General features: G+C 47.8%; 6 protein-coding genes, 1 long non-coding RNA gene and 1 pseudogene across 24 annotated transcripts; 4 read left to right on the top strand and 4 right to left on the bottom strand.

Annotated features, from left to right (window-relative positions):
• Window positions 1–11,794: 11,794 nt before the first annotated feature.
• Window positions 11,795–29,160, bottom strand: ZSCAN32 (zinc finger and SCAN domain containing 32). 10 transcript variants are annotated; one of them, XM_033235950.1, is made up of 7 exons: window positions 29,045–29,160; window positions 24,999–25,549; window positions 21,519–21,684; window positions 18,474–18,568; window positions 18,065–18,188; window positions 14,172–14,654; window positions 11,795–13,422 (listed from the first exon to the last, which is right to left on the bottom strand). In XM_033235950.1, exons 2-7 carry the CDS (start codon window positions 25,359–25,361, stop codon window positions 12,563–12,565), a joined length of 2,091 nt encoding a protein of 696 aa, XP_033091841.1. In that variant the 5' UTR covers window positions 25,362–25,549; window positions 29,045–29,160; the 3' UTR covers window positions 11,795–12,562. The 10 variants fall into 10 exon arrangements, with proteins under 10 accessions (XP_033091841.1, XP_033091844.1, XP_033091845.1 ...); XM_033235953.1 differs by having other exon boundaries at window positions 24,999–25,469; window positions 29,045–29,154; XM_033235954.1 differs by having other exon boundaries at window positions 24,999–25,452; window positions 29,045–29,154.
• A 24-nt stretch (window positions 29,161–29,184) lies between these two features.
• Window positions 29,185–38,037, top strand: ZNF174 (zinc finger protein 174). Of its 3 annotated transcripts, XM_033235966.1 has the most exons (4): window positions 29,251–29,390; window positions 29,853–30,526; window positions 32,177–32,399; window positions 36,990–38,031. In XM_033235966.1, the coding sequence occupies exons 2-4, from the start codon at window positions 30,125–30,127 to the stop codon at window positions 37,586–37,588; spliced, it is 1,224 nt and encodes a 407-aa protein (XP_033091857.1). In that variant the 5' UTR covers window positions 29,251–29,390; window positions 29,853–30,124; the 3' UTR covers window positions 37,589–38,031. The 3 variants fall into 3 exon arrangements, with proteins under 3 accessions (XP_033091856.1, XP_033091858.1, XP_033091857.1); XM_033235965.1 differs by having other exon boundaries at window positions 29,185–30,526; window positions 36,990–38,037; XM_033235967.1 differs by lacking the exon at window positions 36,990–38,031 and adding an exon at window positions 32,660–33,565 and having other exon boundaries at window positions 29,185–30,526.
• A 19,638-nt stretch (window positions 38,038–57,675) lies between these two features.
• On the bottom strand, window positions 57,676–69,087 carry ZNF597 (zinc finger protein 597). 4 transcript variants are annotated; one of them, XM_033235964.1, is made up of 4 exons: window positions 68,204–69,087; window positions 67,957–68,052; window positions 66,094–66,220; window positions 57,676–62,782 (listed from the first exon to the last, which is right to left on the bottom strand). In XM_033235964.1, the coding sequence occupies exons 3-4, from the start codon at window positions 66,146–66,148 to the stop codon at window positions 61,668–61,670; spliced, it is 1,170 nt and encodes a 389-aa protein (XP_033091855.1). In that variant the 5' UTR covers window positions 66,149–66,220; window positions 67,957–68,052; window positions 68,204–69,087; the 3' UTR covers window positions 57,676–61,667. The 4 variants fall into 4 exon arrangements, with proteins under 4 accessions (XP_033091855.1, XP_033091852.1, XP_033091853.1 ...); XM_033235961.1 differs by having other exon boundaries at window positions 67,967–68,052; XM_033235962.1 differs by having other exon boundaries at window positions 67,967–68,052; window positions 68,761–68,847.
• On the bottom strand, window positions 57,676–77,358 carry LOC117097743. The gene is made up of 2 exons (XR_004443051.1): window positions 77,291–77,358; window positions 57,676–58,395 (listed from the first exon to the last, which is right to left on the bottom strand). It is a non-coding gene; the product is annotated as an uncharacterized LOC117097743 (long non-coding RNA).
• Window positions 77,359–82,778: 5,420 nt separating this feature from the next.
• Window positions 82,779–112,400, top strand: NAA60 (N-alpha-acetyltransferase 60, NatF catalytic subunit). Its single transcript, XM_033235969.1, has 6 exons — window positions 82,779–82,960; window positions 101,330–101,445; window positions 104,571–104,700; window positions 107,930–108,026; window positions 108,785–109,019; window positions 110,134–112,400. Exons 2-6 carry the CDS (start codon window positions 101,336–101,338, stop codon window positions 110,288–110,290), a joined length of 729 nt encoding a protein of 242 aa, XP_033091860.1. The 5' UTR covers window positions 82,779–82,960; window positions 101,330–101,335; the 3' UTR covers window positions 110,291–112,400.
• LOC117097742 lies at window positions 110,362–112,400 on the top strand (the record flags this gene model as incomplete). Its single annotated transcript, XM_033235970.1, has 2 exons — window positions 110,362–110,495; window positions 110,901–112,400. Coding segments are annotated over 2 exons (675 nt in total), but the record flags the coding sequence as incomplete, so codon positions are not given.
• Window positions 112,401–118,182: 5,782 nt separating this feature from the next.
• On the top strand, window positions 118,183–122,174 carry LOC117097736 (annotated as a pseudogene).
• On the bottom strand, window positions 118,463–120,908 carry CUNH16orf90 (chromosome unknown C16orf90 homolog). Of its 4 annotated transcripts, none has more exons than XM_033235947.1 (3): window positions 120,679–120,908; window positions 119,501–119,854; window positions 118,463–118,968 (listed from the first exon to the last, which is right to left on the bottom strand). In XM_033235947.1, exons 1-3 carry the CDS (start codon window positions 120,722–120,724, stop codon window positions 118,811–118,813), a joined length of 558 nt encoding a protein of 185 aa, XP_033091838.1. In that variant the 5' UTR covers window positions 120,725–120,908; the 3' UTR covers window positions 118,463–118,810. The 4 variants fall into 4 exon arrangements, 3 of the variants coding, with proteins under 3 accessions (XP_033091838.1, XP_033091837.1, XP_033091839.1); XR_004443050.1 differs by lacking the exon at window positions 118,463–118,968 and adding an exon at window positions 120,266–120,353 and having other exon boundaries at window positions 119,769–119,854; XM_033235946.1 differs by lacking the exon at window positions 118,463–118,968 and having other exon boundaries at window positions 118,995–119,854.
• Window positions 122,175–124,437: the final 2,263 nt, after the last annotated feature.

Here is a 124,437-nt window from a genome sequence, read left to right as displayed (position 1 = left end):
CGGGGTTTCACCATGTTAGCCAGGATGGTCTCGATCTCCTGACCTCGTGATCCGCCTGTCTCGGCCTCCCAAAGTGCTGGGATTACAGGCTTGAGCCACCGCGCCCGGCCTTTTTTTTTTTTTTTTTTTTTTTTGAGACGGAGTCTCACTCTGTCGCCCAGGAGGCTGGAATGCAGTGGCGCGATCTCCGCTCACTGCAAGCTCCGCCTCCCAGGTTCACGCCATTCTCCTGCCTCAGCCTCCAGAGTAGCTGGGATTACAGGCGCCCACCACCTCGCCCGGCTAGTTTTTTGTATTTTTTTTTAGTAGAGACGGGGTTTCACCGTGTTAGCCAGGGTGGTCTTGATCTCCTGACCTCGTGATCCGCCCGTCTCGGCCTCCCAAAGTACTGGGATTACAGGCTTGAGCCACCGCGCCCGGCCTAAAAAAATTTTTTTTTTTTGAGATGGAGTCTGGCTCTGTCGCCCAGGCTGGAGCGCACCCCAGATCGCGCCACTGCACTCCTGCTTGGGCAACAGAGCGAGACTCCGTCTCGAAAAAAAAAAAAAAAGTTCTAGTCCTTACAGAAAGTCACCTAAACTGTTTTGGCTTCCTCATCTGGAAGATGAAAATGGTAATATAATTGACTTAGTAGGGTTGCTGTAAGTATGAGTTAGTGTATAAATGTTTACAATTACGCTTGGCACGCAGCAAGCATCACGTTTTCTATCAGGGCTGTTCTCACCTAACCGTAAAACAGGAAGGGTACCCAGCTGGATGCGGGCCCTGGGTTCTCAGGCATTGTGATTGTTCCCAGCATATGACGCAAGGCGGGTTACATTGACGGAATTGCTGTCAATTAGCGAAGGGCGGAAACCATGCAGAGAGGGCGGTCCTTTAGTGCCACACTTGGCAAGACTCGCGCCCTTCTTTTCAGGCTTAGCTACTGCGCATGCGTCTTGCCCTCTTGCAGTTCCCGGCGTGCCCCGCAACAGCTTCCGGCGTGCTCCGCAAGGGCTTGCGGCATGAGGCAGTAGAGAAGATGGCATGGTAGGGGCGTCGCGCCCCTGAGGGCCTCTTCTGGTGAGGCGGGGCTTAAGGGTTGCAGCTCTTAAGCTCTCTGTCCTGAGGCTGTGAGATTGCACTCTGGGTTCCTGGACGCAAAAACTCGGAGTGGCTGCGTGATGCAGAGTGAACTGGGCCCTCTGGGGACGCGTGGAGCACGAGGCAGCCCGGAGTGCCTGCTTTGTTGCCCTTCGGAGCTTCCGTCCCTTCGGGTTCCCCAGTGAGGTCTCCTTTGAAGGGCTCGGTGACTCTTGCTCTTCACGCTAAGAAAACACTTGTTTCCTAAAGCTCGACTGCGCCCTTGTGCTGAGCGGTGGGGACACGAAGACAGCACAGAAACGCTGTTTACCCTCAGCGAGACCCTAAACTGTTGGAGTGGATAAACCCACCAGAAACAAATTACAGCGTTAGGCGAGTTAAGATGGAGTACCCTGAGAAACGTTACAGAGAGGACCGGAGAGTTCAGAGGATCAGGATGCTTCAAGAAGATGGGGGTAGTGGTGTCATCAGTCTTCATCCTGGGGTTTTTGTCGTTGATGGTGCACTCCTTGAGGACATGAAATTTTTCTTCGACATTTACGATACCTAGGCTCAGGGGCTCTTCCCTGGTTGTGCGGGGTAGAGACCAGCTGTCTCTCGTGTTTATTATCTATGGAAAGGATGAATTACGTCTTGGCGACTTCAGGAGGGAAAATTTTGGTGAGCAAAGGCACTAATATGCCCCTAGACCAGGGGTTCTCAACCAGCGCCCCCCTCCCAGTGCACAGTTGATACTCTGGAGACAATTTTGTTGTCACTACCGAGTGGTGCTACTGACATCTAGTGGGTGGACACCAGGGTTGCAGCTAAACATTCTACAAGGTTCACAGGGTTCCTATCCCACTCCCCACCCCCAAGAACTGAAAAAACGATCTGGCTCAAAATGTCAGTGTGCTGAGGTTCTAAACCCTACCCTAGAATGACAGCGGAAATGGAGAGAGCAGATGTTGGAGACATCTCAGCCGGAGACCGTATTGAGGGTTTTGTCTCTCTCTTTTTTTTTTTTTTGAGACTGTATCTCGCTCTGTCGCCCAGGCTGGAGTGCAGTGGTTCGCAATCTCGGCTAACGGCAAGCTCCGCCTCCCGATTTCACGCCATTCTCCCGCCTCAGCCCCCGGAGTAACTGGGACTACAGGTGTCCGCCACCATGCCCGGCTAATTTTTTTTATATTTTTAGTAGAGACGGTGTTTCACTGTGTTAGCCAGGATGGTCTCGGTCTTCTGACCTCGTGATCGGCCCGCCTCGGCCTCCCAAAGTGCTGGGATTACAGGCGTAGGCCACCGTGCCTGGCCTCATTTTGTGTTCTATTTTTTTTTTTTTTTTTTTGAGACGGAGTCTCGCCCTGTCGCCCGGGCTGGAGTGCAGTGGCCGGATCTCAGCTCACTGCAAGCTCCGCCTCCCGGGTTCACGCCATTCTCCTGCCTCAGCCTCCGGAGTAGCTGGGACTACAGGCACCCGCCACCTTGCCCGGCTAGTTTTTTGTATTTTTTTTTTTAGTAGAGACGGGGTTTCACCGTGTTAGCCAGGATGGTCTCGATCTCCTGACCTCGTGATCCACCCGTCTCGGCCTCCCAAAGTGCTGGGATTACAGGCTTGAGCCACCGCGCCCGGCCATTTTGTGTTCTTAATAATGCTTAAGTATTTGATACGCAGTTGGTTAATCAGGTCTGATGAGCCCAGTCTTCCTCTTATTTTTTCACCCATTCATTCTTTTGCCAGGTATCTATTTAGCACTAAACATTATTCAAGATGCTAGGATTCAGCATTGAGCTGAAAACCTTACATTCTTGGGCGGGGGAGTTGACAGACATTAAAACTTATATGTCAAGTAGTAATATATGCTATGAAGTTACTGCAAGATGGAGTTTCTCTTACTACAACCACATACCATTTATTTACTTCCTTCTGAGTGCCAAGCACTGGCCTGGATACTTTACTAATAACTCTACTCTTTTCCTGTATCCTGCAAGGTGGGTATTGTTTATTTATTATTTATTTTTTTGAGAAGGAGTCTCTCTCTGTCCCCCAGGCTGAACTACGATGGCGCAATCTTGGCTCACTGCAACCTTGGCTTCCCGGGTTCAAGCGATTCTCCTGCCTCATTCTCCCTGTGATTACAGGCACCCGTCACCACACCCTGCTAATCTTTTCTGTATTTTTAGTAGAGACGGGGGTTTCACCATGTTGGCCAGGCTAGAGGCTGGTCTCGAACTCCTGACCTCAAGTGATCCTCCCCCCCCCCCCCCCCCGCCTCGGCCTCCGAAAGTGCTGGGATTACAGGTGTGAGCCACCGCGCCCATCCCTGCAAGGTGGCTGTTATTATCCTCAGATGATGAAAAGCGGATCATAGGAGTTGAATACTTTGCCCCAAATCACTTAGTAGGGAGTTGAGCTTGGACTCAAACCAGATTCACCTGAAGGATAAAGTCTGTGTTATTTCCACTAGTTAACATTGTGTCCCATATGCACAGCTGAATTGAATGGGATGAGAAATCTGTACCTTCTTTGCTAGGGTTAAGAAAGTGAAGTAGAAACGAACTCACACTGACCTCTTTCTGTTTCCAGAGTAGAGTTTTTATCAGAACTAGCAGGAGGTGATTCTTCAGAGTTGCAGCAACTGAATTAGGACAATAATTATAAGAGTGTCGTCATGGAAAGTGAGCAGTTCTTCTTGAAGGCCTAACTGAACTGGGTGAGCCGTTAAGACATACAGGGTTTATCCTATATCTTAACTTTGACAAAGTTATGTGATGATTATACTACTATCGAGAAAGTCATACAGGTTATGGGATTGACTTGAAATCAGTTTCTGGAGGTTCGATTCCTTTTTCGTCTAGGTTGTCACGTCGATTGGCTCTTCGAATGTGTGGTAAGGTGGTGGACAGCCGTAAAGTCACTCTAAATTAGTAGATGCTTGTTCAATTGTTAGAACTTTTCGTTCTGAAGCAAAGGCTTCTCAGATTATGAAAATTATTAGCATGACTGCTGTTAATGATATCGATGAGCCTACTGATTAGATAACATTTAATGTGATGTACGCATTGGGTTAATCGGAGTAATGTCGAGGCACACTGATAGGCCAAAGAAGTGCTGTGGGAAAAAGGTTAAATTAACACCTATAAATATAATGATGAAGTGGATTTTAGCGTAGGTCTGATTAGATATATAACCTGAAAATAGGGGGAATCAGTGGACAGTGCCTCCTATGATGGCAAATACTGCTCCTATTGATAGAACTTAGTGGGAATGGGCTACAACATAATATATATCTTGTAGAATAATGTCTAATGATGAATTAGCTAGTATAATGCCAGTTAAACCTCTTACTGTTAATAGGAAAATGAATCCTAGGGGCTCAGAATATTGTGGGAGATCATTTGATATTACTGCTGTGCAGTGTAGCTAATCAGCTAAAGACCTTGACTCCAGTAGGGATAGCAATAATTATAGTGACGGAGGTGAAGTATGCTCGTGTATCTACGTCCATTCCTACTGTAAATATATGGTGAGGCCATACGATAAATCCTAAGAAGCCAATTGATATTATGGCTCATGCTATGCCCATATACCCAAATGGTTCCTTTTTTCCAGAGTAATATGTTACGATATGAGAGATTATCCCGAAGCCTGGTAGGATAAGGATATAGACTTCAGGATGACCAAAGAATCAGAATAAATGTTGATACAAGATAGGGTCGCCCCTGCCAGCAGGGTCAAAAAAAGTAGTGTTGAGGTTACGGTCAGTTAATAGTATGGTAATGCTGGCGGCTAGGACTGGGAGAGAAAGGAGGAGAAGGACTGCCATAATGAGGACTGATCAGATGAAAAGGGGTGTTTGATATTGGGACAAGGCTAGGGGTTTTATGTTAATAACTGTCATAAAGTTAATAGCCGCTAAAATAGAAGAAACACCTGCCAAGTGGAGTGAGAAGATGGTTAGATCCACAGAAGCTCCTGCTAGGTTTCCTGCTAAAAAAACAGCCAGTTCCAGCGCCAGCTTCTACTACTGAAGATGCAAGTAGGAGTAGAAAGATCGGGGGAGAAGTCAGAAGCTCATATTATTTATCTGGGGGAATGCTGTATCAGGTGTACCAATCAGAGGGACTAGCCAGTTGCCGAAACCCCCACATATGACTTGTATGACCATAAAGAAAATTATGATTAATGCATGGGCGATAACAGTAACATTGTAAATCTGATCATCTCCTGGCAGAGTTCCTGGTTGGCCTAATTCTGCTCAAATTAGAAGGCTTAAGGCGGTGCCCACTATTCTTGCTCATGCGCCGAATAGTAGATATAGTGTTCTAATGTCTTTGTGGTTAGTTGAAAACAATCAACGATTAATGAACGTAAGTGGGAAAAGGGTAAAATGGCTGAGTAAGCGTTAGACTAATTTTTTTTTTTTTTTTTTTTGAGACAGAGTCTTGCTCTGTCCTCAGGCTGGAGTGCAGTGGCTCAATTTTGGGTCACTGCAATCTCTGCCTCCCAGGTTCAAGCGATTCTCCTGCCTCAGCCTCCTGAGTAGCTGGGACGACAGTCACGCGCCACCACACCCAACTAATTTTTGTATTTTTAATAGAGACGGGGTTTCACCATGTTGACCTGGATGGTCTCGATCTCTTGACCTCATCATCCATGCACCTTGGCCTCCCAAAGTGCTGGGATTACAGGCGTGAGCCACTGTGCCTGACTGTTTTTTTTTTTTTTAAATTAAGATTGAGATAAGAGCTAGTATGTTCATTTCTAGGCCTGTTTAGATGAGAAATCATTGTGAGCCTAGCATTGTGATAAGAGTTCCTGTGAAAATAGTAAGGGAAATAATAAGTTGAGCTAATGGGTTAATTAGTACAGGAAGGGTATAACTAACATTTTTGGGGTATGGGCCCAATAGCTTATTTAGCCAACCTTACTTTAGGACTTGGTGTAATGGGTAGCATAGAGAATTTTGGATTATCAGGGGTAGGTTCGATTCCTTAGTTCTAGAAATCAGATGATTTAAACCTTTATTGTTTACTCTATCAAAGTAATTGTTTTGTCAGACATATCTCCTATATTTGGGGTGGGATGCTGGAAATTAGAATAGGCATTGAGATACATCATATGCAGAGTGCTAGTGTAAGCGGTAGGACATTTTTTCATAGAAGATATATAAGTTGGTCATAGTGGAATCGGAGGTATGCTGTTCGAGTTCATAAAAACAGGGCGGTTAAAGAATGGTCTTGGTAATGAAATTTGTGGTATAGAGTTCTGGTGACTGTACAGTGTGTAGTGCTCCTCGAAAAATGGCAGTAGTTATTTATTATGATAATATTCATATATTCTGCTATAAGAAGTGGGCAAATAAACCTGCGCATATTCGATGTTTAAGCCTGAAACTGACTCTGATTCTCCTTCTGTTAGTTCAAAAGGGGCTCCGTTAGTTTCTGCTAATGTGGAGATAAATCATATTATGGCTAGGGATTATGATGGTAGAAGCAGTGAGAGGAATTCTTGCGTTGTGATGATAAGTGCATGTAAGTTAAATGAGCCACTTATTAGTAGAACTGATAAAAGGACAATGGCTAGAGTGACTTCATATGAAATTGTCTGGGCTACAGCTTGTAATGTGACGATTAGTGCATAATTTGAATTAGATGCTCCCCTGATCATAGGATAGACGGCTAAGCTTGATGTGGCTAGTATAAATAGGAGGCCTATATTAAAATTAGAGCATCTGGTATGCGGAGGGGAGTTCACAAGAGGAGAGCAATCAGAACAGCTAGGGTTGGAGCAGTAGCATAAAGGGTAATAGTAGACGTTGAGGGACGTAAGGGTTCTTTGATGAAAAGTTTTATTGCATCGGCGAATGGTTGAAGCAGTCTGTAGGGACCTACAGTGTTAGGTCCTTTGCGTAATTGTATGTAGCCTAAGATTTTTCATTCAATGGGTATAAGGAATGCTATAGTGATTAAAGTGGTAATAATAAGTAGGAGAAGATTGATTATAGGCATATCATTAAGAAAAGGAGTTGAACCTCTGATTTTAAAGTTTTAAGTTTTATGCAGTTGCTGGGTTCTGCCATCTTAAACGCTGTTCTTGGGTAGGGTGTATGATGATTTGTTAGATTGAGACAGCATCATTTATGGGGGCAAGGGTGCTTTGTGGAGTGGGCCCTGTTTCTCTTGTCCTTTTGTACTAAGGAGAAATGTTAAATAGATAGAAACCGACCTGGATTACTCTGATCTGAACTGAGATCACACAGGACTTTAATCACTGAACAAACGAAACTTTATTAGTGGCTACACCATTAGGATATCCTGATCCAGCATCGAAGCTGTAAACCCTATTGTTGATATGGTCTCTAAAATAGGATTGCATTGTTATCCCTAGGGTAACTTATTCCGTTGATCAAATTATTGGGTCAATGTGTGCTAACTCGCTTAGACTAGTGCGGTCTTAGTTTAGGTTGTTTGGAGGTTGAATTATGCTCCGAGGTCACCGCAACCACATTTTAAATTTTTTTTATTTTTTATTGTTTATTTATTTTTTCATTTTTTTAAGACAGTGTGGCTCTGTCGCCAGGCTGGAGTACAGTGGCGCGATCTTGGCTCACTGCTGTCTCTGCCTCTCGTGTTCAAGCCATTCTCCTGCCTTAGCCTCCTGAGTAGCTGGGATTACAGGCACATACCACTACGCCCAGCTAATTTTTGTATTTTTAGTAGAGACAGGGTTTCAGCATGTTGGCCAGGATGGTCTCCATCTCCTGACCTCGTGATCTGCCTGCCTCAGCCTCCTGAAGTGCTGGGATTACAGGCATGAACCACTGCGCCCGGCACCCCAACCAAAATTTTTAATGCAGAGATAGTAGGCTAGGGCCTGTAGGTTTTTTTTTGAGTTTCTATTTGCATTAATGAATGAAATCTCCATAGGGTCTTATGAGAATCTTATTTGTTTATACTGTCTCTTCACAGATAGATCAGTTTCACTGATTGAAAGTAAGAGACAGCTGAACCCTCGTGTGGCCATTCATACAAGACCCTATTTAGGGAATAAGTGATTATGCCACCTTTGCACTGTCAGGATACCGCAGCTGTGGAACATATGTCACTGGGCAGGCAGTGCCTCTAATACTGGTAATGCTAGAGGTGATGTTTTTGGTAAACAGGTGGGGTAAGATTTCCCGAGTTCTTTATACTTTTTGTAATCTTTTCCTTAGAGCATACCTGTGTTGGATTAATAGTATAAATAATAGGGTATTTATTATTTGTTAATATTAGGCTGTTAACTGTCAGTGGATTATTCTGCTTTGATGTAAGCTATACAATGGAGAATATCTTCATGTTCTTATATTAACATTATTGCTTCTATTAAGTAATAGATTCGTCTAATGTAATGTTAAGAGTTCAATAGAGTGATTAGGATTTAAAATAATTGATGTTGAGCTGTAAAGCTTTCTTTTTTTCTTCTTTCTTTGTTTTGAGATGGAGTTTCGCTTTTGTTGCCCAGGCTGGAGTGCAATGGCACAATCTTGGCTCACTGCAACCTCCGCCTCCTGGGTTCAAGCGATTCTCCTGCCTCAGCCTCTCGAGTAGCTGGGATCACAGGCATGCACCACCACAGCCGGCTAATTTTGTATTTTTAGTAGAGACGGAGTTTCTCCATGTTGGTCAGGCTGGTCTCAATCTCCCAACCTCAGGTGATCTGCCCACCTCGGCCTCCCAAAGTGCTGGGATTACAGGCGTGAGCCACCATGCCTGGCCTTAAATGGTTTCCTAATTGGTGACTGCTTTTGGGCCAGCTCTGGTGGTAATATTTTTTACTCTCTGGAGGAAAGTTATTTCCTAGGGTCTAAAGAGCTGTTCCAAAGAGGGACAATATTAAGGATGGGAGGTTTGTCTACTGTAAAATGCATCCTTTCTCCTCTGCAAGTTATGTTCACCTGGTCCTGCTCTGAATGAGAATATCCTGGTTCCTGAAAGGCCTGCTCTGTGGTGGAGGGATTGCAATGCCTAGCAAGGTGTGGGTGCTTTAGATAAGTCCTCAGTGTCTGAGTCACACCTCTCCCCCAAACAGATCAATACAACTGGCTTTCTGCCCAAGAGATGACCGAAGGCCGGGCATGGTGACTCACTCCTGTAATCCAAGCACTTTGGGAGGCCGAAGCGGGCGGATCACGAGGTCAGGAGTTTGAGACCAGCCTGACCAACATGGTGAAACCCCGTCTCTATTGAAAATACAAAAATTAGCTGGGTGTGCTGGCACGCGCCTGTAATCCCAGCTACTCAGGAGGCTGAGGCAGGAGAATGGCTTGAACCCGGGAGGTGGAGGTTGCAGTGAGCCGAGATCACGCCATTGTACTCTAGCCTGGGCAACAGAGTGAGACTCCGTCTCAAAAAAAAAAAAAAACGAGAAGAGGGGCTAAAGTGGGGTTGGATACTATGCTGCACGGTGTGACAGAGCTGTGGATCTGGGGTGGGAGGGGCCACAGACCTTCCTGCACTGCCCTAAGCCAACAGGACCCTGATGTGCTCTATGTCCCTATGGTGCTGAGGCCTTGACCACTCTTTTATTTTTTCCTCTTTCCAGCTTTTACTTTAGGTTCGGGGGTAAATGTGCAGGTTTGTTACACAGGTAAATTCCATGTCGAGGGGGTTTGGTATACAGATTATTTTGTCACCCAGGTAATGAGCATAGTACCCAATAGGTAGTTTTCCAGTCCTCACCCTCCTCCCACTCTCTACCCTCTAGTAGGCCCCAGTGTCTGTTGTTCCCCTCTTTGTATCCATGTGTACTTATAAGCTCCCGGTTACAAGCGAGAACATGTGGTATTTGGGTTTCTCTTCAGTGTTAAATAATGGCCTCCAGCTCCATCCATGTTGCTGCAAAGGACGTGATTTAATTCTTTTTTATGGCTGTGTGGTATCCCATGGTGTATATGTACCACATTTTCTCTATCTGCGTCACCATTGATGGGCATCTAGATTGATTCCATGATTTTGCTATTGTGAATAGCGCTGCAGTGAGCATATGTGTGCCTGTGTCTTTTTGGTAGGATGATTATTCCTTTGGCTATATGCCCAGTAATGGGATTGCTGGGTTGAATGGTAGCTCTGAGTTCTTTGAGAAATTTCCAAACTGCTTTCCACAGTGGCTGAACTAATTTACATTCCCACCAGCAGTGTATAAGCATTCCCTTTTCTCTGCAACTGACCGGCATCTGTTATTTTTTGACATTTTAGTAATAGCCATTCTGACTGCTGTGAGATGGTATCTCATTGGGGTTTTGATTTGCAATTCTCTTTTGATTAGTGATGAGCATTTTTTCATGTGCTTCTTGGCCACATGAATGTCTGACTGCTCTTCTAATTCTGTTCTGCTCAGCTGTACCTGCCCTGCCTGATGTTGGGTGAGGGCAGAGTTCTTAGTGAAGCCTCTCTCACAGTGAGAACACCTGTAAGACTTTCACCAGTGTGGGTTTTTCAGTGGGCACTGAAGTGGGAGCTATTGTTGAAGCTTTTCCCACACTCTGCACACTTGTATGGGACTGATTTTCAATGTGAAAATAAAATATAAAAACTATTCTTGGAGTTATTTCTAAACAGAGCATTAGAATAGCCTGAATCATCAGCATTATCTTTCAGAAAAATCAGATTCATCAAATAGATCTTTGGCCTACAACTGTTAGAGAATGATGTTAACATCATATGTAAGAATGCTACATTTTCTAGGATTTGACATTTTCAGTGATCGAGAATTACTGTATTTTGCAAAAGGAAATACCACTACTAAATGCTGTAAATAGAATGATGTCCTTTGCTTCCAAATTTGATATACTAGAGCAATGTGAAAATAATAAAAGCAAGATGACCTGGAGCAGTGGCTCACACCTGTAATCCCAGCACTTTGAGAGGCTGAGACAGGAGGATCACTTGAGGCCAGTTCAAGACCAGCCTGGTCAACATGGCAAACCCCGTTAGTCGGTCATGGTGGTGCAGGCCTGTAGTCATAGCTACTTGGGAGGCTGAGGCATGAGAATTGCTTGCACCTGGGATGCAGAGGGCACAGTGGCCTGAGATTGCACCACTGCACTCCAGTCTGGGCAAAGAGAGAGACCCTGTCTCAAAAAAAAAATAAATAAATAAAATAATAAAAGCAAGATATTTTGTGGCAAAGTTATGTCAGGGTAAACACTGCAGCTGCAAGCACTGCTGGCAAGTATTCTTGGGGCAAATGCTTAACTTTTCAAAAAGCTCAAGGGACCATGATGCTTGTTTTTCACCATACCTTAGACAACTTCCTGCTAGCTTGTGTGCACCAGCGAACAACCGTAGAGAAATGTACCTATGTTCTACCACTTTTTATCCATGGCGATTTCATAAAAGTTTAAGTATCTGTGACTCACCATAGATGAATTTTAACTTTGGTTCCTAGTGCTTCTCGTTCCCATCCTTCCTTTCATCTACCATTCTCATCTACCAAACTCTTCAGGAGTCAGAATCTCCTGATGTACCTTGTTTTTCCCTTCCTTCTGTGATCTTCACTCTCATGATGGCACAAATCCTTCCCAACCCAATTCCTCTTTTCCCTATTTCCTACCCCTATTCCTTCTCTGCATGTCCTACTTCCCTGAAGCAGACTCTACACTTACATATATGTCATTTTCAGGACCCTGCAGGCTTCTGCATGAGTATAGTTTCTAATGGAGAAAATTACAACCAAAGGCCAAGGAAGTGGAGGGAGAAACAACTTTATTTTCATCAGAAATTAGTAATGTTTATAAATTTGTTTATAGTCATTTGTAAATTATTATCAGAAATAGTGATGTCTATAAACCACTTTAAGAGACAATCAGGAACTATGATGAGGGTGATAATAAAAGGATAAGTCTTATAAAAAATTAACCTGGATGTTATGCTTGCTCTAAGGTTAAGTCACTTAGTGAAACAGATTCAGTATTATCCAGTGGTTTAACCTTCCTTCTTTTTATTCCCTTTTTGGTGGTGGCTGGGTTACAAAGAGTAGTGTCTTCTTCCCTGAAGTTAGTACTAGTATGGCAGGTGCCTAGAGGTCAATTATTGGTTTAAAAGAGATTCAGGCTCTTAATTTCTACATGTGCTTCCCAGGAAAGGGGACACTTTCTTTCTCAGCCCTGTGTCAGGATGACGTTAGCCCAGAACTTGTTCTCAGATCACTGGGTGCCCATTCTCAGTTCTAGGAACAGGAAGACCCTGGTTTCCTGGCAGAATTTATGGACCCTACAGCTTTCTCTCCATCAAACTTTAAGTCACAGTAAAATAGGACTCTGGAGTCACAGGCACACCCAGGAGACGTCAGCATCCTTATGCTGATTCCTGGTCCTAGACATGGGTCTTAAGATCCAGTAGTCAGTAGGTCTGTTGCCAAGTCACGGACTGGCTAGATCTCTCCACAACAGAAGAAAGCTCTAAGGAACATATACATGCTGACCTGAGGAACTAATCTGACAGTTTTCCTACACACTCATAACACATCTCTTCCTTCCTGTGATGAGAGTAGTACTTTCGTGTGTACTGTCTGATGATGGGTGAGGGCAGAATTCTTAGTGAAGCCTCTCTCACAGTGAGAACACCTGTAAGGCTTTTCACCAGTGTGGGTTTTTCGGTGGGCACTGAAGTGGGAGCTGTTGTTGAAGCTTTTCCCACACTCTGCACACTTGTATGGGCTCTCCCCAGTGTGGATGCGCCGGTGAGCACTGAACTGGGAACTGTTGTTGAATCTCTTTCCACAGACAATGCACTGGTAAGGCTTCTCCCCAGTATGGGTCCTCTGGTGGACAGTGAGGCTGGAGCTCTGGTTGAAGCTTTTCCCACACTGCCCACACTGGTAGGGTCTCTCCCCTGTGTGAGTTCGTAGGTGGGCAGTGAGGTTGGAGCGCTCACTAAAGCCTTTCCCGCACTCACTGCACTTGTGAGGCTTCTCGCCTGTGTGGATTCTCTGATGCCGAACAAGGTAAGAACTTCGGCTAAAGGTTTTCCCACATTGTGGACATTGAGATACTTTTTCCAGTTCGAGTGCTGGCTTGTGGGGAGAGTGCACACTCTGAGAGCAGTTTTTCCCACAGAGGATATGTGTACAGGCTTTGTCCCTGGCACAAAAACTCTGGTGACTCATCTTCTCCTGGGATGGGGTTTTCTCCTCACTCTCCCCTGGAGAATTTCTACATTGCCTTCTTGATGTTGGCTCACTCTCCAAGCCTTTTTGTAGCTCAGAGTGCCAAAAAACTCCTCTGGACTTTCTCTTTAAAGCTTTGTTTATTTCTACTTCCTCTGAATCATCCCATTTTAGATTTTCTTTTTTAATCTCATTCTTGATCTCAAAACCTGGAAAAAAAACCCACAGAGATACAATGGACTATAGAGAAGGAAAACAATGGAATGCAAAGTTATAACTATACTATGTAGAAGAAATATCTAATTGAAATTCTTCATGTGATTAAGTCTCCTGCTAATTAACAGCTTTTTATTTTCTAATTGTAATATTTTTGAGCTACAAATTATTACAGAAAAATTATGCCCTAAACTCCAACTTTTCTCCTATCTTTTTTCGGATGTTCTGACACAATGACAAACTGAGGCAAGACGTCAAGCTCTATGTCATCTGCCAGTCTGTTTATAGGTGTACCCTCAATTCTTGAATGTTCTAACTTCTGGCAGCAGAACAACAAAAGGCAACCCTGGTCTTGGCCAGCTCAAACAGGAAGAAAGCCAGGTGCTAAGTACCCAGCCAGCACAGGCTCTGGCTGTGAAAGGCAAGGCCACGTTACAGGAGGAGGGAGAAGATAGGTCTGGAGGCCTAACCAGCAGTTTGACAATGCAAAGTAGTGAAACTCCATGGGAAAAGATGACATGAACTTAGTGAAAGAGGTTGGCAAATGCAAAATCAGGGCTCTAAAATGCAAGGGGAATAATTTTTAAACTCCATGAAAACCAAAACTCCTGGCTTGGATAGGGTGACACATCAAGATGATGATGATGCCAGGATCAGTGACAGCTCCCACTCAACTGCTAGACTAATGGCCTCTAAAGTGGACTTTGCCATCCTTTGACTATCAGAGCCAAGGGAGTCTTACCAAGTCTGTTTGGGAACAGCACTGGCAGGTCAAGTTTCCTGACCTCCTGGCCAGGATTCCTGAAGTCCTTTTCATCCCCGTCTGTACCATCCACAGTGCCATCTTTTACCTCCGTGGGCTCCCCGTTTTGGTGATTCAGCTCTCCCGCCTCAATATCACTTCCTTCTTGGCCAGGAACAGCATCACTTGCCATAGGAGGTGCAGAGGCCCAGGAGCTTGAAAGAGCATCCATTTCCTCATAAAAGATACAAGGATCAGGCACACGGCCTCTCCTCACTTTGCGGTAACTCAACTGTAGGCTTTTGAACTTCATGCGACACTGTTCTGGTGTCCGCAGAAAACCCTGATCCCAGAGTTGTTCCGCCATGGCCCTGTAGATCTGGCTGTTCTGCTGACAGGTCTGGAGTTTTCCATAAAATTGAGAACTACTAAGAACAGCCAGGAGAGTCTTGGTCTCTTCATAGCCCCAGGGCACACCTGTTGCTGGGAGACAAAAAATAGGTCAATCAGATCTGTCAATTAGATCATGGAGGACTGTACATACTGCAGTGTGAGGTTTTAGCAGCTTAAAAAGTTACATCCTAGGCCGGGTGCGGTGGCTCACACCTGTAATCCCTGCACTTTGGGAGGCCAAGGCAGGTGGATCACAAGGTCAAGACATCGAGACCATCCTGGCCAGCATGATGAAACCCCATCTCTACTAAAAATACAAAAAAAATTAGCTGGGTGTGGTGCCATGTGCCTGTAGTCCCAGCTACTCAGGAGGCTGAGGAAGAATAATCACCTGAACCCAGGAGGCAGAGGTTACAGTGAGCTGTGATTGTGCCACTGCACTCCAGCCTGACGACAGAGCAAGACTCCATCTCAAAAAAAAAAAAAAAGTTACATCCTGGTTTCTCAAACTGTGCCACAACTGGCTATTGTTATTTCTAGGAAGAAATCTCACTGTGGCCTTTTGTCTAAAACATGAAAACTTTTAGTATAATACAAAAGACATTCCCTCCATCGAGAAGGACTTGTAGGGTTATTTACTCAAGCTGCCTTTTAAATTTGTCTTTAATTATCCTCAATCCTACTTATTTCTCCTGGAGGGATGGCTGGCAATAAGGGTTGCCTACCTTGACATTTGTGGGACTTCCTGAGGGTGGCCACATAAGAGGACACAGCAAACAGGTGTCGCTCGAGTAAAGCAAAGATTCAGGGGACAGAGGAGTTGGTTGTAAGGATGTATCTGTCTGTTCCCTCCCTGATACAGGAATACCTCCTCATCTGGCCCATCTCTATCTGTTTATATCTCCTGTCATCCTTGTAGATACAAGAAAATGACAGCAGTTAACACAGCAAGGTAAGAATAAGCAGTAAACATCTGAGAAGAGCAGTTCAGGATGACTGGCTACTCAAGAACCCTCACCACACACTCCTGCTGCTCATCTGGGCCAGTTGATGAGGACTCATTTGACTAGAGCTGTCCCAGCAAGTGCATTCCAACATCTGGTTGTGATGCTCTGAAGGGCACCAGCCTCTTCTTGCCACCCCCTCTGCTCCACACTGAGCCACCGTCACCTCATGCCTGGATCACTGCCATAGCCTATCTGGTCTTCTTGCTTCCACTCTGGACCTTTTACAGTCAACTTTCAACCCAGCAGCCAGAGGGAATCCGCTCCTTTGTTATTCAATTTAACTAACAGTGCCTACAATGCCAGTTTCTAAGAAATATAAATATTACATGAACCCTGCCTTCAAGGAGGTCACAGTCCTGTAGAAGTCTCTCTAGCAAAAAGAGACATGAATAAATGTTTACATAGAGTTAAGTGCCAAATAAAGTGAAATACTCAAAGTGGTCCTTTTAAAACTATTACTCCTCTGCCCAGAACCATACGAGACTCCCCCATTTCACTCAGAATAAAAAAGTCCCTCATGTAGGGCCTCACGATCCTGTATTAGTACTTCTCAAATTATCTATGAATGACAGGAGTCTTGTGCTTATTTCTTTTGTAAAATACAATAAAAATACAACTGAAAAGTGCAGCAATGTTAAATTGTTATAAAAGTTTCTAATTGCTCCCTCTCAGTCTCAGCTGGCAGCACTCATTTGTGCTGGCTTTCTGAGCTCGTTTTCTCATTACTCATGGGTGCACTCTGTGCCAGTGAACTGGCATGCCCACCTCGCTCCAGGCCGTCATTGCGTCTGTCTTACACTCTTCCTCCATGCGGGATATGGCTGCATGGCTCATCCCTCCTCCTTTGGTAAGTCTTTTCAAATGTCATTTTCTCAGTGAGAGTGACCCTGAGGACCCAAACTGAAAACTGCAAACCAGCCTCTGCCCTGGCACTCCCATCACTCTGCTGTTTCTCTCCCATCGTGCTTATCGCCCTCTAACATCTTCTACCGCTTACTGATTATGCTATGGTCTGTCTCTTCCCACAGGGCAGGAATCTTTATCTGTTTGTTCACTGTTGTATACCTAACGACCTAGAACTAGGTCTGAGATACTATAGGCACTAAGTTAATATTTGTGGAAAGAATGACTTGTCCTTCCACATTCTGTCTCAACTCTTACCTCTAATTTTCAAGGATCCTGAATGGTTGACAAGAAACCAAAAGTGTGTGGGGAATACAAGCCCTCATTCGATAAGCCTAATGTTGTAGAAATTAAAATTACAGGTACCATTACATGAAATATTCAGAATAGTGCAATCCATAGAGATAGAATGAAGACTGGTGTCTGCCAGGGACTTGCAGGGGGAGGACGGGGAGAAACTGCTGGATGGTTGTGGGATCGTACTTTGGAGTGATGGAAAGGTTCTGGAACTGGATGTAGCAGTAATTACACAACACTCTGAATGTGCTAGATGCCAAAGAATTGTTCACTTTACAGTGGTTAATTTTATGTCATGTGAATTTCACCTAATACGTTAAAAATCACAAATACAAAAATATTTATATATCACTTTACTGTATTATCCATATATATTTAGTAATACAAAGCTCAAAAAGACACTATACTCTCCTGCAACTGGACAAAGATAAGGTGCAGGAGAAGCCTGAAGAAGAAGCAAGAAATGGCATATGCCGAAGCCAGGAAACTGGGAGTTCCTGGCAAAGGAGGGGAGGGATGGCAGGGGCAGAGCAGGGAAAAACCACACACCACCGGGCAGGACAACATTGTAGAGTGAGGCAGGGGCAGTGTCACAGGGCCTGCGTTCACGGCCTTGTGTAGTCCCTCCCACCCTGGGCTTGGCCAGGAGAACCCTGCATGTGAAGCAGCAGAGGAGACATCTAGGCCCAGTGAGCTGCAGAGTGTCTGTCTCTGAATCTGGATGGTCGGGGGGCTGCTCTGAGGAGGAGGCATTTGGCCCAGATGGGACAGAACTGATTTGAGAAAGGCAAGAGAGCGGTCTGTTTGGCAGAACCTTCCCCAAGTGTCCTGAGATGCTGGGAAAGGGCCTGGAAGGCCTGGGCATAGTAGACTGTCCTAGTTGGGTGGTTTTATTTGTTAATCTCCTCTGCCACTGGAGAAACTTGGGCGTGACTACTGCTACCTGTGTGCATGAGCACACGTTCAGTATGAGCACATCTGTGCTCCTGTTGGCCACCTGTCTGGCTCCAGCTCCGGCCTGCTTGTTCTGACTCTGTCTCGCTATCACATTTTGCTTCTCCACTCCCTCACCCTTCATCTCCCATGTTCTTGACTGCCTGTCACATATGCTACCCCTTTCTTTTAATTTCTGCCTGTGTCTCTCTTGCCTGCTCTGGTTCCCCATTTACTTCTTCCTTTCCCTCCACCCAACAGTCTCCCCACTCCCTCTGTCTCCCTTCCTCTGAAGTCCTTTCAGCTTCTCTGAACAACTGAACACATCCACCTGGACCTGGAGGGAAGATGGATCCTTACCCAGCGAGATGTGTCTGTTCTTCCTCTGCGTGGCACCCCTGTAGAGGGCCTTTCGTGCAGGGCCTGGGCACATCCATTCTTGCTGACAGAGGGATACAGCTCTGTTGTCACACGTGGCTGGTCCCTGTAACAACACTGGAGCTGGCTACCGGTAAAATAGCACCACTCTAGCCTGGGGTGAGGGGCAGAGACAGGATCACAGTTGTCAGATCAGGGGCAAGGCAAAGGCAGGGGAGGACAGCCCCCCGTGGCACAGGTTCTGAGCCATGTGATGATGTCAGAGTGGACAGAATCAAAATAACCCGAGAAGCCCTGTGAACCACACAGAATCCTTCTCATGTCTCTGGAAATGAGGGTTTTGGGGTGAGAGTGGGTATTTAGGAGACAGAAGGCATCAACCACAGCTCACCTGGGACCCAGCTGTCCAGACCACAGCACCTGTCTCCTGGTCGTGGAGACCTGTGTTTTGGGGCAGGTTCCTGGGAGCCTGAGGAGCAAGCCAGGCTGGGGGGAAAAACAGCCGCTATTAGATGGCGGCTTCCACACAACAGCACAAAGCAGAAGCTCTCAAAGTGGGCTCCTGGGCCAGCCGCATCAGCAGCCCCTGGCAACCCATCAGAAATACAAATTCTGGGGCCTCACCTCAGATCTTCTAAATCAGAAATTCTGAAGGTGGGGCCTGGGACTCTCCCACCCTGGATGAGTCTGAGGCAAACTCAAGTTTGAGAACCACTGCCAGAGCCTACAGCCTCTGTGAGTTGAGAAGTTCCTTTCATAAGATTCCTCTTGGCATAAGAGCTTTAATTTTTTTTCCATTTTAAAGAAAAATATACATGTCAGGGAAAAAAGGAGAATCATAGTGGGAAAACAAAAATATCTCCATAGCCCTGCCACCCAAAGATAACCACAGTACTTTTTTTTTTTTTTTTTTTTTTTGACGGAGTCTTGCTCTGTCACCCAGGCTGGAGTGCAGTGGCTCAATCTGGGCTCACTGCAAGCTCCGCCTCCCGGGTTCATGCCATTCTCCTGCCTCAGCCTCCGAGTAGCTGGGACTACAGGCGCCGGGCTAATTTTTTTGTATTTTTAGTAGAGACGGGGTTTCATCGTGTTAGCCAGGTTGGTCTCAATCTCCTGACCTCGTGATCCACCCGCCTCAGCCTCCCAAAGTGCTGGGATTACAGGCGTAAGCCACCGCGCCCGGCCAAGCACAGTACTCTTTAAAATACCACAGTAACAGAAACCCTTTATATTTTTCAGACCAAGATAATACATTTTTTCTCAAGTCTCCAACTTCAAGAATTGTACAAATATGACTGTGACATTGCTTAAAAATATAGGAAAAAATTTTAAAACACTGTACAATCCCAGCACTTTGGGAGGCCGAGGCAGGCAGATCACGAGGTCAGGAGATCGAGACCATCCTGGTTAACATGGTGAAACCCCATCTCTACTAAAAATACAAAAAATTAGCCGGGTGTGGTGGCGGGCGCCTGTGGTCCCAGCTACTCAGGAGGCTGAGGCAAGAGAATCACTTGAACCCCGGAGGCAGAAGTTGCAGTGAGCTGAGATCATGCCATTACACTCCAGCCTGGGCAACAAGAGCGAAACTCCATCTCAAAAATAAAATAAAATCTCTGAGACAATTTTCTACTTTATCAACACAGTTTGCCAACTTAAACATCATCAAGACACAGTGTTTTTCAGGCTGGGTGTGGTGGCACATGTCTGTTTTCCAGCACTCTGGGAGGCTGAGGCAGGAGGACTGCTTGAACCCAGCAGTTTGAGGCAGCAGTGAACCATGATGGCACCACTGCACTCCAGCCTGGGTGACAGTGCAAGATCCTGTCTCTTAAAAAAACTTACCTAGCAACCTGTAATGGCAGCTTTCAATTAAACAGAAAAGGCAGCAAGTATCTAGCCAAATTACTTCATGGAAAAAGACTTATAAAAATATAGACCCTTGGTATATCCACGCAATGGAATATTATTCAGCCATCAAAAGAAACAAAGTACTGACATGCTCAAAACATGAAAAGTGACAAGGCAGACACAAAAGGTCACATAATACATGTGATTCGACTTATATGAAATGTCCAGAACACATAAATCCATGGAGACAGAATGGGGAGCAATTGTTTAATGGGTACAGGATTTCCTTTTCGGGATGATAAAAATGTTTTGACACTAGATAGAGGTGATGGCTGCATAACACTGTGAATGTACTAAGCATAACTGAATTGTTCACTTTGAAATGGTTAATTTTATGTTATGTGACATTCCCTCAATTAAAACTATTTTTTTTTTGGTAGAGACAAGATCTTGTTATGTTGCCCAGGCTGGTCTTGAACTCCTAGGCTCAAGCTGCCTCCTGCTCCAGCCTCCCAAAGTGCTGAGGTTACAGGCATGAGCCAGCGTACCCAGCTAAGATAATTTTTTTAGTTAAAGTTTTCTAAGGCCAGGCGTGGTGGCTCATGCCTGTAATCCCAGCACTTTGGGAAGCTGAGGGAGGTGGATCACGAGGTAAGGATATCGAGACTATCCTGGCTAACACAATGAAACCCTGTCTCTACTAAAAATACAAAAAATTAGCCGGGCATGGTGGCGGGCGCCTGTAGTCCCAGCTACTCGGGAGGCTGAGGCAGGAGAATGGGGTGAACCTGGGAGGCGGAGCTTGCAGTGAGCCGAGATCGTGCCACTGCACTCCACCTTCGGCAACGGAGCAAGACTCCATCTTAAAAAACAAAAAAAGTTTTCTAAAAAAATTAAGACAAGTAAAAACAAAAAATAGAGCTCTGGAAGAAAGGCAAAAATAATAAAAATATATTCTGGAAAATATTAAGTTGGATGGGGAAGGGGATTTAATGTCTTCAAGTATATGAAGAACTGCTGTGCAAAAGGTGAAGGTAACATGTTCACCTTTAAGGACGCCTGATTCTTTAGTAACAGAACTGTAATAAAAAAGAATTATGCTAACACATAAAGAATCTCTGTTCCTACTTTAAGTGCTATTACCCTCAACTGAAATTTGTAATCTTGCTTTTGGATATGGATATATTTCTCTTTTTTTTTTTATTTTGAGGCAGCCCAGGCTGGAATACAATGGCGTGAACTTGGCTCACTGCAACCTCCACCACCTGGGTTCAAGCGATTCTCCTGCCTCAGCTTTCCAAGTAGCTGGGATTACCATGCCCGGCTAATTTTTTGTATTTTTTGTAGAAACTGGGTTTCACAGTGTTAGCAAGACTGGTCTCGAACTCCTGACCTCAGGTGATCCGCCTGTCTGATCTTCCAGGGTGCTGGGTTTACAGACATGAGCCACCGCGCCTGGCCGGTTTTTGGATATATTTCAAAGGCATTTAGTCTGGAACCCTTGAGTGGATCCAGTTCAGACCTTTGTTTCCAGTAAATGATTGTTCCTCACCTGCCTCAGGTGAGGACAGAGGCTTCTGCTTACCTTCTGACTGTTCCCCTGGTCTTTGGTGTGAGCTCTGTGATCCCTTTAAAGTTGGCTCCTCTGGCTGAACCTCCTGTTTCCATTGGGATCTCAGTGATTCTCTGGTTGTTCCCAAAGGGGCCATCTCCTCCATGAGTACTTTCAAGTCCTTCTCAGAATCTGGGACCTGAGGACAGACCCCATCATCCATCACTACAAATTCCTGCCTAAGCTGGACTTTACAACTCCTAGGAGTGGCATTAAAAAATAATGTGTAACATAAGGAAGCAGAAGAGAAACATCTAGGAGCCACTGTATTGCTGTTGTAATAAAATAAAAATTAATAGAATTAGGTCTTTGAGGGTGCAGTGGTTCACGCCTGTAATCCCAGCACTTTGGGAGGCCAAGGCAGGTGGATCATGTGAGGTCAGGAGTTCAAGACCAGCCTGGCAACATGGTGAAACCCCATCTCTACTAAAAATACAAACATTAGCTGGTGTAGTGGTGTGAGCCTGTAACCCCAGCTACTTGGGAGGCTGAGGCAGGAGAATCACTTGAACCCAGGAGGCGGAGGTTGCAGTGATCCAAGATCACGCCACAACACAGCAAGACTCTGTCTCAAAAAAAAAAAAAAAGTCTTTGAAGTGGTTAAGATTATTTATAAGACAGCACCTAGCATAGAGCCTGACACACCAGAACTGTTAAAAACTGGTAAATATTTGTTAGAAGAGAGAATGTCAGCTTTCACTTTAGCATGCCCCCATGACTTCCGCACTAGGCCATTTCCACCCAAATCCAATATCAGTTCTGTCTTCAAAAGAGACCTCCTTTGGTCCTCTCTCTCCACCTCCCAGCTCCATCAGGGTCCAGGACACTATCTGCTGTCTGTATCCTCTCTACTGCTGGACCCTCCAATCCATTCTCTCTGCATGGAATTCAGTGTGATCTTTTTAAAATCTAGACTCCTATCCCTCCATAGTAACAACACTCTTCAGTGACTTCCCACTGCACACAGAATAAAATCCAAACTCCTCTTCACAGCCTAAAAGGCCCAGCATGATTATGCCCTGCTTCCTCCCTTTCCCTCACAGCACTCTTCCCCAGTCTCTCTACTCCAGCCACAAGCCCTCCCTTCCTCTCAAACCTGCCCAGTCCTTTACCACCTTAGGCTTTTGGTATGTGCTGTCCCCTCTGTCTAGAGTACTCTCCTCCCAACTCTTGGGACAACTGGTTCCTTCTCCTCCTTCAGTGTCACCTCAGAGAGGCCCTGCCTCACCACCTATCTCCCAACACTCCAGTTATCACATCACTCTGCTCATTTCCTTCCATGCACTCATCTGAAACGATCTTTATGGTTTACTTCTGATTTATGATTGTCTGTTTCCCCCATGGACTGTGGGCTCCAGCAGACCAGGGGCCATGCCTGTCCTGTTCACTGTAAAATCCCCAATATCAAAGTCACTTAAAATCAACTTCTGTCTTTCAGAGCCATCTTCATTCCTTAAGTCCCATGCTTATAACAAACACCCTTAAAGGGAATGAGGAGAGGTACTGAGAGGTAAGTGGGGTCCTAAGAAATTATGTCAACGTCTATTACTACTACCCACCTCCACTTCTTGCTCTCTCCTTCACTTTCATGATAGGTGATATGGTTTTGCTGTGTCCCCACCCAAAGCTCATCTTCAATTGTAGTTCCCATAATCCCCATGTGTCATTGGAGGGACCTGGTGGGAGGTAATTGAATCATGAGGGCAGTTTTCCCCCATGCTACTCTAGTGATAGTAAGTTCTCACAAGATCTGATGGTTTCATAAAGAACTTTACCCTTCACTCAGTTCTCATTCTTCTCTTTCCTGCTGCCATGTGAAGAAGGATGTGTTTGCTTCCCCTTCTGCCATGATTGTGTTTCCTGAGGCCTCCCCAGCCATGCAGAACTGTGAGTCACTTAAACCTCTTCTCTTTATAAATTATCTAGTCTCAGGTATGTCCTTATAGCAGTGTGAGAATAGACTAATACAATAGGTTTCAAATAGGTGTTTAACCTATACACTCCTGCACTGTTTTATTTTATATTGAGTGTGGGCCGGGCACAGTGGCTCACACATGTATTCCCAACACTTTGGGAGCCTGAGCTCAGAAGGTCAAGACCAGCCTGAGCAACATGGCAAAACCTCATCTGTAATAAAAAAAATTAGTTGGGCATGGTGGTGTGCACCTGTAGTCCCAGCTACTTGGGGGGCTGATGCAAGAGTATCACTTGAACCCAGGAGGTTGAGGCTGCAGTGAGCCACATTCATGCCACTGCACTCTAGCCTAAGTGACAGACCAAGACCCTATCAAAAATAAAATAAAGTGTGATTCTGAGATGGTTAAGGATAAGAAGAGGAGAGAGCATCAGAGTGATGGAAGGGGACCTGGGCTAGGATGACTATTGGCATACTGGCATTCCCACTCTATTTATAATAGTTCAATTCTCCAAGCTCTACCTTCATACAAGTGCTACTGCACCTCTCCATTCAATCTTTCTTATGAGTAAGAGTCCCAGTCCCACAGACTTCAGACTGATTTCCTCAACTTTTTCCCTGATGCATCACCACCAAGCTGCTCTTCCCGTCTCTAAATTGTCAAAAGTACTAACTCCTCAATCCTACCAAATTTCATCTACATCCATCTTCACCCATTCCTCTTCCCACAGGCCGTGCACATCCCTACCTCCTCACTGGGAAACACAAGCATATCTGCTGCCTAGGTCCTTCCCATTCCAGCCATGCAGACTCTGGCACCCAGCGAGCTGCTTCCTGCTCTGATCACAGACCCACTCAGGCTGACCAACGTTCCTCTGACCTGTGCCCTCCATTACTCTAGGCCTCTCTCAGACACCCAATTTCAGTTGCACCAACTCTTCCACAACCAAAGCTGGCGTGTTACTTTTCTCTTCCTGTGCCTTTCCCACCTCCTTGCTCCCAGAAGATACAAGCTGGTTATACTGATCAGATCTCACACCTAGTCCTGACCGTAAGAGGATATTTTATAAATCCATCAGTGTCCCAAACTGAACACTTAATCCCGGCAGCAAGAACCAGGGCAAGGCCTGGCTCTAACATAATTTTTTTGAGTGTACGACGCATGGCACTCTGCCCTCAAAGAAGCTCCTAGCAAGAAACTAGATTTTCGTTCACCAGCATCTCTAGTTTTCCTCCATCCCCTGAGTGACGGATAGTTGTCCTTTCCCTGGCCTTGTTTTGGAGAATTTTTCTGAGTGTTTTTACCACTTTAATTAAGGACTTCAAACATTACTAAATATATGAATGTCTAACAGCTGTATCCACAGATGAGAAATTCTTCCCGTACTATAAGGGCATAGGACCAACCCAAGATAGCCAAGACCTTCTGTGGGCAGCAGAGGGCTACTGTGTGTTTCTCAACCAAGCACCTCTCCAGTAACTGGATTCCTCAACTTCTTCATAACCCAAACCACAAAGTTCTGACTTCCTTTTCTCACCTGTTGTCCAGCTCTCTGTACATCCTCAACCAGAGCCACAGCTTCCTCCCCATTTTCTGGATGCTGCTCCCTCACCCAGGTCTGGATCTCCTCTGGCAAGATAGTCAGAAACTGCTCCAAAACCAGCAGCTCCAGGATTTCCTCTTTCGAGTGCGTCTTCGGCTTCAGCCACTGACAACAGAGTTCCCAGAGTTTGCTAAAAGCTTCATGGGGGCCAGTTACTTCCTGGTAGCAAAACTGCCTGAAGCGCTGACGGGAGGCCTCTGAGTCAGGGCTCTTACCCTGGAGGGCTGATTTCTGGCCCTGTGTGGGTTCCTTGTTTGAGGATGGATGTGCCTCGGGACTCTTTGCTGCAGCCATCATTTGCTTCAGTGAACTGGCTGACTCTGGTTGCCACTTCTACCCTGGGGATCAGAGTCCATCTCTTCCCACATCACTGGGAAGCCATGTTCTCCTGCAAGGAATGTCTTTCTGTAATCCGTGGGACGGGAGAGTGTCAGACATGTACAGAGACTCACAGCTGAAAATAAGGGCTCAACTTTGAAGGATGTCTGCTGAAGAGGATGGAAAAAGACAATATAAACCTATCACATTCCTTCACTCTGCTTCTTGTGATTTACTTTCTATCCCTTTTCTTTACTCCCTCCACAAATCTACACCAATGATCCAAAACACTAGAAATATTGAAACTGTCTTTGCAAAAACTGTTAACAGTGAGAAGATTATGATACTAAAAGAGATAGGATCTAACCAGCTCCATCTTGCTTTTAACCTCCAAACTGCCCTTGGTCATTCCTGGCCGTGAGCCAAGCTAGCTTTGGGTGAAATGTAGTTTATAGTTTGAATGATAATAACCCTTCCCAAAACTAAACTCCTTTGTAAAACTAATTAAAGGCCACCAGGTTAGGAGGATGAGAGGGGCCTGAATTCTGCTAAGATGTAGGCATAATGAAATGATTATCCAGAGGTCACAAGATTTGCAACTTCCCCAATTAAATAACATCACTATTGTAGAACCCAAGATTGGCCTTTTGAGATGTCTTTTCAGGCCTCTGCTTTCTGACAACCAGATGGCTCCACCCAGACTAGGGACTCCTCTGTGGCTCCCACCCAAAATCGCACTCAGCACACAGGAGCCATTTTCCACAGCCCTATGAGTGTGTCCCCAACCAGTCAGCATTCCCCGTTCCCTACCCAACTGCCTGCCAAAGCCCTAGCCTCTGAATTTCTGGGGAGGCTGACTTGAGTAATAAAACTTGTCTCCCATTTAGCTGGTTCTATGCATATTAAATTCTTTCTCTATTGCAATTCCCTTGTCTTGACAAATTGGCTTTATCTAGGCAGTGGGCAAGATGAACCCACTGGGCAGTTACAGTACCAAAAAATAGTTTTCTCCCAGCCAAGATTCTGTGTCTGCTAACAAGTTACTCAAACTGTTCCTGACGATGTAGTTCACCTGTTCCTTCCCTTCTTCCCTCACATACCTAAGTCTTTTTTCCTGTCCTTCCCTATCCTCAAGAAGCCTGGACTCATGTTCCCAATTGCTACCCTCTCCTCAGGGGAGCACTAGTGTGTATGTGCTTCTTAATTAACTTCTTCATCACTATTATTCCACACACACACAATGTGGATAAGTGACTGTTTGGGTTTGCTGTATGTTTTTATTTTCCAGCATTCCTTTCCCACTTCTAGTAGCAGCATCTTCTTCCTTTGTGAAAAAGTCCCTCTCGACCGGGCGTGGTGGCTCATGCCTGTAATCCCAACACTTTGAGAGACTGAGGTGGGTGAATCACAAGGTCAGGAGATCTAGACCATCCTGGCTAACAAGATGAAACTCCATCTCTACTAAAAATACAAAAAAATTAGCTGGGCATGGTGGCACACACCTGTAGTCCCAGCTACTCAGGAGGCTGAGGCAGGAGAAGTGCTTGAACCCGGGAGGGAGACGTTGCAGTGACCCGAGATCTCGCCATTGCACTCCAGCCTGGGCAAGAAGAGCGAGACTGTCGAAAGAAAGAAAAGAAAGAAAAGAAGAAAAGAAAAGAGAAAGAAAAGAAAGAAAGATTGGTTCTAGTGGGGATATTAATTACAATACCTGCCTCCCCAGAAGTGGGCATATGACACACAGCTAGGCCTATTAAAATTCTTTTCTCAAATTTTACGTGAGAAGTAGGGTAAAGCTCTTCATTTTCTGGGAATTGCTAAATTGGGCAAATGTAAGACCAGAGTTGTTTGCAACTATGTCCCACTCTCTACTCCACTCTGCCATCACAGGAGCCTGTTCACAAGAGGACAATATACTTGAGTCTTGAAAACATGTTTGGATCTCCAAGGCCAGTTTATGCAAGGCGATGTTTTATTTTTTTGAGAGTTAATTTTAAAAAGTTTTATATAATTTAAAATTAAACAATTACTTTAAAAAATTATTTATTTATTTATTTATTTTTTTATCAAACTCCTGAACTCAAGCAATCCTCCCACTTCAGCCTCCCAAAGTGTTAGGATTACAAGCATAAGCCACCATGCCCGACCTTAAAAATAATTTTAAATAGAGGCTAACTTTTGTATTTTTTGTAGAGATGGGGTTTCACTATGTTGCCCAGGCTGGTCTCATACTCCTGTGCTCAAATGATCCTCCCACCTTGGCCTCCCAAAGTGCTGGGATTACAGGTATATGAGCCACTGCACCAGTGAAGGCAGTCTTTTTTTCATTAGTTTGTGTTGGTTTTTAACTACTTAAAACACAGATTAAAGCAGATCATAATTCACATTTTCTACAGGAGCTGATACACCCTCACCACGTGGTATTAAAATGGATCCAGCATGCACAACAATATGAATACACTCAGGACTACTGAGCTGTACACTTAAAAATGGTTAAGATGGTAAATGTTTTTTAAAAATTAAAGAAAATTTTTTATATTTTAAAAATGGATTTGGGTTCCCTTTTCTCAAAGAACTTGAACTGCCTTCACTTAAATTCTCTTTACATTTCAGTGCTTCTAGAGATAGAGAAATCAAGGGCATTATTATTGTTAGCACTGCTTTTTAGCCAAAAAGAAGCTGAGAGCGATGAAGTATCTTGCCTAAAGCATCACACAGCAGAGCTCTAGGCAGCAAGGCCAGGACTAGAACCTGCACCCCTTGCCTTCATTACGTTCATCCTGTACCTTACCTGGCTGAAGAATAATTTAATAAATGCTCTTCTAACTTCATGCAGAAGGCGGAACCTGCACCCCTCTGGATCCTTTTTGACCCCTTACATCCCACTCATCGTTAAATTTTTTTTTTTTTTTTTTTGAGACGGAGTCTCGCTCTGTCACCCAGGCTGGAGTGCAGTGGCCAGATCTCAGCTCACTGCAAGCTCCGCCTCCCGGGTTCACGCCATTCTCCTGCCTCAGCCTCCCAAGTAGCTGGGACTACAGGCGCCCGCCTCGTCGCCCGGCTAGTTTTTTGTATTCTTTAGTAGAGACGGGGTTTCACCGTATTAGCCAGGATGGTCTCGATCTCCTGACCTTGTGATCCGCCCGTCTCGGCCTCCCAAAGTGCTGGGATTACAAGCTTGAGCCACCGCGCCCGGCCACTCATCGTTAAATTTTAAAATGCTGTTCTCTGAAAATTTTACTTCACTCTAGCGATGGCCCAAACACTGGGGAAAAAATGCAGCATGAGGATGGGGAGCCAAGTGGATAGGTTTTTCACTTAGTAACTATTTATTGAGTACTCAGAACGCACTCGGTGCCAGGGTCAGGCACTGTGGATGAGTAGGGAGTGGGCGAGACAGGGACGAGATAAGCAGGGTCAAGACCAGGGGGTCCCGGGGCGCTGGCGCTTAGGCTTGGGGTGATCCGCGCGGTGGGAGCGGGGCACGGTGACCGCGGCGCGTCTGGGGAAGCCCGGCCTGAGGGAGGCCGCCTGTCCCACGGAGACGCCCATCGGAGCCGGACCCAAACGCCTCGGAGAAGGCTCTCAGCGGGGAGGGACTCCTCGGCCGTCGCAGGGCCCAGCCGCTAGTCCCGCCGGCCTCAAGGAAGCGGAGGACTCACCGGATACCAGTACTCGGGACTCCACAAACTCCCTCGGCCTCCGGGCCGGAAGTCAGGGGCGCGATTCGCTCTGCCCACTACGCACGCCCCTGCGCAGGCCCGCAAGTCGAGCTGCCGGACTGCAGCTCCCGGGACGCACTGCGACTATATTGACAGAGGCGGCAGCCAATAGACGGTAGAAGATGCCCTTGACAGGAGGCGGGCCCTCTCGGTAGTTCCTCAGCAGCCAGTGGGCGTCTCCGCGGCGAGTGGAATCGACCCCGCCCCCAGCCCGTGCTCGCAGGTGCCGGGTCCCAAGTCCTGCGGTCCCGGGTCCCAAGTCCTGCGGTCCCGGGTTCCCAGAGAGGTGAGTCGGCTGCAGGTGGGTGCGGGGCGCCGGGCTGCTCGGGGTAGCGGTGTCGCAGTCGCCAGTCCGAGCTCGCACCAGCCGTGGAGTTCAGCTGCGCACCGGGCTGCGGCAGCTTCGCCAGGCCTGGGGCTGGCTGGGCCGCGGGGCCGCCCTGGAGGCCGGAGCCACCGGGCCTGCGGCGCCTGGGCAGCGAGCAGCCGCTTCGTTCGCGTGCAGGAGGCTGTTCGCTACCTCACACCGCCGGCTGGCGCTGTGGCCTTGTTCAGCTCTACCGTTTAACACCCGGCGACATGCGCCAGGTCGGTTGCTGCCGTCATGCGGGAGAGTTCGGGCAAGCTACCTGTGACAGCTTGAACTTTTCCTAGGGATTCCGCTCCACCCGCCGGTTAGAGCGTATTGCTCATTAAACCCGAGACCTGTGTGCTTGCTACTGAAGTAAAAGAAGTATTTTTTCCTCAGAGTCCTTTTACGACGTTAAGACTTTTCTCCTTTGCAAGACTTCAAAAAACTGACGGGAAGATAAAACTCTTCCCACTCCCAGTAACCGCGTTGTCTTGAATTTGGCTAGTAAAGGGTAGCAAGTTAGGCCTTGTCTCTGCATCCCGTTCTCCCTAACATCCTCAGAGAGCCTTCGTTTTTGGAGTCTTGCTAGTATTCAGAGACTTCTCCAGGGTCATGATCCCAAAGGCTTAACCCGTTTACAAGGAGAGACTTGTCTCCTGACGCCCAAAATGGCAGCTAAAATGGAGATAACTTTAAGCTCCAACAAAGAAGCTTCCTCCAAGCAAGAGAGACACATAATAGCCAAACTAGAAGAGAAACGGGAGCCTACTCTGCAAAAAAACTGCCCCGATCCTGAGCTCTGCCGCCAGAGCTTCAGACGCTTTTGTTATCAAGAGGTGTCTGGACCCCAAGAAGCACTCTCCCAGCTCCGACAGCTCTGCCGTCAGTGGCTGCAACCCGAGCTGCACACCAAGGAGCAGATTTTGGAGCTTCTGGTGATGGAGCAGTTCCTGACCATCCTGCCCCCAGATATCCAGGCTCGGGTCAGGCATCGATGTCCAATGAGCAGCAAGGAGATTGTGACCCTCGTGGAAGATTTTCACAGAGCATCCAAGAAACCAAAGCAGTGGGTAAGGAGGGTCCTCTCCCATCATCCTGGGGATTTCTTTTTCATCTAGGTAATGTTTGGTATCTGGATCTCTCCCTATTTAAGGACTGAGTCTCAGAAGTGGACTGGATGGCTTCAGAAGTTGCTTCCAGCCTCTGTCTGGGAACCTATCCTGAGTTGTTAACAGGTTTTTAGAAAATCCAACTACTGATACCCCGTGAGGCAACCGAGGACCAAGGTTCTTGCCATTCCTTTATGCACCTTATGTCACCAGAAGTACAAATTGTAAGGTTCTTGAATCCCTTCTGTCAGCTCTTCCCACACCCATCTTAGTTTTCCTACAAGCAGAATTCTTAGCAGGCAGGGTCACTCTGTTTGGTAGCTGTTGGACTTTAAGGAACTTCATTTCATTGGAAGTTCTAGCTTATTGTCTTTTTTTTTTTTTTTTTTTGAGATGGAGTCTTGCTGCGTTGCCCTGGCTGGAGTGCAGTGGTGCCATCTCAGCCCACTGCAACCTCTGCCCCCCGGGTTCAAGTGATTATCAGGTCTCAGCCTCCTGAGTAGCTGGGATTACAGGCACCTGTCACCATGCCTGGCTAATTTTTGTATTTTTTAGTGGAGAGGTTTTTCACCATGTTGGCCAAGCTAGTTTCGAACTCCTGACCTCAAGTGATCCACCCGCCTTGGCCTGTCAAAGTGCTGGGATTACAGGTGTGAGCCACGACACCCGGCCTAGCTTACTGTCTTTGATTTTTTTTTTGAGACTGGGTCTCACTGTGTTGCTGAGGCTGGAGTGCAGTGGTGTGATCTCTGCTCGCTGCAGCCTCCACGTCCAGCTCAAGTGTTCCTCACACCTCAGCCTCTCAAGTAGTTGGGACTGCAGGTACATGCCACCATGCATGGCTAATTTTTGTACTTTTGTAGAGGCAGGGTTTCTCCACATTGCCCAGGCTCTTGGGCATAGGCAATCCACCTGTCTTGACCTCCCAAAGTGCTGGGATTATAGGAGTGAGCCTCACAGTGCCTGACTAGCTTGTTGTCTTTGGATCAGGAAGTTACAGTTTAACTGGCCAGGGTTGCCATTGCTGGCCACTCTCCTCCCCGAAGTCAGACCCCAGTCACGACCTAGGCAAGAAGCAAACAGCAGGTACTTCGGAAAATAGAACTTGTTAGGGAATGAGGGTAGGGTAGTCCTCTTAGATCCCTACTACTACTGGAATCTCCTTACCAGGAAAGCCTTTGGTAGAACAATGTATTAGATAAGAAGAGTTTTTAACAGCCTCTCACCATTCTGCTTCCTGTTCCTATAGGGCCTATTTCCAGCAGAAGTAGGTGGGGTGGGGTGGGGTGTGTAGAGTGGGCATCTGATGGTCCAGTGTCGTGACTGACCCTGATATTTGTGCCAGCAGCTACCCTGATAACTTTGACTCTGGCCCTTGAGAAAGGCCCAAGCTTTAGGCGATGCCACTCGGCTGACTTGTAGCATCCTCATTCCTGTCATTCTTCACATCCTTCCCTTTACTTCCTTTGAGGGTTTTAGTGGTTTCTATGAAAGTTGACCTCTAGATGGTTATCAGCAATTCCCAAGGTAAACAGGTCATTATACAACAGTGAGAGATCAAGCTTCCCTCAGTCCTGATGGATGGAATTAATGGATCGGGCTTGTTCCTAGGTGGCCGTTTGTATGCAGGGGCAAAAGGTGCTCTTGGAGAAAACTGGATCTCAGCTTGGAGAACAGGAACTGCCAGACTTTCAACCACAGACTCCTCGGAGAGATCTCAGGGAGAGCTCTCCAGCAGAGCCTTCCCAGGCGGAGGCTTATGACCGGCTGAGCCCCCATCATTGGGAGAAATCCCCACTCCTCCAAGAACCAACCCCCAAATTGGCTGGGACAGGTAAACACTCTGCCTTTTCTCTCCCTCTCATCAGCCCTTTATCTCCATCAGTGTATCTCATGGTTCTGCAAAGGCATAGACCACATGTGTGTGTTTTTTAAAATGTTGTATATAATAGTAGATGATTATTCACTAAACACATTTCACTAATTAGAATGGTGGTGATACTACAAATAAGTATGTTTTTGTCATTTTCTGTTAATGAATATTTGACAATCCAGCGCATGACAGGGTTGTACCTACTTTTCTGTCCCTTTCAGAACTTCTTATAGAAAAGACAGATCCAAATATGGCCACAGATGAACTTCCATGCAAGCTATGGCTGAGTTTCATTTCTTTAAATGCTCCTCTGTTTAGAAAGGGCCTGGTAGAAAAAAAAACTCACCCTATATCATATATCTTTGTCCTCCTCCGTGATGTTGCTTGTACTTTAAATCCTCAAATCTATTTCCCTTTCTCTGGTGTGATATTTGTGTAACTGCTGGCCTTGTTCTACACAGTCCTGTGATCTCTAAGCCTGAATGACAGTGACATTTTGGCCAAGCCTGGTGATGTGAATACAAGATACAATGAGCACGTTAGAGAGGAGAGTTACAAGAAGACACAAATCCTTATTTTCTTAACATTTGCTACATTCAATGAGGTACGATGTGTTTTAGGCTGTTCAGGCTGCTAATATAGAATGCTAGAGACTAGGTAGTTTATAAACAACAGGAGTTTATTTCTCATAGTTCTAGAGGCTGGGAAGTCTTGAGTTCAAGGTGCCAGCATGGTTGGGTTCCAGTGAGGCTCCTCTTCCAAGTCACAGACTGCCTACTTCTCAGTCCTCATGTGGCAGAAGGGGAAGACAGGCTCCCGTGGAGCTCTTTCATGAAGGCATTAATCCCATTCCAGTGAGGGCAGCACCCTCGTGACGTAATCACCTCCCAAAGGCCCCACGTCCTAACACTATTACCTTGGGAGTTAGAATTTCATATGAATTTGGGGGAACATAAACATTCAGCCCCTGGCAACCACAGTCTACTTTTGTCTCTAGACTTGCTTATTATGAATATTTTATATAAATGGAATCACACAGGCCAGGCACAGTGGCTCACGCCTGTAATCCCAGCACTTTGGGAGGCCGAGGCAGGCGGATCGCTTAGGCTCAGGAGTTCGAGACCAGCCTGGGCAACATGGCGAAATCCTGTCTCTACAAAAAATACAGAAATTAGCAGGGCATGGTGCTGCACACCTGTAATCCCAGCTTCTTGGGGGAGCTGAGGCAGGAGGATCAACTGAACCTGGGAGGTCGAGGCTGCAGTGAACTGAGATCGTGTCACTGCCCTCCAGCCTGTGTGACAAAGTAAGACCCTGTCTCAAAAATAAATAAATAAATAAATTGAATCACACAATATGTGGTCTTTCGTGTGTGGCTTCTTTCACTGAGCATGTTTTCAAGTTTTATCCATGCTGTAGCATGAATCAGTGCTTCGTTCCTTTTCTGTGGCTGAATAATAGGCATTGTATGGATATATTACATGTTGGTTTTCTGTTCATGTTGGTTCATCTGTTCATAGACTTTTGGGTTGTCTCCACTTTTTGGTTATTATGAAGAATGCTGCTATAAATGTGTGTGTTTTTGTGTAGACATGTTTTCATTTCTCTTGAGTATATACCTAGGAGTGGAATTACCATATGCTAGGTCATATGGTAATTCTATCTTTGACTTATGAGGAACTACCAGACTGTTTTCCAAAGCAGCTGTACCATTTTACATCCCCACCAATACTGTGTGAGGATTCCGATTTCTCCATATTCTTGCTAGCACTTGTTATTGTCTTCTATCCATCCTATTAGGTTGAGAAATTTTGATTTGAAGTTTTGATTTACATTTCCCTGGTGACTAATGGTGTCGAACATCTTTTCATGTGCTTATTATCCAATTACATATCTTGTTTGGAAAAATGTCTGTTCAGATCCTTTGCTCATTTTTAAATCAGGTTATTTGTCTTCATTTTTTGTGAGAGTCCTTTATATGTTCTAGATACTAGACCCTTAAGTGTAATTTGCAAATCTTTTCTCTCATTCTGTGGGTTGTCTCACTTTCTTTTTTTTTTTGAGACGGAGTCTTGCTCTGTGGCCCGGGCTGGAGTGCAGTGGCCGGATCTCAGCTCACTGCAAGCTCCACCTCCCGGGTTCCCGCCATTCTCCTGCCTCAGCCTCCAAGTAGCTGGGACTACAGGCGCCCGCCACCTCGCCCGGCTAGTTTTTTGTATTTTTAGTAGAGACAGGGTTTCACCGTGTTAGCCAGGATGGTCTCGATCTCCTGACCTCGTGATCCGCCCGTCTCGGCCTCCCAAAGTGCTGGGATTACAGGCTTGAGCCACCGCGCCTGGCCAGTCTCACTTTCTTGATAGTGTCCTTTGAAGCACACATTTTTCATTTTGCTACAGTGTAATTTATCTATTTTTTTCTTTCTTTCTTTTTTTTTTTTTTTGAGACGGAGTCTCGCTCTGTCACGGGGGCTGGAGTGCAGTGGCCAGATCTCAGCTCACTGCAAGCTCCGCCTCCCGGGTTTACGCCATTCTCCTGCCTCAGCCTCCCCAGTAGCTGGGACTACAGGCGCCCGCCACCTCGCCCGGCTAGTTTTTTGTATTTTTAGTAGAGACGGGGTTTCACCGTGTTAGCCAGGATGGTCTCGATCTCCTGACCTTGTGATCCGCCTGTCTCGGCCTCCCAAAGTGCTGGGATTACAGGCTTGAGCCACCGCGCCCGGCCCTTTTTTCTTTCTTTATGCTTTAGTGTCATGTGTAAAATACCACTGCCTAATCCAAGGGCACAAATATGTACAGCTATGTTTTCTTCAAAGAGACAGAGATTTAGTTCTTACTTTTAGGTATTTGGTCCATTTTAAGTTAATTTTTCCTCCATACATAAAGAAACAAGTCAATTTTTATATAGGATTTGAGGTAGGGGTCTGTCTTAATCTGATCAGGCTGTTATAACAAATTGCCTTAGACTAGGTAATTTATAAACAACAGAAATTTATTGCTCACAGTTCCTGGATGCTGGGAAGTTCAATATCAAGGTGCCAGCAGATTTGGTATCTGGCGAGGTCCCATTCCTCATAAATGGTAGTCTCTTGAATTTCTTTTATAAGGACACTAATCCCATTTATGAAGACCCCGCCCTCATAACCTAATCACCTCCCAGATGCCCCACCTCCCAAGACCACTGCACGGAGGACTGTCAATACATGTGTGTCAGGGGACGGGGGGAATAAACATTCAGACCATAGCAGAGTCCAGCTTCATTCTCTTGTATGTGGAAATCCAGCAGTCCTAGTATCATTTATGAAAAAGACTCTTCTTGGCCGGGCGCGGTGGCTCAAGCCTGTAATCCCAGCACTTTGGAGGCCGAGACGGGCGGATCACGAGGTCAGAGATCGAGACCATCCTGGCTAACACGGTGAAACCCCGTCTCTACTAAAAATACAAAAAAACTAGCCGGGCGAGGTGGCGGGCGCCTGTAGTCCCAGCTACTCGGGAGGCTGAGGCAGGAGAATGGCGTGAACCCGGAGGCGGAGCTTGCAGTGAGCTGAGATCCGGCCACTGCACTCCAGCCTGGGTGACAGAGCGAGACTCTGTCTCAAAAAAAAAAAAAAAAAAAAAAAAAAAAAAAAAAAAAAAGAAAAAGACTCTTCTTTTCCCATTGAATTGTCTTGTCAAAAAGCAATTGACCCTGATTGTATAGGCTGATTATTTACATTTGAATTTAAATGAATTAAAATTAAATAAAATTTAAAATTAAGTTCCTTAGTCACAGTAGTCACATTTCAAGTACCCAGTAGCCACATAGTCATATGTGGCTAGTGGCTGCCATATTGAACAGCATGCATGTGCCTGTGCATGCATGTGCACACACATGCATTTTCCACATCACAAGGGATCCTTCTCCAGATCCTGTGACTTCCCGCAGGCCATTCCAGCTCATCTCCATCCAGACCGTCAGTCCTTCTGTAATTAGGATACATGGCGAAACCCATATTCCAGTTTCTGAACTCATATACTTCAAATCTGTAATGAAAGAAAACATCACAGTCTCTGAACTTACTATCTTTTGAAGAGAAAGTGGTTGTCAATTAGTGTTTACGAAGTGAGGGGTATTTGTCGAAATAGCTCAGGCACCGGACTACAGCAGTAAAATTTACAATGTTGAGATTTCACCTCTCTTCCTTCTTTCATTCATTGGTCGATACCCAGTTCTGATGGGTTTGCTTTTCCCTGTTCTTCCTTTCCTAAACCTTTCCCTAAAGGGAGAAAGGAGGAAGGAGGTTGGAGAACTTGGTTCGTAAATTTAATATAAATCACAATCACCCCAGGAGCCTGCTAACTGTGCAGATTATCAGGCCCAACCCCCAGAGATTCTGACCCAGCAGCTTTGGGGGAAGGGTGAAGAGCCTGTTTGTTTAACAAGTGCCCCAGATGATTCTAATGCAAGTTGCCAATGGAGGGCCACCCTTTGAGAAACTTTCAGAGTATTTCATAACTCTTGCTGAAGTTATTTCTTCCAAGTGCAGAAAATGAAGCATTTTCTTTCTAATTATAGAGGCCCCCAGAATGAGAAGTGACAACAAGGAAAATCCACAACAGGAAGGGGCTAAAGGAGCAAAGCCATGTGCAGTGTCAGCTGGCAGATCCAAAGGGAATGGTCTGCAGAGTCCTGAACCGAGAGGGGCAAATATGAGTGAAACTCGGTTATCACGGAGGCAGGTCAGCCCCCCAAATGCTCAAAAGCCATTTGCTCACTACCAGAGACATTGCAGGGTGGAATACATCAGCGGCCCCCTAAAAAGCCACCCACTGAGAGAGCTGAAGAAAAGCAAAGGAGGTAAACGGAGCCTGAGCAACCGTTTGCAACACCTTGGTCACCAGCCCACCCGCTCAGCAAAGAAACCCTACAAATGCGATGACTGTGGGAAAAGCTTCACGTGGAATTCAGAGCTGAAGAGACACAAGAGAGTCCACACAGGAGAGAGACCCTATACGTGTGGAGAATGTGGAAACTGCTTTGGGCGGCAGTCAACCCTGAAGCTGCACCAGAGGATCCACACTGGAGAGAAGCCATACCAGTGTGGCCAGTGTGGGAAAAGCTTTCGCCAGAGCTCAAACCTTCACCAGCATCACAGGCTCCACCATGGGGATTGAAAGGAGCACTCCATGCTTTAGATTCACAAGGAAGGTGTTTGTGTTTCTCCTCCCCCTTACTTGCATGTAAATCACAAAGACTGTGTGACTTACAAGGAAAGCAAGAGGCCCATGAGGAATGATGATGCACATTCTGCTGTGAGGAGGCCCAGAAAAGGCCAAACAGGGCCCAACCGTGCATGATGACACGGTGAAGAGATGGCAGTTCTAGGTATTGGGGCAAAGGGAACTTAAGTCTCTGCAGAGAGCAAGGAGTAACTACTGAGAGAGAATCAGGACAATCCTGCAGGTGGCCCACTTATTGTTAAATTGTCCTTCTGTTGCTTTATCCTCTAAAATATGTTAAGGGATAAATTCTATATATAGTTATGCATTTGCTGTCATACCAGACAATTTTTTATCATGCACATGCTTCTTTAATAAAGATGAGTGATCTACCAGAATTTCAAGGCAAAGTTCATTGGAAAATAGATCTCTCATATTCTTTCTCTAATTACTAGCTGTTTATAGCAAAGGATGAATTAAATGAGAATATGCACATTTGTGTGAGAAGAGTTTCCAAGTAATTAGATGCTGCTTTTACAAAAAGAAAAGAAAATTACATTTGAGGGATCTTTTTTGTATCAAAGCATCTTTTATTTTTATTTTTTGAGACAGGGTCTCGCTATGTTGCCCAGGCTGGTCTCGAACTCCTGGACTCAAGCAATGCTCCTGCCTTGGCATCCCAAAGTGCTGGATTACAAGTGTGAATCACCGTGCCTGTTCTCAAACCACCTTTGATTGAGGGAAACCAAAACAAAACAAAACAAAAAACATCTATACAGTTGCTGCAATCCCAGCCTAACACATAAGGAAAAGCTACAGTGAGAAGCAAGTAGCGGACAAAGAATACTAAGGAGATATAAGAGGGAATTCTTCCTACTCTCCTTTCTCACTTAGCCCATTAGCTTTAAGAATAACAAAATGCTGTGAGGGTACAGTGGCTCACACATGTAATCCTAACACTTTGAGAGGCTGAGGCAGGATGACTGAGCCCAGGAGTTTGAGACCAGGCTGAGCAATGTAGCTAAACCCTGATCTACAAAAAATACAAAAATAAGCCAGGCATGATGGTGCTACTCTGAAGGCTGAGGCAAAAGTATCGTTTGAGCCCAGGAGTTAGAGGCTGCAGTGAGCTATGACTGCACCACTCCACTCTAGCCTGGATGACAGAGTGAGACTCTGTCTCAGGGAAAAAAAAAAAAAAAAAAAGCAAAAGGATTGGGGTAATGAAAATATTCTAAGACTGGATTACGGTGATGGTTGCACAACTCAGTAAATTTACTAAAATCATTGAAATGGGCTAATTTTATGATACGTAAATTGTACCTCAACAGCATTTTTTTTTTTTTTGAGACGGAGTCTCGCTGTGTTGCCCAGGCTGGAGTGCAGTGGCCGGATCTCAGCTCACTGCAAGCTCCGCCTCCCGGGTTTACGCCATTCTCCTGCCTCAGCCTCCCGAGTAGCTGGGACTACAGGCGCCCGCCACCATGCCCGGCTAGTTTTTTGTATTTTTTAGTAGAGACGGGGTTTCACTGTGTTAGCCAGGATGGTCTCGATCTCCTGACCTCGTGATCTGCCCGTCTCGGCCTCCCAAAGTGCTGGGATTACAGGCTTGAGCCACCATGCCCGGCCAACAGCATATTTTTAAGTGACAAAATATATTTATATAAAATGAATCCTGGAACTAAGCCTGAGAGATCACCTAATGCCACCTGCTCGTTTTCTCAAAGTGGAGATTAAAATGCAAATGAGTATATAATTCCTAGCTCATTGCTCAGCTTAGAGAAAACATTTGGCAGATTAGTGCATTCCTGATGCGGCAAATAGAACCAGGTAGCAATTTTTTTTTTTTTGAAACAGGGTCTCACTCTGTTACCCAGGCTAGAGTGCAGTGGCGTGATCACGGCTCACTATAGCTTCAATCTTCTGGGCTCAAGCAATCCTCCCGCCTCAGCCTCCCAAGCAGCTGGGACTACAGGAATGCACCACCATGCCTGGCTAATTTTTCTATTTTTTTGTAGAGACAGAGTCTCACTGTGTTGCCCAGTCTATCTTCAAACTCCTGGGCTCAAGTCATCCTCTCACCTTAGACTCCCAAAGTGCTGGGATTACAGGTGTACGCTCAGCAAGGTAGCATTCTTCCCAAAACATCAGTATAATCAAGTGACTACCAGTCACCTCAGGGCTGTGGGCTGAGCTCTTCTGTCCCCCACAAGGAATCTCTTGTCCCTCCTAACTGCCGAGGGACATGTGCACACCTATGAGTCCTCTTTGGGGTCTTGCACACAATTGTTTCCTTTGCCTTTGGTTCCTGATGCTTCCCACTCCCTCCTGCCTCCTCTCTCTCACAAGAGTTTCCTTCTCTCAAAGGCTTCCCTGAGGAGCCCTAGGCAGACTTCTGTTAAAATTGGGGTCCAGTCTCTCTGCTAAACCCCATACATCAGGGGTGCTAAACTGGGAACCCCCCAGGGGATGTCGGACAATGTCCAAAGACACTTTTGGTTGTTACGACTGGGGGAGGGAGGGTTGTTGCTGGCCTCTAGCCTCCTACTAGTGGGGGTCCTACTGCACCTCCCGCAGTGCTGGGACAGCCAGCCCCCACAGCAATGACCTGGCCCAAAAAATCAGTATCACCAAGGCTGGAAAACTACCATGCACTATAAAAGCTGTTTCAAAACAAGAACATTGTTTTTCCATAACTTTAGCTTTGCCAATGCCCAGCCAAGAGAAACAGATGTTCAATATTTAAACAGTTGAGAATCCCCACTGTATCCAAGGGCCTATTTCTGCCTGAATTCAGAGATCCTTGTGACAGTCTGTTGAATGCACAAGTGAGCTTCTGTCTCTTGGGCAGAGGCTTATTGAAGGCCCAGCGGCCTACCTTATAGCTTTTATGGTCCTTTAGGTACTTTAGGCCCTGATCCCATTCCCATCTGTTGTGTTAAATCACGAATTTAGCTTCTGTATCCGACCTGCCCCATACCTGGCTCCATCCTGATACCTCTCCCTGGTCAAGGCCTCTTTCTTCCTCATTGTGTTTCCACTTCACCCTACTGAAACCAGGCTGATTTCACTGTTGTCCCTTAACCTCCAAGTCATAGTCACATCTGTATTAGGTACCTATTTGTGTGGTAACAGATGACCACAAACTTAATGGTTTAAAACAACACAAACTGGGGCCTGGCATAGGGGCTCACACCTGTAATCCCAGCACTTTGGGAGGCCAAGGTTGTCAGAAGTTCACCTGAGGTCAGAAGTTCAAGATCAGCCTGGCCAATATGGTGAAACTCTTTCTCTACTAAAAATACAAAAATTAACCAGGTGTGGTGGTGCATGCCTATAATCCCAGCTACTCAGGAGGCTGAGGCAGGAGAATCACTTGAACATGGGAGGTAGAAGCTGCAGTGGGCTGAGATTGTGCCATTGCACTGCAGCCTGGGCAAAGACAGTGAAACTCGGACTCAAAAAAAAAAAAAAAAAAAAAAGGAAAGAAAGAAAAAAGAAATACAAAACAAAAAAACTCCCACAACCTTATCGTTCTAGAAGTCACAAATCCGAAATTAATTTCACTCAGCCAAAATCAAGCTGTCGGCAAGGCTGGTTCCTCTGGAGGCTCTGAGGTGTGAATCTCTTGCCTTGACTTTTTCAGCTTCTAGCAGCCACCCACATCCTTTGGCCTCCACCTTCAAAATGCATCACTCCAATCTGATTCCACCGCCTTCTCCTCTATGACCTTCCTGCTTCCCTTGTATAAGGACCATTATGATGTCGGGCCCACCGGGATAATCCAGAATAATCTCCCCATCTCAAGATCCTTCCCCTTTTGCTATATAAGGTAAACTTCATGGGTTCCAGGGATTAGGATGTGGAAATATTTGGGGTGCCATGACTCAACCCACCACACATACCCATCTTGAATCAAGTTAGTCAAAGAGCATCTGTCCTAAAAGAGAAGGAACATAGATTTCTACTTAATTATAAGGCTTGGGGCCAGGCGCAGTGACTGACACCTGTAATCCCAGGACTTTGGGAGGCCAAGGGAGGTGGATCACTTGAGGCCAGGAGTTCAAGACCAGCCTGGCCAACATGGTGAAATCCCGTCTCTACCAGAAAAAAAAAATTAGCCAGCTGTGGTGGTGCGTGCGCCTGTAGTCCCAGCTACTCAGGAGGCTGAGGGATGAGAATCTCTTGAACCCAGGAGGCAAGGTTGAAGGGAGGTAGAGGTTGCAGTGAGCCGAGATCGCACCACTGCACTCTATCCTGGGCAACAGAGCATCTCCAAGCATAGCTTTCCTTTGATATAAGGCTCAACTCCAGGCCGGGAGGACCAGGAAAGCTCCAATGGCAAGAAGAACCCAAGGTCCTGTATTCAGATGTAAGTTTCCCCAGTCCCCACACCTATGCATGATCTGCCAGAGGACCTCAACTGCCCCAGTAGATTGTGATTCGCTGTATCCACTGGTCTGTCTCTACAAATTTTGGGGTGGCTGTTTGCCCTGGGACCTCACTTCTCTTACAGAAGAATTGTTGGGTTTTTCAGGTTTTTCAGCTTTTTATTTGTCATTAGAATGGAGTGACAACTTTCAAGCTCCTTATATTTGCAACCAGAAACTGGAAGTCACAAGAGTGAAACTCTTGTCTCAAAAGAAAGAAAACAGCAGTGAGTCAGTGACTCCCTGACCTCACTGGCTAGATGAATATGTATGTGTGTGTTTGTGTGTATATATATCCATTTATCCACCAGTAGACACTTAGGTTGCTTTCAAGTCTTGGGTACTGTGAATAATGTACCTTAGGTATATACAGTATCCTCATAGATATTGCAGTTTTGATTCTAGACTCCTACAATAAAGTGAATGTCCCAATAAAATGAGTCACACAAATGTTTTGATTTCCTGGTGAACATAAAACCTATATTTACACTATACTGTAGTCTATTAAGTGTGGAAAAGTATTACATCAGATAAAGGTAATGCTGATAAGGATGGTGGCTGCAGAGGGTTGGGGTGGCAGTGACAATTTCTTAAAATAAGGTAACAATGAAGTTTGCCAAATCAGTTGACTCTTCCTTTCACAGAAGATTTCTTCATAGCATATTATACAGGGTGATAGCATTTTGGCCATAGCAGAACTTTCAAAATCTTCTCAAATCCTGCTGCTGCTTCATTAACTAAGTTTATGTAATATTCTAAATCCTGCTGTCATTTCAACAACATTCACAGCATCTTTACCAAGAGTAGATTCCATCTCAAAAAAACACTTTTGGGCTGGGCAAGTGGCTCATGTCTGTAATCCCAGTAATTTGGGAGACCAAGGTGGGAGGACTGCTCTGTGAGCCCAGGAGTTAACACAGGGAAGACCCCATTTCTACAAAAAAAGTTTAAAAATTACCTGGGCATGGTGGTGCACACCTGTAGTCCCAGCTACTTGGGAGCCTGAGGTGGGAGGTTCACTTGAGCCTGGGAGGCTGAGGCTGCAGTGAGTCGTGATTGTGCCACTTGTACTTCAGCCAGAGTGACAGAGCAAGACCCTGTCTCAGAAACAAAATGATTGAGTGCCATGGCTTATACCTGTCATTCCAGCACTTTGGGAGGCTGAGGCACCCAGATCACTTGAGGTCAGGAGTTCCAGAAAAGCCTGGCCAACATGGCGAAACCCATCTCCACAAAAACAGAAAAATTAGCTGGGTGTGGTGGCATGCTCCTGTACTCCCAGCTACTCAGGACGCTGAGGCAGGAGAATCGCTTGAACCCAGGAGATGGAGGTTGCAGTGAGCTGAGATCGTGCCACTGCACTCCAGCCTGAGCAACACAGTAAGACTGTCTCAGAAAACAAAAACAAAAGCAAAAGCAAAACAAAACACTTTTGGCTGGGAACAGTATCTCATGCCTGTAATCCCGGCACTTTGGGAGGCTGAGGTGGGAGGATCACTTGAGCCCAGGAGTTCAAGACCAGCTTGGGCAACATATCAAGACCCCATCGCTACAGAAAAAAAAATTTTTTTGAGACAGTCTTGCTCTGTTGCCAGGCTGGAGTGCAGTGGCAATATCTTGGCTGACAGCAATCTCCACCTCCCGGGCTCAAGCAATTATCCTGCCTCAGCCTCCAGAGTAGCTGGGACTACAGGCTCGTGCCACCACGCCTGGCTAATTTTTTGTAGTTTTAGTAAAGACAGGGTTTCACCGTGTTAGCCAGGATGGTCTTGATCTCCTGACCTCGTGATCTGCCTGCCTTAGCCTCCCAAAGTGCTGGTATTAGAGGCGTGAGCCACCGTACCCAGCCTACAGAAAAATTTTAAAAATTGGGCAGGTGTGGTGGCACATATTGTAGTCTCAGCTATTTGGGAGGCCAAGGCAGGAGGATTACTTGAGCCCAGGAGCTAAGCTGCAATGAATTATGATCGTACCACTGCAGTCTAGTCTGGGGGAGTGACAGCCCATCTCAAAAAAAAGAAAATAAAGAGAAAGATGAAATTACTCTTTGATCCATGGGCTGCAGAATAAAGGTTGTGTCAGCAGGCATGAAAACATTAACTTCCTTGTATATCTCCATCAGAGCTCTTGGTTGTCCAGGTGCATTGTAATAAACTGTAATATTTGGAAAGGAATCTTTTTTTTTTTCTGAGCAGTAGGTCTCAACAGTGGGCTTAAAATATTCAGAAGACCATGCTGTAAACAAATAGGTTGTCATCCAGTCTTTGTTGTTCAATTGATAGAGCACAGGCAGAATAAACATAATTCTTAAGGTCCTCAGGATTTTCAGAATGGTAAATGAGAACTGGCTTCACCAACTGCATTCGTCCCTAACAAGAAAACCAGCCTGCCCTTTAAAGCTTTGAAGCCAGACATTGACTTCTCCTCTCTAGCTATGAACGTCTTAGATGGCGTCTTTCCCCAGTAGCAGGCTGTTTTGTCTACGTTGAAAATCTATTCTTATTGTAGCCACTTTCATCAATGATCTTAGTGAGATCTTCTGGATAGCATGCTGCAGTTTCTCCATTAGCACTTGAAGCTTCACCTTGCACTTTTATGTTATGGAGATGGCTTTTCTCCTTGAACCTCATGAACCAACCTTTGTTAGTTTCCAACATTTCTTCTGCACTTCTTCACATCTCTCAGCTTTCACAGAACTGAAGAGAGTTTGGGCCTTGATCTGGATTAGGCTTTAGTTTAAGGGAATGTTGTAGCTGGTTTGATCTTCTATCCACACCACTCAAACTTTCCTCATATCAGCAAAAAGACTGTTTCACTTTTTTATCATTCATGTGTTCAATGGAGTAGCAATTTAAATTTCCTTCAAGAACTTTTCCTTTGAATTCACAATTTGGTTAAACATTTGGCACAGGAAACCTAGCTTTTGGCCTGTCTCAGGTTTTGACATGCCTCTCTCACTAAGCTTAATCATTTCTACCTTTCGATTTAAAGTGAGAGATGGGCTGAGTGGTGGCTCATGCCTGTAATCTCAGCACTTTGGGAGGCTGGGGTGGGCGGATCACGAGGTCAAGAGTTGGAGACCAACCTGGCCAACATGATGAAACCCCATCTCTACCAAAAATACAAAAAATGAGCCAGGCGTGGTGGTGCGCACCTGTAATCCTGGCTACTCAGGAGGCTAAGGCAGGAGAATCACTTGAACCTGGGAGGTGGAGGATGCAGTGAGCCAAGATCACGCCACTGCGCTCCAGCCTGGGCGACAGAGCAAGACTCCATCTCCAAAAATAAATAAAGTGAGAGATGTGTGACTCTTCCTTTCACTTGAACACTCAGAGGTCATCGTAGAGTTATTAAGTGGCCTTATGTCAATATTTTTGTGTCTCAGGGAAAAGGAAGGCCCAAGGAGAGGAAGAGAGATGGGAGTATGGCTGGTCAGTGGAACAGTACCGAAAGTTCCATGCAGGCTGGGTGTGGTGACTCACGCTTGTAATCCCAGCACTTTGGGAGGCTGAGGTGGGCAGATCATGAGGTCAGGAGTTCAAGACCAGCCTGGACAGTATGACAAAACCCTGTCTCTACTGAAAATACAAAAATTAGCCGGGCATGGTGGCATGCACCTATAGTCCCAGCTACTCGGGAGGCTGAGGCAGGAGAATCGCTTGAACCCGGGAGGCAGAGGTTGCAGTGAACTGAGATCCTACCACTGCACTGCAGCTAGAGTGAGACTCTGTCTAAAAAAAAACAAAAACAAAAAAAAGAAAGAAAGAAAGTTCCGTGGAGGATTTTCTGTTCCTGCCAGTATTTTCTGGCCTCCAACTCCATCGATATTCCTGCAAAAGACATGATCTCATTCTTTTTTATGGCTGCATAGTATTTCATGGTGTATATGTATGTTTTCTTTATCCACTCTGTCACTGATGGGCCTTTAAGTTGATTCCATATCTTTGTTACTGTGAATGGTGCTGCTGTAAACTTTCATGTGCATGTGTCTTTACAGGAGAATTATTTATATTTCTCTGGGTATATACCCAGTCATGGAATTGTTGGATCAAACTGTAGTTCTATTTTTAGCTCTCTGAGGACTCGCCATATTGCTCTTCACAATGGTTGGGCTGAATTTATACTCCCACTAACAGTGTATAAGTGTTCCCTTTTCTCTGCAATCTTGCCAGCATATTTTTTGACTTTTTAATAATAGACATTCTCCCTGGTGTGAGATGGTATCTCATTATGGTTTTTATTTGCATTTCTTTAATGATTAGTGATATTGAGCTTTTTTTCTTATGATTGTTTGTTGCATGTATGTCTTCTTTTGAAAATCGTTCATGTCTTTTGCCTACTTTTTAACGGGGTTGTTTTTCTCTTGCAAATTTGTTTACATTCCTTATAGATGCTGGATATTAGACCTTTGTCCGATGCATATTTGTAAATATTTTCTTCCATTCTGGAGGTTGTCCATTTCCTCTGTTGATAGTTTCTTCTGCTGTGCAGAGGAAGCTCTTTAGTTCAATTAGGTCCCATGTCTCAATTTTTGCTTTTGTTGCAATTGCTTTTGGAGTCTTGGTCATGAAATATTTTCTGATCTTATGTCCAAGATGGTATTGCCTAGGTTGTCTTCTAGGGTTTTTATAGCTTTGGAGTTTACATTTAAGTCTTTAATCCATCTTGAGTTGATTTTTGTATATGATGTAAGGAAGGGGTCTAGTTTCAGTCTTCTGCATATGGCTAGCCAATTATCCCAGCACCATTTATTGAATAGGGATTTTTTCCCACTCATTGCTTGTTTTTGTCAGCTTTGTTGAAATTCAGCTGATCTTAGGAGTGTGGCCTTATTTCTGCTCCATTGGCCTATGTGCCTGTTTTTGTACCAGTACCATGCTGTTTTGGTTACTGTAGCCCTGTAGTACAGTTTGAAGTCAGGTAATGTGATGCCTCCAGTTTTGTTCTTTTTGCTAGGATTGCCTTGGCTGTTCAGGCTCTTTTTGGTTCCATGTGAATTTTTTTTTTTTTTTTTTTTTTTTTTTTTTTGAGCCAGAGTCTTGCTCTGTTGCCCAGGCTGGAGTGCAGTGGTGCCATCTCAGCTCACTACAAGCTCCACCTCCCGGGTTCACACTATTCTCCTGCCTCGGCCTCCCAAGGAGGTGGAACTACAGGTGCTCGCCACCACGCCCGACTAATTTTTTTGTATTTTTAGTAGAGATGGGGTTTCACCGTGTTAGCCAGGATGGTCTTGATCTCCTGATCTCATGATCTGCCCATCTCGGCCTGCCAAAGTGCTAGAATTACAGGTGTGAGCCACTGCACCAGGCTGGTTCCATGTGGATTTTAAAATAGCTTTTTATAATTCTGTGAAGAATGTCATTGGTAGTTTGATAGGAATAGCATTGAATCTACAAATCGCTTTGGGCAATATGTCCATTTTAATGATATTTATTCTTGCTATCCATGAGCATGGGATGTTTTTCCATTTGTGTCATCTCTGATTTCTTTCAGCTGTGTGTTGTAATTCTCATTGTAGGGCTCTTTCACCTCCCTAGTTAGCTGTATTTCTAAGTATTTTATTCTTTTTTTCTTTTTTTTTTTTTAGATGGACTCTCGCTGGGATTACAGGCGTGAGCCACCAAGCCCAGCTTGGTATTTTATTCTTTTTGTGGCAACTGTGAATGGGATTGCCTTCCTGATTTGACTCTCGGCTTGGCTGTTGTAGGTACATAAGAACGCTAGTAATTTTTGTACATTGACTTTGTATCCTGAAACTTTGCTGAAGTTGTTTATCAGCTGAAGGAACTTTTGGGCTGAGACAGTAGGGTTTTCCAGATAGAAACATGTCATCTGCAAACAGGGATAGTCTGACTTTTTTTCTTCCTATTTGGATGCCTTTTATTTCTTTCTCTTGCCTCATTAATCTGGCCAGGACTTCCAATACTATGTTGAATAAAAGTGGTGAGAGAGGGCATTATTGACTTGTGCCAGTTTTCAAAGGGAATGCATCCTGCTTTTCCTCATTCAATATGTTGGTTATTTTATGTTTTCTTTAGAAAAATGTCCATTCAAGTTCATTGCCCATTTTTGAATTGGGTTATTTGGTTAATTTGTTATTGAGTTGTGTGATTTCCTCATATATTTGATAACTTTTTCAGATATATTATTTGCAGGTATTTTCTTTTAATCCATAGTGTACCGTTTCATTTTGTTGACTGCCTCCTTTGCTTTGCAGCAGTTTTATAGCTTGATGTATTCCTACTTGTTTCTTGTGTCTTGCTTTTTTTTTTTTTTTTTTTCCCTGAGCTTTTGGTGTGATATTCAAAAATTCATTGTTGGCTGAGTGCAGTGGCTCACATTTGCAATCCCAGCACTTTGGGAGGCTGAGGCGGGCAGATTACCTGAGGTCAGGAGCTCGAGACCAGCCTGGCCTACACGGCAAAACCCCATCTCTACTAAAAGTACAAAAATTAGCTGGGTATGGTGGCACACACCTGTAATTCCAGCTACTTGGTAGGCTGAGGCAGGAGAATTGTTTGAGCCCAGGAGGTACAGGTTGCAGTTAGTCGAGATAGCACCACTGCACTCCAGCCTGGGTAAGACAGAGCAAGACTGTTTCAAAAACAAAACAAAACAAAACAAACAAAAAAAAACAAAAAATAAAAAATAAGGAAAGATTTACTACTGACATTTCATTAACTATTTTCTGTTAGTCTTATAGTCCTTCTGTCCCTCTTTTTTCTCTCACTGTCTTCTTTTGTATTTCACTGTTTTTTGTTTTGTTTTGTTTTGTTTTTTGAGACGGAGTCTCGCTCTGTCACCCAGGCTGGAGGGCAGTGGCATGATCTCAGCTCACTGCAACCTTCGCCTCCTGGGTTCAAGCAATTCTCCTGCCTTAGCTCTCCGAGTAGCTGGGATTACAAGTGTGCACCACCACACCTGGCTAATTTTTGTATTTTTAGTAGAGATGGGGTTTTGCCATGTTGGACAGGCTGGTCTCAAATTCCTGGCCTCAAGCAATCTGCCCGCCCCAGCCTCCCAAAGTGCTGGGATTACAGGCGTGAACCACTGCACCTGGCCATATTTCATTGCTTTTGTATTTATGTTTTCATTCTTTTCTCTTTTTCTTTAATTCTATAGGCATTTTCTTTGTAGTTACCAAGTGTTTACATAAAATCTCTTGTAACAGTCTACTTTAAGCTGATAACTTCCCTTGCACGTCAGAACTTTGCTTTTCTCTTTCCTCCTCTGCCTTATATGCTATTGATACCACAATTAACACCTATTTATATTGTACCAATTAACATAATATAGTTGTTTTACTACTTTTGTCTTTTAACTTTTATAAGAAAACTAAAATTGATTTACCCACTACTATAATAGTAATACAATATTGGTTTTGACTATATATTTACCTTTGTCAATGAGTTTCATACTTTGTGTGCTCATGTTGCTGTTTTCCATACTTTTGTTTTAACCTTAAGAACTCTCTTTAGCATTTCTTGTAAGGCAGGTCTAGTGGTGATAATCTCCCTCAGCTTTTGTTTGAGAAAGTCTTTATTTCCCTCTCATTTTTGAAGGATGGGTTTGTTGGATATAGCATTCTTGACTGGAATTTTTTTTCTTTCAGCACTTTGTATCTATCGTCCCACTCCATTCTGGCCCACAAGGTTTATGCTGGAAACTGCTGATAGTTTTATCAGGGGTCCCTTGTACACAGAATTTGCTTTTCCCTTGGTTGCTTTCAAAATTCTGTTTCCGACTTCTGACAATTCGATTGTAACGTATGTCAGTGTGGGTCTCTTTGGATTCATCTTATTGTTTTTGTTGTTGTTGTTGTTGTTTTTGAGACAGAGTCTCGCTCTGTCGACCAGGCTGGAGTGCAGTGGCACGATCTACGCTCACTGCAACCTCCACCTTCCAGGTTCAAGCCATTCTCCTGCCTCAGCCTCCTGAGTAGCTGGGATTACAGGCACATGCCACCATGCCTGCCTAATTTTTGTATTTTTAGTAGAGACAGGGGTTTCACCATGTTGGCCAGGCTGGTCTCGAACTCAGGACCTCAAGTGATCCACCTGCCTCAGCCTCCCAAAGTGCTGGGATTACAGGCATGAGCCACCGCACTTGGCTGGATTCAACTTATTTCATGTTCATTGGGCTTCTTGGGTCTTGACTTCTGTTTCATTCCCTAATTTTGGAAGGTTTTCAGCCATTATTTGTTAGAACATGCTTTCTGTCCATTTTTCTCTCTCTCTTTGCCTTCTGAAAATCCAATAATGCATATATTAGTCTACTCGATGGTGTCCCTTAAGTCCCTTAAGCTATTCTCTTTTTCTCATTTTTTGCCCTTCTGATTGGATGATTTCCAATGACTGGTCTTCAGATTCACTGACCCTTTCTTCTGCTTGATCTAGTCTGTGAGTGAAACCCTCTAGATAATTTTTCAGATGAGTTATTACATACTTCAGATCTACAACTTGTTTGGTATGTTTTTATATTTTCTCTTTTTTCTGAGACAGGGTCTCACTTGGTCACCCAGGCTGGAGTGCAGTGGTATGATAACAGCTCACTGCAGCCTTGACATCCCAGGTTCAAGTCATCCTCCCACCTCAGGCTCTAGAGGAGCTGGAACCACAAGTGTATGCCACCACACCTGGCTAATTTTTAATTTTTTGTAGAGATGGGGTCTTACTATGTAACCCAGGCTGGTCTTGAACTCCTAAGCTTAAGCAATCCTCCCACCTTGGCCTCCCAAAGTGCTGGGATGACAGTGTGAGCCACCATGCCAACCCTATTTTTGTATTTTCTCTTTGTTGAAAGTCTCGGTTTGTTCATACATTACACTCCTGACATCAGTGAGCATATTTATGATTATTTTTAATTCTCTTTTTTTGTTTTTTTTTTTTTGAGAGGAAGTTTTGCTCTGTTGCCCAGGCTGGAGTGCAGTGACACGCTCTCAGTTCACTGCAACTTCTGCCTCCCAGGTTCAAGCAATTCTCCTGTCTCAGCCTTCTGAGTAGCTGGGATTACAGGTGCCTGCCACCATGCCTGGCTGATTTTTGTATTTTTAGTAGAGATGAGGTTTCACCATGTTGGCCAGGCTAGTCTCGAACATCTAACCTCAGGTGATCTGCCCGCCTCGGCCTCCCAAAGTGCTAGGATTACAGGCATGAGCCACTGCACCAGGACTGTTTTTAATTCTCTAATAGGTAAAATCACGAATCTGCATTTCATTGGAATTGGTTTCTGGAGATTTATCTTATTATTTTGTTTGAAACATATTTTCTATTTCTTGATTTTTTTGTTGACTGTGTTGATTTTCATGCATTAGAAAAGACAACTCTCTTTCCAAGTCTTAGTATCTGATTTTTTGTAGGAGATGAACCTCACCAATCAATCCAACCAGAGATTCTAGGTGCCACTCAAACTTCTGTGCTTGTACAAACTGCTGTGTTTGTTCTTAGTAGCTGCAAGAGATTGGGGTGCACCAAATGCCATCACTGCCCCAAGACTAGTGATATTGAGGACAGTTCCTGAAATTTAGCTAGAAAAGTTGGGGTGTTATGTGTTCCAGTTCCTTCTACCCTCAAGGAGAAGCTGGGAACTGGTGTTGATCTCCCACTTGCTCTGTACTAAGCTGGGGAGACATGTAGCAAATGCATGCATTCTCATTCAGACCGCACACTCTTTCAACCCATTGCCTAATGTGTTGTTACCCCCAGGGGCCTAGTGAATAGTAGCTCCTATCTGCTGTCAGGGACAGATGGATTGTTCAGAGGCTTGGCTCCATCTCTAGAGTGAGCCTGCAAAAGGAATTGCAGGAAGCGACTGCACGTCCATTCAGACTCCCAGAGGACTACTTATTGCCTGCCCAGTCAGTGCCCAGATATAGGCTAGAAGATATAGGCTAGAGGCTTGACTCATGGACAGCGGCTGGGAAAAGCTGGGACGTTAGGTGTGCAGTCAAACCCCTTCCTGGGGGTAAACTGGGAGCTGGGTGTTTTTGTCTGCTCACTTTGTACTCAGGGGAAATGGATGCTAGAACTGCTCCAACACCCTTTTAAAATCACCTTTCTTCTCTGTAGTCTAAGGGGACTTGTGAGTGCAGTCTCATTAATTCCCAGAGACAGATGTTTAGGAGCTTAGGAGCTGGTCCCTTGGGTGGAAGCTGTAAAAGTTGGGGTACACCATCCAGGAAGAAGCTAGAAGTCTAGTTTTTTTTCTTTCGTTGTTTTATTTTTGAGACAGAGTCTCACTCTGTCACCCACGCAGGAGTACAGTGGTGCAATCTCAGCTCACTGCCACCTCTGCCTCTTGAGTTCAAGCCATTCTCCTGCCTCAGCCCCCGGAGTAGCTGGGACTACAGGCACACCTCCCCGACACCCCCCAACCATGCCCAGGTAATTTTTTTGTATTTTTTTTTAGCAGAGACAGGGTTTCACCATGTTGCCCAGGCTCATCTTGAACTCCTGACGTCAAATGATCCACCCACCTTGGCCTTCCAAAGTTCTGGGATTACAAGGGTGAGCCACCATGCCTGGTCCCTAGTTTTATCTCTGAATGGAGCAGCGGCAGAGGGGAGAACGCCAGCGAAGTTCCCACGTGCCTGTTCATGCTCCTGGAGGTCTATTGTTTACCAGCCCTATCAGCTACTAGATGTAGGCTACTTAGAATCCTAATGTTCAGGCAGCAGATGGGGAAAATGTGTAGACAAATCCCTTTTAGGAAGACTGTGAAACTGTTGTTTTTTTTTTTAATTCTTTTTTTTTCTCTTATTTTCTTTTTTTTCAGAGACAGGGTCTCAGTCTGCCACCTAGGCTGTAATGCAGTGGCTCCATCATAGCTCACTGCAACCCTCAATCTTAGGCTCAAACAATCATCCTGCCTCAGCATCCTGAGTAGCTAGGACTACAGGCATATGTCACACCTGGCTAATTAAAAAAAAAAAAAAATTGTAGAGACAGGGCGTTTGTATGTTCCCCAGGCTGTTTTCAAACCCCTGGCCTCAAGAGATCCTCCCGCCTCAGCCTCTCAAAGCACTGGGATTACAGCCATGAGCCATGGTGGCCAGCCAGAACGGTGCCTTTCTGCCTGCTTGCTCTGCATTGACCCTGGGGGACAGCCACTGAAAGTGCTCACATACCTGTTTAAAATGTCCTCTTATGGCCGGGCATGGTGGCTCACACCTATAATCCCAGCACTCTGGGAGGCCGAGGTGGGTGGATCACAAGGTCAGAAGATCGAGACCATCCTGACTAACACTGTGACACCATCTCTACTAAAAATACAAAAAATTAGCCAGGCATGGTGGCACGAGCCTGTAGTCCCATCTACTCGGAAGGTTGAGGCAGGAGAATCGCTTGAACCCAGGAGGCAGAGGTTGCAGTGAGCTGAGATTGCGCCACTGTACTCCAGCCTAGGCGACAGAGTAAGACCCCATCTCAAAAAATAAATAAATAAATAAATAAATAGCTGGGTATAGTGGTGCATACCTGTAATCCCAGCTACTCAGGAGGCTGAGGCAGGAGAATCGCTTGAGCTCGGGAGGCGGAAGTTGCAGTGAACCAAGATTGTGCCACTGCACTACAACCTGGGTGAAAAGAGCGAAACTCTGTCTCTAAATAAATAAATAAAATGTCCTCTTTTTTCTCAGGGGACTTACAAATGCTGAACCCTGTCCCTTCCCAGAGTAAGACGACTGAGGATCCAAACTCTCAGGTGGAAACTGTTTAAGTTTGGGAGTAGTATGTCTGGCCTACACTCTTCATTCTTCAAAAATCTGGAATTTGGGCATTCCTTCCCAATTGTAAGATACTGTGCCCAGGTTTGTGGTTTACATTGTGTCTCAACTTGTTGGTACCCATTTTGATGTGGATATATTCTCAGTTGCCCAGTGTGCAGGAGTCTCAACTAGTTTCTATATTTCTCTCACAGAGAACTGATCCATGTGTAGATATTTATTCAGTGCATCCATGGAAGGAAGGAAAGTCAGAACTCTCCCATTCTGTATCTTGTTGATGCCCAATCACTGAAATGAAACTTTTTTTGCGCAGGGAGGAGGTTCTCATTCTTTCAGCCAGGGTGAGTGCAGTGGAAGAATCACAGCTCACTAAGGCCTTCACCCAGGCTCAAGCGATCCTCTCCTGAGTAGCTGGGACTACAGGCATGTGCCACCACGCCCAGCTTTTTTTTTTTTTTTTTTTTTGAGACGTAGTCTCCCTCTGTCCCCCCAGGCTGGAGTGCAGTGGTACGATCTTGGCTCACTGCAACCTCCGCCTCCTGGGTTCAAGCAATTCTCCTGTCAGCCTCCCAAGTAGCTGGGACTACAGGTGTGTGCCACCATGCCCAGCTATGTTTTTTTTTAGTAGAAATGGGGTTTCACCATGTTGGCCAGGATGGTCTCGACCTTCTGACCTCGTGATTTGCCCACCTCAGCCTCCCAAAGTGCTGGGATTACAGGCATGAGCCACTGTGCTCGGCCTAATTTTTAAATTTTTGGTAGAGATGGGTCTTATTATGTTGCCCAGGCTGGTCTGGAACTCCTGGCCTAAAGCAATCCTCCTGCCTTGACCTCCTAAAGTGCTGGGATTATAGGCGTGAGCCACTGCACCGGCCATCTTTGCTAAATTATTCCCTTCAAGCCTATAGGGCTTCATTATATATTTATCCTGAAAGCTTTCTTCGTTTTTTTTTAAACTCCTTACAGTTTCTTTGTGTACACTGTTACACCTCTTGTGTACTAGTAACTGACAGCACCAGTGTCTTTTTTTTTTTTTTTTTTTGGACAAAGTCTCACTCTGTTGCCCAGGCCGGAGTGCAGTGGCACAATCTCAGTTCACTGAAACTTCCACCTCCTGGGTTCAAGCAATTCTCCTACCTCAGCCTCCTGAGTAGCTGGGACTACAGGTGCACACCACCATGCCCGGCTAATTTTTGTATTTTTTTAGTAGAGATGGGGTTTCACCATATTGGCCAGGCTGGTCTCAAACTCCTGACCTCGTGATCTGCCTGCCTTGGCCTCCCAAAGTGCTGGGATTACAGGCATGAACCACTGTACCCGGCCCTCTATCAGTCTTTAAGCTGAAACCAACAGTATAAAAGTGACAGCTGTAGTAGTTTCATTCAGTGCATAATTTTAAGCATCTACCATGTTCCTGATCTCTGCTCCTATAGAGACAATGAAATTTTATTAGTTACATAATTATTATTCAATTACAAGCATATTGCTATAAGGAGGGTAAAACAAAGAATGCAGGAATGAGAGGGTTGTTCCAACTAAAAGGAAACGTATGTGCACAAAGGAAAAGTAAAGAGCTTGGTATATTTGAAGAATTGAGTGAAAGTGTAGCTGGAGAGGGGTAAGAGAAAAAGAACAGATGGAGTTGATGCTGGCAGGGAAGTAATGGCTAGGAAGGTCATGTTGAAAATTTAAATGTCCCTAAGGACAATGGGAAGCCAATGGAAGATGTCAAGTTGGATGAGATAATCATAATCATCTGGTACCTGGCCCTCTACTTCTGTGCAGCAAAGACTGGAAAGATCAACATCTAGTGTTATCTTCCCTCAATAATGCTGAAATTTTCTGCTGAGTTTCAGGGAGCAAGCAATTTTATAATACTTCTTTTATTAAATGGCAGTGTGTTAGCTGTGTTGACAGAGAACAAGAGTGATATGAAAGTCATCAGCAGGCTATTTCAGGTAACCCAGGTGAGTATCGTTGGACAGGATGGGGACAGTAGAGACAGAAACATTCAGGTTTTGGTGATACTTTTGAGGTAGAATCCATGAGACTTGATGATTGAGTGGATATGATGTCTTAGTCTGTTCCAGCTGCTATAAAAAATTATCATCAACTGGGTAGCTTATAAACAACAAAAATTTTTTTCTCATAGTTCTAGAGGCTAGGAAGCCCAGATCAAGGCACTGGCAGATTCAGTGTTTGGTGAGGGCCATTTCCACGATGGCACCTTCTTGCTGGGTCCTCACAGGCTCAAGTACAGTGGCCCAATCACAGTTCACTGTAACCTCAACTTCTTGGACTCAAGCAATCCTCCTGCCTCCGCCTCCCAAGTAGCTAGGACTACAAGCACCAGCCACCACACCAGACTAAATAAATGTTTTGTAAAGACAGGGTGCCATTATGTTTCCCAGGCTGGTCTTGAAGTCCTGGCTTTAAGCAATCCTCCCATCTTGGCCTCTCAAAGAACTGGGATTACAGACATAAGCCACCACACCCGGCCTTCAGTCTCTTTTATGAGGACACTAATCCCAATCATGAGGGGTCTGCCAAAGTCCCCACCTCCTAATAACATCAATTAAAGCGTTAGAATTCAAACACATGAATTTTTAGGGTACACAAATATTCAAGCCATAGCAAGAGGAAAGAGGAAGTGTTTGTTGATATCATGAGCAATTGTATGGATGTGGCCCCACATACTGGAGGCAAACAGATGAGGCGCTAAAAGCATGAGTTAAGGGCACGTGTTTTGATGCCTGAGAGACATCCAAAGGACGATCTCCTGTAGGTACTTGAAAGTAGGCATCTGGAGTACACAGAAGAGAAGTTGGAGTTTGACCTAAAGTGAGGTCTTTGTAGCCATGGAAGTGGCTAAGCTCACCTGGGGAGATACCATTTACCAAAGGTAAGCCGAGGGTACAGTCCAGCTAACCAGAAGCATGTTAGAATTTGGCTGCAGAGCATGCCAAAAGCCTAACAGATTGGTACTGGTTCTAAAGAAAAGACACTATCCAGCACAAGTGAGATGCACAAAGTATCCAAGACACACATGCTAGACAGGCCCACAGCTCTTCATTGCCTAAGTGGGACTAGAGCAGGGACGGTGGCGCACAGCTTCTTCTCCAGTCCTAACGCTTAGAATCATGGGATGGAGATTGGTGTTAGTGCCCGACAGTCACACCCGTGTTACCCTCCTGCTGATGTGGAGCAAGAGACCTGAGGAGTTCCTCCGCAAACGCTCTTACCCGTACTGCTAGATTTACATGGAGATCACCTACCGATATGCAGTAGACATGGCCAGGCACATGGCCAAACCCCACTGCTGGATCTCCACCGTTCACCACATCCCACTTGCCCAGGAATGCGCAGGCGCTGCCGGAACCGGGCACCGGAAGTGGCTCGTGGCTTCCAGTTCCTCACCAGTGTGCCGCTGTAGCGCCAGTCATCTCGTTGGCACTTCCGCTGACCTGTGCGGTTGGTGGCCAAGCGGAGACTCAGGATCTCGCTGAGGCCGCGCGAGGTCTTCTGGGAGTCCTACTCACCACATCCGCTACTCGGACTCCAAGCTTTAAGTGGCGACCCGCGCCAAGCAGTAGCTGCTCCGTGAAGACGGAGGTCCTTGGCCCTGTACTTCCGTGTACAGCAAAGACGAAAGGAAATTGAGGTCTAGCGCTAGCTTCCCAGAATGACGCCAGAATTTTCTGGCTTCCCAGAATGACGCCAGAATTTTCTGCTGAGTTCCAGGGAGCAAGCGATTTTACTTCCCTTATTAAGCAGCACAAAGTCATTCACTTACTTTCTAAACCACAATCCTAACAGTCTTCAAAATTAACCTCATTGCCACCTAAAACCACTTAAGTATTTTTTTTAAAAAAGTTCACTTCATTGCCATCATCATAAAATATCATTTATTAGAAGCCAAATTGCACATTAGACGTAATCAATAACTTCAGAGCTTGCAAACTAGAGCGAAGACTGATGAGAATACGTCAAAAACAGTAAAACCAACACATTAAACAAACAGTGTAAGTGTATACAATAAATATAATTCTGAGGTATCCAAAGGAACTGGGGATTACAGCACATTCTTATGTTTACACAGAAGAATATTTATATTGTATTCTCCCCTACAGACTTAATGCAAAGAGGAATGTCAATTTTAAAAGACAAAACACCTGTACTACTCAGATAGGCCTTGGAAAGATGGTAATGGTCATCTTTGAATCAGATCAATAGCTCTCCTAAATTACAAAACTAAGCCACATGAATATATATACTTCTAATGTAATGAACATCATTTTGTTAAACAGATGGTCAAAGCAAAAACACTTTCCTACTAAAATCCCACAGGGATAACAAGTTTAATGAACATTCAAAAGAGACTATTCATATAAACTATAACCTGCTATGTCTCCCTTTGTACACATAGGCAGTAAATTGCAGATTACTTTGATCAGACTCTGCAGTTTCAGATTGTATGACATCTTATGCTGCAGTCACTAGAACATTGCCACTTAATTATATGGAAACTCAGGAGGCAAAGACTCAAAATGGCATTTACTGTGAAATGTCATTTGAGTTTTAACTCCCTGAATTATTGGGTTAATCATTTTCTATGTCAAATGAGGAGGTGTCAGTAGACTACCACCTGTAGCAACAAAGCTCTAAATAAAACTATTGTGAGGCCACCTCATTCAAGAACAACTACAGTCCACAATTTCTTAAATTACAAAATGTAAACTGCTGACATCTGAATTCCATTGGAAAAATGCTGTTTCCATCAATGATGACTGTTTAACAGACTGTTTATTCCAGCAATCATGTTAAGGAACTGTTGGAAACACATTTTCATCACTGTATCAACAACAAAAACGAAAAAATTTGTCTGAGTCAATTTATTCAGCATAAAGTTTTCACTCTCGTAGTGTGTTGATTTCCATGCTGCAAAATGCAGTTAACCAATCATTCATAGCAATAAACTCTTGCATTTAGTTTTTCATTCCAACTTTTATCCAGTATTTGTGAATAGCACCTAACATGGTAAGCTAGTAGCTCTGAGTTAATGACAATTTTATGGAATTTATCTCCATCAACTGACACTGTAAACAGAAGGGTGAAAAGCCATCATCATAAAAAACTTGAAGCTCACCAGCAGATATATCTTTTCCTTGAATTCCCTGGGGGCAAAGCAGCTTGAATTACATCCAGCAAATGTATTTAAGTACAAGTGCACAATAAGCAAACAACTGAAAATATGCCTATTTCCCAGTAAGTGACACTTAGGGGATTTTCATTTTTTTCTGCATACCAATCATTAACAGTATTATACCAAAAAGCCATTTTAGTTATACCCACATGTATGTTAATGTTTCTGAAAAGGGCTATTTTTTCTAATCTTTCAGGGAAGTTTGTCATAATCTTCCAAAATCTGGAGAATAAAACTGTAAAAATTAGAGGTTAATTGTGAAGGAAGACTCATGTGGAAAGGCAAACTTCCCCATTAAGGTGCAAAACAGGATGTATGGCACAAACTCTCGCTTTCTGCTATGTTTTCTAGGAGCCAAAACAAAAATGACAGCATCCATCTTTTATATCACCCCCATTCTGTCCAAGTGCCTTCTAAGATATTCCCCTCTACTTCTTTCTGCAGCAACTCTGCTAATCCAGACCTTTCCCAATTTCATCCCCCATCCTGTGACTCATTAGATCTTTGACTGAAATATTAGGGCCCCTGATAAGTGCTGAGGCACCTGCCAGTTTCTCCCACTGAGGGCAGAAGCAGGAGAGCAAGGAGGTGGTGTTCTTGTTGTTATTTAACAAAAATCATGATATCTCAGAGTTGGCTAATACGTAATCTAACTGGAGACCATCTTGCTACACATTTCAAAGTACCTCAGAGAAACCTGGAAGCTGGTGTCCTGTCTCGTAAGAGTGGAGATATCAGAAACAAAGAGCCAAGTCTGACCTTGACATACAGAGCAGCACACAGTCTCAACTGTGGATCTGCAAACCAGAAACAAGACAAAAATGACAAACAGAGAGAAACTCTCTCTGGGTTAGGGATGTTTTTGTTAGTTTCAGTTTTCCTCTCACCTAAACAGTATCTTCCTGCCTCTACTCAGTAATAAGAGCTTAGCTGAGTAGCCAGCATCTTTTTGTATATTCAGTCCTCAATCTGCTGTTCTGTAGGACCACCTTCTGCTACCTTCCATACAATTAGTCCTCAAGAGTCCTTTATCTTTTCTCATGATGATTCACAGCAACAATTCAATTTTAGCAAATATTATACTTTTATACTGTCTATTTAAGTAGAATGAGAGCATTCTTCCATCCTAATCAAAACCCATGTAAATACTGTTTTGCTGACAGGCATACAATCAACTTTAATGAGAAACTGTATATGAATCTATATTTACAACATTCTGTGGTTCTTAAACATTAATAACCATACTATTTAACAATATTTTGCTCCAATATTTATCTATAATAGCAGTATGTAAAGATCTACATATTATTAAGTATTTTGGTTAAAATCTAACAATTTTCTATATGCATTTTCTTTGGAGATGGAGAGGAAATGTTAAGGGTGTTTTTTAAAAAACCAAAACCCAACTAAGACCTTCAGTACTGTACTCTGCAAAGTGTGAAATCTCTTATCTGATTAGAGAGACAAGAATTCAAACCTGAAGTCCTGGAGAGTCTTCTGCTGCTTTACAACTGTATATGTAAGTCAGGCTTTGGGTACAGCACAAAGGGAATGAAGGGGTTCGAGGATGCAAGCACAATGAATCGCCTCCATGATGACCATTCTCACCTACCTATCTCAGCTCCCCTTTCCCTGGCGGCTTGCAGTGTTACTACGTGGTGCAAATGCCAACAAATGCTGCAGTCTTGCAGACTGCATGGCCTTTGGAGTCACAGAGACCCAAGCTTAATGTCAGTTTCACCACAATGTGATTTGTGTGCTGGGCAAAGTACTGACTTTACCCTCTGAGGGCTTCAGTTTCCTTGTTTATGAAACAAAGGTTTTTTTTTTCCTCTGTCATAGATTTATTCTGAAGATTAAATTATATAATATATCTAACGTAGCTAGCATGCTCACTGAGAAACAATTACAATTACTCATAGTAAGACAGGTAATGTGCTTCAGTAGCGATTTGGAGGCAAATCTCAGAAAGGAGCAAGTACTTTTTCCCCTCCCCAAGTCAAGTCCAGCCTCCAGAAAAGGGCTGCAGTTAGACTTCCAAAATTCTTGCAAACAATTGGGTCCTAAATGCCAGTACCTGCCCCTGGCATCAGAACCATGACAGAGAACTCTGTGGATACTAATGGCCATCAAGATATGAACTAGTCCACCCATTTGAGAAGTTTTACAGGGCAGAAAAAAAACTTCTAAATGCCTATGGGAATGCACATGTAAAACAGCAATCTTATACAAATATTACATTCAAATAGTTATAGCAAAAAAAAGTATAAAACATATAAAAGCATTTACTTTCCTAGATATAGCTGCAGAACTGGCAAAATATAAATAAATTCTCCTCCTTCTAAAAGTTAGAAACTACGTAAACAAAATTAAAAGAACTCTAGCAAGAGCCTTCATTTTAATGAAAATTGAATTTAAACAAAAGTTTTGTATCTTTTCCTGGCTCACAGTTGAACAGTAACCGAGTTACTGGGTTCATTCACTAGCTTTGTGGCATGGATTTTGCGTCCCTAGTTATAAAATGGAAACGATACTGCCTAAATCAAGGTTGTGGTAAGAATTAAGTATTACATGGGAATGTGTGTAAAGTGCTTAGCACATTGCCTGGGACATATACAGTAACTGCTTCCCACCATACAGATACTGAAAAGCCCACTCACTGATAACAAGTTGTTATATTTATGTGGTGTTTTTTATGTGAGTTCGCTTATGAGTAACAAGATGCAATTTCGACCTGAAACTTTTCCCACACACAGTACATTTCCAAGTTTCCTCTACCATGTGGCTCTTCTGGTGGCATGCAAGTTCTGAGTCCAAAGCAAAACTTTTCTCGCATATTTTGCATGTATGGGGCCTTTCCTCTGTATGAATGTTCTGATGGGAAATAAGCTCAGAGAAACAAGGAAAGGTCATGTCACAGTCAGGACATTGTAAGGGCTTGAATTTTGAGAATGAGAAGAAATTGTCCCCATCATCGCTGCAGCGTTCAAAGTCCTCGTCGTGGCTCTTCTCAGAAAGGGCAGGATATGAGGACTGCCTGAAGCTCTTCATGCACTTAGTGTGCTGGTACTGGGGGCCTGATATGAATGTTTCCTCAGGCAAAGCAAGATTTGGTTTATCATTAAAATGTTTATCACGGTTAGTAGATTCGTAAGCTTTTTCAGCACTGTGGCTTTTCTGATGCTGTGCCAATCCTGGTAGCCACATAAAACCTCTACCACATATGCTACATGTATAGGGCTTCTCCTTTACATGGCTATTCATGTGTCGGGACAGATGCGAGTGCTGGCGAAAGCTGGCACTGCACTTGGCACACTTATAAGGTTTCTCACCAGTATGGATTCTCCTGTGTGTCCTCAGGTTGGCTCTATGATTGAAGATCTTCCCACAGTCACCACATTTATGTTTTTTCTCTCCTGAATGAACTTTCTGATGCAAAACCAGGTATGAATGATCGCTGAAGTTTTGGTCACATTCAGGACATTTATACACATTTCTGGCTCCTTCCCAGGAAGAATCAAGAATTTCAGAAAGTGTGTTGGTTCCTAAATATTCAGAGAGTTCTACTAACGGGGTGTGGTTTTCAATGGTAACTAAAAGGCTGATGACCCTTCTCTTGCAAGTGGGAGTTCCACTTAATATTTTCCCTTCAGGGTTTCCAACTCCATCCTCAGAGAATTTTTCTGGGTAAGGGACAAGGGGTGCAGCAATGGGGTACTTTTCTAGGGCAAGCTCGTCAAGTTCCATAGACTCTAGGCTTAACTGCTGATTAATCTCTGGCTTGCCTTCCTCTCCTGTTGATAAAAACAAAAGAAAGCAAAACATAGACAATACCTTCAAGGGATACTGGGAAAAAAGTAAGCTAAAAGGTAGTTACAAAGAGGACCAGGAAAATTTAGAAGGGTTATCCTATAACCCAGACACGAAACACACAAAATTAGGACGAAGCAGACTCTCCTGGCCTCCCAGAAGATCCAGTTTGGGTGAATATCCAAAGGTAAGGAGGAGAGAATAGCTATAAGTAAGTCAGAGTCCAGTGGGATAGGTGGACTAAGGACAATCTCAGTAGTGGCTGTCTAGAGGTGAACTTTTCCAGCTTGTCTATTTAGACCTCAAGAGCCTTTCCTTTTTGAAGCTATCTCAAGTGACAGCAGAACAATTAACAATTGGAAAAAAGATTAGGATTCATATTTATCAAGAAAGAGAGGGGTTGGGCAAGTGTCTCACACCTGTAATCTCAGCCCTTTGGGAAGCTGAGGTGGAAGGATCACTTGAGCTCAGGAGTTTTGGGCCGCGCCGCTGCACTCCAGCCTGGGCGACAGAGCCGGAACTTGTTTCTTAAAAAAAAAAAAAAAAGAGGCCGGGCGCGGTGGCTCAAGCCTGTCATCCCAGCACGTTGGGAGCTTGAGACGGGCGGATCACGAGGTCAGGAGATCGAGACCATCCTGGCTAACACGGTGAAACCCCGTCTCTACTAAAAAATACCAAAAACTAGCCGGGCGAGGTGGCGGGCGCCTGTAGTCCCAGCTACTCGGGAGGCTGAGGCAGGAGAATGGCGTGAACCCGGGAGGCGGAGCTTGCAGTGAGCTGAGATCCGGCCACTGTACTCCAGCCTGGGCGACAGAGCGAGACTTCGTCTCAAAATAAAAAAAAAAAAAACAAGAAAGAAAAAAAAAGATAAGATGACAGCAAGAATGAGGGAGAAAGAAAATAATTTTTAAAAAGAAAAGAAAGCAATGAAGTGAACATTTTTCTCCTACAACAGAGAAGCACACAGGTTATCAGAAACAGTTTTATTATCACCAGGAGAACTCTCCAAAATCTCTTTATCCCTCACTGAGGAAAGATGAAGGTAGAAGGCTGTGCGTACTGCATGAAAATAACAGCCAATCTACTTACAAGGATGGCTGACAAAACTAACATTCCTTTGTAATATCTTCCAAGAATTCTTCAGTTATAACGCAAATATATCAATACAAAAGGAACCTTTCTTTCCAGAGAAACAAAGTTCTATGATTTTCCCAACTCACTGACTGGAAAGGGCTGCAGTATAGTGCATGGGAATCCAAACAGTACCAAGTGCTTTTGCTGATTTGAGGAGACTGAGTTCAGAGATCAGGGATGCCAAGGCAGCTAGAATTCGAAAACAAAACAGCAAAGAGGCAGCTGCTCAGAAAGAGAGCTCAGGTCATCTACATGGGGTCCTCTTAAGACCTTCCTGAGGCTAGGTACAGTGACTCACACCTGTAATCCCAGCACACTGGGAGGCTGAGGTGGGAGGATCACTTGAGCCGTGGAGTTCGAGACCAGCTTGGGCAATATGGCAAAGCCCTGTCTCTACAAAAAAAAACAAAAAAAAATTAGCTAGGCATGGTAGTGCATGCCTGTAGTCCCAGCTACTTGGGAGGCTGAGGTGGGAGGATCACTTGAGCCGTGGAGTTCGAGACCAGCCTGGGCAATATGGTAAAGCCCTGTCTCTACAAAAAAAAAAAAAAAAAAAAAAAAAAATTAGCTAGGCATGGTAGTGCATGCCTGTAGTCCAAGCTACTTGGGAGGCTGAGGTGGGAGGACTGCTTGAGCCTGGGAGGTCAGCGCTGCAGTGAGCCGTGATTGTGCCACTGCACTCCAGCCTGAGTGTCAGATCAAGATACTGTATCAAAAAACAAAAACAAATACAAAAAAACCACAACTTTGGCTGAGTAATCTACAAGTGCATGAAGAAACTACCCAATGCCGTGGAAAGAACTGCCTAAAAGGAATAACAGAGCAATAACCAGTCCATGTTGCCTCCAGCCAAAGTGGAAAGACATAAGACATTGAGCAGCAATGTCCACGGAAAAATACTGCCTTAGCAGTAACTCAAATAAGCCCTAGCAGAAAGGTTGATCTGAACCCATCCTAACAAAGCAAAAAAAAAAAAGCACACCTTGAAACAATCAAACTGACCCCAAGTAACTTAACCGCCTCCCACAACAAAATCCAAAATATTTTTAAAAATGCAACAAAATCCTGGCTCCAAAAACATAAAATTCTTAATCCAACATCCAACCAAAATTTACCAAGCAAGTAAAGAAAATATAGAAAATATAACCCATAACTAGAAGACAAATCAATCAATAGAAACAGACCCAGAAACCACATTAATGATAAAACTAGCAGGAAAAAAAAGCTTAAATAACCATTATAAATATACTCCATAAATTTAAGCAGATAGAAGACAACATGAACATGATGAAAAGTGGAAGATAGAAAATATGAGTTATTTAGAATAACTAGTTATTCTAGTTCTTTTCTGACTAGGATTGAGTATCTAAACTATTCCAAACTATTTAGAATAATTACTTAGAACAAATAAATAGAATAGATACTCAATCCTAGTCAGAAATAAAATCTACTGAGGCACAAGAGTCCATCTGTGTATGGTTCCCCATAGGTGAGAAAGGCATAGCACCCCTTAAGAGTAAATCAATTTCTAGTCTTTAGCAAATGATAGTCATCGATACTAACGGGATTTCCCAAGTAAAATTGTAAACTAACTGCAATAAATGTTTGTGAAAGTACCAAATACTGCCATCTCTTGTACTAAACCACAGGCACTGTACTAGACTGAAGTTTTGTCTTTAAGAAATCATCTTGGCCGGGCGCGGTGGCTTATGCCTGTAATCCCAGCACTTTGGGAGGCCGAGGCAGGCAGATCATGAGGTGAGGAGACTGAGACCATCCTGGCTAACACAGTGAAACCCCGTCACTACTAAAAATACAAAAAATTAGCCAGGCATGGTGTTGGGCACCTGTAGTCCCAGCTACTCGGGAGGCTGAGGCAGGAGAATGGCGTGAACCTAGAAGGTGGAGCTTGCAGTGAGCAGAGATCGCGCCACGGCACTCCAGTCCGGGAGACACAGCCAGACTCCATCCCAAAAAAAAAAAAGAATAAAAGAAATAAATCATCTCATATTTTAAAACTTTTTCTCTCATACAATTATCATCGCCACATAAATTACTCAAGGACAGGTCCCACTCCACCATACCAACATGTGGAAAAAGCATTAAGTTCTCATCCTAAAACTGACAAAAGTTCCAGATGCAAGAAAAACAACTGCCTTACCCATCAAGGCTGCATCCTCCAAACACTCCTTTGTAGCATCTCTGCTGAGGGACATCTGGGCAGGGTGCAGAGTCACACACTCCTCTTGGGAAAAATACACAGCCAGATCCTCAAAGAGTATTGGTCCCTGAAACAAAAGAGCCTGTGTCAGTACAAGAGGGTGGAGGGTCAGTCCCTTACTTAACCTAGGAAGGATGAGAAGAGCTAGAAACATCAGATGCACGGGATAAAAGGGCTTGGTGTAAAAGGTTCTTGAGTGCAGGAGTGGGGTAAATGGGTTCTAAGGGGTGGGGTGAGGGTTGGAAAGAAGAGAGTAAACATGGATATTTTTAGGCAGTGGGATGGTGGACTGTGACAATTAGTCTATCTTGGAATAGAAAAGATGAGAGAACAGCTCTTGGGGGAAAAACCATTAAGTAAGGATCCTCTAAGAAAAGGAGAAGGTTGGGGCTGGGTGCGGTGGCTCATGCCTGTAATCCCAACACTTTGGGAGTCTGAGGGGGGCAGATGACTTGAGGTCAGGAGTTCGAGACCAGCCTGGCCAATATGATGAAACCCTGTCTCTAGTAAAATTACAAAAATTAAGGCTGGGCACAGTGGGTCATGCCTGTAACCCCAGCACTTTGGGAGGTGGAGGTGAGTGGATCACCTGAGATCAGGAGTTCAAGACCAGCCTGACCAACATGGTGAAACTCTGTCTCCACTAAATACAAAAAATTAGCCAGATGTGGTGGCGCATGCCTGTAATCCCAGCTACTTGGGAGGCTGAGGCAGGAGAATTATTTGAACCCAGGAGGAAGAGGTTGCAGTTAGCTGAGATTGTGCCACTGCACTCCAGCCTGGGCAACAGAGCAAAATTTCATCTCAAAATAAAATAAAAACAAATTAAAATGAAAATAGCTTCGTGTGGTGGCATGTGCCTGTAGTCCCAGCTACTTGGGAGGCTGGGACAAGAGAATCGCTTGAATCCAGGAAGCAGAGATTACGGGGAGCTGAGATAGCACCATTGCACTCCAGCCTAGGCATCACAGCGAGACTCCATCTCAAAAACTAAAAAAAAGAAAAAAGAAAAGAAAAGAAGATTGGGCAGCCCAGGAAGAATCATAAAGAGATAAAGGTTACAGGATTCTCCCAACATCCTTCCCTTTGCTATTTCCTCTCTCTAGTCCCCATGACACTCATTGCTAAGCTCACTCCAGCGCTTCATCCAGGCCTACCCCACCTTCCCTAATGGTGTGAATGAATCACCTGGGATTTATTATTACTCTACAAGTGCGGAGTCTAGAAATGTGCTTAATTTAAAAATTCATTCAAATTGGATAAGTACCAAATCTGTACTTTTGGGAACCAGAAAGTCACTTTTAATCCTAGCACTTTGGGAGGTCGAGGTGGGAGGACAGCTGGAGGCCAGGAGTTCCTGGGCAAAGCCGCAAGACTCCATCCCCATAAAGAATTTTTAAAAGTGGCCAGACACTGTGGTATGCGCGCCTCTCAGCTACTGGAGAAGCTGAGACGCGAGGATTCCCTGAGTTCCAGATGGAGCTATGATCTCAGCACAGCACTCCAGCCAGACAAGCAACACTCCAGCGACAAGACCAGACCTTATCTCCAAACAAAACAGATAAGACACTGAGAAACTGTCTCAGAGATTCCTCCAAGGACCCTGCTCCCAGTTGGCAGTTCTGAAAGAAGGAAGTTAGTAAACCACTTCTATACGCCTGGTCTTGGAACGAAGAACGCTTGGTCAAAGGGCTATTTGGGGCTCAGGCGCACTCCTACCACAACATGAATGCCCAACCATCCTCCAAAGGAGGGGATCAGGAAGAGACCGAAAGCAGCAACAAACTTGGACGAAAAAGGTACCTCCACTCACCTGGGCCTCGGGAGTCGGGGGCATGGACGCCATTTGGCGGGTGGGGAATGCCTTCTTCCAGACGCCACAGGGACTTCGAGACGAAGCTGCGCGGGGAGAGAACAGTCTTTAAACGGACCTATTCTGCGGCCAAACTCCTCTACTACCCCTAGCCTCCCTCGATTTCCTCCGAATCCCCTTAAAAACCTACGCTGACTGCTGCTCCTCCTGGCCCGGCCTCGAAAGGGGCCCACTTACCGCTCGGCGGCTAATGACAGTCCTCGCGCTCCCGGACAGGAGCTGCAGAAAGCGACGCCCGACCGGGACGCGACGAAGAACGCCACCGCCGCTGCAAAACTCCCACGCTCTCATGCTCCTCTACGCAGAAGCTGCGGGAAAAGCCGCCGGAAGCGACCCGCCCCCAGCCCTATCCGCCCTTTGATTGGCCGGAGTTCTCCCGAAGGGGAAGTCCTTCTTTTGTGTTGACCAATCGAGCACCTTAACCGAGGACCTGTAGCTACTGGGCAGCTGCGAGAGGTAGTTTTCCTCCTCTTCTCTAAGCAAGCATTTCCGCTTCCGCTAGCAGGGTCTCCCCTGTGAGCTCCGGGCCTGTTTACCCGCTAAAGTAGAGTCTTAGGGTGACCCCAGAGGGACGTAATGTTTCCGAGAAGAAGGGCAGAAAGAAGACTGGGAGACACCGGAACTCGAAAGAAAATCGGTAACAAAATGTGGGTTTGGCCAACAGTGCCCTGTAGGGCTGAAATTTCGGTCTGGCCAGAGCGGGGTGATTGAGAGGCCGGGGGTTCAGGCCTAACCTGGGCTTGAGCTGTCCTTTGTGTCTTGGGCGGATGGTGGGGCCGTAGAACATGAAGGAATGTCTTTTTGTACGTTCACAACGTTGACATCGGTGTAGGCCAGGTTGCTAGGCTCCTACTCAAATTGTTCTAGAGGCATTATGTATTGTACCCGTAGCTGCAGCCTAACCGAGCCGCGTCAGCTCCATAGGACCTGGAGAGGACCCCACCCGGGTATAGAGCCCTAGGTTTGCGTCGCGGGACATTGTTCGCCCCCAGATACCTCACATTCAGCCTACCCTAGAGCCAGTCATTTCCTATTGTGTGTTGGCGGAAGAGGGAGTGCCCTAGTGTAGAGATTTGGAATTGGAAAATTGAACTCCGTCCCAAGCTCTGACACTGATTGGTTGGTAATCTTGGCCAGTTTACAACTTTGCTTTCCTCAGCTGCAAACAGCTCAGGATGCCTCTCTGGGCTAACTCAGAGGGTAGTTTCAGATTATAAGATAATGTAAGTGAAAGAAATTGTCCATTTATAAAGGTGTTTGGGGAAAAAAAAAGACGAAAATGATAGGTACCTTGATAAAAAAGCCTGAAAAGTCTCAACATATTTCCTTATTCTAGTGCCAGGCACATCCTTGTATCTAAAAGCTTAATGAATGGCTGCATGGTTATTAAAACAGGAGATTTGACAACTTAGGTAATGTGATTTTGTGGAATATCTGATAGGATAGTTTCAGCTACAAGTAACAGCAAACCCACCGAAATGATGTTCAAAGAGCAGTTGCAGGTTGGTTAATTTGGTGGCCCAGTGACAACATCAAAGTCCCAGTGCTTCTCCTCTGCCACCATTAGCATGTTGGTAAAGTTGACAGTAGAATCTAGGTAAAATATGCAGACATGTATTGTATCATGTACCCATCCTAAACTAATTATTACCAAGAATAAATATCATAATTATTTGGGGCCCATCATGTTTCAGCCCTTGTCACTAGGGGAAGGACCCAGCCTCCCATGATAATCTACCTGCACAAAATCAGGGCTTTGTTATCAATGAAAAGAGATGTGGAAAGTAAGTTAGATAAGAAACAGCAGAATCTGCCACAAATGACATCTCTTGACAGCTAAGAGCTAGACCTTGTGGGGATGGATCACAAAAGAGGTACCTGGGGAGTCCCAGAACAGGTGGAAGAATGGTAGGAACAAACTTCTCTACAGGCTAGACCAGTTCAAAGCATACATGTTGAAGAAGAACTAATAGCCTGTATATGAAGGTGTAAGCCAAATAAATGTTCATTATTGAGTCACTGTGGTGTTCACATAGTCATCTTTCCCTTCTCGGTTTGTGCTTATCTTTTTTTTTTTTTTTTTTGAGACAGAGTCTCACTCTGTAGCCAGGCTGGAGTGTAGTGGCACAATGTCAGCTCACTGCAACCTCTGCCTCCTGGGTTCAAGTGAGTCTCCTGCCTCAGTCTCCCGAGTAGCTGGCACAGGCACCTGCCACCACGCCTGGCTAATTTTTTTTTTTGTATTTTTAGTAGAGATGGGGCTGCATCATGTTGGCCAAGATGGCCTCGATCTCATGACCTTGTGATCCACCCGCATTGGCCCCCTAAAGTGCTGAGATTACAAGCATGAGCCACCGCGCCCGGCCTATTTAATACTTTTTTTTTTTTGAGACGGAGTCTCGCTCTGTCGCCCAGGCCAGAGTGCAGTGGCCGGATCGCGGCTCACTGCTAGCTCCGCCTCCCAGGTTTATGCCACTCTTCTGCCTCAGCCTCCTGAGTAGCTGGGACTACAGGTGCCCGCCACCTTGCCCGGCTATTTATTTTTGTATTTTTTTAGTAGAGGTGAAGTTTCACCGTGTTAGCCAGGATGGTCTCGATCTCCTGACCTCGTGATCCGCCTGTCTTGGCCTCCCAAAGTGCTGGGATTACAGGCTTGAGCTACCATGCCCGGCCTTTAATGCTATTCTTGCATCAGCGATGTCTCATTGTAGTCTGAGATTCTCCTGACCTGGATTTGTGGCTCTTTCACCAAGAACAGGAGACTCCCATGGCTCTCTTCTTTAAATCCTGTTGCCATAATTACAAAGAAATAAACACAGTTTCCAAGGCTTTGAAATGAAGCATGTGATGTTAACTCAGTGGATTACCAGAGAGAGGGATATACCTGAAATGGGAGAGGAAACAATCTTCCCTAGACTATCTTTCCTAAGAGCTATCAAAACTATAAACAAGTAGACCAAGGAGGAGGAAGCTTGAAAGCGTTATCTTCCTGAAAATAAAGAGATGACATACAAAGTCCAAGATAGACCAAGACTGAAAAATTAGACCGCATTATACCCCTAACTCAGTTTTGTAAAAAATCACAAATGCTTGACCATATATCTTTTTTTTTCATTTTTTTATTTTTATTTTTATTTTTATTTTTTTTTTAGGCGGAGTCTCGCTCTGTCACCCAGGCTGGAGTGCAGTGGCCGAATCTCAGCTCACTGCAAGCTCTGCCTCCCGGGTTCACGCCATTCTCCTGCCTCAGCCTCCCGAGTAGCTGGGATTATAGGCGCCCGCCACCTCGCCCGGCTAATTTTTTTGTATTTTTTAGTAGAGACGGGTTTTCACCGTGTTAGCCAGGATGGTCTCGATCTCCTGACCTCGTGATCCGCCCATCTCGGCCTCCCAAAGTGCTGGGATTACAGGCTTGAGCCACCGCGCCCGGCCTTTTTTTTGTATTTCTTAGTAGAAACGGGGTTTCACCGTGTTAGCCAGGATGGTCTCGATCTCCTGACCTCGTGATCCACCCGCCTCGGCCTCCCAAAGTGCTGGGATTACAGGCTTGAGCCACCGCGCCCGGCCGACTGTATATCTACTATATGTTCAAGTAACATATTTTAATCATCAAAATTTAAAAATCCTTCCACCACAATCTTTTGCAAGTTTTTCCATTTCTGTCTCTAACATGGATCCAGTAATAACAACTACAACCTGTTTGTATTGAAATTCTTTCTATAGCCCAGCATCTGCTTTCTCTGAAAATTATCTTTTTAAAAATATTAAAAATAACATAATTACAAAAGCAGTATATGTGTATTTTAGAAAGTTAGAGGCCGGGCGCGGTGGCTCAAGCCTGTAATCCCAGCACTTTGGGAGGCCGAGACGGGCGGATCACGAGGTCAGGAGATCGAGACCATCCTGGCTAACACGGTGAAACCCCGTCTCTACTAAAAATACAAAAACTAGCCGGCGAGGTGGCAGGCGCCTGTAGTCCCAGCTACTCGGGAGGCTGAGGCAGGAGAATGGCATAAACCTGGGAGACGGAGCTTGCAGTGAGCTGAGATCCGGCCACTGCACTCCAGTCCGGGCGACAGAGTGAGACTCCGCCTCAAAAAAAAAAAAAAAAAAAAAAAGAAAGAAAGTTAGAAAATACAGGGGAAAAAATGGCACCACATTCCTGTCACCCAGAGATCACCACTATTTACTATTTATTTGTCTATTTATTTATTTATTTGTTGAGACAGAGTCTCACTGTTGCCCAGACTGGAGTGCAGTGGTGCAATCTCTGCTCACTGCAAGTTTCGCCTCTCGGGTTCAAGTGATTCTCATGCCTCATCTACCAGAGTAGCTGGGATGACGGGCACATGCCACCACACCCATTTAATTGTTGTATTTTTAGTAGAGATGTGGTTTTGCCATGTTGGCCAGGCTGGTCTGAAACTCCTGGCCTCAAGTGATCTGCCCACATCAGCCTCCCACAGTGCTGGGATTATAGGTTTGAGCCACCACACCTGGTCTACTCACTGCACCCTCCATCTCCCAGGTTCAAGCAATTCTTCTGGCTCAGCCTCCCGAGTAGCTGGGACTACAGGTGTGCGCCACCATGCCCGGCTAATTTTTGTATTTTTAGTAGAGGACAGCGTTTCCCCATATTGGCCAGGCTGGTCTCGAACTCCTGACCTCGTGATCTGCCCACCTTGGCCTCCGAAAGTGCTGGGATCACAGGCGTGAGCCCCTGCCCATGGTTACTTTTTCCCTAGTGATTTTTTTATGATGATGCAGCTATATGTTGAAATGGAAAGATACTCGTTTTGGGGAGTAAAATTGGTTATGAAACAAAAATAATAACAAAGTTGCTTTTGAAGACTATGTATTAAAATGTTAGTGGTAGTTATATTTTTAATTTTTATGGGTACATGGTAGGTGTATATATTTATGTGGTACATGAAATGTTTTGATGCAGGCATGCAATGTGTAATCACTTCAAGGTAAATGGGGTATCTTCCCTGGCGATGTTTAACATGATTTCCAAAATGAATTGCTCGCTATGTTTGGTGTGTTTTCCATTCCCAGATGGTACTGCCTTTTAAGGTCTATTACTTAAAGGTAAGTATGGCTCTGGTTCTTAGGGCCTTTACTGTATCCTTCATGAGAAGTTGATACTGATCGGAAATTGACACAGAGCCTTCTCACCTACACCAAGGGAGTCTAGGTAAGCAAGATTATCTTTATCCCAAATTCAGCAAGAGGTTTTCTTATTAGTGTTCAGAATGCTTGATGGAGCAGTTAGAAAACTGTTGCTACCTAGTCTCCAGTCTTATCAAGGAAACAATGGTTGCAACTCATGCCTGCAAGAACAAGAGGCTCACACAGTTTTGAAATTAGTGCAACTTCTAGCTGGTTAGGAGTCTTTTTAGTTTCATTTAGCCTTGACTTGAAACTAATAGGAGTCTTAAAATGAGAAAAAGGCTCAGGGCTCTAAATGTACCTTCGACATGTTAATTCTGTTGCCAAAAACTGGCTTTGCTCTGTATTAACTCCAGTGGAATTCTTTTTCAGTCACTGAGGCCAGAGGTGCTTCCAGAGAAATGTTCCTGACCTACTGATACTGAATAATTTTTGTTACTAGAAGCTGCAACTAAAGACTCCTGGAGAGTAGTAAGAGGTACAGAGAATACAGGTTAGATACAGTGAGGACAGAGAAGAAATGATGGGTTGGAGGCTGGGTGTGGTCACTCACACCTATAATTCCAGCTACTCTAGAGGCTGAAGCAAGAGAATCACTTGAGTCCAGGAGTTCAAGGCTGCAGTGAGCTAGCATTGCGCCACTGCACTCCCCCTTGGATGACAGAGCAAGACTTTGTTTTTTTTTAAAAAAAGATGGGTTGCTTTGTAGTTTAGAGAACTACATGTTTAGATAGTTATTATTTCCCCAAAAGGGCCCATGAGATTGAAATTCTGAGATCCAGGGTTTGTCTGACACTAGCCTATGAGTTGTAGAGATGGGATGGCCAGGAGTGAAGTGATGGCCTTGTGTCTTTCGCCCCTGCAGCATACAGAACGGCTGTACCTGGAAGAAGGAAGTGCGGAGCCAGCCTGAGTTAGGAGTAGAGCTCCAGAGAGTGAGTCAAAGCCCTCTGTGTCCTGCTATGAATGATGCTCTCATAGTCAGAGGAAGCCTACTTAAGTGAAATCCATTTTTGACTTGTCAAGTATTAAATATTTTCTTAATTTTTAGTACTGAACAATAGAAGGCATCTAGTGAAACAAATGCTTTCACTTTCTTGCTAGGAGGGTAAAGGAGTATATTCTTACGTTAGGTACACAGGGATACAGTACAAGTATACCAGCCTCTCTGAACTATAAACAAGTACACAAGATTTGGTTTAAACATCAGTCTCTAGTGAGTCTGATTGATAAGCCCAGTCTCAGGGCACACTGACAACGTTAGTGGAGAACGAGACTCTCCCAGTGTGCTGCCCTGACCCCCCCGAGATTGGTCTGTGTAGCCATGTGGTGGTCATCCTGTACCACTTCTGGTTTGGTTCTAATCAAAGGAAGCAGTATCATCTTTGGTGATCCATCTTACACACTTGCATCATTTTATACCAAAGGAGAATTTTTTTTGTTGTTAAAAATTTATTTTTCGGGCCGGGCGCGGTGGCTCAAGCCTGTAATCCCAGCACTTTGGGAGGCCGAGACGGGCGGATCACGAGGTCAGGAGTTCGAGACCATCCTGGCTAACACGGTGAAACCCCGTCTCTACTAAAAAAATACAAAAAAAAAAAGCTAGCCGGGCGAGGTGGCTGGCGCCTGTAGTCCCAGCTACTCGGGAGGCTGAGGCAGGAGAATGGCGTAAACCCGGGAGGCGGAGCTTGCAGTGAGCTGAGATCCGGCCACTGCACTCCAGCCTGGGCGACAGCCAGACTCCCTCTCAAAAAAAAAAAAAAAAAAAATTATTTTTCATTATCTACTCATAAAGAAGGAACCAAAGGTCTGGGTGCAGTGGCTCATGCCTGTAATCCCAGCACTTTTAGGAGGTGAGGCAGGCAGATCACTTGAGGTTAGGAGTTCGAGACCAGCCTGCCCAACATGTTGAAACCCCATCTCTACTAAAAAACACAAAAATTTAACCAGGCGTGGTGGTGCCTCACTGCAGTCCCAGCTACTCGGGAGGCTAAGGCAGAAGAATTGCTTGAACCCAGGAGGTGGAGGTTGCAGTGAGCCGAGATCATGCCATTGCACTCCAGCCTTGGGCGACAGAGTGAGAGTCCATCTGATATGGCTTGGCTGTGTCCACACCCAGATCTCACCTTGAATTCCCATGTGTTATGGGAGGGACCTGGTGGGAGGTAATTGAACCACGGGGTAGGTCTTTCCCGTGCTGTTCTTGTGATAGTGAATAAGTCTCACAAGATCCATTGGTTTTTAAAAAGGGGAGTTTCCCTGCACAAGCTCTCTTTTGTCTGCCACCATGGGAGGCGTGCCTTTTACCTTCCACCATAATTGTGAGGCCTCCTCAGCCACGTGGAGCTGTTAAGTCCATTAAACCTTTTTTTTGGTAAATTGCCCAGTCTCAGGTATGTCTTTGTTAGCCGTGTGAAAATGGACTAGTACATCATCTCAAAAAAAAAAAAAAAAAGGAACCAAAGAAGAATTTATTTGGAAGCAAAATATTTGGCATCCAGGGTTTTGATCCATGCATACATTAATAAACCCTTCAGAACCATGAGTTGGGATAATTCACTGTCCCTCATGTCAGTCTCATGGAACTTTGTGCTCTTCTGGGAGTGCTCCCAGGGTAGTCTGGAGGCCTCTCAGGCAGAGCAGAGGCTGGTCAGCGAGCAACAGGGCTTGCCATAAAGTGGTTTGTTGATGATTTGTTTCTGGGACCCTGGGAAAAATGTTTTCAGGGTCTGCCTGGAAAGGCTGCTTTTGGAAACTCGTGGATTTCTTCCAGGGTGAATCAGGAAAGTTGTGATTCTGCCGGGCGCGGTGGCTCATGCCTGTAATCCCAGCACTTTGGGAGGCTGAGTCGGGTGGATCATGAGGTCAGGAGATCGAGACCATCCTGGCTAACATGGTAAAACCCTGTCTCTACTAAAAATACAAACAATTAGCCGGGCGTAGTGGCGGGCACCTGCAGTCCCAGCTACTTGGGGGGCTGAGGCAGGAGAATGGCATGAACCCGGGAGGTGGAGCTTGCAGTGAGCCGGGATTACACCACTGCACTCCAGCCTGGGCAACTGAGCGAGACTCCATATCAAAAAAAAAAAAGAAGGAAAGTTGTGATCCAAGGGAAAGCATACGGGTTTTAATGATGAACCAGTTTGCTCCTGTGTTTCCTGGCTTTCATTCTTCATGGCATGTGCTCAGGGCGGCCACTGGAGAGAGGCATCATTCTGTATGGTATAGAGGCCTTGGGTGGGCATTTCATCATCTGTAAAATGAGGACAACAATACTGAACTTTCAGCGCCATTGTAAATCAGAATATACAGTACAAGCATTGTAAGGTAGAAGTAAATTAGAACATACAGGAGGGATTATAACTCAGTGTTTAGCATATCGCAGACACTTAGTAAATAATGCATTCACTCTGTTCCATTCTAGAAGCTCCGTTGTTGTTTGTACAAAACACCTCTGTTGCAGTGCTTATCAGATCGTCTTGTAATCACATAACTCCTCAAAGGCAGGATGTTGTGTAATCACATATTTCCTTGGTCACCATTTGTACCCAGAATGGGGAAGGAAGAAATGAAAAGAATCCAGTATCTGCCGGTGGCTCAGCCTGTAATCCCAGCACTTGTAGCCGAGACGGGCGGATCACGAGTCAGGAGTTCGAGACCATCCTGGCTAACACAGTGAAACCCCGTCTCTACTAAAAATACAAAAAAACTAGCCGGCGAGGTGGCTGGCTGTTGTCCCAGCTACTTGGGGGCTGAGGCAGGAGAATGGCGTAAACCCGGGAGGCGGAGCTTGCAGTGAGCTGAGATCTGGCCACTGCACTCCAGCTCGGGCGACAGAGCAAGACTCCGTCTCAAAAAAAAAAAAAAAAAAGAATCCAGTATCTAAGCTCAGCCTCCATTTCACTTGCGCTTGCCTTTTATTTATGAATATAGTACTTGTCCATGTAAATAATATCTCTGAATGGATACCAGGAAAATGGTAAGATGAGTTAGCTAGAGAACTTGGATGCTGAGTTGGAGGGAGGGAAACTTATTTTTCACCATGTATCCTTTTGTTCTGCTTTAAGATAATTTACCACAGGCATGCATTACTTTTTTTTTTTTTTTTTTTTTTTTGGTTGAGACAGAGTCTTCCTCTGTCACCCAGGCTGGAGTGCAGTGGCCCGATCTCAGCTCACTGCAAGCTCCGCCTCCCGGTTTACGCCATTCTCCTGCCTCAGCCTCCCAAGTAGCTGGGACTACAGGCGCCCGCCACCTCGCCCGGCTAGTTTTTTGTATTTTTTTTTTTTTAGTAGAGACGGGGTTTCACTGTGTTAGCCAGGATGGTCTCGATCTCCTGACCTTGTGATCTGCCCGTCTCGGCCTCCCAAAGTGCTGGGATTACCGGCTTGAGCCACCGCGCCCGGCCAGGCATGCATTACTTATAAAAATGTTTAGTGTCAGAAAACTCCCCAAGTTAAACCAAAACCAAAATATGTTTTGCTACATCTGTAACACTCATTATAAAAGATGACATATAAATGATTCAAAAATAGAAAAGGCAATCGAACTTACTGAGAAATGCACATTAAAACAATGAGCTCTTTTTCACTTAGATTGCAGAAAGGTAAAGAATAATACCTGGCCAGGTGTGGTGGCTCATGCCTGTAATCCTAGCACTATGGGAGGCCAAGGTGAGTAGATCATCTGAGCTCAGGAGTTGGAGACCAGCCTGGGCAGCAAAGCAAAACCTTGTCTCTACAAAAAATACAAAAACTAGTGAGGCTTGGTGGCAGGCACCCGTAGTCCCAGCTACTCAGGTGGCTAAGGCAGCTGAATCACTTGAGCCCAGGAGGCAAAAATTGCAATGAGCTGAGACAACACCACTTCACTCCAACCTGGGGGACAGAGCAAGACCCTGTCTCAAGAAAAAAAGAATACTTGGCTGAGCATGGTGGCTCATACCAGTAATCCCAGAATCCCAGCACTTTGGGAGGTGAGGTGATCAGATCACTTGCACCAGGAGTTCGAGACCAGCCTGGGCAACATAGTGAGACTCTGTCTCTAGAAAAAATAAAAAATTAGTTGGGTGTGGTGGTGCATACCTGTAGTCCCAGCCACTGGGGAGGCTGAGGTGGCAGGATCACTTGAGACCAGGAGGTTGACGCTGCAGTATGCCATGATCACGCCGCTGCACTTCAACTTGGATGATAGAGTGAGACCTTGTCTCCAAAAAATTTAAAAAGACTAATCCCCTATGTTGGTGAGGCTGTGGGCCATTTGCCCTGCTCTAGTGGGTGTAGCGTCTTCACACTCTTGGCATGAGAATAAATTGGTAAAACGTTCTGGCAGGCAGTCTAGGGTTTGTTTCCAAAGTTAAATGTGGTTAATTAAAAATAATTTTACTTGTGCCTGTAATCATAGCACTTTGGGAGGCTAAGGTGGGCAGATTGCCTGAGCTCAGGTGTTCGAGACCAGCCCGGGCAACATGGTGAAACCCTGTCTCTACTAAAAATACAAAAAATTAACCAGGCCTGGTGGCAGGCGCCTGTAATCCCAGCTACTCGGGAGGCTGAGGCACGAGAATCACTTGAGCCCAGGAGGCAGAAGTGGCAGTGAGCCGAGATCGTGTCACTGCACTCCAGCCTTGGGGGGCAGAGCAAGACCCTGTCTCAAAAAAAAAAAAAAAAAAAAGACTTGGTTGAGCATGGTGGCTCACACCAGTAATCCCAGCACTTTGGGAGGTGAGGTGATCAGATCACTTGCACTAGGAGTTTGAGACCAGCGTGGGCAACATAGTGAGACTCTGTCTCTACAAAAAATAAAAAATTAGCCAGGTATGGTGGTGTGTGCCTGTAATCCCAGCTACTGGGGAGGCTGAGGTGGCCGGATCACTTGAGACCAGGAGGTCAACGCTGCAGTGAGCCGTAATCATGCCACTGCACTCCAACTTGGGTGATAGAGGGAGACCTTGTCTCAAAACAATTTAAAAAGACTAATCCCCTATGTTGGTGAGGCTGTGGGCCATTTGCCCTGCCCTAGTGGGTGTAGCGTCTTCACACTCTTGGCATGAGAATAAATTGGTAAAACGTTCTGGCAGGCAGTCTAGGGTTTGTTTCCAAAGTTAAATGTGGTTAATTAAAAATAATTTTACTCACGCCTGTAATCTTAGCACTTTGGGAGGCTGAGGTGGGCAAATTGCCTGAGCTCAGGCGTTCGAGACCAGCCCGTGCAACATGGTGAAACCCTGTCTCTACTAAAAATACAAAAAATTAGCTGGGCCTGGTGGCATGCACCTGTAGTCACAGCTACTGGGTAGGCTGGGGCAACAGAATCACTTGAACCTGGGAGGCGTAGGCTGCATTGAGCCAAGATCCGCTGCACTCCATCCTGGGCAACAGAGCGAGACTCTGTCTCCAATAATGAAATAATAATAATGAAAAAACAATTTTTTTGAGACAGAATTTCGCTCTTGTTTCCCAGGCTGGAGTGCAATGGCATGATCTCAGCTCACCACAACCTCCGTCTTCTGAGTTCAAATGATTATTCTGCCTCAGTCTCCCAAGTAGCTGGGATTACAGGCCCACACCACCACGCCTGGCTAATTTTGTATTTTTAGTAGAGACGGGGTTTCTCCATGTTGGTCAGGCTGGTCTTGAACTCCCAACCTCAGATGATCCGCCTGCCTCAGCCTCCCAAAGTGCTGGGATTACAGGTGTGAGCCACTGCACCCAGCCAATAATAATAATTTGAACCAACATTCTAGGAATTTTCCCTAAGGAAATAATCAGAATGTGTGCAGATTTGTGTACAAGATTGTAAATTGCAATATTGTTTTTGACCTGAATGTGTAGATTTCAGTGGGGAAACCTGGTCCTCTCCTCCTGCTCCAACCCCAGTCCATCTGCTTACTACCTTTCCCAAATAGAGCTTGAGTAGGGCCATTGGTGGCCAGGATCCAGAACAGGGTATGGATTTGGGGGAGGTGGTGGTTGGAATCACCTGGGGTTGGATACTGGATTTAGTTCTATAACTCTGTGGGTAAATGAGGGCCTGGGGATTGTGAGGAAGAGGCCTAGGGTGAAAATTAAAATGCCTTAATTTCAGGAGCAGTCTTGGCCTTGGAGATGCATGGGACTTCAGAGAGGAAGGGCAGAAGCTGACCATGTAGATGGTAGGTTGTTGCTCTCCCTGGGCCAGAGGGGCCTGCTTGCCTCCCTGTCTCCAAGGCTGAAAGAGGGTTGTGCAGCTGAGGATATAGGAACTGAGGATACAGGCAAGTGCCACGGCCTGGCAGCTTGGTATGTGACTGTACTACAGGAGCCTGCTGGCTTCCCACCATTGGGAGTGCCTTTAGGTGTCTCTGCTAGACCCATGGCCAGAGGGTGAAAGGAGGCATGAGTAAGTAGTCAAGAGAAAAGCGATAATATGCTGAAAGAGGCCTTAGAGCCAGAGGGAGAAGGAGCAGACAGACTCTCATAAATAGGGGGTTCTGGTGAAACAACTTCTGCAAGAGATTCAATTATAGCAAAACTTTCTGGAACCGAAAAGCTTAAAAAAAAAAAAAGAAACTCAGAAGTTTAATAGATAAACTGAAGGAGAGAATGGTCAGCACAAATGGAGTAGCCTGTTAGATCAAGTGGAAGAAACACTCAAACATAGCAAAAAGAGAAAGGAGAGAGAGGAACTAGGAAAGCAAAGAGATGGAGGACCAATCTGCCCTAAAGTCGATGGTGATCAGCCCATTCCTGAGCCATCCCTGTGACCTGTAGATGCCCCTCTGCTTGACTTGCTTAGGCAGGGGTCCTCTGAACTCATCACTGAGCCAAGGGAGAATGGGATGACCTTAATGGGTTAGAACACTTGGTGAACACACTGGAACAAAGGGTAGAGTCTGCGCTACAAACACACAGAGAAAGGGTGGAATTATTTTAGGGTACAAATAACCTTGAATATCTCCTGTAGTAACACATGGTACCTAACTGAATGAACTGTTGTGAAGATAAAAGAGATCTTACATAACATGTTTAACACAATGCCTCACACATAAGCCGTGGAGAAATAGTTATTTTCTCATTTGTGTTTTAAAAGAGTATTTTTTTCTTTTTTGAGACAGAGTGTCGCTCTGTCACCCAGGCTGGCGTGCAGTGGTGCAATCTCGGCTCACTGCAACCTCAGCCTCGCGGGTTCAAGCCATTCTCATGTCTCAGACTCCCGAATAGCTAGGATTACAGGCATGTACCACCATGCTCAGCTAATTTTTATTTTATTTTATTTTATTTTATTATTTTTAGTAGAGACAGGGTTTCACCGTGTTGGCCAGGCTGGTCTGGTCTTGAACTCTTGACCTCAAGTGATCCACCCACGTCAGCCTCCCAAAGTGCTGGGATTACAGGCGTGAGCCACTGCGCCCGGCACCGAGTGTTTGGTTTTTGTTTTGTTTTGTTTTGTTTTGAGATGGAGTCTTGCTCTGTCCCAGGCTGGAGTGCAGTGGCGCGATCTTGGCTCACTGCAACCTCCATCTCCTGAGTTCAAGCGATTCTCCCACCTCAGCCTCTGGAGTAGCTGGGATTACAGGCATGCACCACCATGCACAGCTAATTTTTGTATTTTTAGTAGCGACGGGGTTTCACCATGTTAGCCAGGATGGTCTTGATCTCTTGACCTCATGATCCACCCGCCTTGGCCTCCCAAAGTGCTGGGATTACAGGCATGAGCCACGATGCCCGGCCAAGACTCGAATCTTATAACCAGTTCTCTTCAAATTGGATTCTGGAAAGCTCGGAGTTGAAATATACAGCCCAGGCTGGTCGTGGTGGCTCACGTCAGTAATCCCAGTATTTTAGGAGGCCCAGGCGGGCACAACACTTGAGGCCAGGGGTTCAAGACCAGCCTGGGCAACGTAATGACATTCCCATCCCACCAAAAAAAAAAAAAAGCTTTTTTAATTAGCCAGGCATGATGGTTCACACTGTAGTCTCAGCTACTTGGGAGACTAAGGTGGAGGCCAGGAGTTCAAGGTTGCAGTGAGCGGAGTTGCGCCCCACCCTGGAAGAGAGAGCGAGACCCTGTCTCAACAACAAAAACTTTGCGTTAGATCTTGCATTATAGAACCCCTGCAACCGGAAAGCAGCTGAGGTTGCTTGTTTTAGGCAGGGACAGCCCTAAACTGCCTTCCGCCAGAATCGGACGGCTGAGATGCCAGTGTCGTTGCGGGGTGATGCTGCCCACTGGCCCAAGGTGGTCGGCCGGGAGCCAGCCTCGTGCACCTGATTTCGGTTTGCCCGGCGCGGTGCTGCAGGCCCTCGCGAGCTTCGGATGCCCCTGCCAGGGCCTGTGCGGGGGGCCACTCGGGAGCCGCGTGACCCCCGGCCCGGAAACCGCGCCACCGGCGTCCGCACACGCTAGGCCGGTGGACCCAGGGGTCTGGCCAGCCATGTTTCGGCGACCCCCCGGAGCGCGGGACAGGAAAGGAGCCGGCCCTCGCCACTGCCCGGCAGACGGCATCCTGGGGCTGGCTTCGCACGGGGCCTGCCCACTCTCAAGATGGCGGCGGCGGCGGCCTCACGGGGCGGGGCCACGTGGAGGCGGTGGCCAATGGGCTTCCGGGCTGCGCTGCCGGCCGGGAGCGGGAGGCGGAAGTGCCGCGGGCTGCAGCCTGCGGCCCCTGCCGGTTACATAACTCGTTGCGGGCTCCGCGCGGCCCCACTTCCCGGCTCCCTGCGCCTCCAGGATGCGCTGAGCCCTACGAAACCCTCAGCGGCCGCCGGCTCCCGCCACGAGGTGAGGTGGCGGGGGTCAGCCCCCGGGGCTCGGACCTGCGGCGGGGCGCGGAAGGGGGCGGGGTAGGCGGGGAGGCGGTGCTGGGGTCAAGGGGGCCAGCGTCCCCCGGGAACGAGCGCGCCGACTCCTCCGGCGCACAGCCCTCCCGGGAGCCGGTTTCGAGGACGGCGGCCGGGAGTGGGCGCTGGCCAGGGACGAGGGGTGAAGAGTTCGCGGCTCTCAATGCTGGGTGGGAGTTGGGCCTTCTGCCTGGGGGTTGCGTCAGTGCCCGACCCCGAGACGAGTGGTCGTGACAATTTGCAACTAGAGGGTGGTCCTCATGGGTACCCTGTGGGGTCTCGCGCGAGGTGAAGAGCCAGGCCATTTCAGTCGGTCAGCGATTTGCGCCTTCGACCAGCTCCCGCCTGGCCCGATCCGGGCCTGTTTTGGTACTTGTTGCGCCGATTGGAGTTATTTGCGACTTGTTCGCCCTCCTCTCAACTCCTGAAAGCTGGGGACTCCGTCTAGGTCTCCCCCTAGTCTTACTCTCCCAGCTTTCTATGTTAAGACAAATTCTTTACGTTCCTGGCCTTTTACAGACCGGCCCTACAGAATCCACGCCCCCGGCTCCGACTTTCTTCCCCAGATTGGGTACTTCCCAGGGAGTAGAGGGAATCTGTAGCTTTTGTGGTTTGTCCTGCTGGAAAAATCTGGGGGGAAGTGGTGGGCCTTCTCTGGACGACCACCCACAAATCTGTGTGCCCAAGCGGAGACAGGACCCAGGGTCTGGACATCAGGCAAGGGGTAGTCTGCAGTAAACGTGGACATTGCCCGTTTTGTGGGTGTGTTTTTACTCTGCCAAGTCCTTGAGCCTTACACTTTTGTGTCACTCATTTGTCTTGAAAGTAAAGGTTAACAGCCCAACAGAGTAGTTCGCTTTGGTATCTGGTAGGGATCCGGTAGTTAATCGGAGTGCCAGAACCAGAGAGAACATTGCCGTTTACAGATGTTTGCCTTTCACCAGGTCACTGAAGGCATAAAACCCCTAGTTAATGCTTAACTGAGTGAACCATGAAAGTCATGTGACTCCAAAGGTCATCTCTAGAAATGCGGCAGTCCGTGTAGCACTGTGATGTAGAAATTCTGATATATGGGTCAGTGTTCACAGGCAGGGAGAGGGGGAGTCTTCAACATCATTGAATTAAAAAGGATCTGGAGCAAAAACAAATAAATATACACATATCAGTCAACTGCTTTAAGCTCGGTTAGAGAAGATGACCTTAAAGACCAGAAGAAACTCGAGGGAGACTGCAGTATAAGTCCCAGTTATCTTTCCAAACAGACAGGTTCATCACAGCATTGAAGGCTGGTCTTCATCTGCCTTCTTGTAGGATTTTCTGCATTCATGTGCAGAGCTGTCCTTGGAGAATGGGGCAGGCATGATTGGGCTGTGTTTTGCTGGAGTTTCATCTCACTGAGCTTGCAGACGCACTGGGTGTCTGTGACAGTGGTTTAAACTGAAAGTAGCAAAGTCAAGGCATGGTCTGGTGTCAGCAGGCCAGAATAAAACACACAGACAACTTTTTACGAGGTCTGTGTACGTCCTATCTTTAGCCTCTCCTGGTTGTAACTTGAAGTGACTTTGTCGCCCTGTTTGTTTTGACCAGGCCCACTCTGGAACAGTATGGAGAGTATCTTTAGATGTGACTTGTCTGGGTTGCTTAGCAACGGCATGCTTGTGACTAGAATGGAAGAAAGTTCCTGGACGTGAGGAGATTTACGGGATAAAAGATACACCTGAAAGGAGACCAGGAGGGGTCGCGCCCTGTCATTGCTAACTGGGTGCTTGTAACTGGAGACTGGGTGTACCTGTTAGCGGCGGTGGTTAGACCAGGTGGATACAGAATCCAGAGTGGTCACATTGCAGCCACGGGGAACAGATGCAGAGAAGAGTCTTCTCTGAGTTAGGGCAGTGCATGGCCTTGCTTGCTTCTCTGCCCTCTGAGTGAGGGCAATACAAGGCCTTGCTCTGCTGAAATAGCCCGGAAGTCCCCTGTGCTTGGTGACAGCTCTCACCTGAATAGAAAGCTGGCTGCTTATCATACACTGTTTCCTTAAATGGCAGCTCCTCCACATCTGCGTCATCTCCATTATCTCCCCTATCCATCTCTTTCTGGAAGGAATCCACAAAGCCCTCATGGCTTTTTGTTTGTTTTTGTGTTTTGTTGTTGTTTGGAGATAGAATTTCCAGCCCAGGCTGGAATGCAGTGGCACAATCTTAGCTACCGCAACCTCCACCTCCCGAGCTCAAGGGATTCTCCTGCCTCCGCCTCCTGAGTAGCTGGGATTGCAGGCATGTGCCACCACGCCTAGCTAATTTTTTTGTATTTTTGGTGGAGACGGGGTTTTGCCATGTTGGCCAGGCTAGTCTTGAACTCCTGACCTCAGGTGATCCGCTGCCTCATCCTCCCAAAGTTCTGGGATTACAGGCGTGAGAGCCACCGCGTCCAGCCTGCCTTCATGGCTTTTACACCTCTTTTCCTGGTTTGCAGAAAGCAAGGCTGGGGTGTGGACCCTGAATCGAAGCTGGTTCTGCTTATGTCCATGTGAAGTGCTTTCAAGTAAAATGCTGATCTGTAAAAAGATGCTGGAAGTCCAGGGTCTCTTCTTGGCTAAGTTCAAATGCCAAATTTGATTCAGCAGATAGTTGTGAGTGCCTTGAAGTGCAAAGAATGATCCAGGGTCAGGACTCCTTCCCTCTATATCATTATTTTGATATGTATGTATGTATATATGTTTAGAGACGGAATCTTGCTATGTTGCCCAGGCTGGTCTCAAATTCCTGGCCTCAAGCCATCCTCCAACCTCAGCTTCTTCAGTCATTGGGGTTACAGGAGTGACACAGTTTGCCAGGCTCTGTATCATTCTTTTTAGCATGACCTCTGATAGGAGGCTGGCAGGACAGTTCAGGACTTATCTGAAGCCCACATATCTTACACTGCTGATTAAAGAGAGACCTGTGTTTGAAAACCAAACGGGCGTCTAATAGGATTAACATTCTGCTGTGAACACTAAGGCATTTGCATAGTGCTTGTAGGAGTGATAGGAAGGGAGTCTGAACTGGGGGAGCCAGGGCTTTCTGCAGGAAGTGGTTTGGGGTCCTTGTCAACAGTGAATGGTGCTTAATGGAGCCAGAGTGCCCCACTGCGGAGGTGGGCAGAGAGGTGCCAGTCACCCCAAAGTGGCCACAGGTCTAAGCTGAGATGGTCAGATAGAGGTAAGCAAACAAGGGCCACTCCCTAGTCCCACCTTGTCAACAACTTGGACGGGATTCTCAGCCAGGGAGAAGCCATCGCGAGGACTGGCTGTGAGTGCGACGGCTTAGAGATGTTCCAGTGTCTCTTCAAGTTATAAGTGAAATTATTATCCATTTTGCCCTAAAATGGACTCTTAAACCCCCATACACTTAGAATAGCATGTATTTTGTGCTTTGAAGCCAGAAATAAACATTCTAAACGCAGATTTAAAGTTGCAATGAAGAGGAGGTGGTTGTGGACAGACATGCAGAACAAATGTTTGAGAAATGTTCCCTTTGCTTCCACAGAAAGACAAAGGTATTTTCTCATCTTTGACAAACCATGTTAAAAAAATATTCTTGGCCAGGTACAGGGTGGACGGATCACTTGAGCTCACAAGTTCGAGAGCAGCCTGGGCGACATACCAAAACTCCATCTCTAAAAAAATACAGAAATTAACCAGGCGTGGTGGTGCACACCTGTCATCTCAGCTGCTTGGGAAGCTAAGGTGGGAGAATGGCTTGAACCTGGGAGGTGGAGGTTGCAGTGAGTTGAGATGGTGCCACTGCACTGCAGCCTGAGTGATAGAGCCAGACCTTATATCCCCCCCCCAAAAAAAAACCTTTCAGTGTTCTTTTTTGTGGTGTAGTTATTGTTATTAAAAAGCAGATAGTGTTTCTCTTTTTTTGTTTAGTGTATTCCTGAAATAGGGTCGATTTGGCCAGCAAAGTATTGACATTGGGACCCATGTTGAAAATACGTATTGAAGAAAGCAAATTGCATTTTATCAAATAGTAGGTGGGTAATTTTCCCTTAGGTACCAAAAAGCATTCTTTTCTGGAAAATGTTAATGCAACAATATTTCCCTCATTCCCTTGGCGTTCATGGGTGTTCTATTGAATGCTTTTCCAAACTTACTTCTTTCTAGAAGATAGGTTGTTCTGACTCCTGTTGTAAACTGTTCAGAGATTATTCTTTCTAGAGTCTGTTACATTCAGAATGTCTTGCTAGTCTGCCACATGCTGCCCTTCTCTTTCTACTTAGTTTCAGATTGCTTTGCATCTCCTGTGGCCTCCCATTTTTAACCTTTTCACTGATGTGTATACACACAGAAAAGTGCACTGCTTGACGAGTTGACATGGCGTGAACATAACCTGTACACCCCCAACACCGGAAGACACATGGGCCCCTTACCAGGCAAGCCCTTCTCCTATTAAGAAAGCCCTTTTCTTGTTGGAAGCACAAGAAACCACTAATAGTAATTATACTAGGGATGGGGCACGTACAGGATTCTGAATTTTTGCTTTGTGTTGCACATGAATTCTTACTTTACTATGAACATGGGTTACTTTGACAAATTTAAAACAAAGGCTTGGCCAGGCGCGGTGGCTTAAGCCTGTAATCCCAGCACTTTGGGAGGCCGAGACGGGTGGATCACGAGGTCAGGAGATCGAGACCATCCTGGCTAACACGGTGAAACCCCGTCTCTACTAAAAAATACAAAAAACTAGCCGGGCGAGGTGGCGGCGCCCGTAGTCCCAGCTACTCAGGAGGCTGAGGCAGGAGAATGACGTGAACGCGGGAGGCAGAGCTTGCAGTGAGCTGAGATCTGGCCACAGCACTCCAGCCTAGATGACAGAGTGAGACTCCGTCTCAAAAATAAAAATAAAAATAAAAAATAAAGCCGGCCGGGCGCGGTGGCTCAAGCCTGTAATCCCAGCACTTTGGGAGGCCGAGACAGGCGGATCACCAGGTCAGGAGATCGAGACCATCCTGGCTAACACAGTGAAACCCCGTCTCTACTAAAAAAATTAAAAAAAAAAACTAGCCGGGCGAGGTGGCGGGCACCTGTAGTCCAGCTACTCAGGAGGCTGAGGCAGGAGAATGGCGTGAACCCAGGAGGCAGAGCTTGCAGTGAGCTGAGATCCGGCCACTGCACTCCAGCCTGGGCAACAGAGCGAGACTCCGTCTGAAAAAAAATAAATAATAAAAATAAAAATAAAAAATAAAGCAGAGGCTTGAAAGGACTCCCCTTTCTCAAGAAAAGGAAAATGCATTTATTAAAAATTTTTTTGAAATGGTTATCTTAAAATTTCTAAATATTTTTTAAAATTAGATTTTATATAGCCACGCAAATTGTTCTTCAGTGGTTACGTAGGAATACTTTAAAGTATTTTTGCAAAGCTGCTTGGCCTCCCTGTCCACAGCCTCCTCTTTGTTTCTTTGCGACTTTGACTCTGTGTTTAGTACATTTATTTCCGGGATGAGTGCATAAAATGCCATGCTACTCCAAGGCACAGAGTTTCCGAGTCAGCGCTGAGTCTATTTTAGGGCAAAATGGGTAATTCTACTCATAATTTGAAAACACACTATTAAATACACAAGTTGCTGCTAACTAAAAACAGCCTGTGAGATTATTTTAATATAAAAATGCAAGCTGAGGCTGGGCACAGTGGCTCACACCTATAATCCGAGCACTTTGGGAGGCCAAGGTGGGTGGATTTCTTGAACTAAGGAGTTGGAGACCAACCTGGCCAACATGGTGAAACCCCGTCTCTACAAAAAATGCAAAAATTACCCGGGTGTAGTAGCTCAGTGTCTGTACTGTCAGCTACTTAGGAGCCTGAGGTAGGAGGATTACTTGCGCCCAGGAGGTGGAGATCGCAGTGAGCCAAGATCGTGCCACTGCACTCCAGCCTGAGCAACAGAGTGAGACCTTGTTTTTTTTTTTTTTTTGTAAATGCAAGCTGGCTCGGATGCGGTGGCTGAGACCTGTAATTCCACCTACTTGGGAGGCTGAGGTGGGAGGATCCTTTGAGCCCAGGAGTTGGAGACCAGCCTGGACAACATAGGGAGACCCAGTCTCTACTTTAAAAAAAAAAAAAAAAAGAAATTCAACCTAGACTTAGTGGCATGTGCCTGTAATCCTAGCTCTTTGGGAGGCTGAGGTTGAAGAATCCCTTGAACCCTGAAGTTCGAGACCAGCTGGGGCAGCATAATAAGATCCTGTGTCTTAGAAGAAAAAATCCGTATGTATGTTCGTAATTTTCACATACAACATCTTCACTTTTTTCTGATAATAAAAACAACCCAAGGTTATTGCAAAAAAAGATCCAATAATACAGAAACAAATGATACAGAATGGAACCGTCTGCCGCAATTGCTGAGGCAGATTCAGGCAGAAATTTAGATTACTTTTTTTTTTTTTTTTTGAGACGGAGTCTCACTCTTTCGTCCAGGCTGGAGTGCAGTGGTGAAGTCTCGGCTCACTGCAACCTCCTCCTCCCGGGTTCAAACGATTCTCCTGCCTCAGCCTCCCGAGTAGCTGGGACTGCAGCCACCACGCCCTGCTAATTTTTGCATTTTTAGTAGAGACGGGGTTTTACCATGTTGGCCAGGCTAGTCTCGAACTCCTGACCTCAAGTGATCTGCCTGCCTCGGCCTCCCAGAGTGCTGGGATTACAGGCACGAGCCACCATGCCTGACTAATTTTTGTATTTCTAGTAGAGATAGGGTTTCACCATGTTGGCCGGGCTGATCTCAAGCTCAAGCTCAAGTGATCCACCCACCTCAGCCTCCCAAAGTGCTGGGATGACAGGCGTGAGCCACCACGCCCAGCTAGATTACTTTTAAAATATCATTTTAGTCATAAAAGTTAGACTCAGTCAGATGGTAGTTCATACCAATACCAAATTTGACCGACTTTTATATTTGATAGTTGCTTGATTCCAGAGGATCTTAAGTGCAAACCCAGAGAAGCAGAGAGTAAAAAGCAACAAGGCAACAAAACATAGCAGATGGGGATGGAAAGTGAAGAAGCCAGGGAGTGGAAGCAGGCATAGAAGGTGCTCTGAAACCCGACGCTCTCTTGCTGGGCTTTTTCCTTTCAAACTGAGGAGCTGCCATGTCCATCTCGCCTGCTGCTTCCTAGACAGTACAGAGGGTTTCCTGGAGCCTTAAGTTCTCTGTCCGAGAACAGACAAGTTCTTGGTTGAGTCTTAGACAGGGTCCAGTCTTGGGTGTTAGTCAAGAATGCTATTCAAGTAAACACGTTTTACTATCATTTGATTCCCATCTGCCCCCAAACCTAGTATTATTTACAGGTAGTTTTGTTGTTGTTTTGTTTTTAAACCAAACAGGTTGACCCAGTCACTCAATCTGAGTTAGGAAGTATATTCCAGGCACAACCTATCAGGCAGTTGCCTGCCAAGATCCCAGCTGAAAGCATCACTGGGACAAAGGTACTGCTCTGGCCGCCACCCTGTTGGCTCCATCCATCCCACACCTCAGTTGTCTCGAGCTGCTCTTTCAATGGGAATGTGATATCTGGGAGCAGACGCTCATCTGCACCCCCATTTTCTATTCCAGAAAAAGGAAACTTGTCCGAAGCAAGAGGGAGGCAGCCACGGGGTCCCGTCTTGGCACCACATCTGGTCCCCTGTTTAGCATTCTGTCCTTCTCTTGGGTCATGTTCTTGTCTCTGTTCTTCATCGTCCCCTCTTCGTCCTTGTCATCTCTGCTTCTGACACTGACCCAGTGGGGCCACAAAAGGTGAGCGCCCTTCCTGCTGCCCCCACCGCCCGCCACAATCCAGCCCTGGCCTAAGAGCAGGGAAGGTGCTGTCCCCCAGGCTGCAGACGGAGGTTAGTACAGCAGCCTCAGACGGCTTGTGTGTCTTGGGTGCAGTTTCGAGGAGGATGCAGAGGGATGGATCCCTGCCTTCTTCCGTGTGACCCCTGTGGTGGGGGAGCATCCCTGCTCAGCCGGGGGGTGGCTCTTTTCGTGTTTGCCGTGAGATTCCTCTAGCAAAAGCAGTGGGTTTTGTGAGTATTTAGGTAATGGTGCCAGAAAGCACCACGACACCCTGGAACGTCCCCCCATATAATCAAGAGAGTCTGACTCTGCTCACTGCTGAGACCCTGATACCCAGGATAGGGCCTGAATTTTCAGTGCAATTTCGATAAATTAACGACTATATGGATTCTGTTTGAAACGCAAGGCGTGACAGAACGTTCCACCCAGGGAAGATTGAGTCGGACCCGGGACCTTGCCAGAACACCTGTGGCTGTTGCTGTTGTTAACTGAGGTGTAATTAACATGCAGCCAAATGCATAGCTTCACCCGGCAGATCCATGCATTTTGACAACTGCAAAACGAGACAGCACATCGCCATCGCACTTCTCAGCTCCCCCTTCACCACTCTGGGTGCCAGCACCAGGGATTTGTTTGGCCAGTTCCACAGTGTCGTAAACACAGAATCCTCCAGTGTCACTCGTCTGCCCTTGAAGAGACCTGCATCAAGTTGTATGCGACCACTGTGCGGGCTCCCCTCGGCACATGATGGTCTTCAGAGAGAGGCTGTTTGGAAATAGAGTGGTAGGTGTTTGCTTCTTGTCACCCGGTAAATGATTCATTCTCCTGCTACTCTGACACTTTGGAAGAAGCCCAGGCTGCTGAGGAGATGGTTGCTCTCCTATGGGCAGCAGCTCGTTTGAGAAACAAGCCATGCGCAGTGTCAGCTGCTGACATCCTCCACATTTAGCTCTTGAGCCCATTTCACTGATGTGCAAGACAGTGGCCTATATCTGTCACTGGTGTGTTTTTCCTTTTCTCCTCTGCTCCACCCCAAAGACCAGGAGCATGGAGTTCATGAGTGTTGGATTTTTCAAGCTAGTAAACCTTGCAGCTGCCAGTGGTGGTTAATTCTTGTGGTATGGACAAGCACATGCTAATCTCCCTTGAGCTTCTCTTGAGCAGAAGTCTGTTGTGCTAATGGGCAGAACTGGGGTGGTGCTTTGAGAGGAAGAGGAGGAAGGTGGCCCGAGAGGGAGATCCACTGAAATGCAAGCTGCTTGGATTTTGGGGCGGGGATTCCTGGAGGGCCTCTGGATTTTGCAGAGGGGCAGCTGTTGCTGCATCTTCACCAGCGTGCTAGGGCAGAAAGTGGGGTGAGTGAGGAGTAAGTGTTTGAGGGGCAGGAGTAAAGCAGAAAGGTGGCAGTAGGTGTTGAGCTGTGAGTGGTTCCATTGCCTGGAAAGGAGGTGGCAGGGAGGCCTGCCCAAGATGGGTGCCCGCAGGGTGCGGACAGCCTGTCAGAGGGGAGTTTGTGCAAAAGAGATTGAAAATGTCAGACAGTGGGTGCTAGGGCCTGAGAGAAAGGGCCTGAGGAGCCAGACCAGGGGTTGGGGAGCGGCCTTTCGAAGCAGCGTCTCATGCAGCCTTCCCAGCGACCCTGAGGGAGGTGGGAGAATCTTCAGGCTACAGCTGAGAAGCTGAAGCACGTGGCGGGAGAGCCGTCTCAGAACACCTGAGATCCCTGCAGGGTCTGGGAGCATGTTGGGGGCTCAGAGTGCAGGTAGGGACTGGCAGGGCGGAGCTGTGAGTGAGAAGGAAGAGAAGGGAGGGCAGGGCAGGGTGGCCATGGCCAGCTGAACACTGGGAGTCTGCTCCTGAAGTCGTGGGCAGAAGCCAGGGCACCTCTCAAGCCATTAAGAGAGTGGCCTTTCCAAGCGCAGTGTGACTCGTTGGTCTTGAAGCAGTGCCATCGCAGGAGTAGGAGGCCCCGTGGACTTGGGGCATTAGGACAGGGACTGCCAAGGAGAGAGGGCACTGGGAAACAGGGTTGTTTTTGGCTTTCTTACCTGGGGTGCAAGTAGAGCACCCTGTGGGCATCCTGAGGGTGTCAGAAAACCCTTCTGGTAACTGAAACGCAGTCCATGCTGTGTTCCCCAGATTCTGAATTTTCAGCACCTGACAGTGGCAGGGGATGGCAGACATACCTGTGGGTGCTGGAGACATCTTGACGGCCCTTACTCCGGTTTCGCACCATAGCCCCCCGTGGGCTGAGCACGTGGGCTCCTGGGCAGTTGTTACCGATGGAAGGTATCCAGGTTCTTGGCATGTTGAACAAAGAATTGGACAAAACAGCACAAACAGAGCAAGAAAAGGATGAAGCAACAAAAGCAGAGATTTATTGAAATCTAAAGTACACGCCATAGGGTGGGAGCAGGCCCTGGTTACAGAATTTTCTGGGGTTTAAATACCCTCTAGAGGTTTCCCATTGGTTATTTGGTGCATGGCCTATGTAAGTGAAAGTGACCTGTGATCAGTCTGATTGGTTGAGGAAAGCAGCCAACCAGAGGCTGAAGTGAAAAAACAAAGTTACACTCCTATGCAAATGAAGACTTGACCCGAGACCAGCTTGATTGGTTGCAGGAGGAGACCAATCAAAGGTACTTTCAGTTATTTATCTGCCTCCTAGAAAAGCAGGGGGTGTGAAGGGAGTAGCCTCTGGTCCTTTTATTACTTGGAGGTGGAAAGTTGGGGTTTTCCTTTGGATTTAGTTCTAAGAAGCCAGCATGAATTGGCCTTAGGTTCCCTGCCTCCAGACCCTATTCTCCTGCCTCGCAGTGATGTTCGTCAGGGGCTCAGCTTGGCTCTGCCAGTCCAGACACCAGCCCCTTCCAGCTACTGCCAGTCCTCGGAGGAAAGCAGTCTCCGGACAGCATCCAGAGAGGTCATTTCCGTGTAAAAGAAAGATGAGGTCTGCAGGCAGCTCAGAAGCAGGGAGTTGGGGGAAGCAGAGAAGGCGTGAGGGCTGAGGCACAAGCACGGCTTTTGTTTGGGTTGAGCAGGATCAGTGCCTCCCTCCTTGCACCACCTCCCGAAGGCGGAGAACTGTGATGCAGACCCAGGAGGCCAGCCGGGGGAGATTTCTCACTGCAGGCATGAACCTTTGAAACTACAGGTTCTAACTTAAAAATTCAAGAGAGTGGCCAGGCTCGGTGGCTCATGCCTGTAATCCCAGCACTTTGGGAGGCCAAGGCAGGTGGATCACGAGGTTAGGAGATCGAGACCATCCTGGCCAATATTGGCCTGACAAGGCCGACAACCTTGTCTCCACTAAAAATACAAAAGTTAGCCGAGGTGGCACGTGCCTGTAATCCCAGCTATTTGGGAGGCTGAGGCATGAGAATCACTTAAACCCAGGAGGCAGAAGTTGCAGTGAGCCAAGATCTGACCACTGCACTCCAGCCTGGGCAACAGAGCCAGACTCCGTCTCAAAAAAAAACAAATTCAAGAGAGCTTCCCATTCTCCCATGCAGTACTTCCCTGCTTGTTGTAGTAGAGACGCGTCCTGTGCCTTTTTAGGAACATGTTCTGAAAGATGGCTTGGGCAACTGCAACTTTAGTGCTCCTATCCCCCAGCACTGCCTGAGTACCCATCCTGTTTGGAGGGCTCAGAGCAGAGAGCACCTGCCTGGCGGGGCCTCTCTCTTGACTTCGCCTTGCTGCCTCGCACAGCACTGCCCAAGTACCCATCCTGTTTGGAGGGCTCAGAGCAGAGAGCACCTCCGTGGTGGGGCTTCACTCTGGCTTCACCCTACTGCTCCCTATTCTCAGCACTCTTGTCCTTGTGTCCTCCAGGTGGCCTGCAGGCAATGGAAGATGAGTACTTAGTAGAAGGTTCTAGGTGGGCACATGAGGGGAGACAGGAAAGCTGTGGGAAGAGGGAGCAACGGCAGGACAGGGGCCAGTGGGGATGGGGGCCGCTGGCCCTGCCTTTGGATCATCTCTGACTTGATCAGCACGAACCCCTGGCTCTAGAGAGAGACTGATGGGCCAGGGCACATGTCGGTCCCCCTCACTGCCTCCACAGCAGTGGACCTACAGCTGCCCTCTTTGACCCCATCTCTTCCTTTCATGGGCACACAGGCGACCTGAGTCTCTCTTTCACGCACCTTCCTGTCTCTTCTCCTCTGCCCATCAGTTGGGCTGAGACACATGAGGTGCTGTGATGCGTGCTGCATTTGGCCCTGACTTAGGTGTGATGTGTTTCGATTTTTAAATCAAGGAGTCTAAAGAACTGGCCTCCAGAAACACGGAAGCACTTTTAGTAGGGATTTGAGAATCCGCAGATCGTTGTATATCTCGGAGCCCAGTGTTTTTCTTGAAAGTCAAACTGGAAACAAATGAGGATACTGGGGGAAATGTGCAGTCCCAGGACATGAGAGATGCGAGCTCATTACGAATCTGTCTTTAGTACCAAGCCATAATACAGAGATTTGTGAAAATCTTCAAAAATCAATTTGACTGAAGCTTAAGATATCCACATACAATACACTGCACCCGTTTTCAGCGTACAGTTCAGTGAGCTTTGATGTCTGTGTAGCCACCACCACCACAATCAAGATCTGGAACGTTGGCCGGGCTCAGTGGCTCACGCCTGTAATCCCAGCACTTTGGGAGGCCAAGGCAGGCGGATCACGAGGTCAGGAGATTGAGACCATCCTGTCCAACACGGTGAAACCCCGTCTCTACTAAAAATACAAAAATCAGGCCGGGCACGGTGGCTCAAGCCTGCAATCCCAGCACTTTGGGAGGCCGAGACGGGCGGATCACGAGGTCAGGAGATCGAGACCATCCTGGCTAACCCGGTGAAACCCCGTCTCTACTAAAAAATAAAAAAAAATTAGCTGGGCGAGGTGGCGGGCGCCTGTAGTCCCAGCTTCTTGGGAGGCTGAGGCAGGAGAATGGCGTAAACCCGCAAGGCGGAGCTTGCGGTGAGCTGAGATCCGGCCACTGCACTCCAGCCTGGGCGACAGAGTGAGCCTCCGTCTCAAAAAAAAAAAAAAAAAAAAAACAAAAATTAGCCAGGCGTGGTGGCGGGCGCCTGTAGTCCCAGCTACTCGGGAGGCTGAGGCAGGAGAATGGCATGAACCTGGGAGGCGGAGCTTGCAGTGAGCCGAGATCGCGCCACCTCACTCCAGCCTGGGCGACAGAGCGAGACTCCCTCCGTCTCAAAAGACAAAAATAAATAAATAAATAAAGATATGGAACATTTTCATCCCCTCAGGAAGTCATCCCTGCCCCAGGCAACCAGGGAGGTCAAGGCCTTACCAACCCCACTTCCTGGGCCCAGCTCTCAGGCAGGTCTCTGTGGCCTCCAGACCTGGGCTGCACCGGCTGGTTTCACAGGTTGCCTGCGCTCATCCTGCCCTGTCCAGTGAGAGCTGAGCAGGCGGTGGTTTTTTCAGAGCCAACTGGCCCCACAGGAGTTCAGAAACCTGGGCGGCTGGGCCTATGGGCTCTGGAGCTCTGCCCAGGGTGGCCAGGTGAGCGACCTTTCCCCCGTGCTGGTTCCTGTAGCAAGGAGGAGGCCGTGTGCTGTGGCTCTTGTGTCAGGAGCCGCCTCTGGAAAGGCTGAATCGAGGAACCGGCGTCTGCCTCTGCCTTCGATGTTGTAGGGTTAGTGGCTTTGTCTCAGAGATTCAAAGTGTGGGTAAGTGGTTTCTGGATTTGCCGGTTTTCTTAGCCCTGAGGGGAAAAGGGGTGGGAGTCTGCCCTCAGCTGGCTTCCTAAAAACACAGTACCTGTGCTTGAGTTACATGCCCACCCGGTGTCCTGTCGTGTTTTGAGACCTCAGTGGAGTGTGCGGGCCCTGAGTAGTATCCCCCCACTGACAGTGAACCAGGTGCTGCCCCCCTGCGGTTCCCGTGTGTGTCAGTGCCAGCCACGTGCCCAGGACCCACTGTTCCCAGGGATACAAGGTCCCGCGGCTCATGATGGCAGCTGCGGCACACAGCGCTGCTTTCCAGAGCCTCAGTGTAGACACCAGAGGCCTTTCATTCAGTCAGCTGGAAACCCCACAATCCACATCGGAAACCCAGTCTCTCTGGGATGAGAAATTTGGGTGGTTTTTTTTTTATGATTTTTTCTTTTGCTTGTTTGTTTTGTTTGTTTTTTGAAACATAATCTCACTCTGTCGCCCAGGCTGGAGTGCAGTGGCACGATCTTGGCTCACTGCAACCTCTGCCGCCCAAGTTCAAGCAATTCTACCACCTCAGCCTCCCAAGTAAGTGGGATTACAGGCACCTGCCACTGTGCCCAGCTAATTTTTTTGTGTTTTTAGTAGAGACAGGGTTTCACCATCTTGGCCAGGCTGGTCTTGAACTCCTGACCTTGTGTTCGGCCTGCCTCAGCCTCCCAAAGTGCTAGGATTACAGGCATGAGCCACCGCACCCGGCCTTGGTTGGTTTTAATTAAGAACATTTTCAGGCCGGGCGCGGTGGCTCAAGCCTGTAATCCCAGCACTTTGGGAGGCCGAGACGGGCGGATCACGAGGTCAGGAGATCGAGACCATCCTGGCTAACACGGTGAAACCCCGTCTCTACTAAAAAAATACAAAAAAACTAGCCGGGCGAGGTGGCGGGCGCCTGTAGTCCCAGCTACTTGGGAGGCTGAGGCAGGAGAATGGCGTAAACCCGGGAGGCGGAGCTCGCAGTGAGCTGAGATCTGGCCACTGCACTCCAGTCCGGGCCACAGAGCGAGACTCCGTCTCAAAAAAAAAAAAAAAAAAAAAAAACATTTTCAAAGATCCACATGGCATACCCGTCATCCAGCTCTAATGCTCATTATATTTTGCTACTTTTTTGCTCCAACTAGATTAAATTCTGGAACATTCTGTCATTTTGCCTCTGCATATTCCACTGTGCACCTGTTAATATAAAATATGGACTTTTTGTACATAACCACAAGGCTTTTCTCACACCTGACAAGATTAACACCTTCATCTGTTTTTTTAGAGGTTTTATTTCTTTGTGTGTTTTTTGTCATCTGTTTTGTTTCGTTTCATTTAGTTTCATTTTTTTTTTTTTTTTTTTTTTTGAGACGGAGTCTCGCTCTGTCGCCCGGGCTGGAGTGCAGTGGCCAGATCTCAGCTCAGTGCAAGCTCTGCCTCCCGGGTTTACGCCATTCTCCTGCGTCAGCCTCCTGAGTAGCTGGAACTACAGGCGCCCGCCACCTCGCCCGGCTAGTTTTTTGTATTTTTTTAGTAGAGATAGGGTTTCACCGTGTTAGGATGGTCTTGATCTCCTGACCTGGTGATCCGCCCGTCTAGGCCTCCCAAAGTGCTGGGATTACAGGCTTGAGCCACCACGCCCGGCCTAGTTTCATTTTTGAGTCAGAATCTCACTCCATCACCCAGGCTGGAATGCAGTGATGCCATCTCAGCTCACTGCAACCTCCGCCTCCCAGGTTCAAGTGATTCTTGAACCTCAGCCTCCTGAGTGGCTGGGATGACAGGCGCACCACCACGCCCAGCTAATGTTTGTCGTTTTAGTAGAGATGGGGTGTGTTAGTCCGTCTTTATGCTGCTGATAAAGACATAGCTGAGACTGGGTAATTTATAAAGGAGCTAGGTTTAATGGACTCACAGTTGTATGTGGCTGGAGAGGCCTCACAATCATGGTGGACGGTGAAAGGCACGTCTTACATGGTGGTGGCAAGAAAGAATGAGAGCCAAGCAGAAAGGGAAACCCCTTATCAAACCATCAGACCTCATGGGACTTACCACCACAAGAACACTGTGAGCGAAACTGCTCCCATGATTCAATTACCTCCCACTGGGGCCCTCCCACAACACATGGGAATTTGGGGAGCTACAATTCAAGATGAGATTTGGGGAGGGACACAACCAAACCATGTCATAGTGTTTCACCGTGTTGGCCAGCCTGTTCTCAAATTGCCTCAAGCAGTCCACCTGCCTGGACCTCCCAAAGTGCTAGGATTACAGGTGTGAGCCACCATGCCTGGCCCCAGATTTTTTTTTTTTTTTTTTGAAATGGAGTCTTGCAGTGTTGCCTAGGCTGGAGTGCAGTGGCGCAATCTTGACTCACTGCAACCTCCGCCTCCAGGGTTCAAGTGATTCTTCCACCTCAGCCTCCTGAGTAGTCAGGATTATAGGCACCTGCCATCACGCCTGGCTAATATTTGTATTTTTGTAGAGATGGGGTTTTATCATGTTGGCCAGGCTGGTCTTGAGCTACTGACCTCAGGGGATCTGTCCGCCTTGGCCTCCCACAGTGCTGGGATTACAGGCATGAGCCACTGCACCCGGCCTAACTATTTCTAAAGGGTCTGGAGTCAACAGTGCATGGATCCAGAACCGTGGGAACAAAGGGGTGGGCACAAGGGCGGGGTGGGGGCTGTGAGTTTAAAGAGGCTTCTCCCTATAAAGCTGAGCATGAACTACTTGGCACGCCTGACGTTGAACCAGGAGCTGAGAACCACACAAGTTAGGAGTCAGAGCAGAGCTGCTCAGGACGTCAGTGCTGGCCCCGTCCCAGATCCAAGGGTATACCCCTGGAAGTGGCTGGACCGGGCCAAGTAGCAGCTAGTAGTGGGTGCTCAAGGCTGGTGTAGAGGGGCACCGCCTCCCTGCCAGCACTGTCCTGACACTTGGACCCCATCAGCTCATCCCAGCACTGAACCACCCTGGGGAGGGGCCTGGCCATCTCCACTCCACAGAGGAGGCTCCAGGAATCTGATTAGCTAAGGCTGAGCCAGCAGAGACACCAGATTCGGCTTCTAAATTTTTCCCCTTGTCAGGAAGGGGAAGGTTGTGCAGAAGCCTGGACAGTGGACGGCCGCGGGCACTTCCCACCCATGGCAGCAGGAGGGCGGGAGCTCAGAGAGGCTGGGCTCGTCCTGCCAGTGGAGTGGGGATTGCCAGATAAAGATGAGGCCTTTCCTGCGCAGTGAGTGAGTCCTGGGAGCCCAGCGGCTCTGCGTCAACACCTTGCACCTGCCCCCAGCCGCTTTGACTTGCAGATTTCACAGCCTTTCCTGATTCTTGTTTGACTCAGTCATTTCTGTTGGTGATTCCAAAATGGTAACTTTCTAATTCCGTCATCATTTCTACTTTTATTAGCCAGCATTCTTCTGTAAAAAAGAACTTTTCCTCAACCCTGAGATGAACTACACAATTCCTCCTAAAAAGGAAGGATGAATGCAGCATCTTTTCCCATTTATTTATGGGTTTATTTATTTATCTTTAGAGACAGGGTCTTGCTATGTTGCCCAGGCTGGTCTCAAATTCCTGGGCTCAGGCGATCCTCCCACCTCAGCCTTCCAAAGTGCTGGGATTACAGGCATGAGCCACCACACCCAGTCTTCCATCCTTTCCTTTTTTCTTTCTTTTTTTTTTTTTTTTGAGACAGAGTCTCTCTCTGTCACCCAGGCTGGAGTACAGTGGCCGGATCTCAGCTCACTGCAAGCTCCGCCTCCCGGGTTCAAGCAATTCTCCTGCCTCAGCCTCCACAGTAACTGGGATTACAGTTGCCTGCCACCAAACCTGATTAATTTTTGTATTTTTAGTAGAGACAGGGTTTTGCCATATTGGCCAGGCTGGTCCCGAACTCCTGACCTCAAGCAATCCACCCACCTTGGCCTACCAAAGTGCTCCGATTACAGGCGTGAGCCACCACACCAGGCCCGATCCTTTCCTTTTAACAACCAGTTTCCAACTTAAAGAACTAAGGCTTCTGTTTTTCCCCTTCTCGGTGCTGCCGGCCAGCCTTCCTCCCTCCGTTCCTCTCTTCCTTTGTATAATAACTTCCTTGTTATATAAAACAAGGGGGGCTTCTCCCCCAGCCCCTGGATTGGATGCACTTTCCTGATTTAAAAGAGTCCTTGGCCACTTGTGACCCCCAACTTGAACTGTGGTATCCCCCGAAGTCTCTTTCCGCCCAGGAGTGGTTGCTTGTTGGGTGGGGAGGAGAAACTGGGTGTGACCTGCTCAGCACAGACCCACGCCCTGGTAATAAAGCCGCGCCACTTCCCCTGCAAATCCAGCCGTTCACTGCCCCGGCTGCCAGGTTGCTTTGAAGGGGGACGAGGCATGGGGGCTGCTGAACCCGCAACTATCATTGGCAGCCAACGGCTGGGGTTGAGAGAAGTCAGGCTGGCTGGGGCCACTGACCCTCTGAAGGACCACTGTCCTAAGATGTGAGACCAGCTCAGATGAGGAGAGAGGAGAGAGACAGGCTGGCCAGTGCTTCCCCCAGCTGGGGCTGAGCAGCGACGGGGCTGGCTCCCCATCCGGCCTGCCCTCCTGGGCCCGGGTCTCCTCAGCAGAGGAGGGTGACTGCAACGCCTGGTGCAAGGGCGGTCATGAGGGGCAGAGGCCTCTGAGTGCTGGCGGAAGAGTGTCCATCCGTGGGACATGCTCCATGCCCTTGTGTCTCACCTGCCTCACAAGCAGAGCATGAGGAGGACCAGGCTGTGAGGTGACGCCCCCCACCCTTCCCCACAGGTGTGAATGACAGAGGTGGTGCCATCCAGCGCGCTCAGCGAGGTCAGCCTGCGCCTCCTCTGCCACGATGACATAGACACTGTGAAGCACCTGTGTGGCGACTGGTTCCCCATCGAGTAAGTGGAGCGGATTGCAGGGTTGGGGAGAGCCCACGAGCCTCAGGTGCAGAAGCTGGGTGGCGGGGGTAGGGGCCTCTTGGACCCTTAGGACCATACTGCAAAGGCGGGAATGGCCTGGAAGGGCCACGGGGTCCCAGGTCACCCAGCTCATCCAGGGACCCCTGTTCCTGGGCTCTTTCCACCTCTCAGGGTATGCAGAGTTCCCCAGAAGGTCTCTGTGAGAAATTTCAGTTACAGAGCTATCAGGTGTGGTACTGTTTATAATTCAGAAAATGTAGAAGCCACCCAAGTATCTTAACAGCAAGGAGTTGGTTACATGCATTAGAGTAATTAAGAGTATGTGCATATAAAGGTGCAATATTATTCAGCCGGAAAAAAAAAAAAAAAAAAGACCGAGCGCGGTGGCTCAAGCCTGTAATCCCAGCACTTTGGGAGGCCAAGACGAGCGGATCACGAGGTCAGGAGATCGAGACCATCCTGGCTAACACGGTGAAACCCCGTCTCTAATAAAAAATACAAAACACTAGCCGGGCGAGGTGGCGGGCGCCTGTAGTCCCAGCTACTCGGGAGGCTGAGGCAGGAGAATGGCGTAAACCCGGGAGGCGGAGCTTGCAGTGAGCTGCGATCCGGCCACTCGCACTCCAGAGCGAGACTCCGTCTCAAAAAAAAAACTTGTCAAAGAGTTGTATTTTTTGATAGAGAAATATTTTTTACAAGATATTAAAGGAGCCTATAATCCCAGCACTTTGGGAGGCCAAGGTGGGAGGATCACCTGAAGTCGGGAATTCAAGACCAGTCCGACCAACACGGAGAAACCCCGTCTCTACTAAAAATACAAAATTAGCCAGGTGTGGAGGTGCACGCCTGTAATCCCAGCTACTTGGGAGCCTGAGGCAGGAGAATCGCTTGAACCTGGGAGGCGGAGGTTGCAGTGAGCTGAGATCACGCCATTGCACTCCAGCCTGGGCAGCAAGAGCAATATTCCGTCTTAGAAAAAAAAAGCTATTAAAGGAAAAAAGGCAGACTAGAAAACAGTATGTACCATGATCCTATTTTTATTTGAAAACATGTGCAAGATAAAATTTTACAATGATAGGTGTGAACTGAGGGGGGTGAGAAGAATTTTACAAGAGGGTATGTACCGTTAACAGTGTTTCAGTAGTTTGAGGTAGGTAGATTAATATTAGGCTCTATGATTGTTTTTTCTGGTCTGTCTTGCCTACATTATACGCACATACATCTTTTTTGATGAAAAAAGTTGACATAAACTTTGAAAATGGAAAATAAACAAGATCTTGTCAGCCATCAGCATTTCCTTGAATGTTCACCTCAGACTGACTGAACCTCATGCTCTTGGCAGGGCGGTGGCAGGGACCCCTTTGCATCTCTGTGGAGGGGGAGCTGTCTCTGTGGAGGGGGGAACTGTCACTGTCCGGGTGATGTGGGCTGACGGTGGCAACATGAGTTAAAAAATTGTTCTTGGGGCCGGGCGTGGTGGCTCATGCCTATAATCCCGCAGTTTGGGAGGCCGAGGCAGGCAGATGAGGAGTTCGAGACCAACCTCGTCTCGATGAAACCTCATCTCTATTAAAAATACAAAAATTGGGCCAGGCGTGGTGGCTCACGCCTGTAATCCCAGCACTTTGGGAGGCCGAGGCAAGTGGATCACGAGGTCAGGAGTTCGAGACCAGCTTGTCCAAGATGGTGAAACCCTGTCTCTACTAAAAATACAAAAACATTAGCTGGGCATGGTGGCATGTGCCTGTAATCCCAGGTACCTGGAAGGCTGAGGCAGGAGAATCACTTGAACCTTCAAGGCAGAGGTTGCACAGTGAGCTGAGAGTACAACACTGCACTCCAGCCTGGGTGTGACAGAGTGAAACTCCATCTCAAAACAAACAAAATTAAAAAAGTTTTCTTCAGCCCAGCAGTTTCACTGCTGGAAACTAATCTAGAGAAATAAAAGCTGCGGTGAGTGCATAGATCAGACTCTGCCCAGGGCTGCCTGAGAGCCAGTGGAGCCACGCTGGACTGTGGACTTCGGCCGTGTGAGCCACTCAGCCTGCCTGTCTCTCCTGCAGTCCTCGTGAGCCTAAGGCCTCAGGTTCCCAAGACTGTGACATGAACCAGGCTGTGAGGCGGCAAAACTAAACCTACACACCCATGAAACTCCACATGCCTCTGCCCTCCTGACCTTGTCTCTCTGAGGCTGGATTCGCCTGTTAATGACCATGTCCTGGGCCTTTATGCCCACTGTTCTTTTTTCCCTGCTCCTCTCGGAGGGGTCTTGGCCTCATTCTTGGTGAGCAGTCGTTAGCAGCCTCAGCCTCACATTCCCCTTAAGGGCAGGTTCCTCCGTGTCCGGGGAGGCATTTTAAACTCAAGACGCCTGTCAGCTGTGAACCTGGCTCTTCCTGGGATCACTCACTCCCCTAGTCTTCAGTGTCCAGAAGTCTCACAGATTCCCATAGGCACTCATCCAGTGTCCCAGGGTGACAAAGGCCCTCAAATCCTCACTCACCTGGTGGAAGAACAGGGCCCTGCTGGCCACCCTCCATGAGTTGCTTACATGGAGACAACTTCATGTCAGATAAAACTGTTTTTCCTGGGCCGGGCAAGATGGCTCACACCTGTAATCCCAGCACTTTGGGAGGCCAAGACGGGCAGATCACATGAGGTCGCGAGTTTGAGACCAGCCTGACCAACATGGAAAAACCCCGTCTCTACTAAAAAAAATACAAAATTAGCCAGGCGTGGTGGCACATGCCTGTAATCCCAGCTACGCGGGAGGCTGAAGCAGGAGGATCGCCCGAACCCAGGAGGCAGCAGTTGCGGTGGGCTGAGAGCACGCCATTGTACTCCAGCCTGGGCAACAAGAGCAAAACTCTGTCTCAAAATAATAATAATAATAATAATTTCCCATCAGAGATCCCCAGTCCTGTCTAGACAGATTACTGCTTTAAGAAGGTGGCTGTGACAGTTAGGTAGAGACTAAGTGATGCGTTAGCTTTAGAGCAGCAGGCAGAAGTGGCCCAGAGCTCCCTGTGGTTCTCATGTCTAGAGCACGACCTTAGTTGGACTTGACCTATGGCAGGTTCACCCGAGTATGTTCTCTTTCTTAGGTACCCAGACTCATGGTATCGTGATATCACATCCAACAAGAAGTTCTTTTCCCTTGCTGCGACCTACAGAGGTGCCATTGTGGGAATGATAGTAGCTGAAATTAAAAACAGGACCAAAATACATAAAGAGGTACGTACGTGTGTGCGGGGATGACTTGGCAATCACTGTCACTGGACGGCCCCAGGAGGCTTGCGATGGAATCATGCCGCCTGCTCCACAGCCGTTGTCCAAGGAGCCTGTGGCCCGAGGAATCCAAGTGGCCAATGACACTCGTCCCCGGCTGGCGCTTTTCTGTGTGTGTGTGTGATTTCGTGGCACATGGGCCTCCAGTCATGCCCAGCAGCAGGCTTCATAACCACTGTCGTTCTGAAGCAAGAATGAGCACTGAGAATCTGCAGTTATAACGTGATATGAAAATATCCCTGATTTGTGTTGGCGGCGGTGTCATAGAAACCGCTAAGACTGCTTCAGCTTGTTGAAGGAAATGCTAGTTACAGTTAGAGGTCAGGGAAAGTACAGAGATAATTATGTTTCCTCTAACTTCACAGAGCCCTTTAAGATCTAAGAACCCTTTGGCCATCCGTGGACCCGCCTCAGTCCCGCTCCAGGCTAGCAAACCCCACTCTGAATGTAAACAGTAAGGCCATGGCCACGTTGTTCCAAATGGTTGACTTTGGTCAAGATTCTGCATGATAATGTTGGTTATCCCAGCATCTGAGGTAATGTTTACCACCCAAGGATTTAGCCAAGGAGGGAAAAACCCACCAACAACTGCCAGATGCTTCAGTTTGTTTGGCTTGAGGTTATTTCTTTAAAAGTTAGAGAAGGGGCCAGGCGCGGTGGCTCACGTCTGTAATCCTAGCACTTTGGGAGACCGAGACAGGTGGATCACCTGAGGTCAGGAGTTCGAGACCAGCCTGGCCAACCTGGTGAAACCCTGTCTCTACTAAAAATACAAAAATTAGGCCGGGCGCGGTGGCTCAAGCCTGTAATCCCAGCACTTTGGGAGGCCGAGACGGGTGGATCACGAGGTCAGGAGATCGAGACCATCCTGGCTAACACGGTGAAACCCCGTCTCTACTAAAAAATACAAAAAATTAGCCGGGCGACGTGGCGGGCGCCTGTAGTCCCAGCTACTCGGGAGGCTGAGGCAGGAGAATGGCGTGAACCCGGGAGGCGGAGCTTGCAGTGAGCTGAGATCTGGCCACAGCACTCCAGCCTGGGCGGCAGAGCGAGACTCCGTCTCAAAAAAAAAAAAAAAAAAAAAAATACAAAAATTAGCTGGGTGTGGTGGCAGGCACCTGTAATCCCAGCTACTGGGGAGGCTGAGGCAGGGGAATCGCTTGAACCCAGGAGGCAGAGGTCGCAGTGAGCTGGGATCACACTATTGCACTCCAGCCTGAGGGACAAGAGCAAGACTTCGTCTCAAAAAAAAAAAAAAAGAAGAAGAAGAAAAGTTAGATAGGGGCTGTGCACAGTGGCTCACACCTATAACCCCAGCACTTTGGGAGGCCCAGGTGGGCAGATCACTTGAGGTCAGGAGTTTGAGACCAGCCTGGCCAACATGGTGAAACCTTGTCTCTACTAAAAGTAAAAATAAAAATAAATTAGCCAGGCATGATGGTGCACACCTTTAATCCCAGCTATTCAGGAGGCCGAGGCACAAGCATCACTTGAACCCAGGAGGCGGTGGAGGTTGCAGTGAGCCGAGATTGCACCATTGCACTGTAGCCTGGATGACAGAGTGAGACTCTGTCTCTAAATAAGTAAATAAAAGTGCAAGAAGGTATGTCTCTCCCTTTAAGGACCCAAATCCACTGGCATCTACCCTGTTTTGCCTATGGTCATGCTCTGTCTGGCACAGCTTTTTTCTCCTGCATCACTTTTTCTGTCCTAGCTTCCTCCTTAGCTTTTTTCTTTGATTTTTAAGAGCTAAGATGTAGCAGAATGCAAATGTCAACATTCTTTTCTCTCACCTCCCCCCTTTTTTTTTTAACTGAAACAGAGTCTTCCTGTCACCCAGGGTGGAGTGCAGTGGTGCGATCCTGATCGCGGCTCACTGCAACCTCCACCTCTCAAGTAGCTAGGATTTAGAGGTGCGCCACCACACCCAGCTAATTTTTGTATTTTTAGTGGAGATGCGGTTTCACCGTGTTGGCCATGCTGGTCTGGAACCCCTGGCCTCGAGTGATCTGCCTGCCTCGGCCTCCCATAGTGCTAGGATTACAGGTGGGAGCCACCGTGCCCACCCTGATCTCTCTTCTTGATGGGATACATGGTCCCCACCTTCCCTCCATGACTCATTCCCCTGAACCCCCTCCACCTTCCGGTGGCTTTCCTGAGTGCCCCCTGGTGACTGTGCGCCTGCCCCCAGGTGGCAGCTGGGTCTCTTCCTCCTCTTGAATGTGTTTGTGTTACCTCAAGGCCGACATGGGGACCCTGTGGCTCATGTTCCTGGCTCTCAGTAGAGGGCCCTCTGGCCTGCACACTGGGACTCATTCGGCTCGCCCCTTCCTCTCAGACTTAGTGAGTTCAAGGTCAGGGCAAAGTAGACCCTGTTAGGAGGTGTCAGCTGGGGAACAGACATCCTTCCTGCAGGCCTGGAGTAATGAGAGTGATAAGGACGCCTTCCTCCCTGGACTGACATGTCCGGGTGAACTGTGGCTTGAAGAGGGCTGGGAGAGCAGGGAGCCCGGACAGGCTGACCCCAGCCCAGCACGTGGGAGCAGAAAGGCCTTGTTCTTTACGAGTTGGAAGATGTTAAGAGCCTCATGCTGATCGGATTCATGACTCCCACCCGGAATTCCATCTCTAGAACCAAGATGGTGGGTGGCTTTACGCGGGTGTGGCGGCGTCCTCTCCCTGTGGGGGCAGCAGAGGGGGTTGGACGGCTGCCCGAGTTTCCCTCCTCCAAGACCACCTGGGGCAGCGTGCGATTCTCTAACGGAACCTCTAAAACTGCTTTTGTCCGCTGTCCTGCATCCAGGCATACCAGGTGACACGCGTACATTCCCACGAGGCCCGTGCGGTGCTGTGTGGTTGCTCCTTTCATGCCATAACTTTACCTCGTGCTGGCATCAGAGCCTCATTCCCGTCCTTGGCTAGGCCTCCCACACACCTCCAAGAGAAGCTTCTTTTGTGTGTGTTCTTACTTCAGCCATTTTTCACCAGAAGGGCATAAACGCTCTCATTTCCATGGGGAATGGGGGCCCCTCTCCACTATCTCTTGATTCTGTCCCTGCAGTCGGTGTCCCTCTGGCTGTCGTGGTGGGGAGTCGGTGCAGAGCCCGCTGGGGCCGGAGTGTGCAGTGAGCCGTGTGCCAGGAGCTTGAGCCTGACTTTCTGACTCTTCCTCTAGGATGGAGATATTCTAGCGTCCAACTTCTCTGTTGACACACAAGTCGCGTACATCTTGAGTCTGGGCGTCGTAAAAGAGTTCAGGAAGCACGGCATAGGTAAGGGCAGCCGGGCCTGTGGCTTGGCGCCCATCCCACCCCCTTGTCCCACCCCATCCCCATCCCATCTGCACCCAGTCTCTTCCCTGACCCCAACAACTCTGGCTTGTGAACATCCCTTAGTCTCATCTTCCATCCCCATCCCCATGTGGCCAGACGTTCATCATCACTCCCTTGCCAGCACAGCCACCACTTTCAGCCATCCTCTTTCCACATGCCTCCGGATCTTTCTGCCACAGCCTTGCTCAACCCCTAGGATGGAGCTGAGGAAACGGGCACCTCTCACTCCTGCTGCTGCCACACGTACAACTCATGTGTATCCACTGCTCATGATTCAGAGTAGAAAGTGTGAACACGCACGAGGAAGCACCACTCACCGTTTCTCCGATGTCCCATCCCGCTCGGCCACATGGCCAGTGAGCGGCAGTCTTAATTAATTTTAAATCCAAGCCCATCTAGTCCGTGTTTTCCTGGGCTCACATTTACCCTGTTTGTTGTCTGAAAGGGAGTCTCTTTGCGGGCCCAGCCCCTGGGAGGGCGCTCCCAGGCCACCTCTGCAGTCCCTCCCAGCGGTCTGTAGCTACCAGGCTCCCTCTGGCCATGAGATTTTAGGGACTTTGACAATGGTGGTGAAGGAAGGCTGGTCTCTGATACAGTGGACCGAGACATCTCTGAGAGACTCGTGCAAAGCCCCCGTCCTAGTCCAGTCATCCTTCCTAACTGCTCTGCCCGCATAACCTTTACCCCTTCTCCCCAAGGTTCCCTCTTACTTGAAAGTTTAAAGGATCACATATCAACCACCGCCCAGGACCACTGCAAAGCCATTTACCTTCATGTCCTCACCACCAACAACACAGCAATAAACTTCTACGAAAACAGAGACTTCAAGCAGCACCACTATCTCCCCTATTACTACTCCATCCGAGGGGTCCTCAAAGATGGCTTCACCTATGTCCTCTACATCAATGGCGGCCACCCTCCCTGGACGATTTTATATCCTTAACTTCTGGGGGAGAGGGACTGTGGCTTCCTGTCCGTAGGGTGGCAGAGCCAGTGAGGAAGTTGGAATGGTGGTCCCCCTCAGATGATGTTCAGGTGGCCAAGCTTATGGACGCTTCTCTCCCTGACCTGATCGTGTTGTGGGTAAATCTGATGCACATTTGGGTAAATCGAGCTGCACATATTACCATGTTGCCCAGGCTGGTCTCAAACTCCTGAGCGCAAATGATCCGCCTGCCTCAGCCTCCCAAAGTGCTGAGATTATAGGCATGAGCCGCCGCACCCAGCTGGAGAGCCTCCTGCTCTATTTGCACTGGGGATCAGCTGTGCGCAAAACAGACAGGATCCCTTGCCCTCTCAGAGCCTGTGCTAGCAGAGGGGAAACAAGTGCGGTGAGAAGAGATTTTTACTTTTTTTGAACACCTGGGTTCAAACCTTCCTTATGGGATGCATAACCCAAAGGTGTGCCCTTCCCCACTTCCTTCTCCTTAACTCTCACTGGCCCCTGACAGGTCGGAGGGAAGCCAGGAAACTTTTTAATAGTCACAGAATGTGGCCCAAAACATGCTGTGCGTGTGTGTGTGTTTTCAAATTCAGGAGTTTAGGATTTATTCATCACATAGAATAATAAGCAGGAAAGAGAGGGGTGACCCCACACTCCACAGGCCTTCTAGCTTATGTGAAGACGGGCCCCTGCAGACATCTAGGGGTCAGCACTGTTGACCCCCTCCTTGTCGTAAGAACAGGGCTCTGTCTCTCTTGCTGCCCCAAGGGTTGAGGATCTAGGGAGAACCAGAAGCACCTGCTCTTCTGCCAGGCCCCTTCCCCACCCGCTGTACATCCCTGGGTGTAGGGGTGTCCACATGCCCGTGGCCTCACTCAGAAGGCCCCTCTGTCCCCAGACCCCACCCTTTTGTTATTTTGCACAGCAGAGGCCACTTGGTCTCATGAGCCTTTCCAGCTCTGCAGAGGCTTAGCGGGCTCTCTGCCTCCCGAGCGTGGCTTGCCGTCTGCACACAGTCCCGCAGACCACTGTGCGGGCCCCTGATGACTGTGCCCTGGTGAGCATGGTCAGGGCAAGTTGGAATCTTCCTTAACAGAGCCCCACGGACTACATCCAGCACCTGGGCTCTGCACTAGCCAGCCTGAGCCCCTGCTCCATCCCACACAGAGTCTACCGCCAGGCCCATAGCCTGCTCTGCAGCTTCCTGCCATGGTCGGGCATCTCTTCCAAGAGTGGCATCGAGTACAGCCGGACCATGTGATGTCAGCTGGGCAGCAGCCGCCAGGCCCCACCATTTGGCCCCCCGCAGAGCCCACCTTTCTGTCCATCTGACCCCTGCTATCTTCTGCAAGGAGCTGCCAGCCATCTACTGGGCTCGTCGGCCTGCCCCAGCTGCAGGCCCGGTGCTACACGGGCTCGGGAACAGAACATCGTGAGCACGCGCAGAGCGTGCCCATCTGTGGCAGGTATGCCACAGCAGACAGGAGGGTATGGGAGCTTGGTGCCTCCAGCCACAAAAGCAGAAGGCCCTGGATGGGCACAGAGAACGGCAGAGCTGGAAGGGGCTGTGGGGACTGCAGAGTCTACCACCTTGTGCACCAGCACAACCCAGAGGTTTGGTGACTTATGCCAAGCTCACATAGCAGGCTCCATAGCCACTGGGCTGTGTAACCGACTTTGGATCCATCAGTGCCTTTATTTATGTGGGGACGGAGAGGTGCCTGGTGGCTGCAGGGAGACAGCATGGCCTGAAGAAGGGCTTATGCTCCTGGAGCACCCAGGCCCAGCTGTGTGGCCCATAGGCGGGGTGTGGGATGGGCAGAGTGTCTCCACTGGGCCTTCACCCTGCCCTGCTCTTCTCTTCCCCACAGGCTCTTCAGCTCCCCTTTCTGCTTCTGGAAACCTTTGTCCCTGCTGCCGCCCTGGCCCTGCCTACCTGCGCATGCACCGTCCCCAGGGCTGACCCAGTGTGGCTGCATTCACTGGGAAGGGGCCGCCCTCACTGCGCCTCTTCCCACTCTGCTGCCTGTTCCTGCAGCTCCTTCCTGCAAAGCCGGAGGGGACTTTCTGCTGCAAGGGAGGAACACAAGTATTATGGACACACTTGACCCTAAAGGCACAGGAGCCTCGGAGCAAGGGGGCGCAATAAAGGGAATGCCCCGTCCCCCTCCAGAACCAGCCCAAAGAAGCCTGGGGGGTAGGGAGTGGCCCCTAGTCCTCCATGAGGGGCTGATGAGGGGTGGGCAGACTAGGGGAGGCTTTCCTCGCAAGCACAGAGCTCTGAGGCTCAGTCCCCCGGCACAGGCGGTCACACGCCTAGACGGTTCCTGCTCCTTGGCACCTTCTGTGCAGTTCCCAGTGCCCTGGGAGGTCACACTGCCCATCGGACCATGGCATGCTCTGTTCAGCTGACCTGCTGAGGACAGGCACCGCCGAGACTCCTTGGGTCCTCCCTGCCCTCCCTCATGCTGCCACAAGCTGCTGCTCCGAGGCCTGGCCACATGCAGACAGGAGGAAGCTGAGCTCGACATTGGGCCTCAAGGCTGCCGTGTGTCTCATAGGGCCTGGCCTTGTGGGCAGGGGGCAGTCCTGTGCCTTGTGGGCCCTCAGCCTGTGAGGGTGGAGAGGCTGTCAGTGCTGCAGGTGCATCACACACTTCTAGCATCCTCTCCACCCTGCATCCCCCAAATGCTGCTTGCTGCCTACCCTACACTCCGATGCAGGGGTGGGGTGGGGGGCAGGGGAAGGGTCCCGCCCAGCATAGCTACAGTGTCACAAAGCCATGGCAGAGGGTCCTAGCAGTGCCACCCTGCCCCAGCCTGAGGAGGAGGGAGGGGGAGGAACAACCCTGGGCAGACGGGGCCTCGGGGACCTGTGTCCTTCCTCCTCCAGAGCTGCCCAGCTGGGGGCTTTCAGGGTGCTGGGGCAGCCCCAGGTCCCCTCTTGACCTCAGCTGGGGCCAGGGCCCTCAAAATGAAGGCAGGCCCCAGGCAGGAGCAGCATCCCCCTCCCTGACAGTGCTGGCCAGAGGGCCGTGCCATGCTGACTGCCTGAACCTCTGCTGACCTGACGGTGCTGGCGGGAGGGCCGCGCCATGCTGACTGCCTGAACCTCTGCTGAGGCTGCCTGCCTGCCGGGCCCAGCTCAGCGCCCTCTCCACTGTAAATCAGCGGTGATCATGTGATTTCTATTTCTGCCCCACAGGGTAAGAGACGAGTCTTCTGGAAGCCTCTGCCATGGACATTTGTCCTCGGGCTCAGAGGCCTTACCCTGCCCCACGCCTGCCCCTAATCACTGCAGTGTCCAGCCCAGTGTTGAACAGATTGTAGCGTTCTGTCTCATTATGAGCAAATAAATAGACTTTCACTGGACTTGGTCACAGCCTGTTTCCCGTACCCACCTGGCTGCACCTCAGGCCTCGCCCCGTAGCTGAAGTTGGCCTGGAGCTGCTTGTCACTGGCAAGGCCCCAGGACAGCTTCCAGATAAACAGGCTGATGGTTTTGTGATGGTTTTGTGTGATTAACCCTGCCAAAGAATAAGAACCTTTGGCTGGGCACGGTGGCTCTCACCTGTAATTCCAGTACTTTGAGAGGCCGAAGCGAGTGGATCACGACGTCAGGAGATCGAGACCAGCCTGACCAACACGGTGAAATCTTGTCTCTGCTAAAAGAAAAATTAGCCGGACGTGGTGGTGTGCACCTGTAGCCCCAGCTACTCGGGAACCTGAGGTAGGAGAATCGCTTGAACCCAGGAGGCGGAGGCTGCATTGAGCCGAGATGATGCCACTGCACTCCAGCCTGGTGGCAGAGCAAGACTCCTGAAAAAGAATTCGAACCTGGGGAAGAGGTTCTAAAGCGTAGTGGCTCACGCCTGTAATCCCAGGACTTTAGGAGGCCAAGGCAGGCGGATCACAAGGTCAGGAGATCGAGACCATCCTGGCTAACATGGTGAAGCCCTGTCTCTACTAAAATTACAAAAAATTAGCCAGGCGTGGCAGTGGGTGCCTGTAGTCCCAGCTACTTGGGAGGCTGAGGCAGGAGGATGGTGTGAACCCGGGAGGCAGAGCTTACGGTGAGCCGAGATTGTGCCACTGCACTCCAGCCTGGGCGACAGAGTGAGACTCTTGTCTCAAAAAAAAAAAAAAGTTGAGAAGCACACTGGGTCGTCTTTTCACTGGAAGGCCCCCATCTCCCTGGCTGTAGGCCTTGAGCAGGGGCTCAGTCCAGACAGGTGGCTCCAAGGTTGATTGGGTGCACCCCGCTGTGGAGCCTGAGGTGGGTGCCCACCCAGCACAGACCTGGTGCTTCCATCAGCCTCTCATGGAAACTTCTGGCCACCCTCAGGGGATGTTGCTATTCCTGTTAGAGATGAGGAGAGCTGGCTTGGGGTCTGGGAGTTGCCCAGGGGCCACGCAGTTTGTGAGTGTTGGGCCCGGGCCTGGACCACTCTGAAGCCTGCGTGGCTGCTCTGTTACACCATTCCTGTGCTGTTGACCTCAGCCAGTGGCCGGGAGACATGCAGCTTGCTGAGGGTCCTCCCAGGAGAGCGTCTGAGGCATCTGCAAGATGGAGTAGGGGTGGACGCTGGTGCCCTGGGAGGCCAGGCAGCTGGGCATGGTGGACACATGTCCAAAGCCATGGAGTGAGTGAAACCAGATTAACCCGCTGAGCTTGCCCACGGGAGCGTCTGCTGGGGAAGCACAGTCTCGGTTACTCCAGCAAGGACAGTTTCACCTTTGCTGATGAGTCACCTTGCGGTTTAAGAGGGTAACTCTTGGGGGCCTTTGGTCAATCGTGTGACCAATTAGTAACTTGCCCAGGTGAGGGGGCTGTGGATCCTCAGGCCCTGCTTCAGTGAGGCCAGGCAGGACTGTCGCTGCTCCAGGCCTCTCACCGTAGCCCCACCAGACCGCAGAGCTGGGACACAAATGCTCCTGCTCCACTGGGGGGCAGAAAGGGAGTGTGGGACGCAGGGAGAGATGGGACACTCACACGGGATGCACCCAGACATAGCATGGAGGCCAGCCCTGAACGGAGCCAGCTCTGCCCCAGGCCTGCTCAGGTGGAGCCCGAGGCAGCCCTGGGTCTCCCCGGTCCCTGCACGTACCACCCAAGGATCTCCGACAGGGTAGGGGTCCTTCTTACTTCCAGGATGGAGACAGACTCCTGGTCCTTCATTCCCAGCCCACCGGTGTTCAGGGACTCACGGGGTGAGGGGCGTGCTCAGGGATGGTCAGTGTGTGTTTTCCTGAGCGTCCGCTTGCTCAGGCCAGGTGCTGCTTTCTCCACATGGACTCCCGCCCCAGCACACCATGACTGGGTTTTTTGCCTCAGCCTGTTGGAGTGCTTGTCAAAAAGGCTTTGGGAGGTTTGGCGGGAGGAACTGTCTAGAGGCCAATTTAGAGCCAGTTTTCTTTGGGGCCAGCATGTGGCTGCAGCAGATGTCCTTCTCAGCGGTAAAGTCCTGGCTACTGCTGTCTGTGGCTGAGTAACAGACTGGCTTTTCTTTTTTTAGACGGAGTCTTGTTCTGTCGCCCAGGCTGGAGTGCAGTGGTGCGATCTCGGCTCACTGCAAGCTCCGCCTCCCAGGTTCATGCCATTCTCCTGTCTCAGCCTCCCGAGTAGCTGGGACTACAAGTGCCCACCACCATGCCCGGCTAATTCTTTTTTGTATTTTTAGTAGAGACGGGGTTTCACCGTGTTAGCCAGGATGGTCTTGATTTCCTGACCTCATGATCCAACCACCTTGGCCTCCCAAAGTGCTGGGATTACAGGCGCGAGCCACCGCACCGGCCCGAGTAACAGACTATATTAAAGTTTCACAGCCTAAGCAGGGGCCATTCTGTTTGCTTCCAATTCTAGCTGGGACAGGAGTCAGCAGGGACTCCGTGTGGCATTAGCTAGGCAAGCTGGCGGGGCTGGAGGACCTGTGTGAAAGATGGCCCTACCCACAGGGCTGCCCTCAGTGAGCTCAGCAGTGGCCGTGGGCTTGGCTCCTTCCTTCCATGGCTTCCTCGGGCTAGGCTGGTTTTGCACCATACCACAGTCCCAGGGTAGACTCTTTATGGGACAACTGACCTCCTGGGAAGCTGCCAGGCTTCCTTACTGCCCAGAAGTGACACCCTGCCACTTTTGCCACATTCTACTGGTAAAGCAAGATCTGGAGCCTGTCCCAATTCAGGGGGAGGGGCTACACAGGGGCCAGAACACCAAGACACATGGCTCATCGGGGTAGCACAGGGGCCACTGACCACAGCCTGGGACCCCCGCTACACACACAAAATCTGGAGCCTGGGGAAAACGGTGCTTCTCTCTGAGCCTCCACTCTGTTCAGAAGTGAGTGGAGTCCAGGGGCGGTGGCTGAGGCCTGTAATCCCAGTACTTTGGGAGGCCAAGACAGGAGGGTCTCTTAAGCTCAGGAGTTCAATACCAGCCTGGGCAACATAGTGAGACCCTCATCTCTTAAAAAAGATAGAAAATTAGCTGGGCATGGTGTCCCACAGCTGTGGTCCCAGCTACTCAGGAGGCTGAGATGGGAGGGTCACTTGGCACAGGAGCTCCAGGCTGCAGTGAGCTATGATTGTTAAACATAGAGCCCAATGTGGAGCCTCACCTGTAATCCCAGCACTTTAGGAGGTGGAGGCGGGAGCATCACTTGAGGCTGGGAGTTGAAGACCAGCCTGGGCAACATAGTGAGACCCTTTCTCTACCAAAAAAAGTTTTTAATGAGCTGGACATGGTGGCAAGTGCCTTTAGTTCCCGCTATTCAGGAGGCTGAGGCAGGAAGATCACGTGAGCCCTGGAGTTCAAGGCTGCAGTGAGCTAAGATCATGCTACTGCACTCCAGCCTGGGAGACAGTGAGACCCTGTCTCAAAAAAAAAAAAAAAAAAAAAGAGTGGATTAGGCCCCTAATGGTCTCCAGACTCCAAGGACTTTGTATTTGTATTGCTGGCCTCTGGACGGCCTCAGTTCTGCCCAGCATCCACAGCTGGTGGCTGGGACAGGTGTCACTTGGTGTTTCCTCAGCAGCCTCCCTAATGTCCATCTTTAAGTGGTTTCTTGGGTCCACCTGGCCTCTGTGTCTCTGGGGAGTGAGTGTTGTGGGAGAGAGAGAAGGCAGCTGCCCTTCCACCACCCCATGTGACTCATCAGTGGACCTCAGGCCAGCTGCACCCCACCCACACCTGCCCCATCACAGCTGCTCTTGGGTGCAGCATCTAAACACCTGCTCTCTGAGAGCTCCCCCTCCTGGGGACCTCTACAGCCCTGGGCGTCCCCCACCCCAGGCCATGCCTGCATACTTAGAACAACCCAAAAACCACCCAAGGACTGAAGTCTCCAGGATCTGCTGTCCCAGGGACACAAGAACTGTCCAGGGTGGGCCCCGGGTACCGGGGAATGGAAGAAGCCTGGCAGTCCTGGGCACACCACATGTGACCTGGCAGGAGCCCAGAGCATGTGACCTGGCAGGAGCCCAGTGGCACTCAGCCCTAGCCTGACCCAGGCTGCAGTTGCCAGACGGGAAGGTCACTGAGGCAAGCCCAGGTGCTCTCATCTTCTCCCCATAGGATGGAGGCCTGGTGGAACAGTGCAAGTGTATTAGTCCGTTTTGACACTGCTACCTGAGACATGGTAATTTATAGACAAAAAAGGTTTAATTGACTCAGTGTTCCACGTGGCTGGGAGGCCTCAGGAAATTTATAGTCACAGCGGAAGGCAAAGGGGAAGCAGGCACTTTCTTCACAAGGTGGCAGGACAGCGAGAGAGGCGGTGGTGGCGGGGAAGGGTGGAATTGTCAAACACATTTTATTGTTTGCTTATTTTTTATTTGAGATAGAGTCTTTCTCTGTCGCCCAGGCTGGAGTGCAGTGGCACGATCTTGGCTCACTGCAAGCTCCACTTCCTGGGTTCGCTCCATTCTCCTGCTTCAGCCTCGAGTAGCTGGGACTACAGGCGCCCACCACCACGCCTGGCTAATTTTTTATATTTTTAGTAGAGATAGGGTTTCACCGTTTTAGCCAGGATGGTCTCGATCTCCTGACCTCGTAATCCGCCCGCCTCGGCCTCCGAAAGTGCTGGGATTACAGGTGTGAGGCACCGCGCCTGGCCCACTGCCAAACACTTTCACAGCATCAGATCTTGTGATAACTCACTATCATGAGAGCAGCATGGCAGAACCCCCCACCCCACCCCATGATCCAGTCACCTCCCATGAGGTCCCTTCCTCAACACTTGGGGATTACAATTCGAGATGAAATTTGGGTGGGGACACAGCCTAACCGTGTCAGCAGGCTTCTCACTCACAGTAACAGTGCTCCCCAGGGACACGGGACAATGTCTGGAGACACTTGCTGTCACAGCTTAGAGGAGGGTGCTACAGGTACCAAGTGGGTGGTGGCCAGAGATACTGCTTAACATCCTACATGCACAGGATAGCCTCCATCCCAAAGAATGATCCAATCCCAAACATCAACAGAGTCGAGTGGAGACACCCCAGCACAGAGGAAGCCCACGCCTGGGTGTCCAGAGTCTGGTCCAGCTGGGAGGAGAAGGGCTGTGCTCATCCTGCCCAGAGGGATGTGGTAGCTGAGGTCCCACAGAGCAGTGACCTCAACTTGTAGGGGGCAGGTAGGGCCCAGGTCCACATCCCTGCCTCGGCTGCTCTCCTCCCTGGTGCCCTCCCTGACCCGGCCCTGCCTTCCTTCATCCACTGTGCCCTCCACCCACAATGCCATGGCCTGCATTTAGGATCCTCCCGAGGTGGGAGGATCACTTGAGTTCAGGAGTTCGAGACCAGCCTGGGCAACATAGCAGGACCCTCCCCCCCGCCAACTCTTAAAATAATAGAAAATTAGGCCGGGCGCAGTGGCTTACGCCTATAATCCCAGCATTTTGGGAGGCCGAGGCGGGTGGATCTTGAGGTCAGGAAATCGAGACCATCCTGGCGAACACGGTGAAACCCTGTCTCTACTAACAAAATACAAAAAAATTAGCCGGGCATGGTGGCGGGCGCCTGTAGTCCGAGCTACTGGGGAGGCTGAGGCAGGAGAATGGCATGAACCTGGGAGGTGGAGCTTGCAGTGAGCCGAGATTGCACCACTGCACTCCAGCCTGGGCGACAGAGCGAGACTCCATCTCAAAACAAAAACAAAAACAAAAACGTAACAAAAAAAAATAGAAAATTAGCCGGGCATGGTGGCTCACGAGGTGGTGTTGAGCCCCTACCCACCCTGTGGAGCCAAGCTCAGCAGTGTCTCATCCAGGAAGCCCTCCCAGACTACCTCCTTGGTGTTCCCATAGGCCCTTGCCCCAGCTCACACCTCTCACGCCCTGGCAACTAAGGGCGGGGGGCGCAGCAGACCCATCCCTGGAGAGACACAGGACTGTTTTTCTCACCAAACTGGCCTGATGACAGGCAGATGGACAAGAACGTGCAGGCCTTGGCTTTTATTGAGATCAGACCTGTGGGCTCCCCGGCCTCTCAGGTAGGAGGCAGGGGGGCCTGATTATCCACTCAGCCCAGCCTCCCAGGTACAAGTGGCTGACTGGAGTCTGAGCGGGCTGCAAGGGCATGGCCATACTTCTATTGCTTCTGCCCCTCCCTCGGACCTCCTCCTCCCACTCCCCATCACATTCTCCCAAGGCCCAGGCCTGGGCGCTGGGCCGCTGCCTGGGCCACCCCATGTGGCAGGGCCACTGCCGGGAGCTGAGCCCCTCCTGCTCGGGCTGCCTCCTCGGCCATGATTCCCCTCCTGTTCCCAGTCCTGGCACCTGGGATCCCTATAGTCTCTCCAGGGCCCCAGAGCGGGTTCTCTTGCACAAGGGACACATGGCCTCTTCCCAGGCCCCCCAGGACCTCTTGGGCCTGAGTCCCAAGCCCTCAGAAGGACCAGGCTGGGGGAGGGCACCCTTGTCTGGGTCCATACTGGAACTGGAAGCTGGGGAAAGAGGAGAGAGGAGTCACTCGAGGAAGCCAAGGGGAGGCTGGCGGGGAGGCTGGCAGCCCACCCTGGGGTTTCCAGCCTCCGATCTTCTTGAAAACAGAAGGGAAGGGGGCAATGCTTCTTCCCTGACAGAATCCCCAGGAAAGGGAGGAGGTTGAGGGAAAAGAATGGTTCAAGCTGGAAGGACCGTCTAACCTGAATCCTCATTTTACAAGTGGGAAAACTGAGGTCCAGCAAAGGAGACAGCTTCCAAGGCCCCTCACCGAGTGTGGAGCTGGGGCAGTCACCCAGACCTCCCTCCCAGAGCCTCCCTTTTTCTCGCACCTCTTTGTCCCTGGTGGATTCTCCAGGCCCCACCCAGCTGTGCGTGACACAGGGATAGGGACAGATTCATCAAGATCTTGGCCTCCTGGGGCATGGTGCCACTGTGGAGGCTTGGGAGTGGATAAGGGCCCGTCTGAGGCCCTAGCGCAACCATCCGCTAGGGTCTTCCCCCCTTCCCCAGTCCTGCCTTGACAGAGCTCACCACTGCTTCCCAAGCTGTCCCTGGGCAATCGGGCTTCCAGAATGGGTGAGCAGAGGCCGTTACCTGGGCCCAGAGTCCCCTGTGGCAGGTCCAGGGCCCAGGCTGTGCCCTCAGGCTGTGGCAGGCAGCCCCCAGCCATGAGCCGGCTCAGCCAGTGGCTCTCACACTGGCCAGCGGGTGGTGGGTGGCTCTCCAGGTAGAGGCCCAGGCCCCGGAGGTGGCGCAGCCGGAAGTTCTTGGGCTTGCTTCCCTGGGCACTGGGGCACTGCGGCTGTGGGGACCCCAGGCCCCCCTCGTCGATGTTGGGGGGTATGTCGGGGTGGCCGGGACGTCCTTGGGCCTGGCTCACTGCATCTGCAGAGGAGACAGCAGGAGGGTGGTGGTCAGCCCCCCACAGCAGCCATGAGGGGAGAGTACGGTCACATGCCTCTGAGACCAGCTCACATGATGGGCTGCACCCCCAGCCAGCCTGGCCTCAGTTTACCTGTGTGTCAAATAGGCCCAGTCCACTGCCTCCCCCTGCCCATGCCCAAGACATGATTCCTCTTCCCACTACCAACCAACAGGGAGGCCTGGGAAGCCTAGGGCCTTGGTACTAAGAGTGCTTTAAGGACCTCAAGTCCTTTCTACTACCCTGTTCTGCCCACTACCCTAGAAAGAGTATTCTGGTCCCTGCAGAGAAATTGCACAGTGGGTTTGAGAGAAAGTGACCAGCCCAGGGATTCATGGCCTGGCCCAGTGGCCATTCCCCTCTCCCAAGCATACATGTCCCTGAGGCCACCCCACGGCTTTGGGCCCAGGTGGGGACAGGAGTCCATCTCTCTTCCTGCCACTCCTCCCTGCAGCCCGGCACCTTCTCTTTTTTTTTTTTTTTTTTTTTTTTGAGACGGAGTCTCGCTCTGTCGCCCGGGCTGGAGTGCAGTGGCCGGATCTCAGCTCACTGCAAGCTCCGCCTCCCGGGTTTACCGCCATTCTCCTGCCTCAGCCTCCCGAGTAGCTGGGACTACAGGCGCCCGCCACCTCGCCCGGCTAGTTTTTTGTATTTTTTAGTAGAGACGGGGTTTCACAGTGTTAGCCAGGATGGTCTCGAACTCCTGACCTCGTGATCCGCCCGCCTCGGCCTCCCAAAGTGCTGGGATTACAGGCTTGAGCCACCGCGCCCGGCCCCAACCCGGCACCTTCTCTTATGCGCAGCTCAGAAAATGCACAGACCAAGGGTTCCATGGAGGGCCAGTGTGGTGGGGAGGAGCGACCGGGACTTGGGTGCAGCAGGGCCCTGCTCTCCCCCACCTAGGGGGTACATTGGCAGGTCTCCCCTGGCGACTGGTTCTTATGACATCACAGGGAAGACTCCTACTCTTCCTGGACCCCTAGTTTGGGAGAGGACAGTGCCGAACCCGGAAGTTGCAGTGAACCGAGATCGTGCCACTGCACTCCAGCCTGGGCAACAGAGCTGGACTCCCGTCAGAAAGAAAAGAGAGAAATAAAGAGAGAAAGGAAAGAGAGAAAGAGGGGAAGGAAGGAAGGGAGAGAGGGACGGAGGAAGGAAGGGAGGGAGGGAAGGTTGTTCTGGAGGGAAGGTTGTTCTGGGTGACTGAGCAAGTAACTTTTCATTTTCCAGTTAATCAGTTACCATGTATTGTGTGGACCACATCAAGTGTAAGGATGCGGAGGAACTGGAACTCCCATATACTGCTGGTGGGAGTGTAAAATGGCGCAATAACTCCGGAAGACAGTTTGGCAGTTTCTTAAAAAGTTAAACATTCAGGCTGGGCGCGGTGGCTCACGCCTGTAATCCCAGCATTTTGGGAGGCCGAGGTGGGCGGCTCACAAGGTCAGGAGATCACAACCATCTTGGCTAACACGGTGAAACCCCATCTCTACTAAAAGTACAAAAAATTAGCCAGGCGTAGCAGCGGGCGGCTATAGTCCCGGCTACCCGGGAGGCTGAGGCAGGAGAATGGCGTGAACCCTGGAGGTGGAGCTTGCAGTGAGCCGAGATCTCGCCAGTGCACTCCAGCCTGGGCGACAGAGCGAGACTCCGTCTCAAACAAACAAACAAAACATTCATTTTCCCGGACCTGGCTGAGCAGGAGGCGCCATCATGGGAGCTGACATCCGCCGCAACAAGGACCTAAAGGTTTGGCGCAAGTAGCCCAAGAGCCAGGATATCTACCTGAGGCTGTTGGTCAAGCTGTGCAGGTTACTGGCCAGACGAACTACCTCCACATTCAACCAGGTTGGGCTGAAGAGGTTGTTTATGAGCCGCACCAGTCGGCCACCTCTGTCCCTTTCCCGGATGATCCGGAAGATGAAGCTTCCTGGATGGGAAACAAAACGGTCGTGGTTGTGGGGACGCTAACGGATGACGCGCGGGTTCAGGAGGTGCCCAAACTGAGGGTGTGTGCGCTGCCCGTGACCAGCCGGCCCGCAGCGGCATCCTCAGGGTGGGGGGCAAGATCCTGACTTTCGACCAGCTGGGCCTGGACTTCCCCAAGGGCGGCGGCACCGTCCTGCTCTCCGGTCCTCGCCAAACCCTATTTCCGCTCTAGGGACCAGAAGTTCGAGCGCCCCAGAGGCTGACAGGCCAGCAAGAGGCTACAAAAATGAATCCTCTTATTAAAAAGATTTTGGATGCTGACAAAAAAAAAAAAAAAAGTTAACATTCAGTTTTCTCTAGTCACAGACAACCTGATTGATTTTTTTTTTTTTTTTTTGCAGTGGCGCGATCTTGGTTCACTGCAACCTCCGCCTCCCAAGTTCAAGTGCTTCTTCTGCCTCAGCCTCCCGAGTAGGTGGGATTACAGGCACCCACTATCACGCCCAGCTAATCTTTGCATTTTTAGTAGAGACGGGCTTTCGCCATGTTGGCCAGGCTGGTCTCAAACTCCTGACCTCAGGTGATCCGCCCACCTCGGCCTATCAAAGTGCTGGGATTACAGGCATGACCCACAGCGCCCAGCAACCTGATCTTGTATATAGGAAATATTAAATAATTCACACTTGAAAAATAAATCCTAAACCTAGTAGAGCTTTTTCAGAGCTAATGAAGTTCAGAAAAATCTCAAGTCATAAAATCACCACACAAAAATTAATTGTATTTCTAGATACTAGTAAAGAATAAAAAGAATAAAATAGGAATACATTTAACCAAGGAGGTATAAGACAACTCTGAATACTATAAAACATTGCTGAGAGAATCTAAAGACTTAAATAAATTGGAAAACATTCCATGTTCATGGATTGAAGACTTAATATTGTTAAGATAGCAGTACTCCCCAAAGTGCTCAGTACAATTCTTATCAAAATCAAAATGGCCTTCAGGTAGCGTATTAGGTTTCTCCAGAGAAATATAATCAGCAGGATGTATACAGATATTTATAGATAAAATATTTATTAGGGGATAAATAAATCTCTTTATATAGGGTAATTTTTTTTGAGACAGGGCCTTGCTGCATTGCCCAGGTGAAGTACAGTGATATGATCATGGCTCACTGCAGCCTCAACTTACCAGGCTCAGGCAATCCTCCCACCTTAGCCTCCCAAGTAGCTGAGACTACAGGTGTGCGCCACCAGGCCTGGCTAATTTTAAATTTTATTTTTATTTTTTAATTTTTAATTTTTTACTTTTAGTGATGGAGATCTCACCATGTTGCCCAGAGCCGGTCTTGAACTCCTGGGCTCAAGTGATCCTCCTGCCTCCATCTCCCAAAGTGCTGGGATGGTAGGCGTGAGCCACTGTGCCCGGCCAAGAGAAGATTCATTAGGGATATTGGCTTATGTGATTATCGGGGACAAAAACTCCCACAATATGCTGCCTGCAAGCTGGAGAACCAGGAAAACTGGTGCTGTAATTAAGTCTGAGTTCAAAAGCATGAGAATCTGTGCAGGGCTGGGGGTGAGGGCTGGTGTAAGTCCTGGTGTCCAAAAGTCCAAGAACCAGGAGCTCCAATATCCAAGGGCAGGAGAAGAAGGATGTCCCAGTCCATGAAGACAGCGTGAATTCACCCCTCCTCTGCATTTTTGTCGTAATTGGGTGCCCAGAAGATTGGATGATGCCCACCACATTGGTGAGGGCAATCTTCTTTACTCAATCTACCAATTCAAACGCTAATCTCTTCTGGAAACGCTTACACAGGCACACCCAAAAATAAGGTTTTACCAGCTATCAGGCATCCCAGTCAAGTTGATACACAAAATTAATCATCACAAGCAGAAAGGGAAAAGCTAATCCTAAAATTCCTGTGAAATTACAAGGGAGCCCAAATAACCACAACAATCTTGGAAAAGCAGATCTTCAGAAACTAGAAACACGGCTGGGCATGGTGGCTCCTGCCTGTAATTCCAGCACTTTGGGACGCTGAGGTGGTCAGATCACCTGAGCTCAAGAGTTTATGACCAGCCTGGCCAACATAGTGAAACCCCGTCTCTACTAAAAATACAAAAAATTAGCTGGGCGTGGTGGCAGGCACCTGTAATCCCAGCTACTTGGGAGGCTGAGGCAGAATCGATTGAACCCAGGAGGCAGAGGTTGCAATGAGTCGAGATTGTGCCACTGCACTCCAGCCTGGGTGACAGAGCAAGACTCCAAAATAAAAAAAATAAATAAAAAGAAATCAAAAACACACTTTCTGATTTCAACACTTACTACAAAACACAATAATCAAAACTGTGCAACAAGCATAAGAATAAACATCTAGACCAATGAAATACAATAGAAAACCCAGAAACAAACCCATTCATCTATGGTCAATTGATTTTGACAAAGGTACCAAGACCATTCAATGTAGGAAACAATAGTCTCTGCAACAAATGTTGCTGGAGAAATGAACAGCCACCTGCAAAAAAATAAGATTGAATTCCTATCTCACATCAAATTTAAAAATTAACTGAGAATTGACCCAAAACCTAAATGTAAGAGGTAAAACTATAAAACC

This window comes from Trachypithecus francoisi, unplaced genomic scaffold (genome assembly GCF_009764315.1).
Source record: "Trachypithecus francoisi isolate TF-2019V2 unplaced genomic scaffold, Tfra_2.0 Lachesis_group15, whole genome shotgun sequence".
NCBI lineage: Eukaryota > Metazoa > Chordata > Mammalia > Primates > Cercopithecidae > Trachypithecus > Trachypithecus francoisi.
This window is presented reverse-complemented; position numbering and strand designations above follow the sequence as displayed.

Coding starts and splice junctions, on each gene's coding strand:
- ZSCAN32 (XM_033235950.1), bottom strand. CDS start 25,361: ATGATGGCTGCAGCAAAGAGTCCCGAGGCACATCCATCCTCAAACAAG. Junction 21,685..24,998: donor TACAGAGAGCTGGACAACAG/GTGAGAAAAGGA, acceptor GTCTGTCCTCAG/GTCCCAGATTCTGAGAAGGA. Junction 13,423..14,171: donor GCTGTTCCCAAACAGACTTG/GTAAGACTCCCT, acceptor TTTTTTTTCCAG/GTTTTGAGATCAAGAATGAG.
- ZNF174 (XM_033235965.1), top strand. CDS start 30,125: ATGGCAGCTAAAATGGAGATAACTTTAAGCTCCAACAAAGAAGCTTCC. Junction 30,527..32,176: donor CCAAGAAACCAAAGCAGTGG/GTAAGGAGGGTC, acceptor GCTTGTTCCTAG/GTGGCCGTTTGTATGCAGGG. Junction 32,400..36,989: donor CCCCAAATTGGCTGGGACAG/GTAAACACTCTG, acceptor TTCTAATTATAG/AGGCCCCCAGAATGAGAAGT.
- ZNF597 (XM_033235961.1), bottom strand. CDS start 67,999: ATGGCGTCCATGCCCCCGACTCCCGAGGCCCAG. Junction 66,221..67,966: donor CCCCGACTCCCGAGGCCCAG/GTGAGTGGAGGT, acceptor CTTTTGTTTCAG/GGACCAATACTCTTTGAGGA. Junction 62,783..66,093: donor GGAGGATGCAGCCTTGATGG/GTAAGGCAGTTG, acceptor TTTTATCAACAG/GAGAGGAAGGCAAGCCAGAG.
- NAA60 (XM_033235969.1), top strand. CDS start 101,336: ATGACAGAGGTGGTGCCATCCAGCGCGCTCAGCGAGGTCAGCCTGCGC. Junction 104,701..107,929: donor GGACCAAAATACATAAAGAG/GTACGTACGTGT, acceptor CTCTTCCTCTAG/GATGGAGATATTCTAGCGTC. Junction 109,020..110,133: donor CACCCTCCCTGGACGATTTT/ATATCCTTAACT, acceptor ACAGAGCCCCAC/GGACTACATCCAGCACCTGG.
- CUNH16orf90 (XM_033235946.1), bottom strand. CDS start 120,724: ATGGAACCCTTGGTCTGTGCATTTTCTGAGCTGCGCATAAGAGAAG. Junction 119,855..120,678: donor TGAGCTGCGCATAAGAGAAG/GTGCCGGGTTGG, acceptor TCTCCTCTGCAG/ATGCAGTGAGCCAGGCCCAA.